The sequence below is a fragment of the Excalfactoria chinensis genome, chromosome 13 (assembly GCF_039878825.1).
Source record: "Excalfactoria chinensis isolate bCotChi1 chromosome 13, bCotChi1.hap2, whole genome shotgun sequence".
NCBI classification, from domain to species: Eukaryota; Metazoa; Chordata; class Aves; order Galliformes; family Phasianidae; genus Excalfactoria; species Excalfactoria chinensis.
The window spans coordinates 15384515-15503053 of record NC_092837.1 but is presented as its reverse complement, the minus strand read 5'-3'; the positions used below and the strand labels follow the sequence as shown (position 1 = coordinate 15503053).

General features: G+C 49.2%; 3 protein-coding genes across 11 annotated transcripts; all 3 read left to right on the top strand.

The window, feature by feature from the left end:
* The first annotated feature begins 13538 nt into the window (after positions 1-13538).
* LOC140258186 (protocadherin-10-like) lies at positions 13539-19208 on the top strand. Of its 2 annotated transcripts, XM_072348254.1 has the most exons (4): positions 13539-16514; positions 17462-17520; positions 17617-17705; positions 17921-19208. In XM_072348254.1, the coding sequence occupies exons 1-4, from the start codon at positions 14037-14039 to the stop codon at positions 18178-18180; spliced, it is 2886 nt and encodes a 961-aa protein (XP_072204355.1). In that variant the 5' UTR covers positions 13539-14036; the 3' UTR covers positions 18181-19208. The 2 variants fall into 2 exon arrangements, with proteins under 2 accessions (XP_072204355.1, XP_072204356.1); XM_072348255.1 differs by lacking the exon at positions 17617-17705 and having other exon boundaries at positions 18087-19178.
* A 12690-nt stretch (positions 19209-31898) lies between these two features.
* Positions 31899-34782, top strand: LOC140258187 (protocadherin alpha-2-like). Its single transcript, XM_072348256.1, has one exon. The coding sequence runs from the start codon at positions 31972-31974 to the stop codon at positions 34780-34782; it is 2811 nt and encodes a 936-aa protein (XP_072204357.1). The 5' UTR covers positions 31899-31971.
* A 4113-nt stretch (positions 34783-38895) lies between these two features.
* On the top strand, positions 38896-118063 carry LOC140258185 (protocadherin alpha-C2-like). Of its 8 annotated transcripts, none has more exons than XM_072348252.1 (5): positions 52908-55640; positions 91451-91509; positions 91917-92005; positions 115159-115260; positions 115702-118063. In XM_072348252.1, exons 1-5 carry the CDS (start codon positions 53091-53093, stop codon positions 115770-115772), a joined length of 2871 nt encoding a protein of 956 aa, XP_072204353.1. In that variant the 5' UTR covers positions 52908-53090; the 3' UTR covers positions 115773-118063. The 8 variants fall into 8 exon arrangements, with proteins under 8 accessions (XP_072204350.1, XP_072204346.1, XP_072204353.1 ...); XM_072348253.1 differs by lacking the exon at positions 52908-55640 and adding an exon at positions 80221-83856; XM_072348247.1 differs by lacking the exon at positions 52908-55640 and adding exons at positions 80221-83856; positions 84028-84057 and having other exon boundaries at positions 115159-118063.
* The last annotated feature ends 476 nt before the right edge of the window (positions 118064-118539 follow it).

Sequence of the window (118539 nt, the reverse complement as noted above, 5' to 3'; positions counted from 1 at the left end):
AAGTTGTCTCCTCTCGGGGCTCTGAGCAGCTCTGATTTGTGATAATGTGCTGCTACGCAGGAGAATTGAGGTTCTGGAAGATACCCCAAACCATTAATTTGCACTCTGTGATATTTTCTTGTCTTTTGCTCAGGGTGGTTAATAAAACCTGTTATGACATGCTTAAAGTGCTTTAGAAGCTCTGGGAATAAATGAGAATTTTTCTACACTTCCCTAAGGTATTTTCGTTCTTATCAGTGGTTGTTCACTCCATTTGAAGGATTGCCGGAGGAGAAATCATTAAATGGCTGCTGCTGCTGCTGCTATAGCTTCAAATGGGATTTATTTTCTTTGGATTGTGATTGGGTTCTTGATTTGGCTGAGCACAGAGGCAGTGGGTGGCTGTGGGTCCTCTTTTCCTGGAGGTGTTTTAAAATACAGCCGTACTTTTTAATATGAACCCAAGAGCCTCTTGCTGCCACTCTGAGTGAAATGCAGCTCTCTGGCCGTGTGGGATCCAGCTCTCTTCTTAAGAGGGTAGGGAGGTGTGTGAGTTGTAAGCTCTGACCATTGCCAGGTGTGGTGGCTGTGGCCCTCGCTGGGCAGTCATTGGGAAGGTGCTGTGCCAGGCTGGTGTGTAAATGGAAACAAGTGTTCTTGGCAAGTCACCTCTGCCATATCTGCCATATCTGTTGGGTGTGGGGGATTTATACCCTAATCATTTTATTAATCTGGTGCCAGCTTTACCTGAATTCTGCCTCTCTTCACACAGTTTACCCTGTCGTTCCCAGTCTCAAGTGCTTCCATGGGCTGATGGAGGGCCAGGCTGCCTCCAAGATGTTAATTCCCTTCCCTGGTTGACTTAAATGGGGAGTTAAAGGAGTGGGGCAGCTCACTGTGTGTTTCATAGTAACCTTTCCTAATATTTCCACGTCCCTCTGTGTCTTCTGGAGTGTTCAGAGCTTTTTGTGTTCTGCTCCCATGAATATTTTAGTTTAAAAACTCAAACTGGTTCTTGTGATTCAGGAGGAAACTCAGTGCTTTGGTTCCTGTGGCAGGTAACTGTATTGCTGATACCTTTGGGAGCAGGGAGCCACATCCTTCTTCTGTACTCCTGCGTTTTCCTGTCTCGCTCATCTGGTATTTGTAACTGAGATTTAATCTTTGGAAGAGATGTGTATGATCTGCTACTGACTGTCTTGTGTTCATCAGGTGGTGCCTGTGCAGTTTTGCGTCTATCAGTTTCAGTGCTGTTTGTGGCTGTTTTTCAAAAGGAGGGGATGGGTGATCATCTTGGGAGCTATTTAGATCAATTCAGTGCTTCATTCAGTTCTAAGAAGAAGTAGATGTAGGCATGCTCGGTGTTATCCTTTTAGCTCCTGGGTATGAAAACAGAAGACATGGGAATGTACTGTAGTGCCCCCAGGTCACTGCAGTGGCCTTACAGGGCAAGCAGTTCCGTGTCTTTCCTCAGTCTCCCCTTATCGCTAATCAGACTGTATGGTAACGTTAATGTACTTGGTTTCTCCCTCAGACTAAGAACTTGGACTTCCGCCGAAAGTGGGACAAAGATGAATATGAGAAACTTGCAGAGAAGCGGCTCACGGAGGAGAGAGAAAAGAAAGATGGTGGGTAGTGTACTGACTGCAGGCAAGCTTTGCTCTTTTGGCAGTGAGTCACCCAAACCCTCTTGGGAGGGGTAGAGCAGCTGGAAATGAAATCCCAGAGGGAAATAGAAGCAGTTCAAGGCTGGTTTGCTCTGATCCTTTTTTCCTGTACTGGCCACTGACTATTTTTTTTCTCTGACAAAAATAAGTACTGAGAATCTTTGTCTCTGTTGGCCTTTTCTTTGTGGAGGGAGTGGGATAATCAGCCCCTGGAAACAGGAAGATCTCAAGAGTACGACCCAAGTCAGAGCTGGAGATACCTCACAGATCTGCCTGTTTCTTCTGACAGTCTTAATGTTAGCTTACCTGATGAGGTGGTATCCTTTACCTACTTGAAAAGCAAAACAAAAACCAAGCAAACAACAAAGCAAACAGAAACTTGAGTGCAATTTCTGCACAAATCACGTAGTTTGTGGGTTCCTGGCAGACTCCTCTTTGTCAAGGGCTGAATGAAATCCAGCAGGGCAAGCTTGACCTTTTCAGATGAACACCTGAGACTTGTGCTTATGTTTTAGGCAAACCAGCTCAGCCTGTCAAAAGGGAACTTCTGCGGCACCGAGACTACAAAGTGGACCTGGAATCAAAGCTGGGGAAAACCATTGTCATTACCAAAACTACCCCTCAGTCAGAGATGGGAGGGTATGTCCTGCCTTATTGTTGGAATCTGAGTTCTGACTCTGGAGTCTGTGGTAAAGCATCTTGTCCTTCTCCCCTCGTGCTTTGTCTCGTGCTTTGGAGTTAATGTTTTCCTTTTCTCTCTTTCCCCTGCTAGGTATTACTGTAATGTGTGTGACTGCGTGGTGAAAGACTCCATTAACTTCTTGGATCACATCAATGGCAAAAAACGTAAGGACAATTATTCTGCATTGTTGGAGTGCTGGTGCAACTCTGTAGGTTTTCCCCTTCATGCATCACCAGTTTCTGAGAGCTGAACGTTTACACATGGATCAAAATGTGCTTTGGTGATTGGGGTCTAGGCAGAGTTTACTCTTTAGAGCTGTGGAGATGTTGTCTTTATGGCATGGCAACTTCTGCAGGCTGATGGACTGTTTGTGTGGAATAAGCCCAGAAGAAATAGTGAGTCTTTTATTCTGGTTAGAGTTATTTTTTCCGCTCAGGGTGTCTACACTGCATGAAGCTTGAACTTTCTAGTGCTGCTGCAATCCTGGCACAGATCTGTTCATGGCTGCTAACATCTGTTTGGATCCACCAGGCAGCTGTGGGCTGGAAACACAGCTGGGGGTGACAGTTTCCCACTGGGCTCATTCATGAGTGGGAATCTGCACTAAAAAGACATTGAATTAAAGGCCTATCTTAATATTTCATTGCTTTGCTTTAGCTGGAAATGTCCCATGTACTCATGGTCTCTTACTGCAAGCTGCTTCCTTAGCTTCTCCTGCAGCCAAAGGAAGCCAGCTTGCTAGTTTAATTCTGGTCCTTATTTCCCTGGTTCAAGATAAAAACTGCCTGATGTATCAGAACACCAACATGGTTGGGAGCTCCCTAATATGGAACCTTAAAAGAAAATGTTGCATCTTCCTCCTTGGTATGAGTAGCGCAAGGATCACTCTAGCCACTGACTTGTCTGGTTTATGGAATACCCTTAGATCCCACCTATTCTTCTCTGACATAAGAAATCCCAATGCATGCAGTGTGGAACCAAATGAAGGCAGGAAGCGTATGCCTTTCAGGGGAGGAGGGGAAGAGAGCACTGCTGTGTCAGAGTCCCCAGGTTGGATCTGAGCTACCTGACGTGTCCTTAGGGAAAGATGGTGTTGAGAGGAACCCCTGGTGTCTGGGCCTGTGCTTCGAGTGGTGGCGGGATGCTGTGCTGAGATAACTGAACTGGGGGCAAGGGGGGGTTCCGTGTGCTTTAAAGGCTAGGGGTGTTGCTGAACATGGTTAGCTGTGTTCCTCCAGACCAGAGAAACCTGGGCATGTCCATGAGGGTGGAGCGCTCCACGCTGGACCAGGTGAAGAAGCGCTTCGAGGTGAACAAGAAGAAGATGGAGGAGAAGCAGAAGGACTATGACTTTGAAGAGAGGATGAAGGAGCTCCGTGAGGAGGTGAGTGTGGGCAGCAGCTGACAAAGCTGAACCCCTGAGGAAAGCAGCCCTGGTTCCTTATCCTGTTTAACAAAGACCTTGTACTTGGTAGTGTGGGCTTCTTATCTGCTGCTCTGAGTGGGTCTGTTTGCTTGCTGTTTGTTTTCTTAAAGATGGTTTCTGCTGTGGTCCCTGGAAATCCTTTTTCCTTCTCTATGCTTGAGGATAACTTTTGATAGTTAAAGTTTCTGCTAAGAGCACTGAAGCCCTGACAGCACACCTGCTTTGTGTCCCATTACTTGTGTTTGAATTTACGTGCTTTGATAAACAGACCTGTGTGCTTGTTCCTGGTCGTCGTGTGATGTGCCGTGGTTCTGAGGGTTGCTGATTGATTCCTCCTCCATGTGGCACATTGCTTTTGTGTGGCCTTCCCAAGTGAAGAAGGGCTTCATGAGTGGTGTGCTGTGCTGTGGGATGTGTGTGGAGGCAATGGAAGCCATTGGATTCCTCTCAAATCTGGGCTTAAGTGCCAGTTCCCTGAAACAAAGATCTTTTGTCTGAGAAACAACTGACAGAGTTCTGACAGTTAAGGAGCTTCTCTGCATGCTTCTCTTTCAACAGCGGTCATACAAACTCCAGACATGCTGCACATACAAACTCCAGACATGCTGCACGTTTGAGTCTCCCTGCTGAAGCCCCCAGCTTTGCTCCACAGGGCGCAAGTCCCAGTGCTTGGCAGCCCCATGCTCTGCCCTGAGGCCTTGGTGCTGCTGAGCCTGCTCAGTCTGGGGGAGGCAGGAGACTGCCTGAGCAGTGCTGAGCACACAGGGGGTAGAAAAGCTATTGCCAATCTATGCATGACAACAAAGAAATCAGCAGCAGCAGCTTTTGGTGTGGTTTTCTTCAGGGCCTGGCTGTCTTCAATAGCTGCAGAGCAGTGGATGGTGATGGGAATGGCAGGTTCAGTTGCTAAGTTGGGAGCTGGAGCCATACTTGTATGTCGCCCAGTCCCAGCCTGGTGCTGTTCCAGTGCTTGTGATCCTTACAGAGCAAAGCACTTTGATTAGTGCAGTGCAAACTCTTTGATGCCAAAACCCCCACAGCCACTTAGAGCTCAACTTCTGTTCCAGTGAGCAGCTGTCACTCTGCCTCACTGACAGCCCATGGGCAGTGACATTCTGCATCACAGCCCTTGGAACAGGGCTCTGTGTGATGGAAATGCCTCCTGCTTTTTTACGAGCAGCCCCTTCTCAGTGTTGATTCCAGGTGAAATCTCTGCCATCTGCTTGGAAGTGAGAGCTGTTGATTTCACAGGGCATCGCTTTGGCTGCATCCTCTGTGTGCAGCTTCCCTCCTGGGGTGGAAGTGGGTGGTCTGTAGGCAGTGGGAACCCTCCCGGGAGGCTGCAGACCAAGATTTCTGCTGGCTGTTTTGTTTCTTCAGATACAATTTGGGTCATGTTGGTAGGCCTTGGATGTTGAGTTAACTGTGCAGTGCCCGACATCTTCAAAGCTTACCTACCTGAGGAGGTTCAGGTTGTTTTGCTGTTCTCTTCCTCGCTGCAGGAGGAAAAGGCCAAAGCCTACAAGAAGGAGAAGCAGAGAGAAAAGAAAAGGAGGGCAGAGGAAGATTTGACTTTTGAAGAGGATGATGAGATGGCAGCTGTGATGGGCTTCTCTGGCTTCGGCTCAACCAAAAAGAATCACTGAGAAGCTCTGGACTCTACTTTCTGTTGAAGCAGATTGTTTTTACCGGGGGGACTCTGAATAATTCTTTTAAGACTTGACTGAGGACTTGTATGTAAATCTCCCAGTAGAAGTTGGCCAGAGGAGTTGAAAAGCGATTCCGTGCTCTACCTGTGCTGCAGAACAAACTCCACCTGTCTTTAGCTTCCCATCTCCTTCTGTGTCCTAGATCTGGCTGCTCATCAGTGCTCTTCGGCCTTGTGTGTGCAGGGAAACGTTCTGCTGGGCACAGTTTTGTGACAATAAAGTGCAGCAGTTCTGTACAGACGGCATTGTTCAGAATTACTTTAGTTGTCAGCTGGGCATCGTTGTTCTGAGGTCGTGAGATGCAGAGAAGAGGCGTTCGGCTTCTTTTTGGGTCAGGTGACGGAAGGAATTGTGCCACGGTGAGCAGTGCTGGCAGTACAGCAGGAACCTTTTGGCTTGTGCTGAGCAGGGCTGGGGGCTGCTTGGAGTCTGGGTTACTGACATTTTCCTATGTTTTATCTGTAAGGGATACTTCCCTGGTTTTCTTTGTGTTTTGTGCCATAACTTTGATATCTTTAATCCAAGGGAGAAGCTCCTCCCCAGGGCTGATCTAGGATAGAGCAAATGAAAGAACAATGTGTGCGATTTGCCCAGAATAAATGGATAGTTTCAATTGGCCCTTGGGTGGGAGTTTGAGTCCTTCTTTGTTTGGAGAGCTGCTGCCTCCCGCTGAGCAGAGCTGCCCATGTCCCCTGCGGAGCACAGAGCTGCTGGTGGCCCTCAGGGGTGCTCCGCAGAGGGGAAGGCAGAGCTTGCCTGTCCTGTCCCTCAGGGCTGCTTGCTCAGCTCCCCGCTCTGCAGGCAGTTGCTGCCATTTTTTCACATTTTAACCTGGTTCTTCAGCTGCAAGTGAGAAATCGGGAGGGGGAGGGAAGGGTGGGCAGCGCTGGGACCTGCATTGCCAATGAACAGTCCAGGAGCAGACCAGGATGCATTCCAGAATGTACCAGCCTTCATATATCATGGACCACTTTTACCCTGTCTGCTGGTTTCAGTGTCATTTCACCTCTGCCCTCCCCTCAATCCTCTTCATTCCTGCTTTTATTTACTTCAGTCAAACCTTGTGTGACTCATTCCGGTCTCAGGTTGGGGTTTATCTTTTGCGTGCCTGGGTTTTCGTAGCTCTGTCTTTCTCCCTTTCTCTCCTCTCTCTTTTATGCAGGTTGATGAGATCCTTGTTCTTGCCCTTCTCTGTACTTATGAAATTTCCGACCCGAGGAAGGCTGCAGTGTGCTCAGCCTGCTCTTCCTAATACATCTCGAACAAATCCTGTAATGCTCTGCTGCTGTTTTAATTCCTTAATCTTAGACTGCTGACAGCTTCATTGCCTCAGGTCTTTCCACTTCAATTCAGATTATAATCCCCGTTGAAGATGCTATTGAAATGATATATAGCCAGTCAGATACAACTGTCCTTGGAGATTTGACCCTTTTAACTTGGCAATCCTCAGACTTCAGCAAACACTCCCTGAGCACTCGAGCTGGAAGGCAACTTTCATTCCAGCCACGTAGCCAGCGCTGCTCAGACTGCAGCACGTGGCTCCTGCTGAATGGGAGAGAGAAGACGCTTGTGCCTTTGTGCCCTCTGGGGCAGCGAAGGGATGCTGCCATGGTTCTGTTTCATGCACATTAAAAGTTTAGGTTGTTTCAGACAAGATTTAGTAGCAGCCATTTTATCTCAGCCAGCAGCTCTGCAGACAACCAGACCCTTGCTGCAGCCTGAATTAGGATGACTGGACAAATGCTCGTGGGCCATGGGCCAGCAGAGCCCTCCTGGGGAAAGGACGGAGGCTGCTCTGCACCTTTTGGCTTTCCCAGTCTGTGACCTTGCTTTCCCCACGGAGCACACAGCACGCACTGGGGTGAGGGACTCCTCCATGCCCTTCTCTCTTTCCCAGGTCTGACGGAGCCTTTCAGAGCCCGCTGCCTGCAGCTCTCCATCGCTCTGTGCTTCACATGGGAGGTGTGGGAGGAAATCCCTGCAGTACAGCTGCTAGGAGAGGCCTTTTTGCTTTTTGTTTTTTCCTTTTTTTAACAGTGAGATTCTGCCCCAGCCCTCAAAGCCCATTCCCTTCCCCATTCCCTTCCCCATTCCCTTCCCCATTCCCTTCCCCATTCCCTTCCCCATTCCCTTCCCCATTCCCTTCCCCATTCCCTTCCCCCTTCCCTAAGCTCAAGCCTGGGGCCGTGGGCAGCCTTGGACCAAACCCCCTTGTGGCACTGAGGGGGACCAGCTGCTGGTCCCTGTGCTGGGGCTGCTGTCCCTGTCCCAGGGGGAGCACGGCTCTGCCTGCACGCGTGCTGGGAGCGGTGGTGTGTGCAGCCACAGATACAAGCTGCTGCCGGATTCCCAGCAGCGGGAGCTGCCTCTAGCCAAGGATGAAAAGCTGGTTTCATGGGAGGAAATAATATTTAGAGAAGAGACAGATAGCATTCCCTGCACACTTCGTGTTAACTCTTTGCTCCCACTGCTGCCTGGTGCTGCTGTAGAGTCTTCATCCATTGCTCTCTGCCCCCAGCACTCGGGCAGAATTGTCCTTGGCTCTTTGCTAGCACCCTCGCCTCCTGCTGCTCTGTGAGCTGGATGGTGCTGGATCTGCCCTTGCAGATGCTGGAGTTTCACCAGCAGGAGGCGGGTCGCAGCTTGGCCGCTCTCCCTCCCTCTTCCTGCCACCTGCAAACGGTACCCAGCTGCTCTCTGCCCTCCGCCTCCCACTCTGTGCAGCCTTTCCATGGGTTAGAAAAGACCCAGCTGGGAGCTGGCAGGAGAAAAACCATAATCAGCTGGAGTGCAAACAGCCCCAGGTTGGAGAAAGAGAAAGACGGGGCGGAGTGGAGGAGCGTGGGCCACGGGGCTGCTTTGTGGCAGCTGTGCTCCCAGGGCAGACTTCAGCTGGAGTGCAATCAAACCCCACGTGTGTGGGTGCCCTGGGGGCTCCTTGGAGGGCAGGAGCTGGTCTCTGCCCACAGCAGTGCCATCCACCGGGCAGCGCGGAGCCCAGCACTGTGGCCTTTGATCCTCCTTCTCTTTCTTTTCTACCTCCAGATTTTTCCTCTGCTTCCATCCTGCTGTGTGTGCGTCACCCCCTCCCTGCCCACAGCCCCTGCCTGCTTTTCCTTCCCCTCTCCAAATACATCCTCCTCGGTGCTGCTCTCCCTCCACAGGTCCCTTCTCCTCCTGCTGCTCCCCCGCACCACCGCTGCCTCCCAGACTTCTGCTCTTCTCCCCCACCGTTGCTCCCTGCTTCCCCACATGCCCTCCTCTCCCCTCCCTGCCCGCTCCTCTCACTCTCTGTCTCCCTTTCTCTGACAGTTTGGGGGAATCTGTCTGTGTCAACGCACGGATTCCATTATTTATTGGCTGAGCGAGGCGAGGTCCTACACTCGTCTGTAATTGTCTGCAGATCAAAGCGCCTGCTGATGGCAGCTTTGCCTTCCCGCACAGAACACCACCCCCAGCCTCCCGGGGGGGTCGGACTCGTGCGTGTCGGTACCCTGGGCGACTGATCTCCCGACAGAGAGGAAAGAAGTAGGGCTGGGGGGGGGAGGGATGTGCGGAGCTCCTGGGAGCGGGAGGGGATGTTGGGGGCATCTCAGGGTGTTGTCCTTGGGGGGGTGGGGGGAGGTAGGGGCAGTGTCTGACCTGAGTGTGAGGAGGTGAAAGAAAGTGCAGGGGGGAGGTCGGGGAAGCTGGAAAAATTCCCGTGGCTGTTCAGTGCTGGAAAGACTGGGATTTCCTCTCCAGAGATGAGTCCCCAGAGGTCCACGGTGGCTCCACAGAAGCAGATGGCTACAAAACAAATGGGGATGGAGGGGAACGTGCCTTCTTTTTTCCTGCCTTTCCTTCCTGAAACAACCAACGCAGCCCAGAGACGGGGGGCTTTGAAGTGAAACGCAGACACGTGGTTGTTGCTGGGTTGGAGATGCAGGGAGGTGTGTGGGGAGCGGGCAAGGACTCGTTGAACCCAACTCCCATGAGGACAGGAGAGGTTTCAGGCTTTAGGCTCAGGATCAGGGCGCTCCACCAAGGGAAGTGCTGGAGTTACATTAGAGTTCTGACCCTTTGGCAGCTGGCAGCGTGCATCCTTGTGGCTGCAGGGCCTTAAGAAAGAGCAGGGCAAATTTCTTGTAGCATCACTCACAGAGTGGGGGCAGCTGTCGTGGTTCCTATGCTGAGGGATGTGAAGTCACTCCGAACCCCTCTCCCCAGGGCCGGTGTCCCCATGTCATCCAGATACTCTGGGGAACCTGGGCCCGATGAACACAAATCTGTTCTGTGTCCATCTGAGGACACCACTGGCAGTGCAGACAGCGTGACCCCCCCTCACACATAGAGCTGTAAGCCCATGGGGGTCTGTGTGCCTGTCCTCTTACTGCCGGTATTTCCTCCTTGTGACACCTCCTTGGCTCTGCAGTCAGCCCTCCTTCTTTCTGCACAATTGAGGCAGCCTCATTTCACCTTCCCCCTGGAAGTTCTCGTTCCAAGCCTCACATCACTTGTTTTGTTTGTTGGTCGGTTTTATCTTCTGCCAAAACTTGGGACACAGGCACCGTGTGCAGCACTGCCTGACATCCCACTGCCTGACAGGAGGGGCGTCATTTCTCTTCCAAACATCTTACCACTGCCCACCATCTCATCCCCACTCACTGAGCCCTCCATCCCCTTCCCAGAGCCCCAGGAGAGCCGATATTCTCCCAGCTTATTCTAGGGGAAACTTCCCAGGGGGTGCTTGGGTGAGGACAAGTCCCGGGCCCCAGGGTAATGGAGACCCAGCTCCTCTCCTGCTTGGGATTAGAGCTAATCCCAGAGGAATAAGGCAGCAGCTATGGAGCGATCTCCCTGTGCAGTCTTGGGATTACAGGAACATCTGAAATGGGAACAGAGACATTGGCTCTCTGCATTGCCATGAAGTTTGTGCCCTGTAGGGGGGATGCAAGAAAGCACTACTGACATAACCTGGGCATCAGTGCCCCTCGCCTTGGTGACCACCTCACCTCTGGTCAGGGTGGGGCTGTTATGGCACAAGGCTTTTGGAATCCCAGAGCAGCTTTGGTCACTGCGGGCATCTGGAGGTCTCTTGTCCCAGCCCCACTCAGAACAGGGCTGGTAGATCTGCTGTATCAGGGCCTCATCAAGGACGGTGATTCCCAGCCCTGCCAGGTCCCTATGCCAGCATTTACCACCCTCATACTGAAGCTCTTTACCTGGTATCTAACAGAAATGTCCCCAGTCCAGACTGTGCCCACAGCTTCTCACTCTGTCTCTGTGCACCTCTGAAGGGAGATGGGCTCCATCTTCCCTTTAGGGAAACAAAGAGAGCAGTTAGATCCTGTTTCTTGCTGCCTTCTCCAGGCTGATGCAGCCTCAGCCTCTCCTCAGGGTGCTGCCTGTATTGCTATCAGTGGCTGCCACTACACTTGCTCCATTTTATCAGTGTCTCTTTCATACTGGGGATGCCAGCACAGCTGTAGCATGGCTTGATGTATGTTTAATGCTTCACATCCCAGCACTCAAGGGCAGGCAGGGTGCCCCACCAGCACCGACAGCACGCTGGGATGGCCACCACCCCCTTCAGGGCGCTGCTTTCTCCTCCCAAGGGATGGCAGGAGCAGAAGCTTCAGCAGGGAAGGATCCTGGTGGCTCCCAGCAGTCAAGCCTCTGGTGTCTGACCCCGTGCTGCTCATCAGCTGTAGGCCACTGAGCAGTGGGCTCGTTCCCAGCTTCCAGCAGGAGCCCTCGCTGTGCTTTCCCTCACGGGCAATGCAAACTATAGCTGCTCTCACTTCCAGCAAGAAGGAAGCAACAAACCCATACGCATGGCTGGGCACACGGGTGCCTTGGGGAGCTGGGGGAGGGGATACGAAGTCTGACAGGGACTGATTCACTTTCAGACCCTTCTTGTGCCCCAGAACGCGGTGGGCAGGGTGGTGGGGTGGCAGTGATGCTTGGCGCTGGCGGGCAGCGCGTTGCCTCCCCCCTCTTTGCTCCCTGCGTGGCTTTTCCGAAGCGGCTCAACCTGCGGCATCTCGTGCTGCATCCCGTCCCGATCTGCCAGCCGCCCTGCCAAGGCGCATCACTGCTGACCCGCGGCAGCCGGCCACCCGCCGCTGTGCCAAGGCATCTCGCAGCAAGCCAAGCCCCCCTTCTTGTGGCTTCCAGCTCCTTCCCAACCGAGCTTCTAGCTGTGCTCTGGCTCCTTACCCCATGAGAACCGGGGCTGAATGCTCCCCTGGATAAAAGAGAGAACATAAAATCTGTGCCACGTGAGCGGGGTGTTGGGGGGGGTGCTGGGCTTCCCATCTCCCCCGTTCTGCTGCCCCCTGTCACAACCCCTCCCTCCTCCCAAGGAGGTTTCTCTTGAGTCCTCATCCCTCTGCAGCACCCACACTCACCCCGCAGCCGGTGACATTTTCCCCAGGAAAGGGATCTTGAGGACAACCCGTGTCATCGTCCCCCCCAAACCCATCCTCCCCTTTTGGCTTTGGTCCACTGAAGTCCTGGACATCGGGAAAGGGAGGATCCGGAGGGGCTGCAAACAGCGAGAGTTTGTATGGTTGGTAAAGCACAGATATTGGAGTGGGTTGGTGCTGCAGAAGGACACCGAAGGAGGACTGGGGGGGAGGGGGCAGAGTTTGGGAAGGTGGGGAAGAGGGACCAATGGGGATGTTCCATTGCCTCCTTTAGGAAAAAAATAACAACACAAAAACCGAGGGAGAAGAGGGATCGGTTCCTCCCCACCTCCCCAGAACAGAAAAAGTGTTGAGCTGCACTGGGGGGCATCGCACAGCAGAGCTGGAGAAGCGCAAACAGGACCGAGCTGAGGGGGGCGGGGGGGAGAATTCCGCCCGGAGCACATCGCACCCGAGGGGAGGAGAATGAATATTGAGATCTGAATTAAACAAAAGGGTGAAAACAGCTCCGAGGATTTCCGGGAACGCACTCGGCTGGAAACGGGGGGGGGGGGAGAAAACGAGACCCCCACAGGTCCCCCCCTGCCCAATTCCTCTCTGTCCTCCGAGCTCTCTGAAGCTTCCCTCCCCTGTTCGTTTCAGCTCCGGTAGCGCTGTGGGAGATACAGATCCGCGATTTAAGGGGTGTAAGGGAAGGTTGGGGGGAGAAGGAGGGGAACGACGAGGCCGATCAGGGACGAGGGGACAGATCGGAGGTTGTGGGGTCACTGCAGGGATAAGGAGGATGAAATGGGGAGGGGTGGCTCTGGCTCGGAAGATGGTGCAGGGAACGTGCCGGCAGCGATTGGCGCTTACGATACAGCTTTGGCTTCGCTTACCAGGAGCCGTCCCGATCCCACTGCTCCCTCCCCGGTCCGAGTCCACGCGTGACCCGGCGACGCCTTTTATAACCCGTCCGCTCCTCGCTGTCACCCCGCTGCCACCCCGCCCTTCCCCGCTGCCTTCCTCGGCAGCCCCACGAGTGCCGCGTCCCGCGTGGGTCGCGCTGCGCTCCCGGGGTCCATCTCCTCCCTCCCCGCTCCACAACGCCCCCAGCTCCGCTGCCTGCAGGATCGCCCCGCACGACGCCTCCCACGCGGGACTCCCGAGTGCCGCCCGGAGCCGGCAATTCCCTTCCGCGGGAGCCCGCTGGGGACCGGGAGGCAGAGACAAAGGCGGTAAAATATCCGTGCTCAGCTCAAGCCGCTCCGAGCTCCGCCGATCCCTTAACTAGATCGTTAGGGGATTATCCGGGACCTCAGCGCCGGGGGGCGGCTGTCCGCGCCGTCCCGCTAACGGGCGTCTGCGGAGCGACGGGAGAGAGAGCGCAGCGAGGATCGTCCACCGGGTCCGGTACCGGGCGGGGCGGGGGTCGTCCTTCGGAGGCAGGACGGGAACCGAGGCTCTGTCCGCGCCCTTCTCCCTCCCCGGGGCCGGCGGAAAGTTTGTGCCCGTGTCCCCGCTGCGGGGGGAGCCCTGAGCTGCGATCCCGGTGGGATCGCGGACGGGGACCGGGAGAGGGCTACGCTCGGTACCGGCGGGAGCGGGGCTGCGGGCAGAGGGGGTGTCGAGGGCGGAGGCAGGCGGGGGTCGGGGGGGTCTCTCAGTGCCTCCGTGCCGATGGGCTCAGCTTTATCCGAGGCTGTAATCCCCCTGCTCCGGTAATTAAAAACTCCGCATTACAAGGAAAACGGTGTGCGGGGAAATGTAATCAAGTCTGGAGGGGCTTAACCATCTGCTAAAGGTTAGGACCGGCACGGCGGGGGACGCAGCCGGGGGATTTGGCAGCCGCTGCGATCCGCGCTCCTCTTAATCTTACCGTGGGGACGGGCTCTGCAGCTGAGGGGTAACACCGGCATCCCGGGCCGGGGCAGCGCTCGGGCTCACCGGAGCTCTGCTCGCTTTTAGCGCTGCGTAGCCTCTCTCCGGGGTCAGCCTCGTCCCCTGATTAAGAGCGGCTCCGGGGGGAAGGGGTTAAACGGCGACCGCGGCGGGGGCCGGTACTGCGCGATCGGAGCACCGGGAACGGTCCCCGCCCCCCCCCCGCCGATCCCGGCAGCCCGGAACCCCTCGGAAGCACGAGAACGGGCACGGCGGGTGGACTCCGGGGGGGGCTGTGTGGCTATGGGGGCCGGGGCGCGTTGCGGGAGGGGGCATCTTTCTCTCCCCTCCCTCCTCCTCCTCCTCGCTCTCCCGGCCGCTCCGCACTCCACCGGTGGGCAGCTGCGCTACGCCGTGCCCGAGGAGCTGGAGCACGGAGCCTTCGTGGCCAACCTCGGCGAGGACCTGGGGCTGGACGTGTCCACGCTGTCGGCGCGGCGGTTCCGCATCGTGGCCGGTGCCGGGGCGAGGCAGCACCTGGAGGTGAACCTGGAGAACGGGATCCTCTTCGTGAACGAGCGGATCGACCGGGAGGAGGTGTGCGAAACAGGGGGCACCTGCCTGCTCCACCTGCAGCTGCTCGTTGAGAGCCCTCTGGAGCTGTACCGTGTGGAGGTGGAGGTGCTGGACATCAACGACCACGCTCCCACCTTCCCCTGGCAGGAGTACGTGCTTGAGGTGGCCGAGTCTGCCGTGCTGGGTGCTCGCTTCCCGCTCGAGAGCGCCCAGGATCCCGACGTGGGCACCAACTCGGTGCACACCTACCAGCTCAGCCCCAACGGCTTCTTCTCTCTCGAGGTGCAGACACGCAGCGACGCCAGCAAGTTTGCAGAGCTGGTGCTGGAGCGCGCCCTGGACCGCGAGCAGCAGCGCACACACCGGCTGCTGCTCACCGCGCTCGATGGTGGCATCCCCCAGCGCTCGGGCACAGCCCAAGTCCTTGTCACCGTGCTGGATGCCAACGACAACATTCCTGCCTTTGACCAACCCTCGTATGGAGTGAGCCTGCCTGAGGACGCCCCCATCGGCACCCTGGTCATCCAGCTGAACGCCACTGACCTGGATGAGGGCCCCAATGGGGAGATCGAGTACTCCTTCAGTGGACACGCGCCACCAAGTGTCCGAGAGCTCTTCCGTGTTGAGCCCCGCAGCGGGCAGGTGCTGCTGAAGGGCCCACTGGACTATGAGCGTGTCAGCCTGCACGAGCTCTATGTGCAAGCCAAGGACCGCGGGCCCTCAGCAGTGGCTGTGCACTGTCGGGTGCTTGTGCACCTCCTCGATGTGAATGACAACGCTCCTGAGGTGACCCTTACCTCGGTTTCCACGCCGGTGCAGGAAGATGCCCCACCGGGCACCGTCATTGCAGTCATCAGTGTTCTGGACCGGGACTCTGGGGACAACGGGCGTGTGAGCTGTGAGCTGAGTCCCAGTGTGCCCTTCGAGCTCCGCTCCTCCTTCCGCAACTACTACACTCTGGTTACCACGGAACCACTGGACCGGGAGGCGGTGTCCGAGTACAACATCAGCATCACGGCCCGGGACATGGGATCCCCCGCCCTGCTGACCCGCAGCACCCTCACTGTGCCGGTGTCCGACGTGAACGACAACGCCCCGCGCTTCCTGCAGCCCTCCTACAGCGTCTACGTGATGGAGAACAACGCGCCGGGGGCTTCCATTTGTTCCGTCAGCGCTCTGGACCCTGACTGCCAGCAGAACGCCTACCTGTCCTACTCCATCACCGACGGGCACATCCATGGCATGCCCGTGGGCACCTACGTGTCCATCAACTCAGACAGCGGGCACATGTACGCCCTGCGCTCCCTTGATTACGAGCAGATCCGCAGCTTCCAGATCCAGGTGCAAGCGCAGGATGCAGGCTTCCCCCCGCTCAGTGCCAACGTCACCGTGCACATCTTTGTGCTGGACCAGAACGACAATGCTCCTGTCATCGTGTCCCCCTTGCCACGCAATGGCTCCGTAGCCACTGAGCTGGTGCCGCGCTCCGCCGGGCCTGGCTACCTGGTGGGCACAGTGACGGCAGTGGATGCAGACGCAGGGCTGAACTCCCGCCTGTCATACCAGCTGCTCCAGGCCACCGACTTCACGCTGTTCAGCCTGGCACCGGACACAGGTGAGCTGCGCACCCTCCGTTCCTTCCTGGAGCAGGATGCGGCCCGGCAGCGCCTGCTGGTGCAGGTGAGGGACGGAGGGCAGCCAGCACTCTCGGCCACCGTGTCCCTCCTTCTTTCCGTGGTGGAGACCATGCCACAGACTCTCTCTGACTTCAGCAACTTCAGCCTCCCCCCAGAAGCCTCCTCCTCTCCGCTCACCCTCTACCTCCTGGTGTCCCTGGGCTCCATCTCCTTCACCTTCCTGTTGGCCATCCTCATCCTCACAGCCATCCGGTGCCGTGGGATGCGATACCCCTGGCAGGGTGATGGCTGCTGCTGCTGCCCCCGGCCCAGGCGCTCTCCCGATGGCCTCAAGACATCCAACCTGGCAGCACAGCCCGGTGCCGGCACAGCCACCCACCTCGATGTGCCTGAAGGTGGCCCCCCGGGCTACTGCTACAAGCTGTGCCTCGGGCCAGAGTCCGCCCAGAGTGACTTCATGTTCCTCAAGCCCTGCAGCCTGCCCCGCAACAACGAGAAAGGCCCTGGGAACCTGCCTGCTGCTGGGAAGCGGTCCCGGCCAGGGCAGCCCCTCCACGGCCCCAAGCAGGTGAGGTGGGCACAGGGCTGGCACTGCACTCCTCCATGTCCCCTACCCCCAGGGATCTCAGCCCTCAGCCCACAGGAGGAATCAGACACTGGTCCTCACGAATAATAGGGTTGGGTGGTGAGGAGGGTCCAATGAGATTTCCCACAGGGAAAAGCAGGAGTGAGATGGAGTCCCCTCCCCACCACCTTCTGTGTGCATTAGAGGCCGTGGAGCTGCTTCAGTGCCTGGGGTGGGGGGGGGGTGAGGGACCATCTCCACACCGGTACACCTCTATGCTCCTCCATGCCAGGGGGGACCCACTCACATCCACATCCAGGCACCACAGCCATGGGCTCTGCTGCTGGGGAGGGAGTGGGGATCTCAGGGTGGTATTTTGATGTCAGCATTTGTTAGGTGTTGAAATCAGGGATGTCTCATTTTCCCAATGAGAGGCTCTGTCCAAAACACAATTACAGGGATGGAGGGTGATGAAGCATCTAATCCATTTACTTTGGACTTCTAATGAAACAGCCCTGCAAGGAGAGCACAGGACTCGCTGCCAGCAGGGTCTCCCTCTGCGTCTCCTTGCACCGCTGGCCTTGCCTGCTTTGTTAATGGGATATTCCCCTGGTAGCTTGCAGCCTCAGGTCACTGCACACACCGCCCATTCTGCACCCTCACCCCTGGGTGAAGTCATCATCACATCTGCATCAAAGGGATTTGGGAATTAAAATCCGCTCTCTCTCCCCTGAGCAGAGCTTGGCAATGGAACGTCCCACACAAGTGGCAAGCGAGTCTCCCCCTGTGACAAGCCAGTGTCCCGAGTGGGGGGCCCAGAAGGGAGGGGGCTGGATTAGCTCTGCCTCAGTTCCCCTGTCTGTAAAATTGGAGCTTCATACAAGAAGAAGGGATGGAGGAGATGGGGCCTTGCTGGTTACTAACAGACATTCCCCACTTTGTGTTTCCAGATAAAGCAGCCCAACACAGACTGGCTGCCCCCCAGTGTGCAGCGACCTGCTCTGAAGAGGTACGGGACCTACAGGCACAGGCGGAGGGGCTGTGGGGATGGGGAGGCTCCCTCTGGTGCAGCACTGAAATGGTCTCCTCGGTCTCTTCTCTTTAGCTCCCAGAGCCTGGAGGACGTGGGGGAAATCCGCAGAGCCCTGCAGAAGGAGCACGAGAGGCTGTGCACGCTGGTGACCCCCGTCTCTGGTCAGTATGGGGCTGCCTGGGTGGGAGACCAGAACCAGCCGATGTCCCTGGGGGAACACAGCCCTGCCCTCAGCAGTGTGCACAGGGATGGCAGGGCCCTGGGAAGGAGGGAGGGTGGTGGTGACACATGGGTGTTCTGGGATGTGGGTGGGACCGTCCCCCTGACAAGGGGTGCAGACCCCAACAAGCCATCCTCACAACAGTCTTTTCTCCAGAGTTTCAGAAGGCCTCAGCGGGCACCAACAGCGTCTGGGCACCCCAGTATGGCCCCTTGTACCCAGGGCACGTCCCAGCCCCTGACTACCAGCACAACGTCTACATCCCCGGCACCCCGACTCTGCTTTCCAGTAAAGATGGTCCCCTGGTTCCAGGCCTGGAGAGCAAGAACAGCTTTTCCACCTTTGGCAAGAGGAAGAAAATGACGACATACTACGACATGCCTGACGGCGTGGTTATCAACAACGACCTGAAATAGCATCCGGTGCAGGGCCTGGATCACCCACATTACACCTTACTTCAGCTGCTGGGTCTATCTGCAGCACACAGCTCCATGCATGGACTGCTCGGGAGTTTATAGGGCTGCCTGGGGGGGGGGAAAGGAGCAAGAGGATGAAGCAGGATGTGAGGAGGGGGGAGCAGGCATTTCTCTTGTCTCTCGCAGAGCTGTGTTGGCAGCAGGTGCTGCTGGGTGTCCAGGTGAGCAGATTTCAGCAGATCTGCCTTGAGTTTACCCACTCCTGTGTCCCCTTTAGGGGCGATCCATCTCTGTAAATGTTGTCCCTTTGTCTTGTCTGGCTGTGTGAATGTGCTGTGCTGCATGCCTGTATTTCTGCCCCAGGAAGTAGGGAGATGTACACAGACCAAGCGTGGCATCAGTGAGCGGGGCAGCAACCAGTGCCCTGTTCCTGGGACCCAGTGGGAGATGCTGCACATCCAGAGCTGCTGTCTGGCTTCTGAGTGCAAATCCCAGCCATTATGTGGGCTGCCCTTCAAACTGCCACCCGACACACACAGAGCTGCAGTGTCCAGGATGCAGCCGTGTCTGGGACACCACCAGTCCCTGCTCTGCAACCAGCACAGGACGGCCAGAAGGGCTGTTGAAGATACACAGGGTGAAGCCCTGCTGGGAAACTCCAAGGCATCATGCGAGAGGAAGTTTCCTTCTTCAGAGGAGCCCCAGCATGGTGTCAGCTCTCTCCCCTTCTGCTCTCACTTCCATCTCCGTTCTCTCAAGTCCTGAGCACCTTGATTAGCCCCACCTGTGCAGGACACGCAGCTCTCACTGCTCTCTCTCCTCTTCAAGGACTTCCACCAGGCTGCCAGGAGCCCGAGGGCTGCAGCCCCACACCTGTGCACTCGCTCTGTCTGCCAGCATTGCAGACTGCTCGCCTGTGACCAGATAGCTCCAGTCCAGCCCATCTGTGCAGAACATGACAGCTCTTTCTAAAGCAAGTCTGTTTCATGATGTCTGATTTGTACCAATAAATGGTATTTTGCTAGCTCACCCTGCCTGCTGGCTTTCCCGAGCCCCAGCTGCACCTCATGGCAGGGACCATAACTGAGCTGCAAAGCAGGATTCAGCTCCAGCACATTGCAGACCCCATGGCTTTCTTCACTGCTGGAGCAGCCTAGGAAGGTTCATTCATTCCTTTCACACAGAGGCTGGGGGCTTGAGGTCCCCTCTTGCTGCACTCAGGCCTATGCAGGACCTGGCAGAGAAGCCTGAGCGGCAATGGAGATGCCTGGAGCTGCTGGGGAGGAGGGGTTGGATCTGGCTGTGGATTATTGTTATTGTGCATTGCTTTCTATGGCTCATTTCAGCTTTCCCCTAGCTGCTCACCGCCCACCAGCTTGCTGCAGGAATAGGAGCTCAGGAGGAGATAACCTGGATGCGTCTGGGGGAGGGTCCAGCAGGGAACAGGGAAGGCAGTATCAGCTGGGGGCTCCTTGCTGGAGGTAGGAGGGGGCTCAGCTTGGGGTGAAGAGATGGCCATGCTGTGGCTGTTCCTGCTCCTGTCCCTGCTTGTTTGGGGCTAGGCCTGAGGAGGCTGCAGTGTGGCTCTTGGGATTAACCCAGAAAAGACCTTGTCTATCTATGTGCAGGTAATGTGCTCTGTGGTGGGAGGGGGCAGGAGCACATCTGGGGCCTGTGGGAGTTAAAGCCCCAGGGAGAGTGGACTGTGGGCATGAAAGGGACCTGGCTGCTGCTGCTGCCTCCAGTCCCAGCTCGCATCTGCCTGGCTGTGAGCAGATGAAAGATTCTCTGTCCCAATTAGAAGGTAGGGTGAAAGATTTGTTGCTGCCGAGTGGATTCTGCAACAGCCTCTGCAGAGTGCTAAGGGTAAAACAGAACACAAACCAGCTGCTGCCTGAGACCCCGAACAGCATTAGCCTGTTTCACCGCTTCAGAAGACAAAAGAATTATGCAAAGTGATACAATAAAATTAATAACAGCCTCAAGAAGCAATAAAAGCATCAAATGGACTTGACTCCCTGCGGGGGCAGCAAGCATCTCTCCCATCTTAGCTCCAGTAATAACTTCCCTGCTGTTGTCAGGTTGTGCAGGCCAGATACTAGAAGAGTGCTGCAGCCCCTCTGTGTGCCTGGTGCATGAGCCCCACAGCATGCCAGATAAAATGACATGGAGCCATTGCGTTTTATTGGAGTTGCAGATGTTGCATCTATATGGGAAACTGTTGATCACAGCCTGAACCTCTGATTAACCAGCTGAGGTAAGAGACAGGTCAGCTGTGGGAGCACAGGTGAAGGCAATTCAGTTGTGCTCCTGGAAGGGATGGAGCCTGACTCCACCTCTCCTAGATCCCATGTAAGGGCTGACCACCTGTGTGGAGTTTTTGTGGTGAGCCTCAATGTTGTGAGTCTTCTCTTATATACCCTCTGGCTATCCATTCACTTTGTAATTGCAACTATATGTTTGTATAATTACAACCATACAGCATCACAAAGGGATGTCTCAGAATTGAGCCCTAGACCGTAGGCACTGGAAATGGACAGTTTGCGGGGTGGCATCTCACTCAGAAGGAGCCATTGGGGCATACGTGCACCTGCACTTCCATCTGACCCCCAGGTATGCAGCTCAGCTCAGGTCTCCTCTGAGAGCTGTCAGCCCAGCCCCACCGCAGCCTCCCACCTGCCCTGAGCGTTCTCTGCCTTCCTGGAGGAAATCCTGCACTAAAATGGTTCAGTTCCAATATCAATAAAAGGAGACACTTGTCACAGCGGGGACAGCACTTGAACCTGATGGCAGCTACAGCACTGCCCCATCCACATAGGGCATGCCTGGTCAGAACGGTCAGCCTGACAGCTCTTCCTCCTTTCATATTCTTCCATAGGGACCGGCAGGCATTAAAATTGCAAGCTCTCTACCCTACAACCAGTTATTTTTACAGCTCTTCCTATGCTTACATTCCCTCACAGCTCATGGGCATTAGCTCGTTTCTGTAGCCTGGTAATGCACTGGGCACGAGAGCTGCTTCAGAGACACGCTCAGTGCTCTCCATCCATGCACTCCTCTCATACAGCCCAGGTCTTTCAGAGATCCAGAGGCAAATCCTGCTTTCAGGGACCTGCCAACCAGCCTGAGATGTGTGTCTCCAACAGTGGGAAAGCTGCCATGTGGTGCCGTTGGCTGCAAAGTGCTGCGGGCTGCGTTAGGCAGCAGAGAATGCTTCTGGGCACCAGCTCAAATGGGGCTTTTTTGTGCTCTCACTCTTGCTGAATAGACTCTTTGGATGGAAACATTACTATATCTCAGTAATGACTTAAAAGCGTACAGCAGAGAGACAAATTGAATCCAGAGGCAGAGAGAAAAGAGGCCAGAAAGGGCCCAGAGGGGCTGATGTTCAGCTCTACCCCAGTTTGCAGTGCATGGAGCAGAGCAGCATCCAAAGAGCCCCAGGAAACCTCCATGGGGAGTGGGCAGAGCTGTGGGCACGTGAGTGCACCGCTTGTTGGAAAGAGTGGGGTCAGTGGCACCTCAAAGCCCCGGGGAGTGGAGGAGCTGCATGTTGGCCCTGCATGAGTTCTGCATTGGGCCCGAAGCTGTGGATTCGTGGTTAATCCCCACCTCCAGTGAGGCTGGGCAACATCTTGTTGTGTTTTCTGACCTGAAGATGCCGCTGGAATGATCGTGCCTCAGTGTAGCTGAGAATGGATCCGGGCCCTTCCCGATCTCTTTTCAGATTGCCTCAGTGTCTTCACCACCTCTCCAGGCTCACCCTGCTGAGCGACGTGCAGCTCCTGCAGCATCCCCCCCCCACCCCCCGCCTCCTTTTGTTCGGCAGAAACAAACATCCTCCAGCTTTTGTCATCATCATTTTGCCTCCGTCACGCTGAGAACCGGGCCGCACCACTTTCATGTGTTGATTTTCTCTGCTTCTTGGCACCTCGTTTTTTTTTAAACTGCTCTGAAAACATCAATTCCAGCTTCTTCCTCGGGGCTCGCAGGAAGGAGCCGGCCGGGCTTTGCCTCTGCGCTCCTCCTGCAATGCGCTCTCAAAATACACGGCGGAAATGTCACTGGCTCTGTTTGCAGCCTTCACTCGAGTGGAATGAATGTTTCTTGTTAGTGATAACATGACTTAATCAGCTTAATCATTGTGAGAACAAAGTGGGCACCTTTGTGTATTGAAGAACTGATTGCACGCTGGACCAAAAAGCGCGGGATGAGGCTTTGAAAATGAATTAAATCTGACCTCTAGAACAGCCTGCACTTGGGCTAATGATTCACCTCCCATGGAACTCACTGATTTACAAACCTGACAGTTGGATAAATGATGCATTCTTTGCATGTCTTAAACAATAGCAGCAACTTTTGACTTCTGCATTTGGAATTGGAAGCAGTTCCTCCGATGCCAGGAGGAAGGGCAGACGTCCTCGTGTTAAACGGCTTGAAAAAGGAAACGTTTGTGCAGCCGACCGTCAGAAATCCATCCAGAGGATCTGGAGGCATTTGTGATGAGATATTTGTTTCAATTCATTGCTAGGAATGTCTGCAACAACAGGTGAGAAAGGAACGCGGTGGAAGAAATGAAGGAAGAGAAGATTCGCAGAGGGGTCGCTGAGGTCTTCGCATCAAACCCATTCATTTCAATAATGCCTACAACAGGAAAATGTCATTAAATAGCTCCAGAAATGTCTTATCGTACATTTTTGCCCGCACAGAAAATAAATCCCATTTGTAAGAAGCAGGGAAAGCAACCATCAATCAAGAAAATCATTACCAGTATTAGCAGGGTTTCAGATAGGCCGAGATGCAGACAGTCCGTGACAGCACGTTGTGTGTGAAACAGGAAAATGGGGGTGAAATTGCTGTGTGAACCCAGAGAGAAGATGAGCTGTCTGAATTTGTTCTGCTGCAGTGACTCATTGGATGTCTGGATCCAAATTCTCCCCTAAGAAGCGCTGGAGTTCACTGCGGTGCAAACAATAATGCAGACACCCACTGGGGGAATTGTTTCAGCTCCTAAACATGAGGAGCTGGATGTGGAGCTGAATCCCAACCACAGGGTCCCACTTGACCCCAGTCTCTTCCTTGCTTCTGAATATTGAATTATCCAACCTGGGTAATTCTATGATATGATGATTGTTTGCCAGAAGTGGAGATAAAGCCACGTGTGCAGCACCTGCACATCCCTGACGTTTGATCAGAGACCAGAGGAGTAAAGTTGCTACTTGCCTTGAGTCTCCCCTAGATGACCAGGCTTCAGGAATGTGATCCCATGAACGATTTCTAAATCTAAAGCCTGGTTTTATTCTGCTGCCAGGAACCAGACACAAACTATATGCCATATTGTTTGCTTTCCTCGGTACCCTTTTAACCCTTTAGTTTCTGCCTGCAATGTTGCTGTCCCAGCATCCACAGAGTACTCAGCCAGGTCCAAGCCTGTCCCTGTGTTCTCCAAGCACCCCCGTCCCCGTGATGCCACAAGAGATGAGTCCCTGTCTCCCACTGTGCCTGTGGGATACCTTCCAGCTTTGGTTATGGGGAGGAACCATGATGACCAGCTGCCGGATCCACGCTCACTTCTGTTGATATGGAGAAGTTTCATTGCAAAGAGACCTCCCTGTGCAGATAAGAAATGGCAACAGGGTGGGAATTGAGCACAGCAAAACATCGCAGAAGTTCTGTGATGCCTGCAGGTGGAATTCGAGTTAAAAGGATTTTAAAAGATAATAAAATCCCCCTTTCTGATTGGATTGCGTTGCTGGAGAAGCTCTGAGCCTTGCGAGGCACAGCAGTTGCCTGCTCTGAGGTTCCCTCCCTGGGGACCTTGCCTGGGATAGCTCCATCCATTTATCCCTGACTCTTGGCATCTCCAGAACACACTCACAGAGAGAGTTATTAGTTTAATTTTCTTGTGAATTACAACGGGGGCCCGGAGAATTAGAAGAGCCTTTTTTTTTTTTATTATCATTACTTTTTGTTTTCCAGTTGAGAGATTGTAAATGAGGCTATTCATCCTGCTAGCAGCAGTGGGGACCCAAACCCAGGCCTTGCTGGAGTAATTGGTTTCTGATGAGCAATCGCATGTAAAACCAATAGCAAAAGCAGGAAGCCAAATATAAATTCTCCCTTTACATGTCGAGCTCTTCATTAGGACTTGCATGCCTGGCTTCTTCCTGGGATCCAGCGGAAAAGCCAAGCAGTGGGTAAACAGGGCTGTGAACTGAGCCTGGGAAGGACCTTGTATGAGCAAAATAAAACAGAGCACAGCACTGCCCATTGCTTCTGGGGGCAGATAGAGCAACCATGGAAGCCATCAGGCTCCAGCTTCTCAATGAGCTCTTTGGGGCTTTGGGCAGGATGTGGGGAGAGCGGCTCCCAGAAGTGTGTTTCCTTATGGGGTGGACCTGAATGTGCCACTGCCCAGAAGAGAGCCCCCCCCCCATAGAGCAAAGAGGAAAGAATCCTTTCTTCCTGCAGCTGCTTAATGCTCACTGTGCTTGCAGGGAATATACGAAGAAATATGAAGAAAATTAATTCCTGCACCAAATATTTTGGGCACAGAGCGTGCGGTGAAGGCAAGGAAGTGGAATTACACTGCAAATGTCAGGAGCTATGAAAAATGTAAGAGCCTTTAATATTCTGCTGCTCTTATTGCCCAGAGTGTCTCTCACCTGCGTTCACAGTAAGCGAAGTGCCTTTTGTTGAGCCCAGATGTCACCGAGCTGGGAAGATTTCTCTGCTTTCTATCTTTATTTTAAAGCTCCACTGTGACATCTTGATAATAAAGGTTCTCTGCTCCCAAACTCTCATTTTAACATGAATTTGAGACTTTAGGATTGACCCCTATTTCGTGCTCCACTGAACTTTGGCCCCGAAAGCCCCGCTACTTGCAGCTTGCCTCTGCCTTCTGCATTCCAGGCTGTAGCTACCTGTGCTACCTAATGCTGAGCCAGCTACTTGGATGCTGCACTGAAGATGTAAAACTTTAACCATGCATCTCTTGTAGCTCGCTTCCCCATGGGGTTATGTTTCAAGGTAAGTGGTTTACGTAAGAGCCCTGTGAGGCCTGCATTTAGTTTTTATTCAGTAGTATAAACAACCTGCTGCTTTTGTGCTTCTCCCTGCAGAGCAAAGAAAAACCCATTTTACACATTAAAATTGAAAGTAGAGTCGCTGAAAGGGCTGTGATGGCTTTTCGTGGAGCTCAGAGCATCACGCCTTGCTCCAGGAGGGATCTCTCAGGATGCAAACAGTCCCTCACCCCACAGCCCCGCCCTCTCTAGACCCTCTGCTGGGGAGGAATGGGGTCAGCACCCCCCAGCTCTGTCTCAGTGCCCAGAGCTGGGGTATGAAAGCAGCTCTGTATTCCCTGATGCGCTGCTTTAATTTCACCTCGATAAAGCCATCCCCGTGACTTGGAAAAGAGCTCTGGGAAGGGAAACCCGGCTCCCTGCGACTCCATCAGCAAAGCCTGAGCCCCAGACCACCCCGTTTAATGGGAGAGGTTCCTGCCGGGCACCGATGCTGATGTGGCACAAAGAGCAGCGGTGGCAGATGAACGAGCAGCTCCCCCGCTCCGGGATTTGAGCAATCAGGAAATATAATCCGAGCTGGAAAGTGCCCGAGCATCTGCTGGGTTATTAATAAATTGTATGCAATCTGTCCGGGATGAACCCCGGGATGGAGGAAGCCATCTGCTCCCGAGCCGGAGCGCTAATGGTATCTGGGGAATGAACTTAGCGGGGTGGGCCGGCCTGCCGCGTTCTGGGGCTGCTCTGGTGGTACCGGCTCTGGAGGGACCCCCAGGGGTGGCGTGGGTTGAGCACGGCGCGGTGCCCTCTGCCCCACGCTGCTTTCCGTGGGGGTACAGCACGGGGGCGCCGCTCCCGGTGCCGGCTGCCGCTAAGTGCCGCCCCTGGGTGCTCTTCTCCACGGTTTATTCTCTGCCAGCTCCTGCCGTTCGGCCCACGGCCGGCTTCCGGTGCCTGCTGCTACCCGTGTGGATGAGGGTTGCCGTGCCGGTGTCAGCGATGTGTTGTGGGGTCGCCTGGCCCCGCAGGCCGAGAAGCCCAGACCTTAATTGCTGAGCAATGTGTGTTGTCACCATAAGGGTGTGGGGTCGATCTAGCACAGCAGGAGGACCCACCTTCCCCCAGAGCAAGAACCGTGGACTGCAGCATCCCTAAAACAACACGTGGGAAAGCTACCACAGCGAGGATCGCGATCCTAAACAAAGGCTACCCTAAACAAAGACAAAACCTCCAGCAGAGGGAGAGGGGCAGAGAAAGAGCGAGTGCTGCCGCTGCTGGGATCACGGCCGTGGAGCCAAACACCCCGGTTCGCGGCTGGGGACGGAGCCCGGCCGGTGCCGCCCGCCGGGTGGCCGCTCGGTGCTCACGGTGCCGCTGTCGCCCGGCACCGCGCTATTCCCTGCCCCGAGCGCCGCGGCGCTGTCAGGACGTTTCCTGTGCTGGAGAGGAAGAAAGCAGCGCGTTCTCTCCTACGCTGCGGATCTCAGCCGGCGGCCCCGCGGGGGGGAAGGATTTGTCAGAGGAGGCTGCGCAAGGCTTTCGCCCGGCCCTGCGACGTGTCCGCGTCACCCTCAGCGACGGCCCGAGCGCCGGCAGCCGGGCACGAAGCGATGGACGTCGGCCGATTGCTTTCCGAAACGCGCCGGGGAAGGAAGGATCCAACTCCGCTCTGAAGACAGAGGAGCCGAGGGCGGCCCTTTCCCGTTCCCCGCTCCGGGATCCTGCCCAAACCGCGGCCGGTGGGTGCAGAAGGGAAGGGCAGCAGCACGGACCCAACTCCGCGGCGCCGATTCCGGCCACTGACCGCATCCCTCTCCGCCGGCACTGCCCGTTGCAGGGTGCCCCCCCGAGGAGGGTGGGGGTGGGATGGGACCTCCCAGTCCCTTTCCCCGTGATTAGAGCACTTCTGGATGGCACGAGGGATCACTTCAAGCGTTTTCGCTTTAGGGCAGACTTTGAAATCCGATCTACTCTTGTCCGGGCAGTGCTGTAACCTCTGAGCTGCGCCTTAGAGCCGCGAGCGACCCGCCCCGCAGGATGCGGACACACCGGCTCGGAGCTCAGCAGCTCTTCTGGTGGCGACCACGTCTCTGTGGATGGGGACGCTGTCCCAGGGCCGGCCGGTCCGCAGCAGCGGGGCCGTTTCTATCTCGGTGGCGGACAACGTCCTGGGTCACGGCACCGACTCTGCCGGAGCTGCGGCTTTTTCCTCTCGATTCTCCATCTCTTGCTTCAGAGCGTCCTGCAGCCGCGCCTTGAGCTCAGCCAACCAGAGAAATACCCAGCAATATTTCCACATACCCCTGGAAAAGTCTCTTTGTCTCCACTGCCTAAAGAGAGCTGGAAGCAGGGAACGTCCCAGCTGGGCGGAGCTCCACCTACGTGCTGCACGCTGGGCTGTGCACTGCTCTCTTGAGGACGTGCAGTTCATTATGATGATGGATAAACCCAATCTGTGATGTCGAGAGTCCTGGTTATTTTCCATCGGATTAGCGAGGCAGTCAGTCCTGCTGTCTCATGCAGTGCCCGGCCATTCGCTGAGATGTCAGAGCCTCGGGAGGGGCAGCCCTCACAGCTGCTCGGTTCGAGGCAGGTACCGCTGAGACGCGCCAGAGTCGGAGGTGCTGATCCAAGCCACGAGCCAATAGAAACTCCACCACCGCGGCTGCTCTGTCTAAAATCTGCTCAACCTACAATCTACATCTGCTCACAGGAGGAAGAAGAGTTTGTCTTTGTGTTTTGAGTTCACTGAAGGTAAACGAAGATGGCACAAAACCAGGTGGCATCAAGGACTGGTCAGGGATTTGAACTGAAGGCATCATTCATAGAATCATTAATGTTGGAGAAGATTTCTAAGATCACCAGGTCCAACAATCGACCCAGGACCAGGCTTATCTCCACCCAGCCTTTCAGGAAGTTACAGAGAGCTGTAAGATCTCCACTGAACCTTCTCTTCTCCAGACTGAACAATTACAGTTTCTTCAGCCACACGTTGCAGAGTCATGCTTCAGACCCTTCACCAGCTTTGCTGCTCTTCACTGGACATGTTCCAGTGCCACAGTATCTTTCTTTTAGTGAGGGGCTCATAACTGGAGACAGTACGCAAGGCTCAGCCTCACCTGAGTACAGAGGGACCATCACACCCCGCTGACTGCACAATTGCTGATACAAGTCAGGATACTGTTGGCTTCCTTGGCCACCAGGGCACACTGCTGGCTCAGGTTCACAGGGCTGTCAGCTGTCACCCGCAGAGCTTTTCCCCCACGCAGCTCTCAGTCACTCTGCCCCAAACCTGTAGCGATGCATGGCGTTGTAGTGAGCAAAGTGCAAGACCCAGCACTTGGTCCTGCTAGAACTGATTCCAGCGGCCTCAGCCCAGTGATCCCTGTGTGGATCCCCCTGTAGAAACTTCCTACCCTCAGGCAGATCAAGACTTCCTCCCAACTCAGTGTCACCTGCTAAAACTTACTGGAGTTATTCATTCCTGTTCTCAGAAAGGCTGACAGCCTTCAGCAATGCATTTCCACATGAACCACATGGAAGTAGGAGGAGAAGAGCAAAAGGATCACTAATCAGAAGTGTGTCCATTGCTCCTGAGTGCTGGAACCCAGGAATGCAGTTCGCTTTCTCTTTGCACCTCTTTGTCTTTGAGGGCTACACAGCAAAGTCCCTGTGGTCTTCATTGTGAGAGAACCCATCGATCACAGGTGTAAGAAGGGGATGTTTCCTACTTTCCATCTTGGCCTCCATCACTGTAGAACTTACATGAACAACCTGTGAATCTCAGATCTGCGGAGCTTGGGCTGCAGTTTTATTTTTCTGTTCAGAAACGTGCAGGACACGTGAATGAAGCAGAGTTTTGGAAAGATTCCAGTTAAAGCACAACATTCCCAAAAGAGGAACATTGATGACGATCACTGCAGGAGCCGTCGCACTGATGGAACAAAATGTTCAGATTGAGAAGGAGGTGTTGCCAGAAAGCTGTATTGCCATGGAAGGAAACAGTGGGGAGAAACATCATGGATGGAAGGAAGGAACCTCTTTCCTAAATTCCTCCCTGTGCTCTGACCTTGTGAGACTGACATGAACAACCTGTGAAGTCCCTCTCCCCAGTTTAATCCCTACAGGCAACATGTGGATTTGCTATGAGAAATGAATAGAAGGGCATGAGAATATGGCATGCTTTGGGTAATAATTCAGTTAAATCCTCAAGGTTCCTGACAGGAAAATTGATCCCTGTCGCTGTGGGAGCTCTCTCACCAACCAGTAAATGCATTCAGTACGTTTCATGTCACACCAATTTGACTTGGAGAACAAGGTGAAAGATTAGTAGGCACCTCATTTTCAGTACATACAAAGACTTTCAGTCAACTGCTGGATTGAAACGTGCTGCGGGTAAGTACTGGGTTAAAACAATCAAACAAACAAAAGCAACTGGAAGCAAAGCTTAAGGAATGGAAGAAGTCAAAGATGAAGCGAACTCAGTGTGATACACAGAGAAGCACGAGAGGCAACTCCCACAGCGAGCCACGTGGTGACATTCCGAGCTAAGAAATGTGTGATACAATGAGGCAAAGGGCTGATAGCCATGGAAGCAGTTATTGTTCTGAATGAACAGCCACTGATACTGCAGGTAAGTCATTCGTACCCAGAAGGTAAGCAGTTGAGATACAGGCTTTTCACTGTTCAATTGTATTCCCGTTATGTTGGAAGGACTGAACGTTTCCTGGGTACTGCCTGTATGTTTGGAGCCTCCTGGTGATGGTTGTGCACACCAACGGGGGGAGCTGCTCCTCTCACTGGTGACTCCCTGGGTGTCAGCCTGCTGTTGGAAATAGAGGAAATCTCTCAGGAGACATTATTTGGTGATATAATCATTCTGCACTCGACTTCCGCCCAGTTTGTGCTCTTGCCCTGTTGGCCTCAGTCCAGGTGTTGTGCTCCCTTGCAGCACGGCTCAGTGTAAAATGTGAATATATGCTGAAGTTACGTATCATTCCCAGTGGCAGTCATTCCTTTTGGGTTGTTGTCATCGTTCTGATTTGGTTTTGAGGACTCGCCGCCACCGGAGGAACTAAATTAACTGACTGCAAACTAAAAGCTCCACCAATTAGTCTGCTTTGGGCAGGTTTGTCTCAGCTTCTTCATGTGGATTTGACGACTTGTGTGCATAGATACAAAGTGTGTCAAAGACAAATGGTTTGTGCACCAGGCTGCGCAGTGCTGCAATGCTTGACGATTTGCTTTTCCCTCTGTAGAAGAAGAGAATCCCACATGGGCTGGATTTGAGAGAGCACAAAACAGCTTTTCCAGTTATTTTGGACTGTTCCATTGTTCCTTTGTGCATACAGTCGCCTTTATCCTAGCAAAGCTCAGATCACTGCCACTGTGGGGTCACTTAGTTGAGTCATTGCTCAGTGGGTGTAGAGGTGATGCAGGCAAGTATTTGGAAGGCAAGAGAAGGGACAGCATGTCCTGCACTCTTGGAAACAATGCCTGTTTGATTTTAGCGGATGTTTTGCTGATTAAAACTTCCTGCTACGCTTTCTTGGAGCAAGCTTAATGTGGATGTTAGCACAGCTCTAAGATACTTGAAAATAGAACAGTGCTGTTTCTTATGGCTATGGCTTTATATTATCATCCTCATGAGTATGGCATGAAGAAGTACTAGATCTAGTCATTCCATGTAAGTGGATGAACACAGTAGGCAAGTAAGTAGGGAAAGAACATATATATATATCTTCATTAAACACCTTGTCATGGACTCATGTGGAGTGAGCTTGGTTGCTCTGCTGATAGAAGGTGTGTATAAAGATCTCTTTTTGAGCACTGGTCATGGCATTGATCTCAGCCTAAACCCTTCTTTGTTTGGTCACAGAGGAATAGATATGAAGAATGAATAGAAGTGGATAGAGGTGATCGTTTTCTCTTACATTCTGGATTTAGTAGAGATGTGTTAATGGAAGTCCCAGTACTCCTGGCTGGGAGCACCATAGGAGGGAAGGACCAGGATTTGTCTTTAGAGGCAGAACTTCCACTGTGCTCTGCATGGGAGGATTTGGGAAAGGACACGTGGTCTGTCTGAATACTTCTCTGGGGCAATGAGCCGTCCATCGGTCATGATAAAAGATTGCAGATAAGGTACAAAGATGCCAAAAGAGGAAGAGTTCATCTTAATGTTTCGGGTTTACACTGCGTAAAATCCACAACCACTGGCATCAAGGACCAGATATGGATCTGGACTTAGTGCATCAGCGTTGTTCTACTGACAGCTTCAGCAGTGCTCCAGGGCTGAGTTTTGTGTGTGTGAGCTGCAGAGATGAGGAAGCAACTTGCTGTCTGCCATAGCTGGCTGTCCCCTGTCCAGTGTGCAGGTGAAGGTGAATGGAAAGGGGAGCAGAGAAGAACTGCATGGGAAGGTGTTGGTTTTTTAGTTAGAGGTTTATATGCTCATCAGCCATGGCAAGGGCCAGAGAATGGTCTGCTAAACACAGACATGACTGCAACAAATGACAAATACAAATGAAATACGCAAAGATCCATGAAAGCGGAAAATCTCAGCCCGGTCTCATCTGAAGGAACCGTCAAGATGCCGATAAGGAATCAGAGGGAAAAAAAGAAAAGCAACAATACAGGCAAAACAAAAGTGAATGGCAAGCAACGAGAAATAGAGAATGGCAAAGACAAAGAGAGCCCGACGCAGAGGAGCGCAGGAGCAGTTCCTACAGCGAGCCACATGATGCCGCTCTGAGCTAAGGAACGGGCGATGCGATCGGGGAAAGGGAGGGGAAGACCTTCCGGTGCTGATGGCAAAGAAGGCAGAGCGAGAGCGAGCGGCGGGGAGGAGGAGGCGCGTCCCGTGAGGAAGGATCGTGTGGGCGAGCGCGGGGAGAGGGAGCGGAGCGGGCAGGTGTGGAGGTGCGGGGCGTGGAGAAGGAGCGGTGCGGCGGTGAGGGCGATGGTCGGCGTGGGAGCAGCGCGGCGGAGCTGGGGGGCCGCGGTGCTGGTGCTGCAGGCGGCCTGGGCGCTGGGCGGCGGGCAGGTGCGGTACTCGGTGCCGGAGGAAGCCGAGGCCGGCACGGTGGTGGGGCGTCTGTGGCAGGACCTGGGCCTGGAGGCGGGCGAGGCGGAGGCGCGGCGGCTGCGCGTGGTGTCGCGGGGCCGGCGGGCGAGCGTGGAGGTGAGCGGGGCGAGCGGGGCGCTGGTGGTGAGCTCGCGGCTGGACCGGGAGGAGCTGTGCGGGAAGAGCGCGCCGTGCGCCCTGCGCCTGGAGGTGCTGCTGGACCGGCCGCTGCGCGTCTTCCACGTGGAGGTGGAGGTCACCGACATCAACGACAATGCGCCGCGATTCCCTGCAGCCTCCAAAAACATCAGCATCGTAGAATTCAATACGATGCCTGGAACGCGTTTTCCACTGGAGGGCGCGTCTGATGCAGATATCGGTTCGAACGCGCAGCTCTCCTACACACTGAGCCCCTCCGAGTACTTTCGTCTGGAAACAGAAAAAGCGGATGATAGAGATATAATACCTGATCTTGTGCTGACGAGACCTCTGGACCGCGAGTCGGTGTCGGAGCACCGCTTGGTGCTGACGGCCACTGACGGTGGCAGGCCATCGCTGACGGGCACGGTGCAGCTGGTGATCTCGGTGCTGGATGCGAACGACAACGCGCCGCAGTTCAACCAGTCGGTGTATAAAGTGCAGTTGCCGGAGAACGCGGAGAAGGGGACGCTGGTGGCGCGAGTGGCAGCCACAGACCCAGACGAGGGAATTAATAGCCAAGTGACCTACAGTGCTACCAACTTTATTCCAGTCAGTGGAAAAGATTTGATTTCTGTCCATCCACAGACGGGGGAGATCAGACTGACGGGTCCCTTGGATTTCGAAGAAGTCAGCGTGTTTGATTTTCGCATTGAGGCGAGAGATAACGGCATTCCTTCACTGTCCGGACACTGCAAACTGTTGCTGGAGGTGCAGGACGTGAACGACAACGCTCCCGAGGTGTGGGTGACGTCGCTGTCGGTGCCGGTGCCCGAGGACGCGGCGCTGGGGACGGTGGTGGCGCTGCTGAGCGTGTCGGACCGGGACTCGGGTCCGAACGGGCGGGTGCGCTGCGCGGTGCGTCCGGCGTCGCCGTTCGGGCTGGTGGCGACGTTCGCGGGCTCGTACTCGCTGGTGCTGCGGGAGGCGCTGGACCGGGAGCGGGTGTCGGAGTACGAGGTGGAGGTGCGGGCGGAGGACGGCGGGGCGCCGCCGCTGCGCGCCAGGCGCGGGCTGCGGGTGCCGGTGTCGGACGTGAACGACAACGCGCCGTCGTTCTCGCAGGCCGTGTACACGGTGCTGGCGCGGGAGAACAACGCGGCGGGCGCGGAGCTGGCGCGGCTGTGGGCGCGGGACCCGGACGAGGCGGGCAACGGGCGCGTGAGCTACTCGGTGGCGGAGGGCGGCGCGGGGATGGGCGCGGGCTCGGGCTGGCGTCCGGCGTCGAGCTACGTGTCGGTGGACGCGGAGAGCGGGCGCGTGCGGGCGCTGCGTCCGCTGGACTACGAGGAGCTGCAGGTGCTGCAGTTCGAGGTGCGGGCGGTGGACGCGGGGGAGCCGCCGCTGTGCGGCAACGCCACGGTGCAGCTGTTCGTGGTGGACGAGAACGACAACGCGCCGGCGCTGCTGCCTGCTGCGGGCGGCGGGCCGGGGCCCTGGGCAGCTGGCGAGGCGGCGGAGCCGGGGTCGCTGCCGTCGGGCTCGTCGGGCTCTCCGGGTTCCCCTAGTTCTCCGGGCTCGTCGTGGTCGCTGTGGGCGCGGGCGTCGTGGGGCGCTCCGGCGGGGCAGGTGGTGGCGAAGATCCGCGCGGTGGACGCGGACTCGGGCTACAACGCGTGGCTGCGCTACGAGCTGCGCGAGCCGCGGGGCGAGGGCCCGTTCCGCGTGGGGCTGTACAGCGGCGAGGTGAGCACGGCGCGGGCGCTGGAGGAGGCGGACGGCCCGCGGCAGAGGCTGCTGATCGTGGTGCGGGACCACGGGGAGCCGCCGCGCTCGGCCACGGCCACGCTGAGCGTGTCGCTGGTGGAGGGCGGCGAGGCGGCGCTGGCGGCGGTGGGGACGGGGGCGGGGTCGGCGGGGTCGGCGGGGTCGGGGCCGCGTCCGGCGGAGGGCGGCCCGGCGGGGACGGCGGCGGCGGCGGCGACGAACGTGTGGCTGGTGGTGGCCATCTGCGCGGTGTCGAGCCTGTTGGTGCTGGCGGTGGTGCTGTACGGGGCCGGGCGCTGGGCGCCGCGGGCGGCCGTGCTGTCGGGGCCCGGGCCGGCGACGCTGGTGTGCGCCAGCGAGGTGGGCAGCTGGTCGTACTCGCAGCGCCAGAGCCGGAGCCTGTGCGTGGCCACGGACGGCGCGGGCAAGAGCGACCTGATGGTCTTCAGCCCCAACTGCCCGCCGCCGCCCGGCCCCGCGCCGAAGGACACGCCGCAGGAGACGCCCTCTCTGCTCGACACGGTCAGTGCCGTTTATCCCTTCCTTTCTTCTTGCTATGATTCCATGTTTAATAGTATAAGTACCTTCGTTCTCCTGTGTGTACTTTGATAAGAATTTTTGCATTCGTTATAAATCACCAAGTATGTCTGTATATATTCTGCCATGTTCTCTGTGTATTGCTCTGTTGGTCGGGTTTTGTCAGTTTTAGTGCTGTTGGCTGTAGGGGGGTATTGAGGCCATCAGAGTCACCTTCGTGGTGGGAAATGCATTTTGACATTTGGTGGTGAATGTGGTGGCAGCACACGGTAAAGCTGGGGCTTTTTCTCCGATGAATGTTGACTTTGTATGTAATCCCTGTCCTTCAGGGAGCACATCATCATTGAGAAGAGTTCAGAGCTTGTCAAAGAACTCAAACGTGAGATATTTATTGTTTACTGAGTCCTTGTTGGGAGTGGGGAGTAGGTGTTGGGTGGAGACTTTAAGAAACAGGAGCTTTCCTTATCTTGAAATACAGTACGTGGCATTGAAATGCTCATAACTGTCTTTTAAGGCCATATGATTTTAGTCTTGGTTGTTCTTTACGATCTTGTCTGAAGGAAATGGTGCTGCTAAGTAGAAGAGGGTGGGAGTCACTGAACAGGAGTTGGAAAATGCAAGCTGAGCTGGAGATCCTATGTGACAAGGGATGGGTTATGGGTTGCCAGTAGAAAAACTGGAAAATAGACAGAACTCATAGAGCTGCTTGGCCTGGATCCCCCCCAGAGCTCCAGAAAGTCAGTTGTCAGGTCTTAACATCAGAGGATTTGTGCTATTTGTGCTATTCATGCTTCCACGCTACTGCCTCACTGTATCTCTTTGAAGTGTCTTTTTCTGTCTTCCCTGGGCATCCCCTTGCCCTAGAGAGGGGAGATTCTAATAAGCTTTGAGCATCACAGCAGATCCTGTCTTTGTTGGGACACAGGGAGCCTATCAACCCAGTGACTGTTGACAGCAGGTCCATCTGTGCAGTGTGATGGGCTTCTCTAGGCCCACTACAGTTGAATTCTGTGTTTCCTCACTCCTTGTTGCCATTGTGGCATTCCTGCTTCCAAAGACATCTGCCATGTGCACCTTTATTCACTTGTGTTAGAATATGGCGTTTTGTTGCTCAAAGGAGTTTTTCCCAATATTGGTATTTCTGGCTGGATTGTCTGAACTTCACTGCAGTCTCTGTGGTGGTTTCATTGCTTGGGCTGTGAACAAATGCCCTCTGTATTCCATATGTTGACAAGCCTTGTGTTTCAGTGATATGGAATGGGATCTTTTCTCTTGCTAGAACTTCTCTGCTCAGTGAATGTAGAGGTGATGTCAGACAGCTACACAGATACAGGAGAAGGGACGTTGTGTCCTGTGTCCTTGGCTTGTTTTCTCTTTGGCTGATGTTTTTTCCAATTAAAACATCCTTCTACATTTTTTGAAGCAAGTTTAATTTAGGCCTGAGCACATCTTTGCGATACCTGAAATAAAGCAGTGATCTTTCTGCTGTCTGTGGCACTCTATTGTAATATCTGTGAATACAGCATGAAGGCTGAGTAGATCTAGATATTCCAGGTAAGTGGATGAGCTTACCAAGTGGGTAAGTAGAAGAAAAGCGTATCCACCCTCTTTAAACACTACTTCCTGGATTTGCATAGAGTGAGCTTTGTGGCTTCGTTGATAGAAGGTCTGTCCCAGGATTTATGTGCTGGTCAAGATGTAGGTCCCTATCCAGACCCTTCTTTCCATTTGCTAAATGAACCTGCAAAATATCGTGCCTTGTACAATCGTACTTGTAGCGTTCTTGTCTTTAATAATAGCAGACCCATCTGCCTGTGGCTGGAAAGGTCAACAAAATGCCTGTTGACTGGGCACGATGTCTTTTTTTCTCTATGTGTTTGGGTGATTGTGGTGTAAGATTGCAGAAAATCCATAGATGGAAACAATAATAATGCAGAACAAAACATGTTCTGCTACATTCTGAGTGTGATGGGAATATGTTAAGGAGAGCTGTGGCCAGCTGGTGCAGTAGCTGCCAGAGGTCACTGCTGCTGTTTGTCTCGAGCTGCTCTACTCAGAAGTATCACAGGAGAGGAGGACCACGCTTCATCTTCTGAGTCTGAAACTCCACCGTGCTCTGAGTGGAAGGATTTGGGATAGGAAACGTGATGTATCTGTATGCTTTCTCAGTGAGATGAGTGTTGCCATTTGTAGGACATAGCAATGTAGTTCAGGTACAAACATGAAGGAGGAAAAAATGTTTGTCATTGTGTGTTTTTTTTATGCTGGCTGAACTGAACGTCAGAAAGGCCTTTGACACAGCAGCCCATAATATCCTTCTGTCCAAACAGGAAAGGTGTGCATTGGATGGGTGCACCTTTGGTGGATGAGGAACTGTTTGCAAGATGGAACCAGAGAGTTGCGTCTAATGGCTCCTTGTCTGGATGGAGATCAGTGAGGAGTGGTGTCCCTCAGGGGTCATTGCTGGGACCAGTGCTGTTTAATGTCTTCGCTAGTTAAATTGACAATCAGATTGTGTGCACCCTCAGTAGATATAGAGTGATCCCCTGTGAATCTCTGCTTCTCTGTATTTAGGCTAAAAGTGATGTTAATTTTCCTATAAGAGTGTAAAAAAAGGCCATGTGAATAGAGAGCGTTGTTAGAAAGAACTCTATTAGATCTGAAGGTTTCTAAGAGTGGAACACCAACCACTGTTCCTCAGACAGCTAACAAACAAATACATTCAGTACCTTTCATGGCGCACCCATCTCACATGAAAAACAAGTGGGAAAGATCAGTTGGCACCTCACTGTAAATAAAAAGACATGCCCTAAACTACAACAGTGAGAAGTGCTGCAGGTAAGTACTCGGACCAGAATTATATGTATATATCTTTAAATATCTGAAGCAGAAGGAACAGAGAATGGTACCAGTGAAGCGAGTCCTGAGGGAACTATCTGATGTAGTTGCCAGCCCACTCTCAATGGTATCTGAAAAGTCACGGCAATCAGTTGAAGTCCCTGGAACTGGGAAAACAGGCAACATCACAACCCTGTTGAAACAGGGTGAAAAGAATGACCCTCTGTGCCAGAGGAGGTCATGGAGCAGATCTAGTGGGCTTCTGTGATGGTGTCACTGCATCAGTGGACAAGGGAAGAGCCGCGGATATCATTTATCTTGACTTTATTAAGACCTTTGACATGGTGCCCCACAACATTCTTCTGTCCAAATTGGAAAGATATGGATTTGATGGACTGACTGTTCAGTGGATGAAGAACTGGCTGCAGGATGAAGTCCAGATAGTGGTGGTCAATGGCTCCATGTCTGGATGAAGACTGGTGACAAATAGTGTCCCTGAGGAGTCAGTGCTGGGACTGATACACTATAACATCTTCATCAGTGACATGAACAGTGAGGTTGGGTGCACCCTCAGTTTGCTGATGACAGAAAATTGTGGCATGTGACATCAAAGGGATAAGATGCCATCCAGAGGAACCAGGGCAGGCTTGAGCAGTGAGCCCAGGTGAATCTCATGAGTTTCAACAGATTTAAGGAGAAGATCTTGCATCTGTGTTGAGGCAACTCCCATTACCAACACAATCTGGGGGATGAAAGGATTGAGCACAGACCTGCCAAAGAAAGACCCGGGGATGGCAAGCTGGACGTGAGCCAGCATTGTGCCTTTGCAGCCCAGAAAGCCAACTGTATCTTGGGCTGTATCGAAAGCAGTGTGGGCAGCAGAGTGAGGGAGGTGGTCCTGGCCCTCTACTCTGTGGTAGTAAAGCCTGACCTGGAATAATGCATCCAGCTGTGGAGTCCTGAGTACAGGAGAGACATGGATGTGTTGCAGTGTGTCCAGAGAAGGGCCACAAAAATGATCACGGGTGGAACATCTACAGTGAGGATGGTGAGGCACTGGAACAGTAAGTGCAGCACGGTGATGGATCCCCTGTCAATGGAGACTTTGAAGGAGAGGCTGGATCACACCCTGAGCAGCAACATCCAGCTGTTGGTTTTCCTGTTCATCTCAGGGGAGTTGGACAACATGACGTACAGCTGTCCTTTGCAGCCCTGAGATTTCTATGATTCCCTGATTCTGCGAATCCAGAGCGATACAGAGAAGCGCAGGAGCAGTTCCTACAGCGAGCCACATGATGCCGCTCTGAGCTAAGGAACGGGCGGTGCGATCGGGGAAAGGGAGGGGAAGACCTTCCGGTGCTGATGGCAAAGAAGGCAGAGCGAGAGCGAGCGGCGGGGAGGAGGAGGCGCGTCCCGTGAGGAAGGATCGTGTGGGCGAGCGCGGGGAGAGGGAGCGGAGCGGGCAGGTGTGGAGGTGCGGGGCGTGGAGAAGGAGCGGTGCGGCGGTGAGGGCGATGGTCGGCGTGGGAGCAGCGCGGCGGAGCTGGGGGGCCGCGGTGCTGGTGCTGCAGGCGGCCTGGGCGCTGGGCGGCGGGCAGGTGCGGTACTCGGTGCCGGAGGAAGCCGAGGCCGGCACGGTGGTGGGGCGTCTGTGGCAGGACCTGGGCCTGGAGGCGGGCGAGGCGGAGGCGCGGCGGCTGCGCGTGGTGTCGCGGGGCCGGCGGGCGAGCGTGGAGGTGAGCGGGGCGAGCGGGGCGCTGGTGGTGAGCTCGCGGCTGGACCGGGAGGAGCTGTGCGGGAAGAGCGCGCCGTGCGCCCTGCGCCTGGAGGTGCTGCTGGACCGGCCGCTGCGCGTCTTCCACGTGGAGGTGGAGGTCACCGACATCAACGACAATGCGCCGCGATTCCCTGCAGCCACAAAAAACATCAGCGTTTCCGAGAACTCCCCAGCCGGTTCACGCTTCCCGCTGGAGGGCGCGTCAGATGCAGATATCGGTTCGAACGCGCAGCTCTCCTATACACTGAGCCCCTCTGAGCACTTCGCGCTGGATGTGCAGCGGGGAGAGGAGAATCTGGAATCTTTGTTCTTGGTCCTCACAAAACCTCTAGACCGCGAGTCGGTGTCGGAGCACCGCTTGGTGCTGACGGCGACTGATGGTGGCAGGCCATCGCTGACGGGCACGGTGCAGCTGGTGATCTCGGTGCTGGATGCGAACGACAACGCGCCGCAGTTCAACCAGTCGGTGTATAAAGTGCAGCTGCCTGAGGACGCGGCGGAGGGGACGTTGGTGGTGCGAGTGGCAGCCACAGACCCGGACGAGGGAGTTAATCAGGAGTTTTCCTACAGCATCGTTAATATTGTTCCTTCATCTCAGAGAGATTCATTCAGCATTGATCCGCGGACGGGAGAGATCCGGCTCCGAGGACTCCTCGACTATGAAGTCGTCCGTTTATGCGAATTGCAAATAGAAGCAAGAGATAAGGGGACGCCTCCCCTATCAGGACACTGCAAGGTGGTGGTGGAAGTGCTGGACGTGAACGACAACGCTCCCGAGGTGTGGGTGACGTCGCTGTCGGTGCCGGTGCCCGAGGACGCGGCGCTGGGGACGGTGGTGGCGCTGCTGAGCGTGTCGGACCGGGACTCGGGTCCGAACGGGCGGGTGCGCTGCGCGGTGCGTCCGGCGTCGCCGTTCGGGCTGGTGGCGACGTTCGCGGGCTCGTACTCGCTGGTGCTGCGGGAGGCGCTGGACCGGGAGCGGGTGTCGGAGTACGAGGTGGAGGTGCGGGCGGAGGACGGCGGGGCGCCGCCGCTGCGCGCCAGGCGCGGGCTGCGGGTGCCGGTGTCGGACGTGAACGACAACGCGCCGTCGTTCTCGCAGGCCGTGTACACGGTGCTGGCGCGGGAGAACAACGCGGCGGGCGCGGAGCTGGCGCGGCTGTGGGCGCGGGACCCGGACGAGGCGGGCAACGGGCGCGTGAGCTACTCGGTGGCGGAGGGCGGCGCGGGGATGGGCGCGGGCTCGGGCTCGGGCTGGCGTCCGGCGTCGAGCTACGTGTCGGTGGACGCGGAGAGCGGGCGCGTGCGGGCGCTGCGTCCGCTGGACTACGAGGAGCTGCAGGTGCTGCAGTTCGAGGTGCGGGCGGTGGACGCGGGGGAGCCGCCGCTGTGCGGCAACGCCACGGTGCAGCTGTTCGTGGTGGACGAGAACGACAACGCGCCGGCGCTGCTGCCTGCTGCGGGCGGCCGGCCGGGGCCCTGGGCAGCTGGCGAGGCGGCGGAGCCGGGGTCGCTGCCGTCGGGCTCGTCGGGCTCTCCGGGTTCCCCTAGTTCTCCGGGCTCGTCGTGGTCGCTGTGGGCGCGGGCGTCGTGGGGCGCTCCGGCGGGGCAGGTGGTGGCGAAGATCCGCGCGGTGGACGCGGACTCGGGCTACAACGCGTGGCTGCGCTACGAGCTGCGCGAGCCGCGGGGCGAGGGCCCGTTCCGCGTGGGGCTGTACAGCGGCGAGGTGAGCACGGCGCGGGCGCTGGAGGAGGCGGACGGCCCGCGGCAGAGGCTGCTGATCGTGGTGCGGGACCACGGGGAGCCGCCGCGCTCGGCCACGGCCACGCTGAGCGTGTCGCTGGTGGAGGGCGGCGAGGCGGCGCTGGCGGCGGTGGGGACGGGGGCGGGGTCGGCGGGGTCGGCGGGGTCGGCGGGGTCGGGGCCGCGTCCGGCGGAGGGCGGCCCGGCGGGGACGGCGGCGGCGACGAACGTGTGGCTGGTGGTGGCCATCTGCGCGGTGTCGAGCCTGTTGGTGCTGGCGGTGGTGCTGTACGGGGCCGGGCGCTGGGCGCCGCGGGCGGCCGTGCTGTCGGGGCCCGGGCCGGCGACGCTGGTGTGCGCCAGCGAGGTGGGCAGCTGGTCGTACTCGCAGCGCCAGAGCCGGAGCCTGTGCGTGGCCACGGACGGCGCGGGCAAGAGCGACCTGATGGTCTTCAGCCCCAACTGCCCGCCGCCGCCCGGCCCCGCGCCGAAGGACACGCCGCAGGAGACGCCCTCTCTGCTCGACACGGTCAGTGCTGCTCACCTCTTCCTTCTATCCTTCCGTTTTTCCATTCTTCCTTTTTTCCTTTCTTCCTTTTCTTTTGTCTTCTGCAGTTTCTCTTTTGCTTTTCCCTTCCTCCATGCCAGATCTATGTCTTACTGACTGCGTTTTGTCCCTGGGTCTTGTCCCTTGGTGGGTATTCTATGGACTGGAAGATTTGGTGCCCACTGTTGCTAATTATGGCTGTATTGCTCTGCTAGATACTTCTTGCCCAGATGCTCGTTGGGAGAGGTGTGGTTGTGCCTTTTTTGGGGAGGCTGTTCTGTCTGGGATTGCCTATTTTCATGATTTTAGCTCTTCCAGTGCCCTTGTTTTATGCTGTGCCACATTTCCTCCTGTGACTGCTCTCAGGCTGCAAGTTATTAACATTTTGCATCTGATAGTTCTACCTGGAAACTTGTGTTCTTATATGGGGTATTGACAGGATGTGTACTGGCTTCTGATGTTCTTTCACTGTTTGTATCAGCAGCCGTGCCTTCCTAAAGTCGTTTATATCAAATACAAGTGAGAAAAGAAAAGAAACAACCATGGAAATATATCAATATAGTCCATAGGAAGCATAACAACTCCCTTGCTCTTTTGATAGAACTCATTTAAGCTGTGAATAATATTTCCGTATGAATCTGTGGGAGCATTGCAAAGCATTGAGTGTTGCCTGCCTGGCATCTGCCGGGCACTATGTATATGGCTCTGTTTGTCTGATGTGGTTGAATTTGCTCCTCTGATTGCTGGAAGGGATCTGTGAAAGCCAGAGCCAGGCCCGGGGTGGAAAAAGCAGTTGTGGCTTCTGGTGCAGGTGAATGTGGTGGTGGCCCCGAATAGGGCTTGGCCATTTCCTTCTGTGCGGGGTGACCTTGGGTGGAGTTTCTTCTTGAGTGTAAAAGAAATAATTGGGAAGACCACCAGGCAAGCTGTAAGTCAAGAGTATGAGGCGTTTGCTTGTTTTCTGCATCCATGTTTGGAGTGGGGAATGGGGTTACCTGGAGGCTGCAAGAAATGGAAGCTGGAGGCCTTCCTGTTCATGGGATAGTAAATAGTGTGGAAATGGCCTCTGCTTCTTTTGAGGTCGTGAACATTTATCTGGCATCAGTCATTAATTCCTCCCAGTCTTCTGTAATTTGTTGACCCCATTTAATAACTTCAGTGTTCTTCTTTCCTTGTGTCACATGATGTGCTGGTGGGGGGCAAGAGGACGAGCAGTTCCTCCCACCAGAGAGTTCTTTCCTCTGCTACCTGCCCAATAGAAGAAATAGGTTGGAAATGTGATGCAAGATGTAGAGTTGCAACTGCTTTCAGGTGAATGTTCCCCTCTTATTCTGGGAAAGTTGCTCAGAGCTGTGGCAGTACTAACAGCAGAATCCGTAACAAATCTGATGTAGAACTTGGTCCCTTCTGTCTGAGATTGCTGAGATAATACAAAGCTTCAGAGTGTGGTTCCTGCAGCTGGGAATACCCTGGCAGCCACCCAGCTGTTCTTAGCCTCAGTGGCGAGGGAAGGGGAGGATCTGCACAGACCTGGATTATGGTGAGAGTGAGACTTAGAAGTGGGTCCAGTTGGTGGGATGGATCAGTGTCCAGGTGTTGTGGCAGTAATTCTGTGTCAGGCATCAAGTAGGACCTGAGTGTTTGGTGTTGGTTGTCCTTAGCAGTGAAGAGTCTTGTCTGAGGGAAAAGAGGTCCTTGCTTGAAGATGGAACATGTCATTGAGTAAGAGCTGGAAAACTCTGTCTGAGGTAGAGATCGTATTTGCCACAACACAGGATAGAGAGAGCCATTAGAAAAACTAGAGAAGAGGCCAAGCTCACAGCTCTGCTTGACCTGGATCTTCTCTGAACATCTGAAACTTCAGCTGTAAGGTGCTTGTGTGAGAGGCTGTATATTATTCATTGTACCTACTGCATGTGTTTGAAGTGCTTATTTGCTGTTTTCCCTGGGCGTTCCCTTGCCTGATGTAGAAGACCTATTAAGCAAAGAGTACCAGAGCAGATATATTCTTCAATGGAGCATGGGGATGTCTTTAACCAAGTGACTGCTGATAGGAGATCCATCTATAACATGTGATGAACTTCCACAGGACTCTGTTCTGCCAAATACTGCACGTTCCCATTCCCCACTGTTGTGGCATTCCTGTTTTTGGAGATATCTGCCAAATGCATCTCATTTGCTGTTCTTTGAATGTGGAATGTTGTCGTTCAAAGAGGAGCTTTGTTGAATATTGAAGATTGCACCTGACTTCTTCCCTGTGTTTGTATTGTTCTTGGGGGTGGGGAATGAGTATGAAGTGTGTGCTCTCTGTATTTGCAATATATTGCCAAACCCAGGAGTCTGAGTGATGCAGAACAGGATTCTTTGGATTTCTATCCTCCTCTCATTACAAAGTTCCACTTGGTCATGTTTGTTCTTTGACTTGAAAATGTTTTGATGGCGGTGGATGGGATGTTGGCTGCTGAGTTTGCGGATATAAATTGCAGATATTTGGCCTTTATGCCATGAGTGTAGGGGAAATGTTTTACACTCTGCTTGGCTGAGGTTCTCATGGAGGTGAACCCTCCTTAGTTTAGAGGTCACTGTCTGGCTTCCCTTTTCACAGAAAAGCAAATGGGAGCACTGTGCATTTGACAATTGATATACCTTGGCTAAAGCTGATTATTTTCTTCCATTATTCCTTGAAAACATACCTTCTAAACCAATTCTCCGTACCATGAGGCTGTTACTTTTTATGGACAAGCAGCTGTTGAGCATCTCCTAGTGTTACTTGTGTCCAAAGTGTGTACTGTCATCTAGAAGCAGCGTGTGTCCAGCGATTTCACAACCATCAGAGGCTGTATTGGAACACAAAAGAAGGGACTCCATGTTCCGTACCCTTGGCTACAATGCTTGCTTTCTCTCTAGCAGCTTTTTATTCCAACTAAAATGTCGTGCTGTTTTTTGGAACAAGCTTAATGTAGATGTTAGCAGAGCTCTAAGGTACTTGAAATTAAACAGTGCACTTCTTGATGAGCATGGCATCATGTTCTCATCCCTATGAATGTGGCACAAAGAAGAATCAGTTCTAGTTATTCCAGGTAAGTAAATGAACTTAGAAGGTGGGTAAGTAGAAGAAATATGTACGTACCTTCATTAAGTACTTCTTTGTGTTGACTCACATGGAGTGCACCAGGTGGCTTTGTGGATGAAACGTCAGGCCCAGGATCTCTTTCTACGCACTAGTAAAGACATCGATCTCTACCCAAGACCCCATTGCTGTACAAACCTGTAAAATAAGGGGGGAAAATGTACACGTCGACCTCATTTGTTCATGAAATGAAGAGATCAGCGAATGTCCCCATATTAATTATTCTGCGCTGTGCTGTGTACAGCATCATCAAAGCATTCTTCTATTTGATAACAGATGAAGCTGCTCCAGGAAAAGCCAAGAAAATACTTTTCATTGGGCTGGATACGTTTTTGTCTCAATGGACCTGCTTGGGATCATAAAGGTGTTTGATTGCAGTGGATCCACTGGTGCTAAGAATGGAAATGCAGAACAAAGTGAGTTCTGGTACCTTCTGAATTTGCTAGAAATGGGATAATGGAAGCCCCAGTTCTTGATTGCTGTTTTCCCTGCATCGCAGCATTGAACGACCACACTCCATCTTCAGTGTCAGAACTTTCCCTTCGGCATGGAAGGATTTGTGAGAGCAGACTCTGTCTGGATGCTCCTTCGGGGCAATAACTGCCATTAATGGTGAACCATACCTCAGGTACAAACAGCAGGAGAAAGGCACAAAGACACAGGAAAAAGAACAGCTCCTTTTTGTGTTTTGAGCTTGCCGTGTGAGATCTGACCGGGCAGAAAACAGAAGAAAGTACCGGGCAGTGACCGTGAACAGAAAAGAAGATCTGGGTCTCTCCTTTCAATCCCAGCTCAGTCCTTGCAAGACAAGCAACAACAGCCTGTAAATCCCATCTTCAAGATGTTTTGCTAAAATGGGCGTTTAGTTTTCTTTTGCTGTAGGAAATATAAAGCAGAGCATGTAAATACAGAACGTTTTGAGAAACACAACGATTAAAGCACAGGGATGCTAGCAGAGATTCAATGTATTCAACGGAACACCTGTTTCAACTTGCAAAGAAGTGTGAGAGATCATTTGGTGACTCGATGCACTTTGACTGATCTGCACTTCTACTCAACGAGAGCACTGAAAAATGCAGAGGAGGCATCTTCAGAAAAGAAGAGGAAAAAGATTGATACACAAGGAATTGAAAACAGAAATAAAGACTGATTGAATCCAGCACAGTAAGTAGAGAAGCACGAGAAGTAATTCCTACAGCGAGCCACATGATGCCGCTCTGAGCTAAGGAACGGGCGATGCGATCCGGGAAAGGGAGGGGAAGACCTTCCGGTGCTGATGGCAAAGAAGGCAGAGCGAGAGCGAGCGGCGGGGAGGAGGAGGCGCGTCCCGTGAGGAAGGATCGTGTGGGCGAGCGCGGGGAGAGGGAGCGGAGCGGGCAGGTGTGGAGGTGCGGGGCGTGGAGAAGGAGCGGTGCGGCGGTGAGGGCGATGGTCGGCGTGGGAGCAGCGCGGCGGAGCTGGGGGGCCGCGGTGCTGGTGCTGCAGGCGGCCTGGGCGCTGGGCGGCGGGCAGGTGCGGTACTCGGTGCCGGAGGAAGCCGAGGCCGGCACGGTGGTGGGGCGTCTGTGGCAGGACCTGGGCCTGGAGGCGGGCGAGGCGGAGGCGCGGCGGCTGCGCGTGGTGTCGCGGGGCCGGCGGGCGAGCGTGGAGGTGAGCGGGGCGAGCGGGGCGCTGGTGGTGAGCTCGCGGCTGGACCGGGAGGAGCTGTGCGGGAAGAGCGCGCCGTGCGCCCTGCGCCTGGAGGTGCTGCTGGACCGGCCGCTGCGCGTCTTCCACGTGGAGGTGGAGGTCACCGACATCAACGACAATGCGCCGCGATTCCCCGCCGCCTCCAAAAACATCAGCATCGCGGAGTCATCGCTGCCTGGTTCTCGGTTTCCTCTGGAGGGCGCGTCGGATGCGGATATCGGTTCGAACGCGCAGCTCTCCTATTCACTGAGCCCCTCCGAGCACTTTCGTCTGGAATTACAAAGAACAAATGATCGGAATACTATACCTGATCTTGTATTGACGAGACCACTGGACCGCGAGTCGATGTCGGAGCATCGCTTGCTGCTGATGGCGACAGACGGTGGCAGGCCGTCGCTGACGGGCACGGTGCAGCTGGTGATCTCGGTGCTGGATGCGAATGACAACGCGCCGCAGTTCAACCAGTCGGTGTATAAAGTGCAGCTGCCTGAGGACGCGGTGGAAGGGACACTGATTGCGCAGGTGTCAGCCATGGACCCGGACGAGGGAATTAATAGCGAAGTGACCTACAGTGCCACCAACTTTATTCCTGTCAGTGGGAAAGATTTGATTTCTGTCCATCCACAGACGGGGGAGATCAGACTGACGGGTCCCTTGGATTTCGAAGAAGTCAGCGTGTTTGATTTTCGCATTGAGGCGAGAGATAAGGGGACGCCCCCGTTGTCGGGCCACTGTAGCGTGGAGTTGGAGGTGCAGGACGTGAACGACAACGCTCCCGAGGTGTGGGTGACGTCGCTGTCGGTGCCGGTGCCCGAGGACGCGGCGCTGGGGACGGTGGTGGCGCTGCTGAGCGTGTCGGACCGGGACTCGGGTCCGAACGGGCGGGTGCGCTGCGCGGTGCGTCCGGCGTCGCCGTTCGGGCTGGTGGCGACGTTCGCGGGCTCGTACTCGCTGGTGCTGCGGGAGGCGCTGGACCGGGAGCGGGTGTCGGAGTACGAGGTGGAGGTGCGGGCGGAGGACGGCGGGGCGCCGCCGCTGCGCGCCAGGCGCGGGCTGCGGGTGCCGGTGTCGGACGTGAACGACAACGCGCCGTCGTTCTCGCAGGCCGTGTACACGGTGCTGGCGCGGGAGAACAACGCGGCGGGCGCGGAGCTGGCGCGGCTGTGGGCGCGGGACCCGGACGAGGCGGGCAACGGGCGCGTGAGCTACTCGGTGGCGGAGGGCGGCGCGGGGATGGGCGCGGGCTCGGGCTCGGGCTGGCGTCCGGCGTCGAGCTACGTGTCGGTGGACGCGGAGAGCGGGCGCGTGCGGGCGCTGCGTCCGCTGGACTACGAGGAGCTGCAGGTGCTGCAGTTCGAGGTGCGGGCGGTGGACGCGGGGGAGCCGCCGCTGTGCGGCAACGCCACGGTGCAGCTGTTCGTGGTGGACGAGAACGACAACGCGCCGGCGCTGCTGCCTGCTGCGGGCGGCGGGCCGGGGCCCTGGGCAGCTGGCGAGGCGGCGGAGCCGGGGTCGCTGCCGTCGGGCTCGTCGGGCTCTCCGGGTTCCCCTAGTTCTCCGGGCTCGTCGTGGTCGCTGTGGGCGCGGGCGTCGTGGGGCGCTCCGGCGGGGCAGGTGGTGGCGAAGATCCGCGCGGTGGACGCGGACTCGGGCTACAACGCGTGGCTGCGCTACGAGCTGCGCGAGCCGCGGGGCGAGGGCCCGTTCCGCGTGGGGCTGTACAGCGGCGAGGTGAGCACGGCGCGGGCGCTGGAGGAGGCGGACGGCCCGCGGCAGAGGCTGCTGATCGTGGTGCGGGACCACGGGGAGCCGCCGCGCTCGGCCACGGCCACGCTGAGCGTGTCGCTGGTGGAGGGCGGCGAGGCGGCGCTGGCGGCGGTGGGGACGGGGGCGGGGTCGGCGGGGTCGGCGGGGTCGGGGCCGCGTCCGGCGGAGGGCGGCCCGGCGGGGACGGCGGCGGCGGCGGCGACGAACGTGTGGCTGGTGGTGGCCATCTGCGCGGTGTCGAGCCTGTTGGTGCTGGCGGTGGTGCTGTACGGGGCCGGGCGCTGGGCGCCGCGGGCGGCCGTGCTGTCGGGGCCCGGGCCGGCGACGCTGGTGTGCGCCAGCGAGGTGGGCAGCTGGTCGTACTCGCAGCGCCAGAGCCGGAGCCTGTGCGTGGCCACGGACGGCGCGGGCAAGAGCGACCTGATGGTCTTCAGCCCCAACTGCCCGCCGCCGCCCGGCCCCGCGCCGAAGGACACGCCGCAGGAGCCGACCTCTCTGCTCGACACGGTCAGTGCTGCTCGTGGGCCACTCTTTTCCTTCCATCCTCCCTTTCTTATGTTCTTTTTTGTTTTCTTCCGGTTGTCTATTCTTTTTCTCTCCTCCTTTTTTTTTGCATTCCATCCTCTGTGCAGGAGCTTGGAGTTCTGACAGCTCTATTCCTCTGCTGTGGAACTTTGTTGTCAAACTGTATCTGTCGGTGGTTTTGATTCTCTTTTTTTGAATATATATTTCTTGCACCCTTGTTCTTTTTGTAATTTTCTCTGTATTTGTAATGCTGGAATATCTTATTATTTTGGTCCAAGAACGTCGGCGTCTTAGTCATCATCTCTTATTTTTACTCTTACATAGGTTAGGCTAATAGTAGTGCATTCTGTTCCACTTCAACTTACATCCATTCTTTGCTGTTTCCATTAGTGGGTCTATTGTGATAAATCAGTGAAGACATTTATTTTACATTTGCATCCACTGTGTTTTCCATCCCTGAGTGCCTCAGTTGTTGATCTGGAAGTTCATTCTCATGTTCTCTGTTTTGTATTGGAGTTTTCTTTTGTTTAGTTTATCTGCAGAAGTTCAGGCAGGTACTTTGTATATGACATTGTTTGGTGTGATCAGACTTCTTGCTCTGATTTATGGGATGGCTCAGTGAGGTGCAAAGTCAGTGCTGGAGTGGGGAAGGAAAGTGGTGGTGGTGGCAGTAGCATGGAATAGAAGCTGTCTGTATTCTTCTGTGTACAACCGTGAATGGAAATCCCTGAATTACACTCCTATCCTTTAACACCACAAGGAGTTTCCAGAGAGGATAATGGTAACATAATCCATATTCTGTGTACTATTTCCATGTATGATATTAGCAACTTGAAACAAAGACTTATGGAAGAACAATGTGTGGTATAAGAAATAATGAAAGAACCATTTTTCCATGATAGGCAAACATTATTTAAAGCACGAAACCATAGAGGATGTTGCAGTGCTGTTTCAGTATGTGCTGTGGTGCCATATTATATTATATTGCATTATATTATATTACATTATACTATATGCTGTGTCTGCTGGTAAAAACAATGTGATTCTTTCTGCGTGCCTTACAAACATATTGTTGCAAAGGTGTGAGCAATTCCTGCCACCAGCTGTAGTCTGTTGCTCTGGTACCTGCATGATGTAGGAAATGTGTTTGGTAATGGGATGTGAGATGGAGAATGCTGTGTACTTTCTGATGCGTGTTTCCCTCAAGTATTGGGAATGTTACTCACAGCTGTGCCAGTACTAATGCTACAATCTATAAGAAGTCACATGTAATTCTTCTTGTAATTTCCACATGAGATTGCTTAGAAAATGCAGAGGATTCAGAGTGCAGCACCTGCTGCAGGGAAGAGCCTGGCAGACAGTGTGCCCTTCTGCAGCTACCCAGCTGTTTGTGCTGTCAGTGATGAGGGAAAGTGAAGATCTGCCCATCTGTGGGCTGTGATCAGGGTGGGGCTTAGAGCTGTTTCCAGGCAGTGGAGTGGATCAGTGTGCAGGTGTGTGATAGTGATCATGTGAGCAGCACCAAGCATGGCGTGGGTGTTTGACCTTGGGAGTCCTTAACAGTGAAGAGTTTTGTGTGAGAAAAATGATGATGCTTGGTAGATTATATGGTGAATCAGCAGTCAAGAGCTGGAGATGGTTGACTGGGAAGCCTGTTTGCTGTGGCCTGGGATAGAGATTGCAAGAATTGATTGTGGAGAAGAGGCCAAGTACACTGTGCTGCCTGGCCCGAGTCCTCTGAAAACCTCCAGAAATTCAGCTGTAAGACCTTCACGTGTGAGGTTATGTGTCATTCCTTGTGGCAGTGCTTCTTCCTTGCAGTATGTGCTTGAGTTGACTCTGCTGTTTTCCCTGGGCATCCCCTTTTGTTATGTAGAGGAAGAGCCAGTAAGGTGAGCAGCACAGCAGGTATTGTCTTCAGGGATACATGGGGAGGCCTTCCACCAAGAGGCTGCTGACAGCAATGCCATCTGTGAGGTGTGATGAGCCTCTCTGGTGCCCTGAGCAGTCAGATTCTGTTTCCTCACTTGCTGTTGTACTTGCTGCATTCCTGCTTGTGAAGTCATCTTCCATATGTGCCTTTATTCACTTGTGTTTGAGTGTGGGATGTTGTTTCTCCTACAGGAGCTTTTTCCACTGTTGATGATTCTGACCTAGTTTTATGAGCTTCCCTGTGGTCTTCACGTTGCTCCTGTTCCTTCTGGGGATGGGAAGAACTGTTCTTCTGTATATTAAGGATGTTGGCAAATCGTATGTTTAATTGAAGTGCAGTGGGATCTTTCAGCTTTTTCTCTTCTGTTTTGTGAGTCTAACTCTTTTCCTCTCACATTGGAACTATGTTGGTGAGAGTAGCTGAGATACAGAGTGCTGAGTTCTGACTGCTGTCAGACTGCACGCCTTTGAGCAGCTGGCCATGAGTCTGGGATCTGGATTTTCTACATTAGTGATTTGAGGTTGTGATGCAGTGAATGTTATTAGCCTTTTGGTCTCCCTTTTGTTTCCATTCTGATAGATGTGAATCAGAAATATTACACTTTAATGAGTGATTATGTACTTTTTCTTAACAAGTAGGCATTACTATAGCATGCTACAGGTAAGTTTTTCATGTTAAATGTGTATGTGTTCTATAGATAGCTGGATATTTTGGTGCTGTTTAGTAGAGTTCTCAACGTTTGAATTCTCAATGTGAACTCAGATGGTATAAACCAAGCGGTGCTGGCGTCAAGGAATATGGATCTGGACACCAGACATTTTGCTGTTCCATGTAAGACTGACAGTCTTCAGTATTTCAGAGGCAGATTTCCACATGAAACGGTGACAAGTTGAAGCATGAAAGCAAAGAGGACTGTAGGCTGCAATGTGTTCCTTGACCCTGAATTGTGTTCTCTGTTTTTGAGCTGTAAGAAACGAATATCCAAGTTACTTGATGAGATTCAACAAGAGAAAGTGCAGAATCTTGCACCTGGGGGAATAATCCCATGCATCAATACAGATGAAGGTCCAACCAGTCACAGAAAAGCTCTGCAGAGCTCTGCAACCTCAGTCCTAGTGGCCAACAGGTTGGCCATGAACCAGCAGTGTGCCCTTGTGGCCAAGAAGACCAACGGGATCCAGAACAGTGGGTCGTATTAGTAGGAGCATGGCCAGCACGTTGAGAGAGGTGATCGTTCTCTTCTTCATCTGGAGCACCGTGTCCAGTTCTGGGCTCCCCAGTTCAAAAAAGGGATCTTGCAGGAAGAGTCTGTCAAGGAGAGACAAATTAAGGGCCAGGAGCATCAACTGCACAAAGAAAGGTTGGGAGAGCTGGGTCTGTTCAGTGTAGAGAAGAGAAGGCTGAGGGGTATTTCATAACTGTTCGTAAACACTTGAAGTGCATCAGTCATGTCGATGGAGTGGACTGTTTTCATTGGAGAACAACAATGGAACAAGTGGCAGTGTTGGAAAGAGGAGCATGAGGAAGTTCCATTCAAGCATAAGGATAAAATATTTTATTGCCATGCTGACAGCTACCCAGAGAGTCCATGGATTCTCCCTCTCTGGATTCAGGACAAGCTTTAGCATTAGGTATGGACTCAGTGATGACTGGAGGTTGCTTACAATCCCTACAACTGTGTGATACTGTAATTCTGTGACCACAAGTGGAAGAAGAGGATCTGTTTCCCACTTACCTCTGTGTGCTCCATCCTTCTGAAACTTCTACCAAGACTTCGGGAATCTCCACTTCCCAGTGTGTTTGGCACAAGAGACAGTTCAGTCTGGTTTGCTGGAAGAAATGTCAAGAAAGACACTTGAATGGAGCATCCAGAGAAAAATCAATTATACATGAAGAATGTTAAGAAGGCCTGCACTGATCCCAGTAATGGAGACTTTGACCCAGTGGCGACAAGTAAATTCAATGCATTCCACGGAACATCCATTTCAACTTGCAAAGAAGTGTGAGAGATCATTTGGTGACTCGATGCACTTTGACTGATCTGCACTTCTACTCAACGAGAGCACTGAAAAATGCAGAGGAGGCATCTTCAGAAAAGAAGAGGAAAAAGATTGATACCAAAGGAACTGAAAACAGAAATAAAGGCTGATTGAATCCAGCACAGTTAAGTAGAGAAGCATGAGAAGTAATTCCTACAGCGAGCCACTTGATGCCGCTCTGAGCTAAGGAACGGGCGATGCGATCCGGGAAAGGGAGGGGAAGACCTTCCGGTGCTGATGGCAAAGAAGGCAGAGCGAGAGCGAGCGGCGGGGAGGAGGAGGCGCGTCCCGTGAGGAAGGATCGTGTGGGCGAGCGCGGGGAGAGGGAGCGGAGCGGGCAGGTGTGGAGGTGCGGGGCGTGGAGAAGGAGCGGTGCGGCGGTGAGGGCGATGGTCGGCGTGGGAGCAGCGCGGCGGAGCTGGGGGGCCGCGGTGCTGGTGCTGCAGGCGGCCTGGGCGCTGGGCGGCGGGCAGGTGCGGTACTCGGTGCCGGAGGAAGCCGAGGCCGGCACGGTGGTGGGGCGTCTGTGGCAGGACCTGGGCCTGGAGGCGGGCGAGGCGGAGGCGCGGCGGCTGCGCGTGGTGTCGCGGGGCCGGCGGGCGAGCGTGGAGGTGAGCGGGGCGAGCGGGGCGCTGGTGGTGAGCTCGCGGCTGGACCGGGAGGAGCTGTGCGGGAAGAGCGCGCCGTGCGCCCTGCGCCTGGAGGTGCTGCTGGACCGGCCGCTGCGCGTCTTCCACGTGGAGGTGGAGGTCACCGACATCAACGACAATGCGCCGCGATTCCCCGCCGCCTCCAAAAACATCAGCATCGCGGAATCATCGTTGTCTGGGACTCGGTTTCCACTGGAGGGCGCGTCGGATGCGGATATCGGTTCAAACGCGCAGCTCACCTATAAACTAAGTTCCTCCGAGCACTTCACGCTGGATTTTCCGAAAGTGGAGGAGGATGGTGAGCCCCTGTCCTTGGTCCTCACAAAACCTCTGGACCGCGAGTCGGTGTCGGAGCACCGCTTGGTGCTGACGGCGACTGACGGTGGCAGGCCATCGCTGACGGGCACGGTGCAGCTGGTGATCTCGGTGCTGGATGCGAATGACAACGCGCCGCAGTTCAACCAGTCGGTGTATAAAGTGCAGCTCCCAGAGAATACGGAACGTGGCACGTTTGTGCTAAGGGTAAACGCTACAGATTTGGATGTGGGAACAAATGGTAACGTCTCATATTCTCTAACAAGCTTCTTTCCTCCTGATGCGAAAGACGTTTTTGAAGTAGAAAAAAATAGTGGAAAGATCCATTTAAGAGGTTCATTAGATTTTGAGGATGTTGCTGTATATCGCATGCAAGTGGATGCGCAGGATATGGGAAATCCACCGTTGAGCGGCCACTGCAAGGTGGTGGTGGAGGTTCTGGACGTGAACGACAACGCTCCCGAGGTGTGGGTGACGTCGCTGTCGGTGCCGGTGCCCGAGGACGCGGCGCTGGGGACGGTGGTGGCGCTGCTGAGCGTGTCGGACCGGGACTCGGGTCCGAACGGGCGGGTGCGCTGCGCGGTGCGTCCGGCGTCGCCGTTCGGGCTGGTGGCGACGTTCGCGGGCTCGTACTCGCTGGTGCTGCGGGAGGCGCTGGACCGGGAGCGGGTGTCGGAGTACGAGGTGGAGGTGCGGGCGGAGGACGGCGGGGCGCCGCCGCTGCGCGCCAGGCGCGGGCTGCGGGTGCCGGTGTCGGACGTGAACGACAACGCGCCGTCGTTCTCGCAGGCCGTGTACACGGTGCTGGCGCGGGAGAACAACGCGGCGGGCGCGGAGCTGGCGCGGCTGTGGGCGCGGGACCCGGACGAGGCGGGCAACGGGCGCGTGAGCTACTCGGTGGCGGAGGGCGGCGCGGGGATGGGCGCGGGCTCGGGCTCGGGCTGGCGTCCGGCGTCGAGCTACGTGTCGGTGGACGCGGAGAGCGGGCGCGTGCGGGCGCTGCGTCCGCTGGACTACGAGGAGCTGCAGGTGCTGCAGTTCGAGGTGCGGGCGGTGGACGCGGGGGAGCCGCCGCTGTGCGGCAACGCCACGGTGCAGCTGTTCGTGGTGGACGAGAACGACAACGCGCCGGCGCTGCTGCCTGCTGCGGGCGGCGGGCCGGGGCCCTGGGCAGCTGGCGAGGCGGCGGAGCCGGGGTCGCTGCCGTCGGGCTCGTCGGGCTCTCCGGGTTCCCCTAGTTCTCCGGGCTCGTCGTGGTCGCTGTGGGCGCGGGCGTCGTGGGGCGCTCCGGCGGGGCAGGTGGTGGCGAAGATCCGCGCGGTGGACGCGGACTCGGGCTACAACGCGTGGCTGCGCTACGAGCTGCGCGAGCCGCGGGGCGAGGGCCCGTTCCGCGTGGGGCTGTACAGCGGCGAGGTGAGCACGGCGCGGGCGCTGGAGGAGGCGGACGGCCCGCGGCAGAGGCTGCTGATCGTGGTGCGGGACCACGGGGAGCCGCCGCGCTCGGCCACGGCCACGCTGAGCGTGTCGCTGGTGGAGGGCGGCGAGGCGGCGCTGGCGGCGGTGGGGACGGGGGCGGGGTCGGCGGGGTCGGCGGGGTCGGGGCCGCGTCCGGCGGAGGGCGGCCCGGCGGGGACGGCGGCGGCGGCGGCGACGAACGTGTGGCTGGTGGTGGCCATCTGCGCGGTGTCGAGCCTGTTGGTGCTGGCGGTGGTGCTGTACGGGGCCGGGCGCTGGGCGCCGCGGGCGGCCGTGCTGTCGGGGCCCGGGCCGGCGACGCTGGTGTGCGCCAGCGAGGTGGGCAGCTGGTCGTACTCGCAGCGCCAGAGCCGGAGCCTGTGCGTGGCCACGGACGGCGCGGGCAAGAGCGACCTGATGGTCTTCAGCCCCAACTGCCCGCCGCCGCCCGGCCCCGCGCCGGAGAACGGTTCTCTGGGGAAGGGTCCCTCTCTGTCTCCGTATTCATCGGGCACGGTGAGTTTTTTGTGTCTTCTTTCCGCTCTTTTTTTTTTTTCCCTGTTCTTGTGTTGTTTTCTTGCATTAGCCGTTTGTATGGGAGATTGGTAATCACAGCCTGAACCTCTGATTAATCAGCTGAGGCAAGTATGGGGTCAGCTGTGGGAGCACAGGTGAGAGTGATGGAGCTGTGCTCCCGGAAGGGGTGGAGCTCGACTCCATCCCGTCTGAGACCTCATTGAAGGGCTGAGTGCCACAGAGGCAGCATCTCTTGGAGATCGCTCGCCAGTGAGGACTGCCCCAGCTTCTTCAGCCAAAGCACCACCACTGATGAGTTTTCCTTTGCCTATTCCTTCTGTACATTTGCTACCATTTGTATATTAACAACCAATACACCGTGGAAGCGTTTCATTCTGGTAGGGCTTCTCAAAGTCATTCCTTTTTAGTCGTCTGCTTTTCTCGTTTTGATATTTAGTGTTTGACTGTTTTGCGTATAAATGTTGTAATCATGTGTTTTGTTGCTCATTATTGTTTTTGCTGAACGAGGGGTTCACTGAGCTGTTGGTTTCTTTAACGGTTTGGAAGCTGAACTACACGATCTGACAAATAGGGGGTGTGATTTGAAGAAGTAAAGCTTACTGCTTTGCTGTGATGTATCGTGGTCTTTCTCTGGATGCTCGTTGAATAGTAGGGTTGAATGAGACAACAATAGTTATCGATAGTGGGGAGACCTATTGGAGGGGCATGTTTCCTGTTGTGCCTTGAGCCCCATGCCACGCCTGTTTTCCATAGCTTTGTAGCCTTCTGTGCTATCCACCTCAGTATCACGCTATGTAAAGTAACATCAAAAGTTGTTACGTATCAAGAGGGGAAGGGGAAAGAAAAGTTTCTTCTTACGGTATTGAATAGTCTGATGATTTTGAAATGCAAACCACTCGTTTTTTCTCCCGTGCATTTGAAAAAGCTGGAAATACAGATTCATCTGGAGAGTAGGTTTATTAGTCCTTCATTTCCTCATTTGGAGAGTGTTTGCTTATTTACTGGGTGGCTTGAATATTGTTGCCAAATGAGCTCATCTTGGCTACGCACAGGTGGCCTTGGTTGACTCTTTGTTCTGCAGGTGGCCTGAATGGAACTCTCTGTGATGAGGGGTCAGGGTCATGCTTCAAGTTTCGTGGTTGATATTAGAAACTGCATGTGCCTTTTGTGAAGAAACACAAAGATCTTTTCACGCTGCTTTCATTCTCCTTTTGGTGTGAAAACAGCGTCTGTCGGGCTGTCGAGGTAGTCGGAACAACGAGTACCCTTCTCAATGTGCATTCCGTTCGCTGGAGGTGTAGGTATGGCTAATTCTCATAGCGTTGTTCTTCAAAGCCGATTTTCTGGCTTTCTTCTACAAGTGGTTTACACGGCAGTTGTGGTCTGAAAAAGAAAGCTTTCCGATGGCTGGTGGTGTGTCAAGGATGCTGCTTCTGGGGTTACAGAAATGCGGTAAAGAAAGCTGAGAACGTCATGGCTGGGGGGTTCTTTGATTGCTTCTAATGAGCTGAGATGGACATTTCCCTCTGAACTGAAACAATAAAATCCTCATTCGGTTTCCTTCCTGCACCTGTTTCAGATCCCTTAGTAAAAGCTTCCTGTTCTTTATGCAAATGAGACGGGCATTGTGTTTGTACGCCTTTTATCTCAGCCCGCAGCTGATCCGTATCAATAGAGCGGGTAATCACCTCTTGATTATGCAGGAGCTGCCCTCGTTTGTGAGCAAGGCTTCCTCCAGAGCTGCAGGTCTGTCATTTTCTTCTCTTAATTCACAAGGATGTGATACGAAGCAGGAAGTAGCTCATTTCCCTGTGCTGTATGAAGGGAGATGAGCCTTTCCTTGCCAAACGCTTCGGGACGGGGTGGGCTTTCCCTTCCGTGTGGTTTCTCTCGGTATCTCTGACTGCAATCACGAATCGAAAACCTGAATGTGATTTTGCTGTAGTCGTACAGCGGCAGGAAAGAACGCGATAGTTCGTTTAGAAATACACAGCAGTCAGAAACAAACCACGTGGAAGCTTTTATTTCGCAGGATAGAATGAGAAGGAGTCAGCAGAACGTGCGAGAATACCCTGCAATAAACGCTGACAGCTCGGCAAGCTTAAGCTGCTGGAAAGTGGCGCTGACGAGTAGCGGTGCTCTCAGGCACAGGAAGCAGCTAAAGCAGCGCTCGGAGCCGGGGGCTTGGCAACCCAGCACGGCTCTGTAGGAGCTCGGGCACCGGTGGGCGCCGGGCTCGAAGCTGTTCTGTTGCACGCGGGACAGAAGCACGCCGCTCTCGCGTCCTCCTCCGGGCGCGGTGGTCGCTGGCTGCGGTAACCGAAGCAGCTTCTGCCCTCCTGTAGATGGCAGCTGTCTCCTGCGATGTAGCGTCGTGTGTCTGTTTCTGTAGCTTGATGGGAACAACGAGGATGTGGGAAATCAGGGTTTTCGCAGAGTTCGCTGAGATCCGAAGTCCTCTCCGCAGGAGATTATTCTCCACGGCTTATTTTAGCACTTTCCGCTCCCGCCGTGCCCACGGAGCAGTCGTGAGCTCCCGTGGCTTGCCGAAGGGCATCCCGACCTCGCTGTCTGCTCGGGCAACTGTCAGAAGGCAGCCAGCTCTGCGGCGACAAAAGCAGATCAGTGTGGGGCTGCTGGGCGGGGGGAGGCGGCAGTTCGGGCTCGGTTCTTAGAAGCACCCTGCTTCAGGCTCCGGTCTGTACGAGCTGTGCTCACGCTCCAGAGGGGCCCGCGGGCACCCCCGGTATTTCCCTACGTATCGAGCAGGATGGGACGTGTTTGTACGCTGTAGAAATCCCCCGAAGGCATCGCTCTGTATCTGCACGGCTCGGGTGCATTGCAATTGTCGTTGACGTAGATGATGCTTTTCCAACACGCATCGAACAACGAGTGCGGTTATCCCCGAGATAACCCAGTTTAAGTACTCACCTTTACTTTTTGTCCTTGCTCGCTTAACGGTTTCTTCTGGCCGCTACCATAATCCTAAGCCAAACGAGCACGTCTGGACTAATGACGTCTTCTGGCTGGAAAATGAGGATGATTGGCTGAAAATACAAGACGGGGCGGGACGAAGAGGACAAAGCAATCTCGGCGCTGTGGGGAGTGGTAAATGCAGCGCTGCGGCTGCCAGCAGGGAGAGGGAACACGAAGGGGACGGGAGGTGATGGAGGAGATGTGGCTTCGGGTGGCAGAATTGGCATTTGGGGGAGATTTAGATCGCTCAGCAGTCGAGGGAAGGTAACAGATCTGTTTCGAGGTCATAGAATGTGATGGGTTATTGAAGGAACCCACAAGGATCACAGAGTCCAGCTCCTGGCTCCTCTCAGGGTCGTCCCCAAATCAAATCCTATATCTGAAACAGCTGTCCAAAGACTTCTTGAGCTCCTGTAGTTTGGGTACAGTTACCACTGCCCTGAGGAGCCCGTTCCAGTGAGACATGCCTTTAAATAAGTCTTCCAAATGAATCAGTGAAAGAACTTGTCTGCTAAAGGAAAACCCATGTGAAAAAGTTTACATTTAATCTATTGATATCTTATTCAGTCTTGATTGAACAGCTTTAATAATATTCATTATCAGTGTTCCTCTTTTATAGTAAATCATTATGATCTGTTAGATTTTGCTATTGGAGATACTTATGACTTTGTTTCAAAGTTTTAACCAGGGCGGCCATCTGCTGTTTGTTATTCATGATGCTCTGGTCTTCAGTTAAGCAATTCAGTCTTCTCTCGGGTCTCTTAATATTGAAGGCTTTTGAAGAGGAAGTACAATAAATATTTGTTTCATCATAAGCTACCCAAAGCTATAGGACAGGCATCACTGACTCTTTACAGGGTGAGTACCTTTACATCTCAGTTTGGGTTTTTCCATCAGTTGAAGGCAAACGTGAGATCAAGGGTGAGAGGTTTAAAGTAATAGTTGATGGTTCCACGTTCTTAGTATTTACAAAGACTGATGCACAAATACCATGATTAGGGCAAGACCAGGAAGGAGACCCTTGAGATAAGAGATCATGAAAATCGTGTTAGGAGGAAGGGTAGTAAAACCAGCACCATAGCTGTGTGTTGAGATGTTTGTTGTTGAGCAAATCTGCCTGGCTGTTGGACATCACTGTCCACAGTATAGGAGAACAGCCCAGGGCTGAAAGGTCTAAAAAAGTAGTAAGACAGAAGGCAAATTTGAGGCAGGTCTCCTAAAAGCCTTAAGGTCAAGCTTTAGGCAGCTCTACAAAGGACAGGAGATGTAACAGAAAACCCAAGAAATTATCCTTAATGGTAAATGCGTAGCAAAGAAGTGATTTAAAGCCAAAATCAGTGTAGGCTGCCAGGTACTTCTGACAGGTGAGTGTATCTTGGAAAGAGGCAAATGTATAATTACTTTGGTTTTAGCCTTTCTTCATTAACCAGTTTGTTCAAAAACTGCAGGCGTTTCAGGTGGCAACATGCATAACTACAGCTGGTTATTAGAATCTTAGTGTTTGTGGCTTTTTAATGTCCTGTTGAGTGGCTCTACCTGTTCAATGAAAGCTCTTGAATTCAAAATTCTTGGGTTTCTTCATCACCAACTCGGTCACAGATTGGTGAGTACAGGCCATGTTTTACCTGTGTGTGCCCAGGGACATCAACAGCTGGCTGCCCCAGTCCTCCCAGATGGCTCAGTTTACCTTTATCATTGGTCAACGTTAAGGGAAGTTTGGGTATTTCCTTTGGTTTTTAAGAAGTGTTAACACATTGGGTCGGGGTGTTTGTAACAATTCTGTATCGCCACAGAACAGTAAGAACATTCCTTTTCCTTTATTTCTTTTCTCCTTTTTTAGTGTGTTGTAGAGGATGTCATACCTTGGCAGACAGGAGGAGTGTTGTTCCCCATTGGGCTGGGGAGGCCTTGGTGACATTTTTAGGGTGACTGGGTGGGAATTACATATTTCTTCTGTTACTGGTCAAGCAAAAAACAAGCTCCAGGGTAAACTGGGTATCATATATATTTACATTATATATTGCACGCAGTGGTCCCCTGGCCACGTTTACGTGGTGTGTGAATTAAGGTGGGTGCATACCTATGTTGCAATGCCTGCAGTCAGCCCCCTGCAGCTGTAACAGGTACATTAGTGCAGTAGAAGGAGAATGCAACGTTCAGACACTCCCAGGAGCACCTGGAGTTAGAAAGTCATAATAACAGCAAATACGTGTGCTGGGGCCGACCAGGGCTTGCTCTGGTGCAGTCAGGATAGAAACCTCTCTAAGAGGTTTTGCTGAGCTGTGAGCTTACAAAGAAATCCATCGATTTTATATTTTTTTCCCCTTTAATTTATATCCATCTTCTGGCTGTGCTCCCAGTTTTTTAAAGGCCCAGATACTTCATATCATAGAAATGCTCTTTACTTGGCCGTCATTTCTCAGCGCTATAAAGAAGCAGTGTATGCTGGCAGGGTTAAGTTCTCTTCTTGCTGTGGGTTTACAGTCTCTTGCCTTTGATCGATCGGATCGTGATGTTAATAAGCTCTCAGAGAAGGAAGCTGGAATCCGAGGAGACCAGAGGGGATTGTCAGGGTCGAAGCCAGGGGGTAAATTGCTGCTGAAGGTCACTTGAGGAAAGGTTTTCCAGGAGGTATTTTGCAAGGCATTCTGCCCTTTCTCAGCTGCTTAGTGGGCTGGGGGAGCAGACAGCTTTGATTTTCACACATGGGCGGTTATCTCTGCGTGATATCAGTTTGTCTCTCCTCACAGTTTCTAAGGATGTCCTAAATGCAAAAGCTTTCTGGCGCCGGCCTTTACTTCTGTGCGAGCGATTCTCCCGCTGCAGCCTCCCGGTCCTCCCACCCAGCTGAGCCGTCCCATCCTGCTCTGGAGGTTGGCTGGGAGCTCGCCTGTGGCTGCGAGTGATCAGGCTGGGACTGTCATCGGAGAGACCCACCTTTCCCTCCTGTATTCCGAGTTCATTTACTCTGTGCGGAAAAGTAAGCAGGAAATAGGCTTGTTTTCTTTTTCCGTCTCCCTTTTTGGTTTAACAAGGGTAGAATCTGCTGCCTCCTTTAATCGTGCTCTTAAAACCCCTCTGGGAGATGTTGTTCTCAGCCGGAGCGTGCTGGGACTGTGCTAACCCATGTTTAGCCGATGCCTGTCACTTCTTATATGCGTTTCCCTTCCAGCCCGTACTCTGACAGCGGCGGGCGCATCGTCTGGCTGGAGCAGAAAGGGGGGAGGGAGCGGGGGCTTCGCTGCGTCTCTCTCTCACGGAAACTCAGCCATGCCTTTAAGTCGGGGAGCGGGAGCCTCCTCCCAGCAACGGGTCTCTGTAGGGAGGGGGGGGAAAAAAAGAGAGAGAGAAAAGGCAAAAAGAGAGGGGTGGGGGGAGTAGGGGGAAAAAGAGAGAGAAAGGTGTGGGGAAAGGAAAAGAAAAAGAAAAAGGAAGGAAAAAAGGAAGGGGGGGAGGGGGCTGTAGTAAGAAGACAGGAGCGGCAGTGGGGCAGCGGCTGGGGTCTCGCAGCCTCCACCCCCGGCACGCAGGTGACACCGCGGCCTCTGGGTGGCGCCGCCGCCGTGCGCCCGGTAAGAGCCGCGCGGAGCCCGGCACAGAGAGCGGCAGCGGAGCGGGGGCAGCGCGGCGGAGCGCAGCGCAGCGGCCGCCTCTCTCCGCGCACCGCGGTAGCGGAGCTGCGCGGGACCGGGGCGCCTCCCGCTCCCGGAACGAACTTCTCCTCTCCTTGCACGCCGGTGCGCCCCGGTGCCCGCTCGCTGGGAACTTGGGCTGGTCGGTGAAATATTGGATTATGTTTCTGCCGAGCCGGGCTGCGGGGAGCTGAGCAGGGGAGGAAGAATGCGGGTCTATTGGATGGTCTTCTGCCTTATCTGCTGCACCGCGAAGGGACAAGTGGTTTATTCCATTGCCGAGGGAACAGAGCGCGGAGCATTTGTTGGAAACGTAGCAAAGGATTTAGGAATAAACGCGGCTGCACTTTCAGCCCGGAAATTTCGCATGATCACCGGTTCAAGTAAGCAATATTTTAATATAAACGCAACCACGGGGGTTTTATCTGTTAACGAGCCAATAGACAGAGAGCAGCTTTGTGAACTAAAATCTACGTGTCTTCTGAATTATGAACTTGTACTAGAAAACCCTCTAGAGCTTTATAGGATGGAATTTAAAGTCCTGGATGTAAATGACAACTCCCCCAGCTTTCCTTTGAGTGAATATCATGTAAGTGTGCCTGAGTTCCTGTCACCTGGAGCACGGTTTGCACTCCCTAATGCCCAAGATCTCGATGAAGGCACTAACGGTGTCCAGAATTATATTCTGAACCCTGATGAACATTTCCATTTGGAAATGCAGACGCGTGGGGACGGGAGTGTGTATCCTGAATTGGTGCTGAAGAAAGCCTTAGACAGGGAACAGCAAGCCACTCACAGACTTGTTCTTACAGCCAAAGATGGTGGAGATCCTGCAAGGTCTGGTGATGTCCCTGTCATTGTGACTGTTCTGGATACCAATGACAATGCACCAGAATTTGAGCAATCGGTCTATAGGGCAAGTGTCCTGGAAAACTCTCCCAGTGGCACACTGGTAGTGCAAGTGCATGCCACGGACTTGGATGAAGGTCCCAATGGAGAGGTCACATATTCGTTTAGCAATGCTACAGCTGCTGACCTACAGCAAATGTTCTTAATTCACCCGCGCACTGGGGAGGTGACAGTCAGTGGCGATTTAGCAGTTCAGAGACCTCTTCTCGAGATGCTTATTGAAGCAAGGGATAAAGGGGCATTTGCCTTGTCAAGCACAGCTAAGCTGCTGGTGGAGATCACCGATGTGAACAATCATGGCCCAGAGATAACGGTCGCATCCCTTTCCAATCCCATCCCTGAGGATGCTGTTCCTGGCACGGTGATAGCTCTGCTGAGTATTATGGATAAGGACCCTGGGGAGAATGGGAAAGTAAGCTGCCAGATCCCTGATAACCTTCCCTTCCAGTTAAAACCTTCCTTGGAAAACTACTACAGCCTGGTCACCAGCGGGCTCCTGGACCGAGAGCTGATCAGTGGGTACAACATCACCATCACTGCCACAGACTTGGGATCTCCTCCCATCACCACTCAGCAGACACTTTGGGTGCAGATTTCTGATGTGAATGACAACCCCCCCGTCTTTGCTGCTGACACATTTGATGTGTTTGTGGAGGAGAACAATCCACTTGGTGCTTTTCTCTACCAGGTCTCAGCCTCTGACCTTGATATAGGAGAGAACGGACAGATCTCTTACATACTCAGGAATTCAACAGTTGCAGGCAGTGCCCTGACCAGCTTTTTGTCTGTGAGCTTGGCCAATGGGAGCATCTATGCAAAACGTGCCTTTGACTTTGAGCAGCTTAGGAGCTTCCATTTCCAAGTGGAAGCCAAGGACAATGGGTCACCAGCCCTGAGTGCTGCCATGACCGTGAATGTTTACATCTCAGACCAGAATGACAATGCCCCAGCCATCCTGTACCCCATTGGCCAGAATGGCTCAGTGGCAGTGGAAGTTGTGCCCCGCCTGGCTGACGAGGACTACCTAGTGACCAAAGTGGTGGCAGATGATCAAGACAATGCAGAGAATGCCTGGCTCTCCTATCACCTCGCCCAGTCTTCTGACTCCACGCTGTTCCACTTGGCACCACACTCGGGTGAGCTGCGCACCACCCGCTCCTTGCGCTCCACTGACCTCCTTAAGCACAAGGTGGTAGTGGTGGTGCGGGACCATGGCGAGCCGCCCCTCTCCTCCACGGTGACTGTGGGCATCCTGCTGGCTGACACTCTGCCCCAGGCTCTGCCTGACTTCGATGATAATGGGGAGCCACCGCCGCTGCTCAACGCTACAAACATCTACTTGATTGTTTCTCTTGCTTGCGTCTCCTTCATCTTTACAGTGTTCCTCATCTTTCTTGCCATTGCACGGCTGTGCCACTGCTGGGCTTGTCACCACCAGGGCTGCTGCAGCATCTGTTGCTGCTCAGCTGATGAGTATGAAAAGTATCGATATAGTGTGCACATGCTTCCCAGCACCCACCTCCCACCGGACATGCTGGAGGTCACTGGTATGGGTAAACTGACTCATACTTACTTGTACAGGGCATCTGTAGGCCTTGGGCTCGAGAACAGCAGCATCCCAAATGGGGATGCTGGGAATGTTCCCAGTGGTTCAAGGTTACAAGTGCCAGGACCCTGCATCCAAGTGCAGCAGATCCAAAGTGACCGTTTGAGTGCTGTCCTCATGGTAAGTACTTCTTCCTTTCACTTGTTTTCTCTCAGTCATGTGGCCACTAAGACTATGATGGAATAGCAGGAGTTCCATATTGAGAATCTCTTGAGAGGATGTGATTTACAGTGCTCTTCTCTCTTTCCAAGCAATCAACATTTCTCTTTGTTTGCTTTGTGAAACTAAAACAGTTCCCTTCTGATCCTTTGACCAAGATGGTTTCTTCTCATTCCTGTAATGGGTGACTGTAGAAGAAAATATCTCATTGTCATTACAGTGGAGAGTTACAATGTGGGGTACGTTTATAGATCATATTTGTTGGGTGTTACCATGGCATTTGCTCAAGATTCAGTTTTCTTATACACAAAGTAACATTAGTTGTGTTTTTAATAGGTGTTTTGCATCTCATGTGTATTTTTGTGAAGTTTTGAGGTGTTATGTCAGTACACTAACAACTTTCCCCACTATGCGTAGCAGACAACTAATGTGTGGATCCAGTAGTTTTGGGCCATTAAAGCATTACTGTTATTGTGAGATAGATGAGTTGCCTAGAAAGACTCAAATATTTGATTTGTTTTTTACTGTAAGATTTAGTACTGTAACTAAAGAGTGATCTTTCTTAGTTATGTCAGCTTTGGATGCCTTGGTTTAAGTAACTCAGTGAATCCTGGCCTTCTGGGTGCACATTCTGAAACTCAACACACACCAGTACATCTCAAGTTCCAACTCTCCAGTTATGGATAGTCACTTGGTTGATGGTCTCAGTGGTCTTTTTATCAGGCATTGCAGTGACAGGACAAGGGGTAGTTCTTCAAACTAAGAAATTAGAAGTTTACATTAGATATAAGGAAGAAACTCTTTGTGATGAGGGCAGCAAGGTCCTGGCACTGCTGCCCAGAGAGCTGCGGGTTCTGCATTCCTGGTGGTGCCCAAGGCCGGGTTGGATGGTCTTGGACCTGGAGCAGCCTGGTCTGGTGGGTGACAACCAACCCACAGCAGAGCTCTGTGGAACTGTGTGGGCTTTAAGGTCCCTTCCCAACTATTCCGTTATTCTATGACTCTACTTGTTTCTTTCTGAAATTCCAAGTTATGAAAATCAGGAGTGGATAGAAGATACAGTTGTTGTACTTTGATTTTTGTGCCTCCGTTGGGATTTCCAAGTTATAGAATAAAGTAAAATGGAATTATTTGAGAGGGATTCTTGGAAAATAGTTTCCAGTTATCTTGGGTAGAAAAGAGAACTATCGCTCATTCTTGGAAACTGATCCTTATTCCAAATCCTTTTAGTTGCTCTGATTGAATATTTTCACTCCTTTCATATTAAAATGAGAGGGCTAGTGTTTCTTTTCCAGCCTTTACCAATGGATATTTCTGTAAAAAACAGCATGTAAGTTTGTTCATTGAATTTTGTGTTTACGTGCTTTCAGAGCACCTCATTTGAAGTGTAATAAAAAGTAAGCATCAAATATTTAAAAGGAAAAGGGATTGTTATAAAGCAAGGCACTGGGAATGACTCCAAAATTATAAGCAGAAGTTAAATCCCCACTTGAAAAAGTATTCTCAGGATTATCATTTTTTGTACATGGAAGACCAAGAAATGTCTACATGTACTACAGGGTAGTGGAAGTTCCAGAAATTAAATGTGTTTTCCAAATTTAGGTTTATTTATTTATGGTTGGTGCTCCTTTGATACTGCATTGAATGACGGGCTTGAATGCTTTTTAAGTATATGGAAGTGTGAGACCATTTTGTGCTTTCACATCTTCTATTTAGGTTAGGGCTAAATATAGAACTTTGGCCACAACTGTAGTACAGTAAACTGTAACTGTGCATCTTTCAGCCTCTTACTGTCTCTTTGTGCAGTGTAGCATATGTGACAGCCAAGTGAAAAGCATTTTATGTGGCAGTGCTGCATTGCTGTATTAGAGACAAAGGCATTAGTGGCTTTAGTGACTAAAGGAAGCATTAGTTCACTGGGGTCATTAGTTTTTGGGGTCATGACGTGGCAATGGATTGTTAGTGTTTTTGTTTGCTTGTTTTGTCCATTATGTGCACAAAGGCCTGTAAGATGTTTGTGCATTGGGAGCACAGTGACCTCTCTGTGATTTTACATTCAGTATTTAGGTTACATGGACAAAAACAGACACAAATGTAGCAGTGGAGAATATTTTCTGGTAATATTTTCTGATGGTGGGATCATTTAATGCTAGGTGGCATGCATTTCAAGCAACAAAAGTAGATGCACTTTTTGACAGTGGCATGCAATCTGGACTGAGCTGCTGCAGGCTAAGCAGCAGTGACTTACCACAGAAGTAAAGACCAGCCATGTAAGTCCCTCATGCCTCTTGTTCTGATGGGTGCATGCCTTGTAACTTAACCAAATAGGACGGTAAAGCACCATGTCATTTTCTTCCATGCAGATAACAACCTGCCCTGGTACAGCAGTCCTGTGCCCACTTCTTAAGAGGTCAGACATGTGGGCAGATTTCTTGGTTACTCTTGGCTATTTCTTGGCTACTAGTCCAAGTTACTCTTGGAGTCAGGCTAAGAAAATTCTCAAAACAACAACAGTCAAAGGAAATTCAGCAATGGGGAGTTCCGTATATTTCCCTCCTTCTGACCATTGTACTCATCTTTCTCAAAGGATGCATCCTCAAAGTTCAACAAAAAGGACAGTGCGTCCAGGAAAGGCTACAGATGTTGCCTGGGTTGAAACTTTGCATGTCTGATGTCTGCCTTGGAGTACTATTTATAGAAGTAGTGGAGGGGAGGGAGAGTGACAGAAGGAGAAGCTTGAAACAAAGTCCTTGAGGGGATGGGAAGAGTAATGTCGCTGTACTTGGAGATATTTAAAGGCAAAGGCAGTGATGGGGAAGCCTGAATGAACTGGACTGAGGGAGAGTGGATGTGAGTAGTACTTCTTGTATGGAAGCATGAGACAAGAAAACACCATTTGGACTGAGGCCAGTCCTTTCCTATATGAGCCAGCATTTGATCTTAAATCTTCATATTTAAAGATTTAAATTTTAATCATAAAAATGCTCCTTTTTTTTTTTTTTTGCAAAATTCATTAGGTTGTGCCCAGTGTTCCAATTAGAAAGTTATTCTTCCAGGGCTTTGAAACCATCTTCTAACATCCTGTCAACAGTTATCTGCTATTAACTTGTAGACATCTGTTCTCGTGCCAGCAATATCATTTTAGCATAAATAGTTACTTTCCCTTTTAAGGGCTGAATTTCTTCTTAGTTTAGAAAGCAACCATATTGTTTTCTTAGGCTTTATTTGTCTTTGCTAAACAGATCAACCTCTTCTAGTCTTTTTTTCTAAGGTCATTTCTGTATTTGTCTGCTCATGCTAACATCCTTTCTCTGTATCTGCTCTCCCTTTGTGGAAGCATGTTTCTTGGAATATAGTTCTCCGGACTATGTATATTTCCATAGCACCTTCCACACAGTGATAGAAATATTTCCCTATTCAGGGGATAGAAAATACATTGCTTGATACTTCCTGAGACAGAAGTCACCTCCTCTGTAGATGGAATATGTTTATTGATCTGTCAGGTAATTATTATCACAATACTTTGATGGTAAAGTGGATGGGGAAAGGTTGTCTCCCAAAATGGTGTTTCTTGTGCCTAACTTCATCAGTCTAAACATTTGATGATTGAACATTATGAAGGCAAAGCCACCTGCTGACAGCAGCTCATCCTATTCATCTGAGTCATCTCTTTTCACTTAGTATTAGGGCGTATAACCTGATTTCAGACTTTCCCCTTTGTATAATCCCAGGAATCTCTGTGCAAGAGAGATTAGAGTGACTGGAGAGAGTCCAGAGAAAAGCCACTAGGACTGGGACTGGAACATCTCTTCTATGAGGAAAGGCTGAGGGTGAGGACTCTTGTGGCCTGGAGAAGGAAAGGCTCAGAGGAGAGATCCCGTATATGGAAAATATCAGATGAGAGGGTGTAAGAAGGATGGAACCAGGCGCTTTTCAGTGCTGCCTTGTGCCAAGGCAAGAGACAGTGGGCACAAAGGGAAACACAGGAGGTTCCCTTTGGACATCAGGAAGCACTTTCAAAAGTATTTTTGGTTTGTTTTTGAGTTGGGCAGTCATGAAAAATCTGAAGATAATTCAGCTCTAAAAATATTGCTTGGAAGGAAATCAAGTGTAAAAGAAAATAATTTCCTCCCTTCCAATCAGAGAGGAGATTATTGCCATCTTCTTTAGCTTTTAAGAACTGGTGAAGTAAAATCACCCTTGGAAATGACTTGTCTAATCTGAGTTGTCAGTTGGAATGGTTTCAAAGGATTTGGGGTTGTTGGTTTTGAACTGCTATTTGCACTTTCATCTTTGTTTGTTTAAATTGTATTATCTGTTTGTCAAAGGACTAAGATTAGCGGGTTCTTGTCTTCTCTTTTACAACCTCCTGCTTCTCTACAAGGCATTCAATCTCTTTAATGTATCTCACCTTATTTGAAAAGCTACAAGGAAAAATAACTGGAGCTAATGCAGGACGTGGAAAGATGCCAGTTTGATCAGAGTCAGAGTGTGGGTGTAGAACAGAGATATGTACTGAGGAATACTATATGAGTTCTTCATCTGGTGAAGCTTTTTACTATTGCAGTTATGTATTTCAGGAAAGAGCCTTCCTTCATTCAGGCTGCTCAAAGCAGATTCAGATTATTTAGGATAAAATTGGAACTGAACTTTGGGGCCCTGAAGCTGTAAGCCCCCACTGTACCAATGGATAGTTCAAATCCAAGGGTCTCTTCTGTTTTGTTTTTGTTGTCATCTAGGAAATGAGGCCAGTGTTCTTTAATGTAGGCATTACAGGTTCTTGTATAACTTAGGAAACAGCTGAAGTTGGAGTTCAACTTCATCAAAGAAATAAGTGAGAGGGAATCTAACATTGTTCCTCTGCTGTGTGAAAGGTGCTGCAGTGACAGAAAGACAGGTGATGGTTTCATGTTTCAGGAAAGGAAATTCTTGCTGGCCATGAAGAAGAAATGGCCTAATGGCCTCTTGTGTGAGAGCTGCAACCCAGGGACAGTGGGGTGGTTTTACCCAGATGGGCAACTAAAATCCACCATGGATCTCCAGTCTTCGTCCTGAAAGGAAGTGGGGAGAAAGTATGACAGAAAAGGGCTCAAGAGCTGAAAGAAAGGATGGAGTTGTCACTCACTAATTACTGTTCTGGGCAAAACAAACTTATTGTATGGGCATTAATATGGTTTTATTGCCTATTACTTACATACTGCAGCAATGAGAAATAACAAGTAAACTAAAAACTCCTTCCACCTCCATCCACTCTCTTCAGCCTTTTCTTCCTGGCACAGAGGAACCGGGAATGGAGGTTGTGTTTAGTCCAGAACACTTCGCAAATGCCAGTTTACATCAGTGATACATACCAAATGATTTCATCTTATATCTGTGATTCTGTGCTTTTAAGGGCTGTTACTGATACTCTTCCCACGTTAGGGAAGGGTGCTGCTCAGCTGATTAAGGAGAACACTTCAGGACTTGGAGGACTTGAGCCATGGTTGCCATCTCATAAAAATCCAAATCACTGCAAAAGGCAAAGACAATAGATTCCAAAGCATGTTTACATGTCCTCATTCCCTCTGAAGTGATACTGTAGAACAAATGTTAAGACAGAGCATAAGGAGCAGAAAATGTAAGTTAAAATAGCTTTGTATTTATATATACTGCTTTTTTTTTTTCCCCTCTGAAAACACCACCACACTTCATCTAATGTGTATTAAATAGATTGAATATGAATAAATCGCAGTCTGGGATTGAGGGATTTTGGAGTGCATTCTGGAAAATGTCCATGCCCTGTAGCTATTTAAAATGCATTAAAATACCAAACAAGTGTATATTGCAGTATCTCGTGATACATTTTGCCTCTCTATACCAAGGGCTTCCAGCCATCTTTACAGAGGCAGCAGAAATGTGCTATCTATCAGCTGTGATGCTGTACAATTAGACTGTTCTAAGTGTACATTTGGCCGCTGCTAATGCACAAGTCTGGTTTGCTGGGATGATTTTATGTAGAAGTGTTCTGTCTGAAAGACACACTTTTATAAATAGTCTTCTGTCTCTCAATGTAATGCATTTGTAATGTAATATTAATTCCTCTAAAAGGAATGCTTTTTCTGACATACCTTCACAGAGAGAATCTGGGCAGTAGTAATTATTATATATGACAGCACCTTGTGTTCAAGCTGAATCTGCTTCTAGTCCCACACCTATATTGTTTATATGGAGGATATTTTGCTCTAGCCAAAGTATCACGTGTCATCTGTGACCTCTGTCAGATGGAAGGAGATTCAGAAATGTGAGAATGTGAGCATCTAATTACTTCTTATTAATATTAACTAAAACCTAAATGGTTAACTTGGATTTATGAACTTCCATGTTTACATCTGTCTCCATTAGTGAATGAATGAAAACCTTTCAGGCTTTCAGGCTGTGCTCATACCACTGCTTACTATGAAAGCGGTTTGGCGCTATTCATTATAAAGCCCTCTGGCCTCTTAGAGTGGTGATATACCCAAACCAAGTGTTGCCTGTTAAAGTTTAACTGAGCAGTTTGGTCATTCCTCAGGCTGAGGGTAGTGAAGGATATTCATTTTGCCTGCAATAAAAATGCGGGTAACCTTAGAAGGTTTGGAAATGCATATTTGAGGTTAAAAGACTTGATATTTGTTGTGAAGTAGTCCCTGACATGTGTAATAGAAATAGCTGTTGAAGTCTACTCAAGTTGGCTGAGTTATACGCTTTTGAGAAATTCTTGGTCTCTGAACTTGGTAGACTCTTGGAAGAGCTGGAAAGCTCTTTCCTTCAGGTCCTGCCAACACAGAACACTGTTTCAGCCAAGAGCTGGCAGGACCTTCCCATGATAGCAGTTGTCTGATGGTGGCCCAGATGAGAATGAAAGCTGAGAACAGGAGAATTGAGAGCAAAGGAAAAATAACGGCCGTGGCAGGACCAGGATGCAGGGTAAGGGAGGATCCCTAATTTCAGTGCAGGAAGTGTCAAAATGCATTGCATAGAAGCAGACCAAGTGATCCCATAACCATACCCTGATGTCTTGAGTATCTTGAGTTATGGAGACACCAGAGCCTCTCTGGGCAGCCTTTGCTGGTACTTTGTTCCCTGCACAGCTAAAAATAAATAAATAGTTTCCTTATTCATAGGCAGAATTTATCTTAGGAGGAAATTAGCTCAAAACTTCAGAGGCTTGTAAGTCCTATAGGTCAGTTACTGCATAGCGGACATTGATCAATAGGAAGTGTAATGTTCCTTCTTGAAGAGATGGGCCACATGAAGCTTCCTGTGGGGAACTGACTTTACAGTGTCACTAAAGCACATGGAAGGAGTATAAGGACCTGATAATAGAGAAACAAACGTTAGAACTGTCAAAGTTCAGAATTAAGAGCTTAAATAAGTGATTTGATAATGTAATGCTATAGTAATTAAACAAATACCACAGTGGAACAAAATAGGTAAACCATTTTGTAGCTCAGAAACACAATGGCTAATTCCTTTTTAATATTGTTACCTAGAGTGAAGGTACTTTGTTTCCATTAAGGCAGAAAACTATAAAGGGTTTTGTATTGCAACAGTATTAAACCCAGAAAATAACCCACCAGTAGGTGGCTGAGTCCTTAGTGTGAGTGGTTTTATGTTCTTGAATGAAACACTGCAAAGGAGCTGAAAGTCTTTTAATGAGAACACAGTGTCAAGATTACTCTGTGTTTATTCAGCAAGAAGATAACTGTGGTGTCAAGTTTTCAGGACAAAGTGTCTTAAGAAAAGGAACATTGACAGGGCTGTGCCTCCTTATTTTTCCAAACCTTTCTTTGGCTTTTTCTGTGTTTGACACCACGGTGACATTGCTTGCTGTTGCAGGAACAAGTAGACACAATGTAGGGCTTCCATCATATATATATATATATATATGTGTGTGTATGTATATATATTACCATTACTTTGCATAGCCTATGCAAAATACGTAAGGCAAATCTGCATTAATATTCTAGATCTAGATAGTTCTAAGCACCAGATACAGCTGAACTTTGGAAATAATATTTTATTAGGCAAACCATTTTCAACTATTCAGTAAAGACCCTTGTGCTCAAGGAAGGAAATACTGAGCTCTTCCTGAAGCCAAAACATGAGTAGTTTGGTGTCAGTGACGTTATAAGAATCCTGATAAGAAGATGAAAAGCAGATATGCTTTGTGTACTTAAAAGATAGTTTTCTCCCTCCAGCACTCATTACAAATAATAAATTATACATATGTATATGTAACTTCTTCCTTGAGAATATCCGCCTGCCCTCTGCAGTATTGCTGTAAGCCTTTCAGTAGCCACTTGAGCTCAGATATTGCTGACATTTAAAGAACCAATTAAGACGCTTGCCAAAAATCACAAAGCCCTCAATCTAACAGTGAATAGATCCCAGTTCTCATGAATTTATGCTCCATCAGCTGTTTTTGTTATTATCTTAGAATCATAGAGTAGAAACATAGAATATTTTTATTTGGAGGGGACACATGAAGGTCATCTGGTCCCCAGCTATTAACAGGGACACATACAGATAGATGAGGCTGCTCAGAGCCCATCCAGCCTAACCTTGAGTGTCTCCAGAGATGGGGCACCACCTCTCTGGGCACCCTGTGCTTGTGCTTCACCACCCTTATTGTGAAAATCTTTATTTCCAATCTAAATCTTTCCTCTTTTAGTTTCAAACCGTTTCCCCTTGTCCCATGACAACAGAACCTGCTAGGGTCTGTCTCTGTCTTTCTTACAGCCTGCCTGTCATCCCCCAGCTTGTACTGACAGTGGCAGTTGCCATGACCCAGGTATTAGACCTTGCACTTGGAAATATTGAACCTCATGGTGTTCCCCTGGTCCCACTGCTTAGCCTGTTTAGGTCCCTCTGAATGGCATCTTGTCCATTTGATGTGTTGACCACACCACAGAGCTTGCTTTTGTCTTACCTTGCTTTCAAAACCCCCAACTCAGTTCCAGGGAATTTTATTCTCTTGGTATTGCATAAGAGATACTGCTTTTCATTCCTTCCTCTGGGCTTCTGATCATCTCCTGCCCCTTATTTACTTGCATCTTCTCTTTCCTTTGCATCTCCTTCTAAGGTCTCAGTCTCTATTTGCTGCGTCAGAGGTGAGCTTCTTGCAACAGTGAATCTGAACAGAGCTATCTCAGCATTTCTGAAGCTTGCTACAGGCCCTGATTTGGGCAGCTGTGGTCAGCAACTTTCTGACATCTTCTTGATAACTTGATTGCTATTTCACCTAGACCTGTCAGTCCGTACAGCGTCATGCTGTCAAGTTCTTGGCTAATTTTGTCTGTGACATTACAGTTCTTGTATTTCCTATGGTCCATTCACCACTGCCTCTTTCTCTTCTTTTTCAGATCTTCCGTCTCAGTATTTTGTCTCACCTGCCTAGAATGTCTTTGGTGAAATTCTTGAACCTCACATTTATCTTGTTTTCTTCATCAGTGTATTTTACGGCTCCAGTTCTCCTCTCCATCTTCTTGACACCTTACCTCAGGTCATTTTGTTCCTTTTGATTCCTCTGAATGAAATCTCACGTAGGGTGTTCAGCTGCAAATAATACCCACTCTTCCTGTTTGTCCTTTTGTTTTTTCTTTGAGTGCTTTCACTTGTGCACACACTGGTATTTGTACCTCAGTCATACTGACCTTAGTCATTTCTTTTAGTCAAATCTCTGCATCCAGCATAAAGTACAATAAATGGGGGCAGGTAAAATCAGAAGGATTACAGAGAGGGAAAGCTCAGATTAGTTACAGGTAATGAACTCAAACTCTCAATGCAGCCTTTGTAAGAAATGATAAAACAAAACTGTTGCCGAGCTTTTGGACAGGATTATTGGCAGATGATCTTTTGGCATGTTATCAGATACTCCTTGTAAGTGCCCAGTTAGAATCCAATTGTTCTGTTTTGATAACCTTATTAAGGGCAAAATATGATAGAGAGGTGGAGTGGAGGGCACAGAATGGCTGGAACATAGAATGCAATTGAAGAAGGAGAAAAGAACCAACTTCTGCATGGCTATTCAGGGAGAAGGTGGGGGCAAGGAAGGCTTGAGATCTTGGAGTGCTCCAGGACACCAAAGAGAAACAAAAAATGTAAAGCAAAGTCATTGGCAGAGGGTGTAAGCTGGGCTCAGAAGCTGTTCCTGGTTCTGCTGAGTAAGAAAATCAATGGGTCTTGTCCTGAGGTGAGAGAATATGAGCAGAATCTGCAGTAGAAACATTGTGCTCATTGTGGATGTGGTTATACGTTAAAAATAGCCCAAGCACAACACAGTTTAGGCTAATGTGCTGTTTTGGTTTATTTTTCTTAATAGGATTTGAAGTAAAATCTTCTAAGCTCAGAAATGCCTGCTGAGAATTTAGCAAACAAAAATGAAATATTTTCCTGCCCTACTTTCACTGCTCAGCCATTTCTGGGCAGATGTGAAATACAGAAAGCTGAGGAACAGCAGCCATTGGATTACTGATCTCATAAAACTCCTCACAGAATCAGAATGTTTTATGGGGCTGGTGCTGCAGTATGCTCCCGTGTCTTTTATGGCTCTCAGCTGCTGTGTAAAATAGCTCAAGGGTTTATATTTTCTGTTGATGTACTGAAGACCATAGCATGTCTATCAGAACTGCAAGCCAAGACCTGCAGCTCACCCCACAAGGCTGATGGGATGGAGGGTTATTGGTTACTTGGCTGTGTTGCTGGGCAAAGTCTTTCCTCTTTGTGCTAAGAGATGGGTAGACTTCTGTGATGGAGGTGTTCCCTCATTGTTTTATCACAGGGTGAAGTTACTTCCTTCTCACTGTATGGAGAATTACCTTTAATTGTGTGGCTCTTATGTCATAGCAGATATGCTGAATATTGCTTGTATACAGGCTGTGTTTGTTGTAGGGAGCTCTAGAAGCCCCAGGTGACACTTTGGTTTTCCTTCAGTTGTTCATCCATCCTATAGCAAAGAAGTGACTGATATCCAGCTGGTTCTACCTGCTGCTGCTTGGAAGGAATATCAAAAACATGAGTCAACTGTCATGTGCAAGTGGTGATCTTGCTACTCAGTAGTTAGCAGAGTAGCTCTGCTAAGGCGGGGGGAGGTCTTCATATGGTAGGGCTTCTTTTGTGTGTGTGCACTGCTTTGTGGATCTGAATTCAGTAAGATTAGCCAGATACAAGGCTCAATAAATTAGACGTCAGAAGTAAAGCTTAGGATACACTTTTATCTCTTGAATTTATCGTTTCTAATTTGATATACTTTAGCAGAATAATGGAATTCATGGAGATGCTATTAGGAAATGCAACAAATCTGGAAAAGTCATTAGGTGAGCAGTAGGCCAAGAACTGAAAGTGCAATTGAAGGAGATGGAATTGACATTTGAAAAAGCAAAATCTGATCTAGCACAAGATGTACAGTTTGTAGTTAGGACACTGACAGTCAATGCTTCCAACATGCTCAAAGACAAACTTAGGTCATCATTAAGAGTGTGAAAACCAACCAAGCTGATTGCTAGCTTATTTTCAGATCCAAATGAGGATTTCAGGTTTTAGGTGATTAACTACTAAGAGACACTTAAGAATAAGCAAGGAGCAGAAATAAATTTAATAGATATAACTCACTCTATGTCTTTAAGTATGAACAAGCAGCATTTAGCTACTCATGTAGTCTTTTATAATGCAAACTTGAACTCTTTTGCTAATAAATGAGAAGCACTGACAGGCTCTAAAGAAAGTGTTGTCAGTCTTTTTCAGCAGTGAATTTGGTGACTGGCTGTTCCTCATATTACTCCTTGCCTGTATTTTTGATTCCCACTCTATTTTTACACCTAGATCTCAATTTCCATTGGTTCAATGCTGCTGATTGGTGCTTAGCTTCCCACTTTATCTGAAATGTGGAGACAAAAATGAAGGGAAAAGGAGACATCAGCGTCCCTTGTCAGCACTTCTTTGGAACACTGACAATTTCTCATATATCCAGAAGGACAAACAGAAAACTCTTAGGAAGCTGAGGAAGAAAAAAGAAGGGAAATCAACATAAAGAGAGGAAAATATTTTCTGGAAAGAGCCAAGATTAGATGTCAGCAGTAATATGGAAAAGAAAACAAAACACATGGAACAAATATTCTAGAAGGAGAATAGATAGATGGGAAAACACAGAAGGGAAGGATGGGTTTAAGTACCAGTCTGTGAACATGAAAGCAACACTGAGAGTTTTAGAGCTGCCTGTCCATCTTGGATGAGTTAGAAAAGCTAAGGAGTCAGCAGTAGAGACTTGAACTCAATGGTCATGTGTAAAAAAAAAAAGATAGGATTTTAAACACTTGACTCCCCCCCTTTAAATATTTATAAATGTTAATAATGATAATGATCTGGAAGAAATTTGTTTATGGAGTAGGAGATGTCTTACAACCAGATCACTGAGCTGGAATGTAGTGCTGATGGTTTGAGATGAAAACTCATGGTGTGTATGGAAGACTGTCAAAGACGGTGGCAGAGACTGAAAAGAAACATAGGTAAAGAAAAGCACTCACCAACTTTACAGCAGTGGAAATCATTCTGTTCCCATCCTAGTTGTTAATGCCTTTTCATTTAGAATGGCACAGCATGTGACAGTTATTGTCAATAAGTTACTGGAAGGGTTTATAGTTATCAGAAGAAATATTGCAGAGGACAAACAGGATGAGTCAGAGAGAGAACCATCCTTACATTTTAGACTACAGGTCAGAAATAATTAACTGTAGACCTTGAGAAGCAAAGAAATGCATTTTGCTCGTATACTTGTTATATGTATTTTGTCTGTGGTTTGCCTAAATTCAGGTTTACAACACAGATCCTTCTCTGTACCCCAACTCACCACTTTTTCTTTACATTCAGTTTTCTGAAATAGCTTCAAGTAACTGGAAAGAAACTGTGACCTAAATACAAGCAGGATTTTTTTTGGCTGGTTAGCAGCCTTGGTTCCCATAACAGCAATGTTTTAAATAGTCTGGCTTCAGATGTCTGTGATACAAAAAAAAAGAGTAATCTCACCAGTTATTTAAACCAATGGGGAGAAATGGATTTATGGGAGGATATGAAAGAACAGAATAAATCCAGCTGATCTATTTGGCGCAGTCCCCATTTCAAACAAAGGGGAGGCAAGCTGCATGTAAAATGATCACTTATCAGCTAAGAATGCAAGTGCAGAATATGACTGGAATGAAGGAGCAAAGAAGATCTGTGTTGGATTCCCACAGGTTCAGGAAGGAGCTGCGTCACAACATTGAGTCATTGGATGTCATGTTTCAGGGATCTGCTTTACTGAAGGTGAAATTATTTGCAAAGTAGCAAAATGTCTCCTCAGGTGCTGAAATTCCTTGCTGTTCCTCAGTTAACACAGCATACAGTTGCGTGTTCCTGTTTTCTGACATCTCTTTACTTTTGCTTTGGGAGTGACTCAAAAATAGCCAGAGGAAGGAAGGACTCTTCATTGAATTAAAGAGAGCAGATAGGTTGCAGCTCAAGCAAATTTAGGTGATTCTAGTTACATTGCTGTATGAAGTTGTTTCTGGTACAGGTGTGATTTGAAATAGTTGAACTTGAAGGCCTTCATTCAATAAGTACAGAACTGTGTTCATTGATAGTTGTATCACTCACAGGAGAAATATCTGTGCAGAAACATTTCTGAGGCGCTGTGTTGTGCTGCTACTAATTCTGGCATACCCATATATATTAAGATTTCAAGGAGGGTTTGGATAGCAATGTGGTGACTTGCTACACTGAAACAGTTGCACTGCTACAGATACATGTTGATGTATCCCTTGTGATATAACTTGTAGCTACTATCTATCATGTAACTTAATTTCTTTCTGAAGATCTTGGTAACATCAGTGTGTTCTTTTCTACCCCCGTATGTTTACTCAGGTCAGAGGACTGATACAATGTAATGTAACCAAGTGGTTTTTGTGTCAGTGAAGCCCAACAGGTGTGGGTATGCAGATACTGCACGTAGGTTGTATCCAATCACTTCAGGGGGGTTCAGAATTGCCAGCAAATGGATATTTGGCCTGGAGTGTTCTATCAGCTGCTTTTATGCTGCAGGGACAGATTCTGATGCTCTTTTTTTCCTGTGAACTGTTCAGAATTCCAGGAGACATTTTTATTTAGTGATTTTTAAGGTATTTCAGAATTTGGAGTTCTATGAAATTTCAAGAAGTTTCTGGAAGGTGAAACTCCAGCTTTTGAAGCCCAAGTACAACCAAAACTGACGTTTGGTTTCTGTGTTCCCTTTCTTTTTCTCTTTCTCTATGCAAATCGATATCACAACAGACCAAACCCCGAGCTGTGTTCTCTATGGGAAGGAGTTTTTTCCCTGAATTAAAACCCAGATTCTGCAGGACTGACTCAGCATTCCTGCTGCAGCTGGTGGGAATGCCTAAAATTGTCGTGGCCATTGATGAATTTTATGTAGATTCAAAATAACTCAGAGGGCGCTGGATCGGTATAGAAGAGGTTTTGGCGTATCATTTAAGAACTGCATGGGCAGCCTAAATGATGTAAAGCTAATATTTCCAGAAAGACTGTTACATTTGTACAGTGCTGGTGTGTATCAGCCAAGCCACAGTATTAATCTGTTATGATTATATTCATTCTGTAAGACTTCCAACTATCATTTGATATTAGAAATAACTTCTTTACAGAAAGGGTGGTTAGGTACTGGAATGGGCTCCCCAGGGAGGTGGTTGAATTGCCATCCCTGAATGTGTTTAAGAGCCGTTTGGATGTGGTACTCAGGGATATGATTTAGCAGAGGTTTTTTAGAGATAGGGTACTGGTTAGGCTGTGGTTGGACTTGATGATCTTCAAGGTCTTTTCCAACCTGGGTAATTCTATGATTCTATGATCTGCATTGGGGCGAGTGCCCAGACCTACAAAAGGGCAATGAGAAAAATTTTAGCTGAAAATTGAGGCCCACTGTTGCATTTGATAGACCAGCCCCATCCAGGAAAGACTCATGAGTCATTCTGAAAGACCTGGTGGTGTAAGCAAAAGGAATCCTGTGCTAAGTAATAGGTACAGTATGCACCTCTGGAGGATTATGCCCAGTGGTTTGTCTCTATAAATACATCAGCATAGCGACTTGTATGTTGTATGAATGGATACTTAAGTTTATTGCCTCAACGAAGTTTTGTGGCATCGGGGTAAAACTTACTGCAGCTGCAGCACCTTCCCCTCCCCACTGCTGAGTTGGTTGAATTTCATCACTCCACCTTTTGTCTGTCTTCTAACATGAGGGCAGAGGAAGATAGAACAGTGACTGGAAAACAGCTTGTACTGCACTTCTTCATCTTTTCTCCAGTCACAGTCGTTCACCTTGAGCAAGCCTTTAGCACTGATGGGAAGCTGAAGCCCACCTTAAATGCTCACAACTATTGGATGTAACCTGCAGAATTCCTCCAGCCCAACAGCTGATGGGGCTGCAGCAGGGGCGAAAGGAGGGCGAGGGGCCCCGCAGGGGCTGGGCAGAAGGACTGTGCTGCAGCGACGATGAATCTCCGAGGGAGCAGAGGGGCAGGTCTTCGAGAAAGAGGTCGTCAAACCCACTGCAGCAGCACGCAGACGGCATCAGGCTTGGCTGGAGGCCCGTTTTTTTTCGTCGCCCTGCGCTGATTTAACTCTCTCAGGCGGATGCATTTTAGCACTGCAGCAGCAGGTCCAGAAGTGCAGGCGGCTGGAGGCCCGCCCCGCGCCCCTGAAGATTCAGCAGCGAAACCGGGGCGGAGGCGAGGGGCGGCGCGGCTGGGCACGGCCGGACCGCTCCCCTCCCTCCTCGGCGGCGGCCACCGGCAGCGAAGAGCCCGGCGCTCCGAGGGGCGGCAACACGTGGGTGAGGCCGGGGCCGCGTTGGGGAGCGGGGCTGTGCCGCACGCCTTCCCCCGTGGGAACGGGCCCCGGGCGGCGGAGCGGAGCGGAGCGCGGCCCTGCGATGGGCGCGCGGCGGAGGGGCCGCTGTCCGCGACCGCGGTGCTGAAGCGGAACCAGCCCCTCCCGCCGCGGAGCCGCTGTTCCTGGCCGCGGTGCTGAACCAGAGCCAGCCGCGGCTTAACGTCCTCCCCCGCCTCCGCCCGCGCGGCAGCTGGAGCGGGAGAAAGCGGATCCGGCGAGTCCCGGTCCCTCCTCCTTCCTCCTCCTCCGCCTTCTCCTCCTCTTCTTCCTCCCCGGAGCAGCCGGAGGGGGGAGAGGTCGGAGCCGCCGCCTCGGGCAGCCGCCGAGCATGGGCCGAGCGACCGGCGGCGGCCGGCGGCTGCTGCTCGCCGCTCGCATGAGGCGGCCGGGCGGCGGGGTGTGAGGCCGGGCCAGGGCCGGGCGAGGCGGCTCCGACGGCTTCCCACCCCCGGCTATGGCGGCGGCGGCGGCTCGGCGGAGCCGCGGCGGGGCGGTGACGCTGGGCCTGCCGCTGCTGCTGCTGCTGGGGCTGAGCATCGGGCGGACGGCGGGCGGGCCGCTCCGCTATTCGGTGCGGGAGGAGCTGCCGCACGGCGCCTTCGTGGGTAACGTGGCGAGCGACCTGGGCGTGGATCCGCGGCGACTGGTGGAGCGGGGAGCGCGGCTCACGTCGGGCAGCGGCCGGCAGTACCTGGAGCTGGAGCTGGGCCGCGGGGCACTGCTGGTGCGGGAGCGTATGGACCGAGAGGTGCTCTGTGAGCTGAGCCCCACCTGCTTCCTCAGCCTGGAGCTGGTCATCGAGCAGCCCATCGAGGTGCACAATGTGGAGGTGGAGGTACTGGACATCAATGACAATGCGCCCCGCTTTCCCCGCCAGGATTACCGGCTGGAGATCAGTGAATCTGCTCTTCCCGGGGCCCGCTTCCACATCGAGAGTGCTCAGGACCCTGATGTGGGCACCAACTCTGTGCAGAACTACCAGCTGAGCCCCAGCCACCACTTTGCCCTGGACCTTAAAGGCTTCCAGAGTGGCAGCAAACTCCTGGAGCTTGTGCTGCAGCAGCCACTGGATCGGGAGCAGAGTGCCCTGCTGCAGCTAGTGCTCACTGCTGTGGATGGTGGGGATCCCCCCAGGTCTGGCACAGCTCAGATCTCTGTGCGAGTTGTGGATACCAACGACAACCCACCTGCCTTTGACCGCTCCACATACACCGTGAACTTGCTGGAGAACTCACCCCCTGGCACGCTAGTTGTCAAACTCAATGCTTCAGACCCCGATGAGGGCTCCAATGGGGATGTGATCTATTCTTTTAGCAGCTATACCCCACAGAAGGTGAGGCAGCTCTTTCGTGTGGATCCACATTCAGGAGAGGTACGGGTTAATGGCACCTTGGATTATGAAGAAGCATCCTCTTATGAGATCTATGTGCAAGCCACTGATCAGGGCCCTGTCTCTATGGCTGGGCACTGCAAAGTACTGGTCAATATTGTGGATGCCAATGATAATGTTCCTGAGGTGGTCCTGACCTCCTTGTACAGCCCAGTGCCAGAGGATGCAAAGCCAGGAACTGTGGTAGCCTTGATGAGTGTCACAGACCAGGACTCAGGGCTGAACAAGCAGGTGAGCTTGCGTATTCCCCCTGGCCTTCCCTTTATGCTCAACTCATTCAAGAATTCCTACACCTTGATCACCCAAGGCAATCTGGACCGTGAGAAAGCAGCAGCCTACAACATCACAGTTACAGCTACTGACTCCGGGAGCCCCCCCCTCTCCTCCCAGAAGGTGATCCATGTGGTCATCTCTGATATCAATGATAATCCTCCGCTCTTTGAGGAGCCTGTGTACTCAGTTTACATCCCCGAGAACAACCCCCTTGGAGTTTTGCTTTGCACCATCAAAGCCACTGACCCGGATGTTGCCGAAAATGCCTACGTATCCTATTCTCTGTTGGATGGGGAGATTGAAGGGCTACCTGCTGCCTCCTTTGTCACCATTAAATCCGACAGCGGTGACATGTATGCTGTCAAATCCTTTGACTATGAGACACTGAGGGAGTTCCATGTCGTTGTCCAGGCTCAGGATGCTGGGATTCCATCACTGAGCAGCACTGTCACTGTCTACATCTATGTGGTAGACGTGAATGACCATGCTCCAGAGATTCTGTATCCTACCTCAACCAACACCTCAGCAGCCCTGGAGATGATCCCACGCTCAGCTCATGCTGGATATTTGGTAACCAAAATTATAGCCATTGATGGGGACTCAGGACAAAATGCCTGGTTGTTCTACTACATGGTGCAATCCTCAGATCCAGATTTGTTCAGGATAGAACTCCATACTGGGGAGATTAGGACTACTCGGAAACTGAGAGAGGAGAGCACACCTACTTTCAACCTGACGGTGGAGGTGAGAGACAATGGAGAGCCACCGATGTCCTCATCAGTAGCCATCACTGTTGCCGTGGTGGACAGAGTTTCCAAAATCATCCCTGATACAAGAAGACACGTTAGAAGTCCGAGCAATTATTCAGAAATCACTCTTTATCTCATTATTGCTTTGTGCTCCATCTCCTTCGTTTTCCTTTTCACAATCATTGGGCTTACTGTTATCAAGTGCTACAGATACAGTCTGTACGGGGACTCCTGCTGTACAGGTTTCTGTGGGGTCAGAGAACGGTGCCCTGCTGAGCTGTACAAGCAGGCCAACAACAACATCGATGCGAGGTTGCCACACGGTTTAAAAGTGCAGCCCCATTTCATTGAAGTACGGGGCAATGGGTCTCTCACTAAGACCTACTGCTATAAGGCTTGCTTAACTGCAGGATCGGGAAGTGACACTTTTATGTTTTACAATACTTGTGGGCCAACAGGAACGGTTCCCTCTGCAGTGGTGACTGAGAGGCATCTGACAGGACAGAGTGGGCAGAGTGCACAAAACCTGATCTTACTTAAAAATGACTCCATTACTCCTAACGAGGTGAGGCTACATTGATAAATGGTCAGCACAGTGCTCTGAGCAAATTTGTACTTAAGAAGAGGTTCAAAATGGAAAACTCTGATTAAGTGTATTTCCTTTGGGGCTCACTGACACATATTGAGAAACATGGTTCTAAAGTATTCTAATGTGTGCAATGCATTTTGTTTCCAGGTAAATGCTGGGAGTTTCAGGGTCCATTTGGTAAGTTCGGTATCTGTGTCTGTGTGAGATTCACTTCAGTTTTGCAGCATTTGCTATGTAGAGTATTGCATCCTTCCCTTTTCTCTTGCACATCTAAAATTGCCTGCTGTCATAGAGTGCTAAGGAATGACAGACATGGTCTTGAATCTTTAATGCTGAAACTAATATTGCAGGGACAAAAAAATACTTCAGTTTGGAAATCAATAGGTTACTTCATGGCAATTATAGATATTTGCTACATCACTGATCTGATACCTAAGCAAAGTTGTTGGATTTGGATAGCTACAAAAATATGCTTTGCTTACTGATTTGGGCATATTTCAGTTGTCTGAATGCTGCAAACCCTCCTTTGGTAGCATCTGCTCTACCCAGTGCTGCATCACTGACAATCCAGTGACATCTGTATAGAGAATTACAGCAAGTTACCACTGTGGTGTTGCAGTGTGGCAACTTCTGACCTACTGGGCTGATACTGAAAATTGTTTAATGTCTATGGTTTAACCAGCAATATATTAACCTTTTCAGTATCATCCCACAGTGTAGCATTAATGGCTGCTTCATGTTAGCATGCAGCCAGCCCACAGTTAGCACGTAGTCTGCATGCTCTGCAGTTTATTTTGTTCAGAGATAGGAATTAAATTGGAAACACTGGAGACATGAATTCTGGTTCACAATGAGAAAGATTTGCTGTTACTGTGTGTATTTTGTACCCCAGGACTGTGTCAGTCGTAGGATCGGTTTGTGCATTAATGTGTGGTACATGCCTGGATATGGGGAAGCTAAGGGAGGGATTGTGGTGGGATTGAAAGCAGCCTGACTTGTATGCCCTTGTTGGAGAAATGTAACTCATTTAGTTCTTTATACTTATCCACATATGAAGACATTAGCATCTTTTACAACTGGTGTTGCAAAAGAGTGAAGATGCTTAAGGACTCTAAAATTGCTTTTAGAGAGCAATGATTACCTATTGAAAACAAAGCAGTTTATAACGTAGGCAGTGTTTTCCTGTAATTCACAGCAATGTGGTGTGGGGGGTGTATTTTTTCCTTCATTTTCTCCACAGTTTTTGTACCTTAAAATCATTCTGAGCATAATCCTATAATTTGTTTGGTGTTGGAGGGGAACATGAGAGTGAAATATTTCTCAAGGAGTGAAATACACACTTTCTGTCTGTTTTTCTTGGGAAAAAAAGGAGAGTAAAATGAAAATGATTTTGCTTTGGATTCAAGAGCAGCAGGAAATACATTTACTAGACAGATTCTTGTCCCATTTTAGGGAATCACTCCACTGAGTGCAGTGAATTAGCAGATTTTGAAAAGCAGGGCAGATCAGGCAGGGGCTGGACTTGGAGTACAGAAATATGGGCATACATAGAACAAAAGAGCAAAGGGCTGCTGGTGTGCACGTGTGACCCAGAGGAAGGGTCAATTAGTTCAGTAGTTCTGTGTGATGTAAATGGAGGTAAAGTTTGACCAAAGCTATTTGTTCTAAGTTCTTTTCTTTGGTCTTTGCTTCTTAAACTGCCCTGTAGTAACACATACCATGAAGATGTGTCAGTGCCATGTATGATGAGAAAATAGGTGAATGTGTTGGCATTCACTGATCACTAATTCCTAGCTAATTACATGATTGGTGTTTCCCTGTTTCAATTTCATTGAGGATAGCTTCCATTTCTTAGTAACACCAAATCCTGCTTTTGATAAGCACTGACTTTTGTATGACTAGCTCATCGGAGGACTGTGCTCTTCTGTTAAGCTGAACTTTGAATTCAACTGTAAAGGCCCACCCTTCCACCCCTGAAGCACAGCGATGAGTATCATTGCCCTTGTGACAGTTTATACAATCTCTGATGTGTTTGTCGCTTTATAAAATATCAACAGGTCTTTTTTTTCCTCTCTCTCCTGCTCTTCCTTCCCTTCCCCTCTCCTTATAGTTTTTGGAAGTGGATATTCTGGTAACTGCTGAATGATGGGGATGGGACCAGCTGAATGGGCTTTGCATGCATGCGTGTCATGAACAACAACCGTTGTTCACAGTGAGATGAAAAATGTTTCAGATGTGTTCAGAATTAACCTCAGTAGCTTAAGCCTCAGTAATGCTTGATGCAATAAGATCTCAGTCCTTTGTGTATTTGCTAGTAAGTTCAAATATATTAGCAATTGCTCTTTGCTAAGTTGTGACTGAATCCACTGAGTCATTCCATGGATGCAGTGGAGGGGAAAATGCAGCGTATTAAGAAGTGTTGAGTTTTTTCTATCTGTTGGTGCTCTGGTGTCTGTGTGACTGTTCTGACTTCTATTGCCTGTGTCACTATAGCATAATGGGAGCTTATTTCTGCAAGGCAGCTTCTGCTTCTGTATCCCCCCTGCTTGTCTGTGTGGTCTTTCATAGCTTTAGAAGATTATCTCAGACTAGGTGGGTTTAGCATCAGAAGAAACATACATAGCAGCACCAAAAACCTTACAAACAGGTATTGCTGGAAGAGAGCCTAGTGATAAGATTCAGTCTGGGGTTAATGAGCATTGCTCTCTCATCAGCCAGATCACTACTACAGGGTGAACAGGCAATGTGGACACAAGGATAAAGGTGGCAAGGTATTGCAGCTTCACTGCTGGCAGTGTGTGAGGTTATGAGCAGCCTGGATTCCTGCCTTTTGGGAAGGGGTGTGTGCAGGTGAGAGGGGGGTGCGTGAAGGGGAGGTTTTGCTTCTGTGCATTGCTGCAGTGATGATCTGTCATTTTCAGGGAAGGTTTTGACATTTCAGACTGGAGTCCCTTTCTTTAAATGCCCGTGGAGATGCTGAGTGATGTCTGAGCAGTGTCTGCTCCTTGGTTTTTCTTTTCATCTCTTCTGTCTTCTTGTTATCTTGTGTGCAGTTAAACTCGTCCATCGTCTTGTGTCTCATGACAACCTTTCCCTTTCAATGCAGAGATGAACAATCAGACCGACATATGTTTTGGCTGAAGTTTTCATTCCCAGAGGCACGTTCCTAAAGATGAATGGGCAGCTTGGATCTTTGACAAAACTAGACAGGAGCGCTTCTGATTGCAGATTCCCATTTACCTTTGTGTGTCTATGTGTGTGTGGCATATAATGGTAACAAAGTACAATGATGATTATGGTATCCTTAGATAGCTTTGCACTGTGCACACTTTTCAGAAAGCACAAGAGCTGCAAATCAGTGGCACAAAGACCTGGTGTTTCACTGGTCTTTTACATTTGTTTGAGCACACTGCTCTACTTCTGGCTTCCCCTCTGTGTTTTGTACTTCAAGGAAAGCCTGCCAAGCTCAGGGTCAAAATGCAAGCAACACTTGAACGCATCTTGATACTGCTTTTAAGTGCCAGCATGTCTCCAAGTGTCTAAATCTAATAAAGCCACAGCATTGTCTGGAGCTATCTTACCAAGAGATTTCTCACAGAAGCTTTAAAGGTATTAATGGTGGAATATCTTACAGTCTCAGTTCAAGAACTTAATCCTTTAAGAAATTCTCCAGCCCCGCTGACATTGTAAAGGTTAACTATAAATGTTGGGTCTCTTTTTCAGGGGCTGAATATGGACCCATTCTGCTAAGCATGGACAGTGCTCTGTGCTGCAGGGAAGTCAGACTCTTAATTTGATCAGTGCCAGCAGAAATTTGCATCCAGTATTAAACAGAGGAGTTTTCCTTCTCTTGGAACTCATTAAATGCACTTTAGGGAAGCACATGCCCATTCCTTTCATCTTGGTTTTCTCGGAGTTAGAAATGCATGTGAGCACTGACAGAAAGCAAATCTTTGGAAATTGTAGTCTCTTCTAGGTTCCATTCTGCTTTCTTGTGTGACGAACGCATGTTCAGACTATAAATAGGCTGTTCCATGCGTCAAATTAATCTGAAGCATTTACAGAAGGGAATCAGTAACAGAAGTCTCTGTTTTTCCACATCTGTCAGCATCGTCTCACAGGAAAATAAGTAAAGCTGCGTGTGGTCAGAGGTTGTGAAAGGCCTTTTATTATTGCTCTGAAGCACATACATTTGATAAATATAGCTTATGTCATGCTGTTGTGTGTTTGTGTGCAAATGGGAATGGAGTAGGATGCTTTTAGCAGTCTCATCAGCTGGGAGCTGTTTGTAAATGTTTCGTTCACACTTCTCTACCTCAGGCAGGCCCAGTTCTGACACCTGCTGAAATCACTGGGAGGTTTGATTTTCTCGAATATGGCATCAGAACATCAACATTTTTCCTTCTATCTCAGAGAATTTACTGGGGTAAATCATCAGCTGAAAAAAAAAGGACCAAGCCAATCTTGTAGCAGTGTATTCTCAGTTAACTTTCTTTTCCAGGTAGCAGTGAATTGCTTAAATTAAGCCATGCTGTGCAGTTTAAGAATGAGTGTGTGAAATTTTACTTGAGCTTTTTTGCTGTTAGGGTGACCTCATTTATAATCTAAATTCACTTTAACTATCAAACTTTCCAATAGGGTTGGTTGATTGATCACATTGATGCTCATGGTTACACAGAATGTAACCCTGGCACTTGGAAGAAGCAGGAGGAACAAACTGTTGGCATGAGGTGCTTGCCTGGTGTGATGGCAAACACTGCTGTAGGCATCTGGATGGATCTTTGCTCACCTTACAACTCTGATGTTGTGTGCTGTTACTAAATGAGGAAGAGCAGGTGATAGGAGGAGTAGGAAACTGTGTTCACTTGTGTGGTTTCCATCAGCTCAACTGTTGTGTGGTAAAGGTAGGACCACCAGCCTCCAAAAACCTCTGAGGGCAGGCTGAGATGATGTTACAGTTAGAAAAATAGACTTGTGTCTTGTGACAAGTTGGGAGCTGGATGTGAAAGGAACAGTACTATTCTTCATCAGCATTGTGTGACTGCCAGGGGTTTTACAAATGGGAAGCATTGGGACTACTTCAGATTGTGTTCCTCTTTGTGCTTCCTCTCTGTATTCATGCTTTCTGGACAGCTGTGTCCTGTCCTGGTGGTGTTGACCTGTGACAGAGCAAAGCCTGTGACAGGGCTTTGTAGAGAAGCCTGCAGACAGCATTCATCTTTGAGCAGTGCAGCAATACAGTCTCCTGTCCCATGGGACTGTGCTGAGGGCACTGCTCCACTCTGAAATTGGCCATATCGTGCCATGATGCAGTGACTACTAACAGCACATTTCAAAGCAGGTTTCAGCTTGTGGTCTGATAAAGGTGAGCTGTTCCTAACCAGAGCCATGGGCTAGCCCAAGTGTGCAGACTGGGAGTGCCTGGTGGGTGTATAAGGGAAGTGTTTGAAAGTCAGATGTGTCATGCTGGTTTTTGGTTGGAATTGTGGCTTCCTTGTATGAAGCTATATTTTGGATTTGTGATGAAAATAGTGGGGATTTTTCACCTTGGTTATGTATTAATCTCTTTTTTGCTCAGACAATGAGTTTTCTAATCTGCTCTTCCAAATCTCTTTTGTCATTCCACTGGGGGAGTGAATAAGTGGCTGTGTGTGCATTTAAACCACAGCATGAGCTGATTGCTTTTTCCACCTCCAGAGTTTATGTGCCTGAGACAATTCCTCCTTCTGACTCTGGGACTATCACTGCAGCCCTGCCTGAAGAGTAATAGCGCATAGAAACTGACAGGGATTGGCTGTAAGAAGCCACAGCATCTAGATAATAACCTTTGAAAACACCACAGTCTTCTAATTGCTGATATTTCTCTTATTCTGACATTGTGAGTCTTAGCCCACACAATGAGAATTTCTAACCGGTGCATCTGAAACTTTGCACTACAATGGACCATACATTTTGTGGGGTTTTTGTTCTGTTCCCCAAAAACAAATTTGGGGAAGGGTCTGATTAGTGGAACTTTTGTCTTTCTTTCATTGCGTATTCCTATATGGTTGACTTTACAGTTACCTTGACATCCCTGGGATTGGGGCCAAAATGGAATGAATCAGAAAATACTGGCAACATGCATAATGGGCTCCTTGTCAAGCCACTTTCTGCTGAACTCAGCAGAACCTGAGCATGCCAGACAACTGGGGTCTAAATGGGAAGGAAATTGCTAGTACAGAAGTTTAATGTGTGGTTGAAGATAGCAGCCTCCTCCCTTTTGTGTAATTCAGACCATAAAGGATACTGAGGATGCACATCATCCAAGAGCATCTCGCTCTTGAGTGAAGCTGTGCTCAGGAAGTACAGTGATAGAATGATGGGGGAGGTTCTAATTGCACCATTTTTATTTGAATAAAGCCTATTGATCCAGGGAAAAGCATGCCCAAAACCTCAAGAGGAAAGGCAGAGCTGGCTGTAAATAATTGAGAGCATTCAACACTTTATTTTTTCTCTTCAAGTAATGGGGCCAAATTCATTTCTGATCTGACTCCAATAGCTTGAACAGAATTAAACCATTACTGTCATTTATTATTTGTGTGTTTGGCGCTGTATGAGACACACCAGGAATGAGTGCAGTCCATTATATTTCTGGACATAAGTTCTCTCTTTGGATTCAAGTGCCTGACGTTAATCACTGGCTGCAGTAGCAGGTACAGACTCTGATGCTTTGAGAATCCTGAGAACTAACCTTGTCATGTTCTTAGGGCGGTATAGAAGTGCAGAACTTCAAGAGACCTCAGTTTGCTGTTGTCTTCCATAACTGAAAATTGTTTTGATGGTCCTCTGACACTGCAAAGGCATTTTTGGAGCAAGTTTTTATTCAACAGAACTATCTGTTCATTTAGCAAGCCACTCTGCAGCAAGTCAGCATATGCTGTTGGCCAAAGGGCATTTCTGTCTGCTTTCCCCTTCTTTCCCCTGTGCCCTCTAATGAATATGGAGACTATAGAATTTCTTGATATTGTGAAAGAACATGTCTGCCTTTGATAAAAGACTTGCTGCAGTCTGCAAATGTGGTACCATCTAGTGCAGTCCTCTGCAGTATATTAAATGCCAGCAGAAACTTCACAGCAGAGGAGCCCACGTGTCTCCTTCACGGGGGGCTCCATTTTATACGTCCTCAGGCAGATGCTGTTTGGCTCAGTAGCTGATTTTCCTTGGCTCATCAAGTAAAGCAGCAGAACGTATATTATGAATTTATGATCCTTTTCTTCTTATGCCCAGAATGTTTATGAATATGTAAAATAACTGTCCACCAGTTTCCAGCATTATGTGTCTTTCCACAGAGATCCTTTCTAGCCAAAGGCCTTGGCATTCAAACAAGTTGTTTTGTTACAAAGATCATCTCTGTGTGTCCATTTGGAAGTTTAGATTCATAGAAGGACTGCAGAATTCTAAACGTTCACAAAAAGCAAGGATTGCCATGCAGACTGTTTGACACCAACCCCAAAATGAGGCAGGTGTAGATGCTTTTTCTGCACATTTAGTGTACACTAACCGTGTTTTTTCTGGGCTTTTGTTTCTACAGCCAAAACACCCCAATCCTGACTGGCGCTACTCTGCGTCCCTAAGGGCAGGAATGCAAAGGTAGGTTGTGTGCTGCCCCAGGCACAGGGCGTTCTGTCCTTGTCTCTCTGACAAAGACCAACCTGTCCCCCTTCTCTGATGCCTCAGACTGATGGTATCTGTAAGCTGAGATGGAAAGAAGATTCTGCTTCCGTCACTTTCAATCTCTTAAGTATGACAAATCTGGTCTGACTGCATCTTTTGCTATTACTGTACTACCATAGATCTCTGCTTTTGCTGTGTTCGCCCTCTGCATTTTTCTCTGTTGATTGTCAGTGTATTAGATGCTCCAATTATTGAATTATTTAATGGCTATTATACACAGTACTTGCATGGTGATCATTTGGGACCTTTGGAGAGTAGCAAGGGGAATAATTATGAAGCCAGGTGATAACTGTATAATCTGACCATGCTATGTGCTTGTTCAGTTCTGTGCATATGGAGGAGGCAGGAATCTTACGTGGAGGACCAGGAGGACCTGACCAGCAGTGGCCAACAGTCTCCAGTGCTACTCCAGGTAAGGGTGTGAAGTATCTGTGAGTATATGTAAGGAACAGCTTGAATGTACCCTTCATTTCCTGCCTGTTTTCACTGACTAGTGCAAGGTGATGGAAACTAAGTTATAACCTTATTGTCAAAATAAATGGCCAAAAATGCTTATTAGGATATAATTGATCTAGAGATGTGCTTGACTAGAGCAGTCAGTCACTGGTGTGATCAGTGATTTTAGTCATATCCAAAATAAGATGTCAGCTTAGGGGGTCATAAGCCTTTTGTGACAGCTCTGCAAGCACTGTGAATCTTCCAGATGTTCCAGAGAGGAATGATCATTTCCATCACAGAGCTAGATCAAGTGACCAGATGTGGGTCTCCAACAGAAAAGATATCAGAGATGGTTTTTTTTCATGCTATTACTTTTCAGTGCAAAACTTTCCATTAGATTATACGTGAATTTTACCTGGATGAAGGACCAAGGAGCAACTCTGGGGTTTACATTCACAGCTAAAACATACCCATGGATTAATGGTGTCCAGCAAAATCTGTATGGCCATTACAGAAGGCAGTCTGCAAAAACAGGTTTAGAAACAAGATACAATCATCTCCTTGGCTGTTATTACCTGGTTATCCTGTGCTCTTCCTTCTGTTGCAGGCTTTGCAGGAAGACACAACTTGTGCATGTTATGCAGGGTGTGCGACTGTTGACAGTGTATTTGAAAATGTCACCACGAGTGCACTGTAACCTTTCCAGAGGGTTTCCTCGGGCTCTCAACTGCTCTGCTTACCCTTCACTGAGTACTTAGCATGTTACCTTATTCCATGCCATACAGAGAAGACCAGACTCATTCAAATAGCGGTTTGGGACAAGTTACAGCTGCTTTTAAATCCATTTTTTTGTGAATCAGGTTCCTTTTAAAATACTTAATTTTCCTGCACAACAAAGACTCTTTTTTGTCTTGTCTTTTCCCAAGGGCCTGTTAACCCTGGCATAGCATTATTAGCCCTCTTGTAGCAGATTTCAGGTAGTATTATTCTCTGCTCTTTGTGAGCAAAAGCTGCAGGTGACAGCAAACAGCTGATAGGGAAACCTCAGGATTAATGAGAATTTATTCATAGTCCGAGTACATTATCAAATGTCACATTTCAGCAGATTAAGTTTGAGACTTGCAATATTTTTTCACCAAGTTAACATGCACCATTGATGCAGAGAAGCAACTCATTATGGTATATTGCAGTTGACTGAGCTGACGAATGCATTTGCTCCTGAAACATCATCTGCATATGTGTGGAGTCCACTTGTGTCCAGATAAGCTGCTAGGTGAGCTGTTGGCTATCTCTGTTATCATCAGCATGTTATGGTAGTTTGAAGCCTTTACTTCTGGCTACTATAAACCATTTCCCAGCCTGTTCTGTGCATACGTGCTCTATGCGGTGGTTTTAGTCAATTGATTAATCCCAATCAGTTTGTCACTAAAACATTCATTCAATTAAACAATCCACAATAGTAATGGATAAGATGCATTATGGAGACAGATTCAGAAAGGTAATCAATGAGAGCATTTGAAGGTGATGTCATAGGAATGCTTTAAGAAGAATGAACAAGACAAGTGCTAAATCACTAAAGCCTTAATTCCTAATGCATTGCTGTGCTCAAACATCACGTGATCTTTCATCGAATCTATGTTATCCAAGCAAAACCTGGTCCTCATTTGCACTGACAGCATTTTTACTGACTTTATGGTGTATTTCACCCTTACAGGGAACAGCAAATCTTGATTTGGTATGTTGTAATTGCCTATATTTTCCTATGCACCAGAGCAATGGGTTTGTGGTCAGGATCCTTCCAAATGAGGTAGAATGAGAAGGCTCCAACGCTCCCCAGGCAGAAGACAGTGTTGGGCTTAGCTCCCTGCAGCATGTCATTTGTCCCCCATATGGCACACAGCAAGCCTGGGAACTGCAGGCAGGTTTCAGGTTTCTGCTCTGAGTCCTTCAGTTGCTGCAGCAGTTGCATCCCTCTTCCTGCAGGCAGTCAATAATCGGAGTGAATTTCATTTTCTGGGTGTCTAACTCAGAATAACCGGAGCCTGGTTTCTGGAAATGGTGGAAGCTTATAATCGAAGAGGTGAATGGGAGCTTTGTTCTCAAGTCATAATACTGCAGATATGTAAGGAAGTCAGACCTGTCTATAATCATAGCTCAAACTCGGTGGGCATTAGACAGTTCTGTGTGTATTTCTCCATGTTCCAGATTCTGTTGTATAAAATAGGACTGGTAATGTGTGTTGCTTTGCAAGCAGCATTCTAAAGATGCATTCTCAGCACACACAGGGCTCAGGAGAATTAGGAGGTTTTGCAATGAAAAACAACTGTGAGGAACTTAAAATCCTCTGTTGAAAGAGGGCTTTGTGTATGTGCAGTAAGTAAGGCGCAGGGCCACACACTGCATGTGCAGGGTGAAATAGAAATGAATTCAGAGAATAAAGTGAGCAAAATACAAAAAGGTTTCATGGGAGAAAGGAAAGGAGAAGGGAAAGGAGAAGGGAAAGGAGCACATCTGACATTAGTAGAATGGAGCTGAATGGAAGTTGTAAGCAATCTGGATCTTACTGGAATCCCTGAGTCCATGGCAAACTGCCCACTGACTTCAAGGAACCTTGGATTTTAGTGTCTGTCCTTAGGAGCACGTGCAAAGGGCTGAATTAAGTGACAGAAGCAAAAGCACGCTTAAGATGTACTAATTTGTGTGCTTCTGATTTGGCAATGGCAATGTTCTTCTAATGGCTGTCACTTCTGTTTTGTTTCCCCAGGTAATAAGCTGGAGGGGTGGTAGCCTCGTTTCTTAAAGCACTCTTACAAAAAGAAAAAGACATTATTGTTTGAGAATCTATGATCTCAGCATGGGCAGTCTTCTATGCTTGGCACTCACGGTGCATATGTTTATGCCTTGAAGTGTCCAGCAGTAGTACTGGCTGCTGTTCCATGAGAGAAATGATGAGGAAGGTGGGACAGGTTGGCTGCGGGTTTCACAACAATTTCATAACCAAGAAAATCAAAGTTCAGGTCTGTCTCTGGAGGGTACTTTATACTACATACATATGTATGCTCATATATGTATGTATATGTGCCTATATACATATTGCTCCTTGTGTCCCATCACTGCAAGCCTCACTCCTTCAACATTTGTCCTCTGCAGTTTCTCTCTCACAGTTTTCTTCTTTCTGTTTGTTGGAACATCTCCTGATTTTCCTTGCCTCCTGCCTGGCTCTATTTCTAGAGGATAAATGAAAGGAAAGGGCAGAGGATCCATGGTAGGAAAAAAAAATGGAAAAAGAGGCTAGAAATTTTGCAGGGGCAGATAGCATTGAGAATTGGACAAGGCAGACTCTTCAGTGAGTACTGAGAATAGGTGACTGGAAAGGAGATTGGTGCACTGTAATAGGTTCTGGTGAAGGGGGCAGAGAGCTACGCCTTGTGAACAGAGATTCATTCTTCTTTCCATGGAATAGTTACTTGATCTCTTTGCATTTAACATCACTGCTGTAACACTGCTTCTGAAATTCAGCAGGCAAAACACTCCAGTAAAAGCACACAGGGGGCCACAATGCTGTTACAACGCTCTTGGCTTCTGAGTATTTTACTGACAAATTCAGTTTAAGGAAAAAGAACCTAAAAACAACTCTGACTCTTCTGAGGACTCAGCTGCAATATATTGCATGTGATATAGCCTCACATTGTGGTTTCAAGTGGAGAACAATTGCTTCTCTAAATGTCAATGTGTTTCTGTTCATTTTCTTCAAATGACCTTCCTTATCTACAGAAGAAGGGACTAATCAACCCCTTCAACCAGTTGAGTCACTGCAAAGAATGTACAGGGGCTGAAAATGTTGCTTCTTAGAAAATGCTGAAGTTAATAGACGAGTAACAGCTCAGGATATTGGTCTGGCTTATCTTTGGTAGCTCATCGATTAAAGTTATTAAAGATAATAACTGATGTGCAACACAGAATACATAGCTGGGGTCTAGGTTCATTGCAAAATGTCACAGCTCTTTGAAACAGAGGAAGCTAGAAGATGCAGCTGTGCACAGCTCTACCTTATAGAATAACCAGTTTTCCTTGGTGTTTTGTAATTGCAAGTGTGAAATCTAGAAATACCTACTTATCAAAATACAAGCTCTTAGAAACTTACTTTTGTTGTGTAAGGAACTCTATACTGCATATACTGTATTGAAAGGGGAAAATGGACAGATCTGTAAATTTGTCTTCAAATCAGTGATTTAATAAACATCCGCAATTAAGGTCATAGGAAGTTAAAGTAGTTCCTAAGCCTGCATTGTGAAGTGTGACAGAGATTTGATTCACAGCCTATTATAATCAAGGAAAAACCATCCACATAAATCATACTGCAATTATTCTTAAGCAACTGCAATATCCCCACCAACTCAGTAGAGTCCAGAGGAGGAAACTGTGCCAGCTCTTTCGTGTAGATGTGGAGCAGTGAGACTGTACTGAAATAGAAATAATCTGCCAGGACTCTATAAGGCTAAATCCCTTTCTTTTATCCCATGCCAATGACCTTGCTTGTTGGATTCTCAAATCAATTCCACCATTCTAGGACCCATCACACTTAGTGCAAACAGCCCAACAGGCATCAGGCACACAACCAAGCAGGTTCAGAACTGGCATTCAGTACAGCAGCTTTCCCATCCTGATCAGTATAGCATCTAGAAGTTACTCATACCCAAATGGTGTTGGTGCCAATCAAAGAGAGGAAACAAGAATTCCAACTAAAAATTAGATTTGCCAGATTGATTCCTATCCATCTGGTTGGAGGTTCTTTTGTAATTAGAATTATGTCTGATTTTCAAACCTGAGCAGCTTGTTCAGTTGTCTGACTGTCCATTGCTTCAGGCATGTGCTTCTCTCTGATCCTGGTAACAGTATCAATGATTTTTCTCTTGTATGCCTACTGGTAATATTCTGTAGCTACGCAGAAGACACGGATTTTGATTTTCATCACTATTATTTTCCCAGAGGTTTCAATAAATGAAAAGAAAAATCACTCTCTTGCAGCTGCGCTACCTTGAGTCGTGCTCCTGTCAGAACTTATAAGCTAAACAAATGTTTATCTGGTCAGTACTTGAGGGAATTGGTGGTAATCAAATTGTTTTCCACATGAGCTTACAGGCTCACAGCTGCTTTGTTTTGTCCCTGTTGTGCATCTCTCTCTTTTTCACTCTATTGATGTGTTCATCACGGTGGTCTTAATTTCTTCCTTTGTAGTCTTTAAAGAGAAACATACAAATTAATGTTAACAAATTAATGTTAAACCAACCTGCAATACTCATGATCTCAGAAGAACGTCCACCCTGTTATCCCTTGCATGTCCGTGCAATTTACTATCTGTTAGAAAATAAGTGGATAAAATAAGCAAAGCTCTAAGCAATAGGAAGACATTTCAATCTGGAATGTGCTTCTATTGCAAGTGAGAGAAGAAAACTAGAGAGTGAGAGAGTGCAGCCCACTCCGTGATGTTACTTCTTCCCCTAATGGATGTCTGCCTGTGTGCAGCACTTTGCTGTGCACAGAGGTCACGAATGCATTTTTCATGTGTTTATTTTTGTAACCTGCACGTCCTAAGAGATAAAACCAGGCACTGCTTCAGCGCCTGGTATTAATATTGTAGTGTGGCAGTGCCTCTCAGGTCAGATGGCACTGCACACAGCCTGTGGTAACAGTGAAGGACAAGTCTTGCCTTAAGGAACTTACCACTCCCATGAGCACAACAAAGTCTGGGAAAACCAGGGAGAGGAAATGGTTATTATTCTGTTTTAAATGAGGCAAAGTGCAGAAGAGTTAAAGTTACTCTTATCAGGGTGCTCTGTTGCAAAGGCATCCAGCCTGCCCCATGCACTCCATACAGCCAAGGGGGCAGAGAATAAGAGTCGCCTGTGTCAGGGCTGTCCTCCCTGCTCCTCTGGGCTGCAGAGGTCTGGGATCCCTGAACACCCTGTGGTTGCTGCTTCAGCCTTTCCGTGCTGTGCTTTCAGGCCCTTTGGCTGCAGTGTCAGACCTCCAGCAGCTCACCAGCCCTGCTTGTAAGGAGACAGACAGAGGCTGCTTCACTTTCCCCTTGGCTGTTGTATTTTTCTCTTTGCACCTCCCTAATCTCTTTGCTGTATCCTTGCCTGGGCTGCACAAATACAGAGCAAGCCATACTGTAATTCTGCCTATTTTCCCAGCACGCCCTCTGACTGTTTGCAGAACATTGGCCTAGAAATGTTGAATTTACTCTGAGAGCTAAACTCATGCAGTCATTACTTGTGTGCACTCAGAGGGTGTAATGAGAGATGTAAAACAGCAACAGCAGCATGCAGAGGCACCCCCTCCATTATGAGGATTTAATTCTCATAAAATCAAGGCTCTGGCTGTGGAGGAAATGAATCTGTGTGCTGCTTCTCTGCTCTTGTCTTGTATAATTACCATCACCCATTCCTAAAAGCGTTCTCTCTTAGCATGCACATGCAGATAGCAAAATAAGTGAGTCGATTAGGAAGAGAACAACAAAAAATCTCCCCAACTTTATGGTCTTGTATCATCCAAAATTTGAGAGTAAACTCATTAACACCACTGCAGGGTTTGTACATAGGCATTCTTTATTTGTGATGTCAGATGTGTGAAGGGGTATCTCTGCCCTAACTGCGTGTGCATTGAACTAAAGCTCACGTACACAAGTAGTGTTCCATATGCAAAAGTTTTTATGTCCTCTTTGGGTGACGCTGATGTAAATTGTTTAATGTCCTTATGCTGTGAAAGGTATTGTGCTGCTTCCACATGCCCAGGTAGATGGGACAGGTTCAGAGAAGACAGGGAAGCTGTGGGAGCTGGTACAGTGCCAGGCTTAGATGCCAAGAGGCCACCAAAGCTGTGCTGCACAGCAGCACCATCAAAGAGGCTGGAGCTAGAATGGGGTTCACTGGTAGTGATCTAAACATGATAAAATTAGATTGTTTATATTTGGATTGAGTTTGTCACTGGGAACAGAGCAAGTGCTTCATTTGCTGTTAGTAGCCTGGTTGTCTTGTGTTTGCTTCCATTAATTACTTGAGAATAGGAGCTGTTGATAAGGCAAGATGTGCTGACCAACAAACAAGTCCTGTGCTGGTGGATTCACAGGCTCTCTTGGGGTGCACGTTCATTCCTGTTGCAAAGAGAAGGATGGGATTTGAGGGCCTGCAAAGTGAGTTCAGTTTTGATGTAAAGGTTTCATTTCAGGCACGTGATACTGAAGCACGCACAAGACAGACTGCTGCTTGGGCTGGGAGTGGCACTGATTAGATACCTAATTGTGTAGTTAATCTCCTTAGTCTCACTTAGACAATTAAGGACGAGGGAGATGCCCCCATTCCTTCTGCCTTCTTCCATGCAGTGAGAAGAGCTGATCTCAGGTTATACCTTCTTATCCTCCCTGGCTTTGGGCCTGATCTGCAAGGTTGTTCAAACGTTGAACAAGAAATACCTGATTATTTCTAGCTTGCAAGCTCTGGTCTTCAACTCATTTCAGCAGGTTTTTCCCATTCATATTTTTAATGTGATGGGAGACCTTATAACACCACTTTTCAGACTCAGCATCCAAGCTGGATATTTCATTGCTATGGAATGTTACATATCAACCACATCTCATCATCTGCAGTTGGAAATTGCTTCCTTCTCCCTTCTGCCCTCAGTTTTCACTGTCCCATCGTGTATTACTTTCGTCATGATCCTGTGTGCTCCCAGCAGCAGGATGCTCATGTTATTGGTAGATAAGAATGTGTGACTGTGGTGGTGTTTAATTTTAATTGATAAAACCAAACTGTGTATTTCATCTCCAGTTTTCACCACCCCATTTCTAGCTCTCCCATTGTCATCTCACACAGTGTAAATGCACAGATTTGTAACTGTTAGTGGTGTCCTTTCCAAACGCCTAAAGTCAAATGTATTCAGTCTCATATAGAGGATAAGCCAACCCAGAAAGTTAGCCTGCAGCTGTGGTGTGCAGAGGCCATTGGTAGAAGTGTGGGCAGAGGAGGAGTGTGCTAACACTGTGATGCTCAGTAGGTTTCCAAGGGGGTTGTTTCTCTCCAATTATTGCATGCAACATCATCTTTCCATTGCAAAAATTACCTATTTTTTTCAGATTATTATCTTGTTGCAAATGTATGCTACGTAGGTAGCAGAGCATCTCCCATGGAGCAGGAGATGAAAGAATTACAATAAATGAATAACACTCATCTCAGTTTATCTGCCTCAGTTGTTCCTGTAAATCCATCTATCTGTCACAGTGTACAGACTTTCAAACTGCAGCTTGTTCTATCTGGGAGAAGCAATAGTGGGAAAGAGAAGCTCTCACCTCTGATCTGACAGACAAAGTCATTTGGTGCCCCTAATCTGGTTCCTCACTGGCAATTTGCCCCATCAAAGAAAACCCCATCACAGCTGAAGCTAATTGGCAGCCCTAGCAGGGAGGCTAGTGGGTCATGTGGACTAAATCCATGTCAAGCATCTGATGTTGTCTGAGGCCACAGTGGGTTGGCAACCTCGGAGCAGTTCTGCCAATCTTGTAGCTGTTTTCAGTGTGAAATACTTGTCCATCCATGAATATCAGTGCTACGACTATTTCTTCCTTGATGCATTTTTTTGTTGAGCTTGCAAATTTATATAACACATCTAATTTTAAAAGCTTCACCCTCATTAAGGTCCTTTTCCTTGCCTGGTAATTCTCTGTGTGCCAGTCTGTGATGGTAAGTTTTTGAAACTGAGGTTGTAGAAACTACATCTGAATCCTTCATAGGTGTGATGTGAGATCAGCTCCAGCTGGAGATCTTTGGTGATAAATCCCCTCTGAGATACAGATCTTCCTCCTTTATTCATTTCTCCCAATGAATTTGAGTTATGCTTTAGCTGAAGAACTCACCATAGTTCCTTCGTGTGGAGGTGTATGGGAGATTGGTAATCACAGCCTGAACCTGTGATTCATCAGCTGAGGCAAGTATGGGGTCAGCTGTGGGAGCACAGGTGAGAGTGATGTAGCTGTGCTCCTGGAAGGGGTGGAGCTCGACTCCATCCCCTCTGAGACCTCATTTAAGGGCTGACTCCCACTGAGGCAGCATCTCTTGGAGATCGCTCACCAGTGAGGACTGCCCCAGCTTCTTCAGCCAAGGCACCACCACTGGTGAGTTTTCCTTTGCTTATTCCTTCCGTACATTTCCTACCATCTGTATCTTAACAACCAATACAGGAGGGATAATCATCAGAGGATGAGGTGCAGGTAAGGGTGAGATGGAACACTCCCATTCCACAGATTTTCCAGGGAGGCCTTTTAGCACGTTCCACCTGTGCAATACGGAGGAGAGAAGGAGGCATGTAGAGAACAGAAAGTGTCTTATTTGGGAAGAGCAATGACAACCTTACGTTAGCACGTGCTTGGTACAAAATTGCTGCCCAGTTGGCCTACAGAGTTGCTAGGAGACAAAAATATAACCCCAGCTTTGTGAAGCATGGGGATATCTTGAGCTCAATGGATTTTTGCTGCTATTCCTGTTATGCTTGTCATGGATGTAGCACAGGTGAAGGAAGAAAGAAAATGCATGAAGGAGAGCTTGGGAGAAACACAGGGAAGTTGATCTGTTCCATGTCTGTGATCCTACCTGTGATGCAGGCTTACTGCAGCTGATTATTGTTAGAGTCAGTTTTCAAGTTTGGGAGAAAGGAATGGTCCCCAGTTATTACCCAGATTGCATCCCATTGTGCATGAAGGCAGCTGGCAGGGAAGCAGAGGGACTTGTAGCCACTAAGAATTCACCTGCAATTTCATTCACATAGATCAGATGGATGGATTTTGTGTTGTCCTGCAGCAGCTTATACTAATTGATGTCTGGGATCTTGAGTTCTGCTTTTTCTTTTTGTTCATGCCATACTTTCTGATCCTGTCCCCAAATCAGCATCATTTCTCTGACTGTGAAGCTAGCTGGAATGAGGGACTTGTTCTTCTTGAAAGGATTGTGTAGGTTGGATTCAGCTCAGTGAGCTGCAGCTGAGGACAAATGTTGGTACACAGAGTGGCAGGGGCACAGCACACCTGCCTTGGTTCAGCTAACTGCTGAACTGCTTCCTTGGAACAGTGGGCTGATAAACAGGCAGGAAGGGGAAATGAGCTGATTTTGTTGTGGAGTTAATCATAAAAGATAGCAAAGAGAAAAGGGAAGATAAGGACTTTCATTTGTCTGAGTATGAAGAAGAGAACAGTTCAAAATGAAGCTTTTCATAAGGTGTTTGAAGGGTATGGGGGTCCTCTGACTGAATTAATTCTTCTATGGCATGTTATTTATTTTTTAAGTATATGAATGAGAACATTGAACAGATAGCTACAGGAGGAACATTGAACTGCAGCAGTGACAGTCATCTCTGAAATTAGAGATGAGATACAGGCGGATTGCATCTGCACTGTACTTAGGCATACATGCGTGACTGCTGTATATTGCAGTGAACCTGGAAAAATCCTCTACATTTCTTCCATTTGTGCTCCCTGTTTGCTTCAGCACAGCCTCAGGTGTAGATTAGCATTGCAGCTGTCAGCAAATCTGGCTTTCCAGTTCAGCTTTGGGGTTATTCCCCCTCAAAATAAAACCCAAACCCAACCAACAACTTTCACTCCCAAAACAGCACAAAACAGATGCAGAAGAAAGGAACTAATCAAATGCTGGAGACATTCATGCAGGCAGAGAAGACCAGATTACTGAAAAAGGGAAAAGAATCAACATTTACTGCCTGCAGCCACTCTCCTTCCTGTGCCATTAACCCTTTTAGCTATAGGTTTTCTGATCATTTATCAGCATAGAAGAGATGCCTGTGTGTTAGTCCTTCAGTTCTTGTGAACTCTCCATTTTCATGACCACAAAATTCCTTCTGCAATCCGCATGTAATGTGGATTATGCAATGCATTTTTCTTTCCTCCATCCTGCTTTATTTTCTGTGAGAAGCCAGGTTCTGTACTGCTTGAGTGGCCAGTCAGCTCCTCCCTCCCGTTAATAAGCAGCTCAGATGCTAGGATTATTACTCCTGAACCTGGTGCAGATGTATTCCTGCAGCACAGATCTTGCTGTCTGCTCTGCCAAACACTGAGTTTGTGGCTTTGGGGGCTCTCTACCAAGTACTTCTGTTTTCACAGGGAAACTGAGATGAGTGAGGGTTTATTTGTGTTTTGAATGGCCTTTCTTCCTGTTGTACAATTCAAACATAGAAGTGCATAACAGAGGAATGTTGTGCAAAAGAAGGGAACATTTGCTTGCTGAGATAAATGCAGTATTTTCGAGAGGTGCCACGTTGTTGTGCCTGGCAGTGAGGTCTCCTGTTTGCTGCAGGTGAGAGGCAGTGGGTAGAAATCTCTCCCACTGGTGCATACTTGCTTGTGCTTCAACTCTGACCTGGAAGAATCAGGTCTAGCCAGTCTCTGGCTGCTTCCCATTCATGTGTTAATCTCTCTTTTATTTCTCTGCCAAGGTTGTCAGTTAGGAGAAAAACTGTTCTTTGCAGTGGGAAGGTTTGTCCACCCACTGCTTGACAGGGGCCCATTATTTCATGTCACTTCGGCTGGGTGGTATGAGTGGCAGTGGAGTCTGGAGGTGAAAGCTCCCGAATTGCACTAATTACTGGTGTTTTCAAGATGCAGACAGGACATTCTAGCAACTGGGATTTCAGTATAACTCGGGCACACCTTTATGCTGAGATAGCAGTTTGAATGTACAAACAGAGCTTCCAGATGAGAATGTCACTGCCTAATCGAGAGAAACATATTCAGGTCAAGTGCCAGATACAGTTATGCAGGATAACAGTATTGCTCCACACAGCCTTTAGGGAAGGAGCATAATACTGGAATGCCAACAAAAGGATTCAGAAAGCAGCACACAGATTTGAAGGAAGCCATCGGAAGGTATTTTTCTGTCTTGCAGACCATGATTATTGGTTGCTCAGCTCTGTGAATCTGAGACGTGAGCTCTTCATTGACAGGAATTAGACTTATGAAAGCACTTGATTTCTCTGCAGCAGTCACGCATGCCTGGCACATTCTGCTTCTCATGGATGCCTGGGTATGGGAGAGCACCTGTTATTGAATGCATGATATAGGAGAGAGTAGGAGAGAGAAACAGACCATGAAATTGCAGTGGGTCAGTCCTGTGCTGCCCATCTCAAACACTCAAAGCTTAAGCCTCTAATAAAAATTGTTTTAGAAATCACGAATATTTTTGGAAGCAAAGAATAAATTCCTCTCGTAACTTTTTCCCTGTGAGATTCTCATACAACTGCAGAACTGCTGATGTTCACGTAAAGTGAGAAACGTGCAGAGAATGGGGAGAATGGATGGGTGTGATGTGGATCCCACTGCATTATGGCTAGAGACACAAAAACCCCACGTGGGCAGCAGAAGCTACGTGAGAAAGCTCAGGCTGCAGTTTATGAACTTAACAGTATTGAATTATGGTTCCAGCAGTCTCAAGGAGACAAGCTTGCCTCTATTCTGTGCATGCAGATGACAGTAGCAGCATCTGCTCAGAGCTTTGCTTTAGTAATGCAACTCCAGTGCTGAGCCCAGAGCAGAAAACCTGCAGGTTGCTGAGGATGAGCTGGAAGGAAATGGGTGATTCAGTTCAGCTGCTGCAAACAGCTACAACAAAGCTGCTTCTCAGGAGGGAAAAGCAGAAAGAGACTTGGGGAGGTGTTTATGATTTATAGTGAGGGCAAATAGTGTTAATTACCTCGTGAAAATTGTGCAGGTTTGGTGCCGGGTGCAGACACATTTGTCCAAATAGGAGCATTTGGGTCCCAGCGTGGCCTTGGATCAATTATCTCAGTACCTACCGCCCAGTTTTAGACAGGGTCATGGCAGTGTTTGCTCCTCAGCCTCAGTGTTTGTCCTCCCTGTGTTGTGCCCTCCTGAAGGCTGATGCATCAGCTCGCAGCAACTGGCAAATGTGTTCATCCTCACAGAGAGATGAACCTTTCTGCCTGTTCACTGAGTCATTTCACTACAGGTACAAATTGCTGATGCAAAAACTGCCAATAGCTGCTTGCTTATATGATTATATGGCTTTTACAGGAAGGAATATTAAGCATTAGTAAATATGCACACACGTTCATGCTATAAATTCGTATCAACTCTGAACGGTGTGCCTCTCTGATGAGTAAGATGGTTTAGATCAAACCCAGTATTTTTAAGCATCCTTTTGCTGTCCTCTCTCCTTGATGCATGATAGATGTGCTCTGACTGCACTTCCCCTGGTCTGCAAGCCACTGCAGCAATTCCAGCTGCTAAGCAGCTGTGTGTATGCTTGAATGAAGTGTTTGCTATTCCATGTGTCAGCAGGAAGAGATATAAATAGAGCCTTTTCCTCCTTGTTGTCATGAACTATGCTTCTGTTGGCCACCCCAAGCCATTTCTTCTTGAAATGTGGTGTAAAGGGAATACATTTCGTTTAGCTTCAGTGCTGCAGTTGTGGATCACAGGGAGAATATGAAGAAATGCAGGGATTGCAGGCATTTACACCAAGTGCTTAGTGAGACAAAGTGTACTGCAATTAATGGGCAGCTTTTGCTGCTGTCCTTTATTTATTTACTTATTTATTGAAACATTTCCAGTGAGGGAATATATTGACAGAACCCTGTTTCGTAGAACTGCATGGTTTCCATCTTAGCATGAAGCTCTTTTGGCTTTGTCCTCCCCTGCTGCTCTCACATCTTTACCATGAAGGATTGCTGCTGCTGCTGCCAGCTCATACAACAAGTGCAATCAGCTGATGTGAAGATCTGCTTGGTGAGCTGGTTTGCTTGGCATCTGGAATCCCTGAGTGGGAGAACAGCTTTCCCTGGCATAGGAAGAACATGCATTTGTCATCATGCAACCCGACATGTGTGAGCTGCATCATGCATGAGGACCCTGTAGACCTGAGTGGCCTATGTGGATTGAAATGGACTGGAACACATTAATCATTAAACTATCATTCCAGACACGCAGCTTATAATAAAATGAGCCCATGTACCAGCGTGACCTGACCTAGAAGTGGTGGGACTGAGGGTGGATGCTGGGAAAACTGAAGCTGGAATGAGATGTTCTTTGGGGTGGGAGAAGTGTTGGTCCATTCAGGGAAATTCAAGGACTGGTGCAGGAGGCCCTGAATATGGATGTTTTTTCTGGGATTGGAAATAATCTGGTCTCACCTTACTTTTCCACTTTTTCATTGGCACAGGGATCTGATTTGGACTCAAGTTCCTGAATGAAACGTTCTATTTGCATTAGATTTGGCTTAATGCAAGGACTACTGTGGTTAGCAGCAAGGGCCATCGTTACTTTGCTTTCTGACAGAGAAGTGCCTCACACAGCCCCAGTCTGCTGCTCAGGGAAACAGTTGTATATCCAAGTGTGTACACACACAATTGCAGTAGGGGAAGTTGAAAGGTTAAAAGCATTTTGTAAAGTTTCTACATGTAGATTCTACCAGATGTTCATCTTAATTTCCTTTTTGTGGGAGGGATTCAGCAATGGCACCTTTTACCCTCCACTACTATTAACAGCTTTTGAATGTCTCTGCTCTCTGTCCCAGTTATGCGGACATGTGACGTGTTTCCTGGAATGCAAGTCACTGTGCTGTCAATCCAGGTACAGTCTGTGTTCACCTTCCTTCCTGCTCCCTGGAATGCAATCAGCACAAGGCTTTTCTTTTTGAAGCCAGCCATCATTAAACAGCAGCGTATTCTGAAAAGGTTGCAGGAGTCCAACATGAACCAATGGTTCTACTCATTATATATATGTGCTTACTTTACTTTGACATATACGCAATCATTATTTACAGTGTGTGAGGCTTCCAAGATGTTATTTACCATCTGATGAATATTTGAGCAAGTGTAGTGCTAGAGACAGTGACAGAAGGGATCAGCAACCTTCCTTAAGTGACTGCTGCAATGTGGTGCTTTCCAGTTCAAGCAACTGCCAACTCTGATCTCGTTTTCACTTTGATCACTGTATCTTAATGTTCTGCAATTGTGCATTATTTCCCCCTCAAGTAATCTTCATTAAATTGGTTTTGTTCCTGCATTATATGGCCTTTACAGTGCATTTACAGTCTGTGATTTCAGTGGAGACCATATAGAACAAAGCATTGGATGAATCAGGAGCTTTGTAAACGCGTTTAAGTTGGCTGTCAACAGAAAGCTAGAGCAGGACTGCATGCTGATCTGCAGCATTCAGCAGTATGTATCTATTGATGTAAAATGTTCATTGCGTGGTTCAAGCACTTACTGTCTTCTCAATGAAGAGAGGGCACCTTCAGCTGCAGGGCAGTACAAACAGGTAGAAGGTTTAAAGCCATGGTGTGGCAGATCCAGCTCCCGGGTGGTCAGTTTGGTTCATTTCATCAGTACTAAAAGAATCTCCTCTAAAGGGTTAAAGGCACAAGAAGAATGATCATAATATCTGCATTTCCTTATTGCCCAAGAAAAAGTCCTCAAACTTTGAGCCTTGTTTCTCCTTGAAGTAGCCAAGCAGGAGAATGAATGTGTGGAGTCTGCACAAGGTCACCTCCATCTTCTCCATGGAGGATGTTTAAAGGCTTCTGAAAAATAGAGAAATTATATAGCGTGCATATCCGGGAGGCTTATCATATTGTATTAGCAGTTACCCATCACGTTTAATTAAGGCTCCTTTGTAGCTGATGTGAAATAATATTAGCTCCATTCATCCCATATCAGGAAAAAAGAATAATAATAAGATGTGATTGTAACAGAGATGTTAGGAAGCTATTAATGTGAGATGCATATTGGGGACAGGGAAGAAATGCTGCAGCTGCCTGAGCTTGCTTTGAGGCCTGCAGCATCTTCAGCTTCATGGACAGGATGGAAGCTATGAGAGTAGCACACTTCTGCTAGAGCAGGTTGCTGACTGCTTCATTAACTGGCTTTCAGAGAGGATAAAGTTTGCAGACACTCAGTGATACTCAGTAGGAGTAGGTCAGCTAAAGGTTTTCTCAGGTCTAAATTGATTTTATGCAGTTGTGTGGTATAGTTTGCTTTTGGAACGATGAAATCTCTTGTCCCTCCGAGGGACAAGGCACTGCACTGCCCATGTTCTGAAGCTTTGTGTGGTTTCTGAAAGGCAGTTCCATGCAGAAAGCTTCCCACTGCAGCACTTCATCCCTGGCATTACACTGGTTTGAGCTGCTGGGGTGAGGACCAAATCCAAGAAGAATGACTGAGGCCTGTAGGCTGAACACAGATGCTGAGAAAAAGATTATCTTCTAAGATCATTTCTTAGGTGTCCATGACTCATTACTATGTAGTCCTTCCAAGTGGTGAAGCTCTCAAATCTATTCATGTTTAAAATAGATGCCTCTAAAAGCACTGAAATAAACGTGTCCCTTTTCCCTCTCTCTACTGCTTCAATCATCCAATTATTTGGTTAAAATTGGGTTCTGCTTCAAAAGGCTGAAGCTGATGCTGCAGGTTTCCATAGTAACTGCCTTTCTGTAAATTGTGCTCAGTTAAAAAGTGGGGATTCTCTTGTCCCTGTCAGCACTGGGCTTTGGCAGCCTTGCTGGCCTCTGTCCTCCTGCACCAATGGTGACATGAACAGCTGAAGTCAGTCTGTGTGTGGTTTTTACAGCTGTGAAGGCTGGTACGTGTAGTGAGGAACTGGAATGGGCTGCCCAGGGAGGTGGTGGAGTCACTGTGCTGGAGGTACAGCATTGCACCTGGGGAGCTGGTTTAGTGATACGGGGGTGTTGGGTTGATGGTTGGACTGGGTGATGTTAGTGGTCATTCCAGCCTTAATGATTCTATGATTCTGGGGTTCTGTTGAAGGGAACTGAGTTCAGTGGGAAGTGTTCACTCCCTAAGGCAGACGTGAATAAAAACATACTAGTCCTGTCTCCACAGGATCCACAAATGCTCAGATTATCTGGAATCCCCTGAACTGAAATTTTCCTTCCTTGGAGATTTGCTCACTGGCAGCCTGGGAGGAAGGGCGAAAGGCAGAAGGTGGCTGTGGATCCCTGCTGATGCTATCACCACCCCATAGAAGCAGAGTGGCCTCCAGTGGCAGGAGGTGACCATATAGACAGTGCATCTGTGCTCTTGGCCACAGTTCAAGAGCTTGTCGAGCAGGCACAGGGGAAGGGAGGGGTTGTCTGCAGAATGCTGTTATGTGCTGCAGCACCAGCCAGCAAATGCTTCCTCCTTTTCACCTTCACAGCAGGATTTATGGTGCTCTGTGAGCCTGTTGTCTTGCACATTCAAGTGCTTGTGTTTAAGAGTGAATTTATTTAAATTTGACAGAAAGCAGTAGCCATTCTGGTTTCCCATAATGCAGGATAGCCAGTGCACAGATCTCTTCCTGCTGTTCAGAGCTTTCTCTCCCTAAGTGACTTTTGCTGTCTTCGCAATATTTAATATCTCTAAGTAGCAGAGCCAGTATGCCTCTACCACACTGATTAGCTGCAAGATGCTGCCTCCATCCTGATCGCATCCAGGCTGAGATCTGAGCCACAGGTCAGGCATCCCAGTTTGTAAACCTTTTACTCTGTTACTGATAAGAGAGCAAGTGGAGCTTGGGGCTGCTCTGTGTGTTGCACTGTGGCTGAAAGCAAATCGATGTTTGCTTGCATGCTTCCTGGAATATACAGGCAGAGCTATTTGTTATCAGGGACAATTGCCGTGATGCACAGTGATGTAAGGTTGCTTTCTTATAATGAGATGGGTAACCTTTATTTGAATTAAGTGTCAGCATGGATAGTAACCTGAGATGGAGCTGGGAGTGACCCCGTGCCCACCCCGTGCAGCTGCATGTCGGAGCAGTGGGGGGTTACAGATCTCCCACAGCATATGTGCTATAATTACCCTGTTTCATGTTACTGCCTTGAAATCCAAGCAATGGATTAAAGCTACAGGCTCCTCAGTGGGCAAAAGATCTCCTTTTGTTCATTCCTCCTGTGTGAGTCATTAGTGCAGGACAGGTCAAACAGATGGAGGGGCAGAGAGCAAGAATTATTTCCTTTTCCTTTAGGATTCCAAACTGGCACGGTCCTTAGAGATGGCTGGGACTGTTTGTCAAACTGGTAGTTAAAATGGTTCACCTTCGTTCTGGATGAATCATATCTCTATTTTTGCTTGCTCTTCGTTGATGGTATTTTTCATTGTTGTTCTTATTTCCCCTCCAAATAAATAAATAAAGATTAAAAGGGCATTTTAATCCCCAAAAGGCTTAGGGATGATCAGTGAAGACAGAATATCTGCAGAGATTCTCCAGATGACACAGGGAGGGTTTTTGCAGTGCACGGTGTTTGCATTTGATGTGCTGTTCCAGAATCAGTGCGGGATGTCAGACTCTTTAGAGCAGTGAATATTCATTAAGCCTGCCAGAGGCAGAAGCTGCAGTCGGTACAGCCTCTGCAGAGGAGGCAGGGAAGGAGAAATCAGGTTAATGACTAGCTTTCTCTGCAATTTGCTTCCTGCTTATTGCCTGATCTCCATTTTAAATAAATTCATTTAATTAATGTTGGTTGCCACTTTGACCTGGGGACAGAAGGGTCTGTGATTAATGATGGGCGATTCCTTGACTCACAGCGGCTTTAGTCGGTGTGTCCTGGTGGTTAGGAAAAGAGAAAATCGAAGAGATTTCTTTCTCATTTTATAACGATTGATGATTTGACCGAAAGCTTTTCTCTAAAGCGTATCCTGGGTCTGTGAGCCACCAACATTTTAAAGACAGGGACAAAGCAGCGAACAGAAAGCAAGCTGCTGTCTTGGCTGAGGATGTCACACAGTCAGAAATGTCTCTGCAGAGAGCCAGAGCTGCATAGAAATGCTTTCCTCTCCTCCCCCCGAGCAGGGCACATCTGTTCTAGCATGGATTCTCCTGACAAAGGTTCTTAAAGAAAGCAGTGAAGGCAGAGGAGGTAGTGCTGATATACGTGATGCTCAGGATATACAGGCAGCTTGCGTTATGGGAAGTGAGCACCACCTGTTCCTAGTAAACAGCAGATTGGAGCTGTGGGGCTATGCAGGGACAGGAAGAAAGTGCACCAAAAAGGAGAGAAAAATGTCAGTGAGATAAAAGCTGCAGTCTCTGTCCAGGCTTGATGGGTTCCTGATGGGAAGACTGAGAGATCCCACATCCTGTAAGCAGGCACCTGCCCCTACATTTAGAGTATGTCTCAATTTCAGGCTGTTTGTACCCATCTTTCAGTATTTTGACTTTGTTCCACATATGTATCAGCTCTGCTGCTTTTACAAGCTGATGAACAGCAACCCTTCAACCGAGTGAATTTGCAAGACCTGCATTTGGAAGGACAGCACCACACATTTCAGTGGCGGATCCGCATGATGCTGTGTGTAGGTGCTTTCAGAGCTATTAGGTCTTGATGAACAAATGCTTATTGGCTGTGATTTGTATGATTGCAAAGCCCTGTGGAAGTGGAGGGCCGCAGCATGTGACCTGTAGTGCCTCTGGAAGAGAAAAGGGTAGCTAAACACCATGGCAAGTGGTTCAAACTTTCAGCTGTGTGATCTTAGGATCTTTGTTTTCTTTTGCACCCAGATCTGCCCAATGCATTTCAGGTAACAGCTACTGGCCTGAAAAACAGGTATTTTGAATGACAACCTCAAACTCCTTTCTTCCCAACTAAACACACGAACTACTCGACTGCGAAGCCTCAGTGGTTGTGTGTTCCATTTAAAGTCCACGGAGACAGTTGTATTTTGAGAGTATGAAGAAATGGAAGGGGTGAAAAGTTCATTTTCCCTTTTAGCATGCAGACACATGGGCGAGAGAGCATCAGGAGCTGCAGGTGCAACCTAGATTCTGTGTTCTGCTGCATGCACACATTTTGAAAGTGATTTGCTCTTTCTGTATGAAAGCTGCCATATTCCTGGAGAATAAGCCAAAGAGGAGAGGGGACAGCCTTCAAAGTTACAGCAGGAAATGGACAGGGTGTATGCTTCTATGTGCCAAAAGGAAACCACCCAGCCACCTATGTAGCTGTTGGAAGAGAAGTTTAATGTTTCAGATTAAGTGGCATAAATGTATCTGGGGGATTTGCTTTATTTAGATATTCCTCTAAGTTTAATAAACAACTTGAAGGCATTTAACAAGACCCAGTGAGCATGCAAGAGAAGCGCAGCTAATCCCATTAAACGTAAAATAGCGCTTAAGTGGAAAATGCTTGTTGTTAAATTCCTGCTGATAAGAAAGAGATGTTTGAGGGAGCTTTGGAAACTCGGTGATATGTGACATTTATCCTTGATCTGAAATGGCTAAACATACAATGCTCTTAGGATGGCTGAACTGTGACCTTCCAGCCTTGCCAATCCAGATGCAAACACATTACCTGGTAAATCAAGCAGAAGTGAAATTTCCCGAGGAGGCTGCGGAAGCCCCTCTCCTAGGAAACGAATGCTATTAACTCATTATGTTCTGCCCGTCTCAGTCTTTTTGTGTGTGAGCTCTCCACACAGCTGCAAGGATAATTGGTTTCCTTTGGCTTAGCGAGAATTAAGGAATATAATTGATATGCTTAGTTTGTGTGGACAACAAACATTCAAGGTCTGGGTGGGGGGGGGGTGGGAGGGGGAAGCACATAGAAATGCAGGCAAGCACCATAGTCTTTAAGTGAATAGAGATTGCAAGGACGAAATGGTGGGCTCGTCGTGTTTGGCTGCATGATGTCAGTTGGATTTGTGATAAATGTTACTGACTTCATCTGGTGAGTGGATTTGTCTGGGCAGAACCAGATTAAAGGGTCAGTATCCTGTTCTCAATCAGATTTCGGTAATGCAGGCATGTACGTGCAGCCTGTTAGCCTGGGAAGAGCTTTCATTCAAGGGGAAAAAAAGGTACTGCACTGCAAGGATACCCTCTGTTTCTAAAGGGCTCTTGCAGGTTTTCTTTTTATTACCAAGGTGGGTAATATAAAGTCATCGCCTCGTTCCCTACCTTCAGCCTAGTGAGGCCACACTGAAATGCTGTGGCCACATGTTACAATAGCAAATGGCCAGACATTAAAAGAAAATGTGTTTTGGCCGTGCAGTGATGGCCGTGAGGTCCCTTGAGCAGTGTTGCAACCTTATGATTCTCAGACCCGTTTTTAGGCCGTTCACTGCTACAGGGCCATGCCCAGCCAGAGCAAGAATGGTTCAGAAGTGGTTGGAGGTCACCTTCAGCTGTTTGTGGCTTGTTTTATTTTGTTCTGTTTCTGCCAGGAACAGGAAAATAGCATTGGGTCTAGGCCAGCATTGTTTGGAATGAAAGCTGCACGGCCTTGTTGGGAAAGAGAACTTCATTTGTCAAACAGGGCTTAATTTATCGTGTACTGTGGGGAAGTTCACATTTTATATTGCTGGAAAGAGACAAATGATAAATAATTTGGAAATAGGCCAGAACACGTTTCACATCTCAATGTTCACATTTGTTATTTATTGCCTCAAAGAAACAAAAGCAATATGAAATGTACCTGACCAAAACACTCCATTAAGCAGAAATGAAAGCTGGTTCGTATTAATGTATTTAGTATGAAAGGGCTTCTTAGGACATTTCCATTACCAACAACAAACATTAAAAATAAATCTGAAGCTGAGAGTTAAGGGCGTAGGAAATGTACAGAACAGCTCCAGCTGACCAGAATGAAATAGAGGAACTTCTGCATTAATAATATCTTGAAGGTAAAAAAAAAAAGATATTTGAGACTCGGGAGATTAAGTTAAGGTCACTAAAAGTACTTGAGCAGTTCCTGGAAAGAACATAAACTCAAAGTTAAAGCTGCTTCATCATCAAAGGCAGTTTGAGGGCAAAATGAAGCAGCTCTTCTAAATCTTGATCTAAAAATGCGTTGTAAAAACAGCCATATAAACTCTTTTTAAAAGATTCCCTGTGATAAAACTGTTACACAGAGACAATGTTGATGTGTACAGATTTCTTTGTCTCTGTAACAGGGACATACCGTGTAAGTATGAAAAAGGTGAAGAGGAATCACCTTGCCAAAAGTGTTTGTTTTGCTGCCAAAACCTGTGTGAACATCGTTACCATCCCTTCTTCCCCACTGGAGCTCTTGGCCTGTTTAGCTGGGCAACTGCAATGCAGGATGCAGTGGAGAGACTTCATGAGATCCACAGGATTAGCAGCGTTTATGTGTTACTGCAAGAATCTGTGCATGGCTATGAGTGTTATAAGCATGGCATGTTACTACCATGCTTTTAGGGTATAGATAAGAACAGATCATCAGATCTGAGGCCTTTAGGATCAATGCATAAGCACTGAGCTTTCACCTGTCCAGAATCCCTCAAGTACTTAAAGTGATACACTAAAGTGACTATGGTGTACCTACCTGAACTTGGGAACAGTGTAAACTACAAATACTTTTCAGAGTGTAAGAAGACATAAAACAGCGAGGTTTTAAGATTCTCTATCCTGTAAGATTGTCTCATTACACTGGAAAATTGAAGGTTTCCATCTTGCTGCCCCAGTCATGGAAGGAAAATAAGGAACTTGCCCCATAGTGTGAGGCTAAATCTGGGGACAGAACTATTATATAAAAGCCTGTACAACATGTTGTGATTTACCATATAGCAATGTTAATTCAAAAAGACAAGAGATGGTCATGAGGCTGATTTTTTTTTTTCCAGCCTTTATGTTGTGACACTGCAATAAGAAAAAGGAACTTAGTGCTTAAGTTTGGTTCCCGCTGGCCCTGGACACTCCTCTAACACTATCCCAAAAGATTTGGCACCCTCAAACAAACCCCTGTGCTATGCAGCACTGATGCTTGGGTTTCACCACGTAGAACACCCCAGTGGGCTGTTTCACAGCAGTCTCTTGTTCTGAGCACTTCAAATTCAGAAATAATACAGAGATCAATACTCTGGCACAACAAGGAACACAGAGCACGTGGGGTCAAGCAGTATGTGGGGTCAATCTAGCACCGAACAGCTGGGACATGGACTGGTCAGTACCACCCAGATGAGCAGCCATTCCACAAAGACTCAGCACAGACATAGGCTAAAGCCACAGATGTCACTTAATGAGGCTAAATACTCACTGAATGCTTGTATGTCATGATGTATTAAGCTTTTCTTGCTGTTTCTTGACTCTTTCAGAACCTGAGGCAGGAGAGATGTCCCCCCCAGTGGGAGCTGGTGTGAACAGCAACAGCTGGACCTTTAAATTTGGACCCGGCAATTCGAAACAAGGTGGTCCTGGTGAGTTGCCAGACAAATTCATTATCCCAGGATCTCCCGCAATCATCTCCATCCGGCAGGAGCCACCAAACAGCCAAATTGACAAAAGTGACTTCATAACTTTTGGCAAGAAGGAAGAGACCAAGAAAAAGAAGAAAAAGAAGAAGGGAAACAAGACTCAGGAGAAAAAAGAAAAGGGCAACAGCACCACTGAGAACAGTGATCAGTGAGGGGTTTATACTGAAAGAACCCCCTTAGCCAGTTTTTGTAATAATGGCAGATTTCTCCTATGTAGCAACTCTCAATTTCTTCCTCCTGTTAACAAATTTCCTGTCTGTACAGACTTCAGAAAATCCGCAGGAAATTCATGGTGTCTGTCTAAATTGCTTAACAGGTTTTGTCTTAAAAAAGCTTTATTAAGTCTGGTGTTAACTCTTTTTCTCCACTCTGGCTTGTTTTCAGAATCTAAAAAGCAGACACAAGTTTCCTTTCTCCTACGCCGAAAAGGAGAATCTTCACAGTACAGCCAGTGAGAGGTTGGACTCTCTGCACTGTGGTTCCTGTGCTCCTGTCTTGATGACACTTATAGGACAGGTTTAAAAGTTTTAATGTTGTGCACCCTCTATCTGATGGAAATCTTTGTGTGCAGATGTCAGCTAGGTGATAAGAAATCAGGTTATAAGATGCAAGAAGAGCTGGTAAATACGCAACAGAGGAAACACCTTATGAACATACACGTTCAGAGATGTTCAGGCTGTGGAGGAAATGTCTGAAAGGTGACCAGACTTTTCAAACCTTGAGAAGTCGTTGTGTGGGAATACTGAGTCTTATACATGACGTATTGTACACACTCCTACAAAAAAACCCCTCGCATTTACAGCTCTTTAAGATACAGTAAATGTTATCTTTTTACCAAGCAAGCCATTGGGAACTCGTCCCTGGGAGCCCTGCATTACCCTGGCAAGGCCCTGGTGCTGTAGGGAGGGTTGGGCTGACATCCCGGGAATGCGACTGACTGTGATGCTCTGTGTCCCTGTTGCCACTCTTGGATTATTTTGCACATTTTGTCTCTGAAAAGGTCAGAGTTTTTCCACGACACTTATGCAAAAGAGAGAAAAAAGAAATGTTAACTATGCTATTTGTTATCTGAGATATTTATTTATAAAGAAATATAGCTGTAAATGTTATAGAAATATTGATGCCCTTTAACCCAAACAGAAGTCAATCTAGAGCCATTCTAAATTAAAATTGCTGCTACTAAAGTGCTTTAGAAAAATTGCCTGAAACATCTGTATTATATCGGCCACTTGCCAATAACAGCTTTATTCTGTCGGGTCACTTGGGGGCTGCCTCTTGCATGTTATTAATGAATAAGAGAATTTAATTTTTTTGCATTAATCTGCACTTTGAATACACCTTTGCAAATAAACTGTCCTGATATGAAGAAGCAGAAGCGAACTCCTCACGCAAATGGATTTACTAACCTGCTAGTTCTGTGCAGTACCTTGGTGTTCCCTCCTACGCACCCTTTTCTGACTTTAATTTTACTTTTTCTATGGGATTATGGATTTCTGACCCTATTAACACTTATTACGTAAAATTCAAGTACTGTATGTATGCTGTATGCTCTTATAAGGATCCTGAAATATTTATTCTGTGCTTGTGTATGTGAATGTCAATGCAGCTATTATTAGAGTGGACTTTAAGCTTTACCGTTGAATGTAAATTCATTCTTTCTTTTTTTGTACACTTGTGAAGAAGTGGAGTAGTGTTGATTTTTTTTTAAGCCACTGTTGATTATCAGGTTTTCTTTTTGTGTATGGAACACAAGTAAAATATCTTTCTTAAATCACGCCATGCATGCATTCTGAGATTTACTGAAGCTAAAGCTCTGTGAGTTACTAACCCTATGATTGGAGCGCTAAACGTGACTGAAGATGTCGGTATAAAACCAACACATGTATTTTTAAAACCAATAGAGCTGATGAGGGAATTCCAAGGAGTTTTCTATGTTACTGTACTTTCACAGAATAAAGCTCAAGTGTTGTATTAATTGGAACTGTGTAAGGAACTACGTAGCTCTCCAATTCCTGGCAGTCCCTCTAATCTAGGAGCAAAGGGAACAACGGGATTTCTTGAGCTGTGTCCTGGATGGTTGATGTTTCCAAACTGCTGACAGTTCAGAACAGGTCAGTTACTGTCCATCTGAGAGCCCTGCTGCAAGTCTTAAGTTATCACAAAAGTTAAAACTCTAATAAAAAAAACCCTGTATCTCTCAAAGTGCAAACAACCCAGAGCCCCTCATATGGTCTATTCAGCTCTAAATTCCTACCAGTCTTGTTTTACTGGCAATAAAAGCAATGCCACTTGATCCAGTTTCAAAGTCTAGCCTGGAGGAACAAGCTTAAGGTTTGGGGAGGTAATTGTTCTTTTCTTTGGCTTTGAAAGTGTGCTCTTCTTATGCATCTAGACAGACTAGGCTTGTAGGTCACAATCAGGGTAAAGCATTCAGCTGGGAATTAGGGGTTAGAGTATCACACAAGAAAGGATCAGAGGTGGCCAAGATCAACAAGGATCAAGAAATTAGAATTTGTTTTATCCTCCTACTGACAATAAATTCAGGAAACCAAAACTCATTAGCAAAGAATTCACATTTTTGGGATACTTTTTACCACTTGATCCATTTACTCCTCTCAGAATCCATGTATTGCCTGTGAGCATATTGTCATTGAGAAATTTGTTTGTATGAATACTAGATTTGTGGACAAAAACACAGGGCTTTAAAAACAATTAAAGCTGACTTGTGTTGCTTCTTAATTACAAATCGTTTAGAAGACATCTCATTTTACACTGGGCTTCTAAAATATAATCTTGTGCCATTTATTTCTGCTCAGGATTTGGGTCATGGAACATCAGAGGGTGGGGTTCCAATTAAAGATTTCCAGTGATCTTAATAAGGGGAAGAACATAGAATTCAAAATACATTTCCCAAAATTCATACCTAAAAATCCATTCTGGATCCATTAATTGCAGTCAGCTTTTACATCCTTTTGGGTCATCTTTAATTTCTCCTTCCCCTTCATTCACTTGATTTCCTTCAAGGACTGCTTCCATTTTTGGAAAAAAGTCATTGTGTTGTTAATTGACTTTCTCCCCAAGAGAAATGTGAGTAAGTTGCCTTTGTAGACCAGTGCTTATTAGTACGTGATGCAGTGACCACAATTTATATAATTCATGTTGGATAGTCTAAACTTAGATACGCCCATTCTGGGTCTTGGAAGCCTCAAGGTTCCAATAAAT

Excerpts from the sequence above, each read along its gene's own strand:
- LOC140258186 (XM_072348254.1), top strand. The coding sequence starts at position 14,037 with ATGGGGGCCGGGGCGCGTTGCGGGAGGGGGCATCTTTCTCTCCCCTCC. Across the intron at positions 17,521-17,616 it reads CAGCGACCTGCTCTGAAGAG|CTCCCAGAGCCTGGAGGACG; the intron begins GTACGGGACCTA and ends TCTTCTCTTTAG. Across the intron at positions 17,706-17,920 it reads GCTGGTGACCCCCGTCTCTG|AGTTTCAGAAGGCCTCAGCG; the intron begins GTCAGTATGGGG and ends TCTTTTCTCCAG.
- LOC140258187 (XM_072348256.1), top strand. The coding sequence starts at position 31,972 with ATGCGATCGGGGAAAGGGAGGGGAAGACCTTCCGGTGCTGATGGCAAA.
- LOC140258185 (XM_072348245.1), top strand. The coding sequence starts at position 45,985 with ATGCGATCCGGGAAAGGGAGGGGAAGACCTTCCGGTGCTGATGGCAAA. Across the intron at positions 48,712-91,450 it reads CGACCTCTCTGCTCGACACG|CCAAAACACCCCAATCCTGA; the intron begins GTCAGTGCTGCT and ends TTGTTTCTACAG. Across the intron at positions 92,006-115,158 it reads AGTCTCCAGTGCTACTCCAG|AACCTGAGGCAGGAGAGATG; the intron begins GTAAGGGTGTGA and ends TGACTCTTTCAG.